At 39.8% G+C, this 144,179-nt stretch overlaps 1 protein-coding gene and 1 long non-coding RNA gene across 3 annotated transcripts; one reads left to right on the top strand and one right to left on the bottom strand.

The window, feature by feature from the left end:
• The first annotated feature begins 71,335 nt into the window (after window positions 1-71,335).
• Window positions 71,336-128,166, top strand: LOC107808053 (putative polyribonucleotide nucleotidyltransferase 1, chloroplastic). Of its 2 annotated transcripts, XM_075243906.1 has the most exons (25): window positions 71,336-71,761; window positions 72,558-72,626; window positions 79,608-79,714; window positions 79,829-79,871; window positions 90,471-90,554; window positions 90,676-90,740; window positions 90,838-90,994; window positions 91,367-91,423; window positions 93,140-93,253; window positions 94,822-95,082; window positions 98,631-98,705; window positions 103,755-103,868; window positions 104,334-104,426; window positions 106,467-106,645; window positions 106,834-107,017; window positions 110,105-110,152; window positions 110,278-110,350; window positions 113,878-113,951; window positions 114,036-114,143; window positions 114,236-114,330; window positions 114,577-114,640; window positions 124,007-124,060; window positions 124,148-124,189; window positions 126,754-127,209; window positions 127,588-128,166. In XM_075243906.1, exons 1-24 carry the CDS (start codon window positions 71,462-71,464, stop codon window positions 127,123-127,125), a joined length of 2,832 nt encoding a protein of 943 aa, XP_075100007.1. In that variant the 5' UTR covers window positions 71,336-71,461; the 3' UTR covers window positions 127,126-127,209; window positions 127,588-128,166. The 2 variants fall into 2 exon arrangements, with proteins under 2 accessions (XP_075100007.1, XP_075100008.1); XM_075243907.1 differs by lacking the exons at window positions 124,007-124,060; window positions 124,148-124,189.
• Window positions 84,375-86,223, bottom strand: LOC142176448 (uncharacterized). The gene is made up of 2 exons (XR_012705071.1): window positions 84,657-86,223; window positions 84,375-84,583 (listed from the first exon to the last, which is right to left on the bottom strand). It is a non-coding gene; the product is annotated as an uncharacterized LOC142176448 (long non-coding RNA).
• Window positions 128,167-144,179: the final 16,013 nt, after the last annotated feature.

Raw genomic sequence — 144,179 nt, 5'->3', positions numbered from 1 at the left:
TTTTCCATTTAGCCAGCATTAGGGCTCCAACCCTGAACTGAGCAATTTCCGTTTAGCCAGCATTAGGGCTCCAACCCTAAACTGAGCATTTTCCATTTAGCCAGCATTAGGGCTCCAACCCTGAACTGAGCATTTTCCATTTAGCCAGCATTAGGGCTCCAACCCTGAACTGAGCATTGTTCTGTTAGCCAGCATTAGGGCTCCGACCCTAAACTGAGCATTTTCTGTTAGCCAGCATTAGGGCTCCAACCCTGAACTGAGCATTTTCCATTTGGCCAGCATTAGGGCTCCGACCCTGAACTAAGCATTTTTCATTTGGCCAGTATTAGGGCTCCGACCCTGAACTGAGCATTGTTCTGTTAGCCAGCATTAGGGCTCCAACCCTGAACTGAGCATTTTTCTGTTTAGCCAGCATTAGGGCTCCAACTCTGAACTGAGCATTTTTTCTGATAGCCATCATTAGGGCTCCAACTCTAAACTGAGCATTTTTCCATTTAGCCAGCATTAGGGCTCCAACCCTGAACTGAGCATTAGTCTGTTAGCCAGCATTAGGGCTCCAACCCTGAACTGAGCATTTTCCATTTAGCCAACATTAGGGCTCCAACCCTGAACTGAGCATTTTCCATTTAGCCAGCATTAGGGCTCCAACCCTGAACTGAGTATTGTTCTGTTATCCAGCATTAGGGCTCCGACCCTGAACTGAGCATTTTCTGTTAGCCAGCATTAGGGCTCCAACCCTGAACTGAGCATTTTCCATTTGGCCAGCATTAGGGCTCCGACCCTGAACTGAGCATTTTCCATTTGGCCAGCATTAGGACTCCGACCCTGAACTGAGCATTTTTTTGTTAGCCAGCATTAGGGCTCCAACCCTGAACTGAGCATTTTCCGTTTAGCCAGCATTAGGGCTCCAACCCTGAACTGAGCATTTTTCATTTAGCCAGCATTAGGGCTCCAACCCTGAACTGAGCATTTTCCATTTAGCCAGCATTAGGGCTCCAACCCTGAACTGAGCATTGTTCTGTTAGCCAGCATTAGGGCTCCGACCCTGAACTGAGCATTTTCTGTTAGCCAGCATTAGGGCTCCAACCCTGAACTGAGCATTTTCCATTTGGCCAGCATTAGGGCTCCGACCCTGAACTGAGCATTTTTCATTTGGCCAGTATTAGGGCTCCGACCCTGAACTGAGCATTTTTCTGTTAGCCAGCATTAGGGCTCCAACCCTGAACTGAGCATTTTCCTGTTAGCCAGCATTAGGGCTCCAACCCTGAACTGAGCATTTTCCATTTAGCCAGCATTAGGGCTCTAACCCTGAACTGAGAATTTTCCATTTAGCCAGCATTAGGGCTCCAACCCTGAACTGAGCATTGTTCTGTTAGCCAGCATTAGGGCTCCGACCCTGAACTGAGCATTTTCTGTTAGCCAGCATTAGGGCTCCAACCCTGAACTGAGCATTTTCCATTTAGCCAGCATTAGGGCTCCAACCCTGAACTGAGCATTTTCCGTTTAGCCAGCATTAGGGCTCCAACCCTGAACTGAGCATTTTCCATTTAGCCAGCATTAGGGCTCCAACCCTGAACTGATCATTGTTCTGTTAGCCAGCATTAGGGCTCCGACTCTGAACTGAGCATTTTCTGTTAGCCAGCATTAGGGCTCCAACCCTGAACTGAGCATTTTCCATTTAGCCAGCATTAGGGCTCCAACCCTGAACTGAGCAATTTCCGTTTAGCCAGCATTAGGGCTCCAACCCTAAACTGAGCATTTTCCATTTAGCCAGCATTAGGGCTCCAACCCTGAACTGAGCATTTTCCATTTAGCCAGCATTAGGGCTTCAACCCTGAACTGAGCATTGTTCTGTTAGCCAGCATTAGGGCTTCGACCCTAAACTGAGCATTTTCTGTTAGCCAGCATTAGGGCTCCAACCCTGAACTGAGCATTTTCCATTTGGCCAGCATTAGGGCTCCGACCCTGAACTAAGCATTTTTCATTTGGCCAGTATTAGGGCTCCGACCCTGAACTGAAGCATTGTTCTGTTAGCCAGCATTAGGGCTCCAACCCTGAACTGAGCATTTTTCTGTTTAGCCAGCATTAGGGCTCCAACTCTGAACTGAGCATTTTTTCTGTTAGCCATCATTAGGGCTCCAACCCTGAACTGAGCATTTTTCCATTTAGCCAGCATTAGGGCTCCAACCCTGAACTGAGCATTTTTCTGTTAGCCAGCATTAGGGCTCCAACCCTGAACTGAGCATTTTCCATTTAGCCAACATTAGGGCTCCAACCCTGAACTGAGCATTTTCCATTTAGCCAGCATTAGGGCTCCAACCCTGAACTGAGTATTGTTCTGTTATCCAGCATTAGGGCTCCGACCCTGAACTGAGCATTTTCTGTTAGCCAGCATTAGGGCTCCAACCCTGAACTGAGCATTTTCCATTTGGCCAGCATTAGGGCTCCGACCCTGAACTGAGCATTTTCCATTTGGCCAGCATTAGGACTCCAACCCTGAACTGAGCATTTTTTTGTTAGCCACCATTAGGGCTCCAACCCTGAACTGAGCATTTTCCTGTTAGCCAGCATTAGGGCTCCAACCTTGAACTGAGCATTTTTCATTTAGCCAGCATTAGGGCTCCAACCCTGAACTGAGCATTGTTCTGTTAGCCAGCATTAGGGCTCCAACCCTGAACTGAGTATTGTTCTGTTATCCAGCATTAGGGCTCCGACCCTGAACTGAGCATTTTCTGTTAGCCAGCATTAGGGCTCCAACCCTGAACTGAGCATTTTCCATTTGGCCAGCATTAGGGCTCCGACCCTGAACTGAGCATTTTCCATTTGGCCAGCATTAGGACTCCGACCCTGAACTGAGCATTTTTTTGTTAGCAGCATTAGGGCTCCAACCCTGAACTGAGCATTTTCCTGTTAGCCAGCATTAGGGCTCCAACCTTGAACTGAGCATTTTTCATTTAGCCAGCATTAGGGCTCCAACCCTGAACTGAGCATTGTTCTGTTAGCCAGCATTAGGGCTCCGACCCTGAACTGAGCATTTTCTGTTAGCCAGCATTAGGGCTCCAACCCTGAACTGAGCATTTTCCATTTGGCCAGCATTAGGGCTCCGACCCTGAACTGAGCATTTTTCTGTTAGCCAGCATTAGGGCTCCAACCCTGAACTGAGCATTTTCCATTTAGCCAGCATTAGGGCTCCAACCCTGAACTGAGCATTGTTCTGTTAGCCAGCATTAGGGCTCCAACCCTGAACTGAGCATTTTCCATTTAGCCAGCATTAGGGCTCCGACCCTGAATTGAGCATTTTCCATTTGGCCAGCATTAGGGCTCCGACCCTGAACTGAGCATTTTTCTGTTAGCCAGCATTAGGGCTCCAACCCTGAACTGAGCATTTTCCTGTTAGCCAGTATTAGGGCTTCAACCCTGAACTGAGCATTTTTCATTTAGCCAGCATTAGGGCTCCAACCCTGAACTGAGCATTGTTCTGTTAGCCAGCATTAGGGCTCCGACCCTGAACTGAGCATTTTCTGTTAGCCAGCATTAGGGCTCCAACCCTGAACTGAGCATTGTTCTGTTAGCCAGCATTAGGGCTCCGATCCTGAACTGAGCATTTTCTGTTAGCCAGCATTAAGGCTCCAACCCTGAACTGAGCATTTTCCATTTGGCCAGCATTAGGGCTCCAACCCTGATTTGAGCATTTTTCATTTAGCAAGCATTAGGGCTCCAACCCTGAACTAAGCATTGTTCTATTAGCCAGCATTAGAGCTCCAACCCTGAACTGAGCATTTTTCCATTCAGCCAGCATTAGGGCTCCAACCCTGAACTGAGCATTTTTCATTTAGCCAGCATTAGGGCTCCAACCCTGAACTGAGCATTGTTCTGTTAGCCAGCATTAGGGCTCCAACCCTGAACTGAGCATTTTTCTGTTTAGCCAGCATTAGGGCTCCAACTCTGAACTGAGCATTTTTTCTGTTAGCCATCATTAGGGCTCCAACCCTGAACTGAGCATTGTTCTGTTAGCCAGCATTAGGGCTCCGACCCTGAACTGAGCATTTTATGTTAGCCAGCATTAGGGCTCCTACCCTAAACTGAGCATTTTCCATTTATCCAGCATTAGGGCTCCAACCCTGAACTGAGCATTTTTCTGTTAGCCAGCATTAGGGTTCCAACCCTGAACTGAGCATTTTCCATTTAGCCAGCATTAGGGCTCCAACCCTGAACTGAGCATTGTTCTGTTAGCCAGCATTAGGGCTCCGACCCTGAACTAAGCATTTTCTATTATCCATCATTAGGGCTCCAACCCTGAACTGAGCATTTTTCATTTGGCAAGCATTAGGGCTCCGACCCTGAACTGAGCATTTTCCATTTGGCCAGCATTAGGGCTCCGACCCTGAACTGAGCATTTTTCTGTTAGCCAGCATTAGGGCTCCAACCCTGAACTGAGCATTTTCCTGTTAGCCAGTATTAGGGCTTCAACCCTGAACTGAGCATTTTTCATTTAGCCAGCATTAGGGCTCCAACCCTGAACTGAGCATTGTTCTGTTAGCCAGCATTAGGGCTCCGACCCTGAACTGAGCATTTTCTGTTAGCCAGCATTAGGGCTCCAACCCTGAACTGAGCATTTTCCATTTAGCCAGCATTAGGGCTCCAACCCTGAACTGAGCATTTTCCGTTTAGCCAGCATTAGGGCTCCAACCCTGAACTGAGCATTTTTCTGTTAGCCAGCATTAGGGCTCTAACCCTAAACTGAGCATTTTCCATTTAGCCAGCATTAGGGCTCCAACCCTGAACTGAGCATTGTTCTGTTAGCCAGCATTAGGGCTCCGACCCTGAACTGAGCATTTTCTGTTAGCCAGCATTAGGGCTCCAACCCTGAACTGAGCATTTTCCATTTGGCCAGCATTAGGGCTCCGACCCTGAACTGAGCATTTTCCATTTGGCCAGCATTAGGGCTCCGACCCTGAACTGAGCATTTTTCTGTTAGCCAGCATTAGGGCTCCAACCCTGAACTGAGCATTTTCCTGTTAGCCAGCATTAGGGCTCCAACCCTGAACTGAGCATTTTCCATTTAGCCAGCATTAGGGCTCCAACCCTGAACTGAGCATTTTCCATTTTGCCAGCATTAGGGCTCCAACCCTGAACTGAGCATTGTTTTGTTAGCCAGCATTAGGGCTCCGACCCGGAACTGAGCATTTTCTGTTAGCCAGCATTAGGGCTCCAACCCTGAACTGAGCATTTTCCATTTAGCCAGCGTTAGGGCTCCGACCCTGAACTGAGTTTTTTTCTGTTAGCCAGCATTAGGGCTCCAACCCTGAACTGAGCATTTTCCATTTAGCCAGCATTAGGGCTCCAACCCTGAACTGAGCATTTTCCTGTTAGCCAGCATTAGGGCTCCAACCCTGAACTGAGCATTTTCCATTTAGCCAGCATTAGGGACCCAACCCTGAACTAAGCATTTTTATCTTTGGCGACATTAGGGCTCCAGCCTCTGAGTTGCGTTTTGCAGACTAGTTTTTTTTTATCCCCGCATCAGTGCTGTAGATTACTATGGCAATTAACTCCCGAAATTTTCCTAGTGAAACTGGGGCAGAAAAATTTCGTTCGTTTGTTTTGGTTTTTGTCTCGGCAGGTCTGACCTCGAGGCGCATGGATCGAGACGACCTACGGAATGAGTCTCAGTCCAGAATAAAGAAAGAAGAAAAGGACAAAAAGAAGATGTTCCGAGATATTGGAACGAACAAAGGGCAGATTGCTCCAAATTTGATCAAGGTCCCGAGTTCCGCCAACCCTGTATCACTCAACATCGCAGAAATAAACAGGCGCCTACAACTTGCAAGCATCAAGATTCGGATCGAAGTCTACAAGCAGAATCAGCTAAGACCCAAGATCAAGTTGCAAAAGAATTATAGATAGGAATCTTGTAACTAGCGGTTGACAGGCATAAATAGTTAGTTTAGTTTCAATTTCCTTTGGTTGTAACAAGGCGGTCGGTAAGCAGTAGCGGCAACAGCAGCAGCAGTAACAGCAAGCATCGTCATCCCGTTTTAGTCCCAGCTACCAAAAGTTCCCGAACTACATTGACTGATTCCTGTTTAGCCCAGGATATGTAGGAAATCTTCGAAGCAAGGATTCGGTCAAAACTTTCAAAATGTGCTTCACACGGAGTACTCCAATAGGCAAAAATCACTCATGTCCGCTCACTTTATCTTTGCACGAAAACTCTTCATGTTTTCGAACAAAGAGGGGCAGCTGTGAGCACATGATTTTTGTTTACGCGACAATCACTCCAAAAGAAATCAAAATAATAACAAATGGTCTCGCCGTACAATTTTTGGAATTTACGTGACATTTTTTGGTTGTTATTTGTTGTTCTGGTCGTGTCTATTTAGTCTAACCAAACAAAAAATATAAAAAAATGTGTCATGTGTAAGTTTAGGATATTATTCTACTATTAGGAATTAATCGAACCACAATTCGGTTATTAAAAGGAAAATCACAAAAAATGCATCTTTTATTCTATTTCGTCATTAAGTGATGTTATTTTAATTAAATGTTAATTGTGTAATAGTTGTTGTTTAATGTTTGTATAGTGTTAGTTGACAATTTAATTGAGAAATTAAAGAAGAAAAGGATTTTTGGATTGGGCCAGTTTCAATTAAATAAGAACAGGCCCAAGACTAAAATAACCCAGTCCAATTCCCTTTTATCCAGTCCAATTAGGCGGGCCACATGACTGTCCAAACGACGTCGTTGTGTCACCCTTGATTTGGACCGTTGATCTTACTAGATTGACGGTCCAGATGACTCACCCGTAACCCTCTACCCGACCCGTTACCCGAACCAACCCCGACCCCAATACTAAACCAAACGACACCGTTTGGATTAACCCTTGGATCCAGGCCGTTGATCTCGAGTGATCTAACGGCCAAGACCTAACCATCCACCCCGTATAAAAGCCATCATCTCGTACCCTGCCCCCTATCCAAGCACCCCTCCCTCATCATCATCTCCTTCACCCGACCCCAAATCCCTTAGAACCCTAGCGCCGCCCCCTTTCCCCCTCACCGTAAATCCGGCGGCAACAACGCCGGTGACCCCCAGATTAACACCCTAAGACCACTCAATCACCCTGAACCCAAATCCACCAACCGTTTAGTTCGAATCAACCCCTAGGTTCTCGAATCTTCATTTGAAGATTCGAGCAAAACCTCGATCTACACCAACCCACCCCAGATTCACACTAGACACTCCCCTGACCTCCCTCGTGACCAAACCAAGCTTGGTTTGGTCCGAATCTACCCACAAATCCCAAAACCCCAAATCTGGAGATTCAAACCCTAGAGCAAGAATTTGTGGAGTCTGTTTAGATTTAACAGAAGATCGGGATCTAATAGACCCTAATCGAAGTGTTCTCAGTCGAGAACACCTCGATTAAGATCTATTCGACCTCAAATGGGAAATCAAGATCGGGCCTGGGTCGTTTGTGTTTAAGCTTTGCTGGTTTGTTCACTTTTCCCTTTTGCTGTCTATTTTAGTCTAGATTAGCTTATCCGCATGTTTATTTACTTTGTTTATTTATCTTGGGATTTCTGTTGTTAGTTGTTCTTCATCTCCATAAGACCTTCTATTTGGTCGATTTGTTTATTCTGTTATGTTGAATCCGTATAGTAGTATACATATTTCAATGTGATTAACATCGTCAAATCAATAATGCCTGGTTTTTCCCCTGTATCGTGCAAAATTGTCAAGAACAGTGTCATGCCTTATTTTGTGTTGTTTGTTTGGTCGACTGCTTATCCTGTGTTACAATTAGTATAGTTGAGTCGATATACGTCGTCAATTAGTTTCAGTTGGAATGATAGCAATTCGACTCATGCTATTTTTGATTTACTAAAGCATTGTGAATCAGCTTAGTTTGCTTATTGACATTGTGTATTAGTCTGTTAGATAAATCAGAAAATATTTTAAGGATTGATTTATAGCTGCAGTCTAGGATAGGTCTCAGGTTTTTAGTTTAATTGATGGCATTGTTTACTCACTTTCAACCTTGGGCAGCATGTGCATTGCAGGGTAATGGACAGCATGTGCTTTTAAGACATACTCCTGCTGCCCATACCTGTTTAAAATAATAAGAGATAAGTCCTTATAATAATGAGAAAGAGGCTGTCAGGGGAATATGATGGGATGGGCTTTTATTTTTATCTGGGAGTGGAAAAATAGCAGGAAAAAGGAGGGAGTTTGAATGGTTTTACAGGCTGTAGATGGTCTGAGGAAGGTTATAAATAGAGGGAGATACAGACACACGGGGATACACACATATAGACAGATAGAGAAAACAGAAAACACACAGACCAAATTAGAAACTGTTTTTTCCATTGTTGTCTTGATTTCACCTTTTGACCTATTGATTAACAGTGGTATTTCCAAGCCCCAACTGAGCGTACTGGGTGCTGGTGTCATTAGTTTGCTTCTGGGTTTTGTCCATCTGGGGTCTGATTCTACTCTACTGTTTGCTACTGTCATTTTTGCTACTGTTTTCCATTGGTTATAGTTGCATCTTGCACTGGAATTTGTTCTGCTGTTATTTGTTGTTACTGCTGTTGTTCGTTGCTGTTATCTGTTGGTCACTGCTGCCATTTGAGTTGTTGCTGACTTTCTGCTTCCATCTTCTTCTTCATTTGAAAGCATTTCCAGGTACATATTTCTGACACCATGTGTTGATGTTAAGCCTGAGGTTGGAGTTTGAAATGAAATAAATGAATGCTCGTTTGCTCCACAGTACCTATGCTCAAGATGTAGCAACAAGATGAATGATAAAATAGTTTGTGATTGTTTAAGCTCATCCCAATTGTATTTATTTTGTGTAAATTGGAATGTATTCGAACTCGATTTTGGGGACTGTTAAATAGCATAGTGCTAGATCGACTAGGCATATTTCCATATGTCTTAACAATCTAGTTTGGTCGGTGACGATAATATAACACAGGACATTAGCGGGCATTTGTATGTATCCCATTGGACCTTCGAGTCGTTTTGTCATGGCCCGATCCAGTTTGATTTTAATACATTATTTCAAGCAAACTTTCATATTACGTTGGTTAATGCCAACGGATTAACCATTAATGTCAACTCTCTTGTTTGAATTCCATGTTTCAATATAGGTTTAATAGTATAATTTAATAATTAATGTTAGCATCGGCTTATCATGTAAATAAAATGGCTATCAACTCTATAGAATAGGCAGGCTTTTACATATTAGGGAATACGAATCAATGGTGCGAGGTTTAAGAGCTTTAATCTAATAGACGCGAATCTAGCAAGATGGTTAAAATTTAGATCTAATAAACTCTCGAATAAGTACTAAGACCAAGGTTGATGTTTATTTCGGCTAGTAAAAAATGATTGTTGGTCTACTTTGACTACATTATTTTGTCGAGTTTTGTATTTATTTATAATTTCAAATTTTAAGTAATTTTCTTGTCTGTCTTAATCTAGTACGTAATATGTTATACTTGTAACATGTAGCTAAGTAAGATTTTCTTTCCTTTTTTCTTCTTATTTTTAGAAACGAAATTAATAGAAATGTAGTCACTTTAGAATATCCTTAAAATAAATGAGACGAGCCTCGCCAAATAAAACGCAAATCGCGGGGCCCTCAATGATCGATCATAATAAATACTTAGAATTTGGGAATGACTATTTAGTGGATTTCACTGTCTTCCTCAAAGATAATAACACGTCAGACTCTTTAGGCGCGATTTAATCAAATTATATTCTTAAATTCGGGTGCGCATTTATGTGACCCAAATTCAAATCTCAACGGAGTCGAAATGTGTTAACAACTACGGGTGCATTGATTGTGACGTGGTTCGAGATGCATTTTCATGACGTTGCAATTCTATAAAAAATAAATGATAATAATAAAAGCGGTTTAAACTTAATAAAAGCACATAAGTCATAACATGTATTTAAATCAGATATTTAGCCATTATAACAATTTAAGCGACCGTGCTAGAACCACGGGATTCGAGGGTGCCTAACACCTTCCCTCGGGTCAACAAAATTCCTTACTTAGAATTTCTGGTTCGCAGACTTCATTTGGAAAGTCGAAAATCTCCTCGATTTGGGATTCAAGATAAACCGGTGACTTGGGACACCAAAAGCCAAACCTTTCCCAAGTGGCGACTCTGAATTAAATAAATAATCCCATTTTGAATATTGTCACTTAAAATGGAAAAACTCCCTCGCACATTTACCCTTCGGGGTGGACGCGCAAAAAGGAGGTGTGACAGTTATATCTCTTCCACACTTTATATCTGCTTAGCTTAAGTTATTAATTATATCTGTTTGGGTTAGTTGTTGTTGTGTTAGAATTATGGTAGTTGGCTTGCCTAACTTTCACGAGTAGGCTCCATCGCGACTCCCGAGGGTGAAAAATCCGGGTTGTGACAATTTCTTTGCCCGCAAACTCTTTCATCGTCTCCGATCAAAGAGGGGCAGCTGTTGATGATCAATTTTTACCCTCCTTTTTAAAATTAAATTATTTATGCTTAACAATTTGCAGTAAATGTGGTAAAATAGTTTTTAACCAATAATACATCTTTTTATTAAAATAAAATAGGAAATACTACCTTCGTTTCAGTTTATGTGAACCTATTTCCTTTTTGGTTCGTTCCAAAAAGAATGACCCATTTCTAAATTTGAAAATAATTTAGCTTAAATTCTCAATTCTACCCTTAGTGGGAAGTTTTTATAACCACACAAATATTGTGGACCCCTTTTGAGTTGTTTAGGACCACAAATTCCAAAAGTCTTTATTTTTTCTTAAACTCCGTACCCAATCAAATATGTTCAAATAAATTGGAACAGAGGGAGTAATAATTAATAATTTGTATTAAATATTTAAGAATTATATTACTCATACTATTTCGGAATTATTAAAATGACCGTTCTATTTTAATAAGCAAGTTTTACAATTAATTTAATAAATTAACCTTTGATTTTTAATTATATCATTATTTTAATTAATCTGATATTAGATTTATAATTTAATAAATGAAGTGATTAAATATTTAGTCACGGTAATTTATAATATATTTGATGATTATATTTTATTACATTTAATTAGACTTAATTAAGTGTAATTAAGTTAATTTTTAAAGGGGTTAAAAGCTCAAGAGGCTATAAGTGAAATTAATTAACTAAACTCAATGTGGCTATGAATTAAATTTTGTTTCAGTTGATTTAGCCTAAAATACAAGCCCAACACAGCTTGACCTGGTCCGGAACCAACCCTCTCTATCCAAGCTAGCAATCCTTGCCTTCCTCTTTTGACCAATCAACAGGCACCACGTCACCCGTCTGACTCACTCACGGAGAAGACACAAATAGATCCGGACCGTTGATTCAACTCACCAATGCTCCGTGTTTAATCTCCATTTTCCTCCTTTATTTAATTTTGCTGAGACCTCATCTCCGTCGTTGGATTATAAGGATCCAACGACCGTATCTTTCTATAATAAAAACGTTTCATTAAATCCTTATGACTTGAATTATCAGGACCGTTGATCAAATTCTCCAACAGCCCAGATCCCGTCTCGCATTTGTAACCCACGGACGACCCCCCCTAAACCTTAATCACTTTCCCCCAATGGCTGCCCCCATTTCCCAGTTCTCTCTTTTCTTTCATCATCATCACCCCCATCAGTCGTAAAACAATGCACAAATGTGTGCAAGGTCACAAATCTGACCTCAAATCATCTTTTCTGTCCCTGCTTAACGGCTAATCCCACCTGAACTTTCCCCCTTCGTTACCCTAATTTGAATCTCCAACCCAGAAGCCTTAAACCTAAAGGTGGAACCTAAGATTTCATATGTCCTTCCTCTGTTCCGTCGAATCGAAGCATGCATGGTCATAATTTATAGCTTCAACATCATTATTCGATGTCCAGAGGTCAAACGCAGTGATCTCTGGATATTAGGGTTTGACTGTTAGTCCAAAGGTTTCAACGGTTGAACTCCTCGTGCTCAGGTAAATTCTCCATTGTTTTCCCCCTTTGTAGTTCTCTAATTTAACTTGCTTACTATCGTCATCCACCCAGTCGTCACTCTCCACTATCTGTTCGAACTTAATCAAAACCCTAAGTGGCTTGAATTCCACTATAAATAGGAAATTCAATGTGTCTACCTAACAAACACAAATACAATTAACATCACCGGCAAATATATTGAAAGAATTAAAAAGTTCAAGTTTTTCTACTAAGTATTATGTTCCAGTTGTTTCTCCCTAATTTCTCTTTTCCTCTTTTCATTTCTACTCGAGTTCAATCTCTGTGAGTGGATCGTTTTTGGTTTGGACTCCTAAACGGCTAACAATTGACTCTTATTTGGTTTCCAGCTCTGCAGAAGGTCAGTGTATACTGTGACCCTGTCTCTATCTTTTAGTTAAGCAATTTTGTGATGTTTTTCTTGTCAATCACCTTTCATGTATGATATATATCAGTTGTACATGACTATATTTGTTATATTCTGTTTGTTGTATGCCATTTTCACTGTAGAATTGATAGTTCCTAATAAATTGTGTTGTTATCTGATCTATGTTTCATTTCCCATAACTTAGCTAGATAAAATATATTCATGATGTTGATACTCTTCTGAACAAATCATGTTGAACCTTTTATGATTAGTTGAACTAAGCCTTAAGTTAATTCTATGTATGCTCTATCTATGTCGGTTAACTGATAGCTATACTACTATATTTAGTTAACTTAATCGAGCTATACTCTTAAACTTCTCCTAATGTCCTATTAAGATTTCACATCTGATGCACTGTGCTATACTGATCCTCACACTTGTGATGTTATACCACATTGTTTTGGGTCAATAAAAATGATTCTCATTACATATCGTGTCTTACATTTGACCTATTTGCTTTGATGATCTTAACTGAATAGTTTGTTGTTGAAACCATGCTTGTTATACATATAAAGATTCGTGCAAGTCTATCATTGTAGTTTCAACTCATAGGAAGGACCAATCAGCATAGCCATCACACACCCTGCTCACTTGTTGTGTCCATATCTATCATGTCTCTTTTGTTTTATGATGATGAACTCTGTAGTAGTGGCCATCTAGAACCTTATTGTATGTTGGTTTATTGACTCTTAATGACCTCTATGCCTGTTCTTATATTCATCATACTTCTGTTAGTCCGGTAATGCCATGAACCTTTACATGCTCTTTAGTTGAGAAAGTTTCATGTTTAAATTACTATGTTCTTTGCTGAAAATTTCTCTTGATAAATTGAATCTTGTCTGCCTTAATAACTTAGAAACTTGAGTGAATAATGTTGAACATAAGATCTAGAAATGGGATGTTTACTAGTGTAATCTGGTTAGTAAGAACACCCACATTTAAGTAAACTCACTAAGACCTGTTTGCCATGTTCTCACCCACTAAGAATGAACATCCCTACCTACTGTCTCATATTTGGTTGATATTCTTGTCTATAAAATAATTAATAATAAATATGGAGTTGTGTGGAAACCTGACAGACTACAACTAGATATCATGCTATTAGGTTTGAACTAGACTAAAACTGACATTTCTACATATATTGATATCTCTACTGGTTGTTTTTCTCTTTGGGAAGCCTAAACAAGGCTGTTAGTATAGGTATTTAGTGAAGTAAGGTCTCAGCCATGTATATGCTTGCTGATTGTTCTAAAGATTACTAAAATGACCTTGGAAGTACTATGAATCTAGTCAAGAATCCTAAATGTTAAACCCTCAGTAGAATTAGTGAAACTACTGCATGTTTCTCTTTGGCACCTACTAATACTTAGATCATTTAATCAGGCACCTCTGAAAATGAATTGGTTAAAGACAACACTTGTATACTGATAATATGCCACTAGCCCTCTTAGTTTATAACTGTATCTTAGTAGTGATGCTTCAGGTTTTCTAATGCATGCTAGGATCAACCTTAAGGTCTTTGATGTTATTGGAACTCTATTAATCTACCTACAGTGATTCATCTTTGTGCTTAGTGTTCTTATAAGGGGGTCCTAGGTCAATATTGTGATTGGTTCTGAAATGATCATGTCATGTACTCTAACAATAGTGAAATGTCCTCTGTATCTGTTTGATTCAAGTTGCTAAATTGCTATATGCTTGAGCCTCTTAAAAGTTTATCAAGAGCCTCATGTATTTATTTGTCTGCATATTGATTACTAAGTTAACACTTTATTTGTGTATGAACCTTTGTGGAAGAGTGAGAGAATGAGTTAGGGTATTTGGGTTTAAAACTTGGTTTGTGGTTGAGGTACCCCTGTCTGACACAAGCACTACTCAGGGTCCATGAGACCCTTGTGAACTTTGAAGTGCCCGGGGTCCAAAGAGAGATTTTATCCATGAATAAAGTTTTACTCTAAGCCTTTGGTCATTGACTCTTATTAATCCTTATAGGATTACCACAAATGAGATTAGATTCACCGTATTCTCTAGAATTATTATTACTTTGTTGATATTTTATTTTGCTGTACCATATATTGATTTTAACTAATTATCTTCTTTATTTTTTCGTGTGCATGTTTGAATTAGGCTTGCGGAGTTTATCGTAAACTCAGGCTCAAGCTTCAGCTTGGTTGCTTTTACGCTCGCTGGAGTTCGTTGCTTGTGTGAAATCTTTTGGGCCGAACTACACACTGGCCCGATATCAAGAGTTCATACACTTTCCGCCCTCTCATTTTTTCTTCAGACGTTAAATCTTGTTAGTTATTCTGTGTATGTGTAATGTTACTATTGGATATTGTTTAATGTTTTGTTTGCTTAGGAGACATAGGCAAACCAATACTTGTAGGTAAAAAGGTCAAGTTAGATTATATGATTGCTTGCTTTTCGTTACTCTAATACATTTGAGCCTTAATAGTTTAAAATAGTCTTTCAATAAATAAATAGCTTACCTATGTTTTCCACTTATAACTTCAGTGATTGTAAGCTTCTTGGTAGATTCAAAAACGAAAACTAATTCTCTTTGGAAAATCATCAAACGGGTCACATAAAACACAAATATTGCTTTCAAAAATAGTAAAGGCAACTACGCATAGCCAACCTTACAAATGAGCTTGAAACATAAGGCCTTTCAACAAATAAGGTATAATCATTTTCAACTAAGGTATATTTTAGTAATTTATTATTCATTAAGTTATAGAATCTCACAAACAAATATCATTCTTTTCAAGAAGAAATACACAACCTTTTCCAAAATAATGAGCTTTCAAACAAGACTTAGACATTTTTTTTATAGATCTTACTCAGTAACTCTAGCCACTAAATAACTAAACTATAGATATTTCTTTCCCTGAACCTAGCCTAAGTTTAAGGAGCTATCACACGTGGATTTTAGAGAATGCTTAACATCTTCTCCTTAGAATAACTAGAACCCTTACTCGTAACTCACCGTTTAGCGGGCCATTAGGATAACAATCTTACAAACACATAGGTACCTTGATATACCTTAAATATTAGGCGACGATTCTCCTTTATCAACATCAGAAGAACCGCTATTTGTATTTTATTTTGACCTGTGCAAAATAGGGTGCAACAATGACGAGGTTCGAGCCATAGGATACTCACTAGCAAATATACATATGCCATTCATGCATATACATAACAAAGCAATGGAAAAAGGTACAGTACCGCATGAGAATGTACCATGAAATAGAGATTTCAACATGAATCATCCTATCTCACCTATCAAATCAAATGCATGTAACAAACGCATTAAGTAGCATTTTTAGAGGATATTGTCACGCCCCGAACCTGGGCCTCGACGTAACACGGCACTAGGTGCCTGACTACATGTGACCGAGCGAACCAACTGGTTGGCTGAATCAACATGTGATATCATAATATACTGAATGCGGAAGATAAACTAACACATGCTGATATACTAAAAATCTGGATGATATAAATAAAAGTGCGGAAATATTAATATAATTTTTGAAACATATTTGTAGCCAATATAGCTTAATATAAAAAGCCTACAACTCTGTCTAGTTGTTACTCTAGTCTATGAAGCCTCTAATGAAGTACTGAAAATACTGACTGTCTGTGAATACTGAAAAACTGTAAAATAAGATAATGCCCCGAAAGAACAGGGGATCACCAAATAGCCGGTACAAGAATCCTAGCGCTCTGAATCATCAACTTGTAAATCATTACCTGTATCATGAGATGCAGGCCTCGAGCAAAAGGGACGTCAGTTCATTTGAATTGCATTGGTATGTAAAGCAATTGAAAGAATGAATTATAAATGCTGAAACTGAAACTAAGCTGATAACCGAGAATTGATAATTGATAACTGAAATAATAACTATTGAAACTGAAATGATAACTGATAGCTGAATTGATAACTGAATTGGTAACTGGTAACTGAAATGATAACTGATAACTGAAATGATAGCTAATAACTGAACTGAACAAAGGAAGTAAAGATATGAATACTCCCTCTTCTGAATGAACACCCTGTTTATTTGAATATTAAACTGCAGCCTCAGGACCAATATATATGTGTATGTGTGTGTGTGTGTGTGTGTGCACAACTGTGGCCTCGGGCACAAGTATACGTATACATAATTGCGACCTCAGGCCCAAAGATGTATAAAGCATAAACTACGGCCTCATGCCCAAATATAGGTGTTTAACATTCAGGGATTTAAAATTAGGAACTGAGAATCATACTGCAATATATGATAGTGAATACTGAATCACACTGAGTTACATGATACTGGAATACTGTATCACACTGAGTTACATAATACTGCAATACTGAATATGACTAGACTGAGACATGTATTCTTGAACTAATTATGAATACTGAAACTTCAACTGTTTATGGCATACTGAGTAATCTATACTAAGACTCGGGGGAATAAAACCCAAGTCCACATTGAATACGCACTGAGCTCATAACGTTCAGAACGAAAGTCATGAAGCTAAAGAATAAAAGTTCTACAACTATTAAAGGAACTAGGCCAAACTATATTTCTGAGGTAATTAGTAACGTCATAAAAGAAACGTAGTGTAGGGAGAATCATTAACGTTCCCAGACATAGAGAGTTAGCCTCACATACCTTAACTTCCTGTCCTTGAGCGTAATACAACGTTTGTCAACCCTTTCAACTTTAATCTATAGCAATACAAGTCAAAGGGATTCCATATTAGCAATGATACTCATATTTTGGTCACCTAAGCATTTTATCAAACACTTGGTGAGAACAAAGCTTCATAGTCCTTATTAATGGTGTCTCTACACCCAATAACCTATTCTCTTGCTCCTAGATAAATTCTAAAGTCTCAAATGGTTATAATCAACATCATTCTTTATCACCCATAAGGTAAACAACACTCTTAACCAATAATCAACACCCCAAACCTATATCGTTCATGTTTTTCTATCAAACCCATCAACTCATATCTCATGAACTAGAGTCTATAATCATTAATCCAATGATATAATCAATTAAAGGGCGAAGACATTACCTTTTTGAAATTCAATCCTCTCGAATTCGAGTTCTAGGGTTTCTTCTCTCGACAATGATGTCCCAATTGAATATCTAATGATATAGAGGGTTTAATCATGTTAATAAGATGTTGAAAAATTGAAATTAACTTAGAATCACCATTAGAACTTACCTTGGGTGGTGGAGGGACCTTTAAGGAGTTAGGTTTTTTAGGGTTTCCCTTTCTAAAGTAAGTTTTTATGTTTTGGGGTTGTGGGGGACGAAGTAGGGCTTTAAAATGACCCCTCATGAGCGCCCTCGCGCACCTCTAGGCCTGGCCACGCAAAATGGCAGTAACACTACCACAGGAGCGCGGCCGCGCTCGGGGCGCGCTCAGGGCACACACATTGCATACTGTTCTAGAAAATGCATAACATTTTGCACAGAGATCCGTTCGGGTTCCATAGTATATCGTTGGAAATCTATTTTAAAGGCCTACAACTTTCATCTTTTGAGTTTTCCCAAGTTCCTTACACATTTTCACTAACTGCTGTTGGAAGATGGATATTTTGTAAACTTAGTCGATTTTATCAAATCTTATGCACCTCATTCTCCATCTTGATTCTAAAACAACTATTTTCACCCATACTCATCCCACTAGGACTTCATATGTCTATAATATCATATTAATACCCATTTAACACATCCACACCTAGTCCAAATGTATGAGGTGTTACATTATCTTCCCCTTGGGATCATTCGTCCTCGAATGATTGTCTTGACTGTAACTTCTGCTAACTCCTGACCTTAAACGGGTCTGGTGGAAACATGAAATTTCATTAACACTTCCATACTAAATTAAATGGATACATGATTACTGAACTGTTGAGATACTGAACTGAATGACTATTGCATTGACTGAATATTGGTCTGATATGGATACGTGAATACTGAACTAACATGGATATATGAATATTAAACTGGCACGAATATTTGAGTATTGAACTAACATCAATATCAGAGTACTAAGCTAGCATGAATATCTAAGTATTGGACTAACATGAGTAGCTGGGTATTGAGCTGACATCAGTATCTAAGTACTGAAAACTTGATGTTATAACATGATATGTGAAATATTGGTTGTACCACCGCTAATTCTGGTGGCAACTCCAATGTCACGACCCCGGTTCGCCCTCCGTGAACCATCGTGACAGCACCTAGTCTCTACGACTTAAATTGCAGAAGATAAACCAAATTGCAGAAATAAAACAATTTAAGACAAAATTAGAGTAATAAAACAGTATGTAAAAGTGTCGCCCGACATACACAATATTTAACTCTCAAACCAATACATACTTCCAAGACCCAAAAACCCATGAATCATAAGCTAAGGATCACAACATAGTGTTCTAACTCCAGCATAGTCTAAAACAAAAGAAATACAGAAGGGCTGTAACTACAAAGAGAATAGAGAGAAACTCCTCGGTCTGCGGACGTGGCAGATATACCTCGAAGTCTCCGAAGGGTCGCCTCGCCTCAAGGATGGTAAGTCTGAGTCGAAGTACCTGGATCTGCACATGAAAAACATGCACAAAAAAGGTATGAGTACACCACAACGGTACTTAGTAAGTGTTAAGCCTAACCTCGGTCGGGTAGTGACGAGGAAGGTTAGGTCCCTACTGAGACTAAATAAGTATAGAATGACAGAATGAGATAAACAGTTCAATTGAGAATCTACAGTAAGAATCTAATACTGGATAATAAGGAATTCAATAACTGAAACAGAGATAAAGACAAAAACACAAGGAAATACTACTCATAACAAGGATGATTGTCACACCTCCTTTTTCACTACACCCCGTAAGGGCATAAAGGAGTTTTTCCAATTAAAGGACAATTAGAACGGGATTTATTATTATTATTCAGAGTCGCCACTTGGGAGATTAATGGTGTCCCAAGTCACTGGTTGTATCCCGAACCGAGGAAATGTATGATTCTGTTAACAGTCCGCGAACCAGAAATCTGAGTAAGGAATTTTGTTAACCCGGGAGAAGGTGTTAGGCATTCCCGGGTTCCGTGGTTCTAGCACGGTCGCTCAACTATTGTATTTGATTTTATCTGATTTTAATACATGCTAGCTTATGTGCCTTTACTCGTAAACCGCTTTTATCGTTATTTTAAAAGAATTGCAATGTCGTGAAAACTCGTTTCGAACCACGTCGCAATCAATGCACCCGTGATTTTCAACACATTTCGACTCCGTTGAGATTTGGATTTGGGTCACATCAATGCGCACCCGAGTTTAGGAACGTAATTTTATTAAAGTCATGCTTAAAGAGTCTAGCGTATTATTATTTTGGGGAAGGCCGTGAAATTCGCTAAACGCCCCATCCTGAATTCTAAGTATTTTTACACAATATTCATTGAGGGCCCCGCAATTTATGTGTTTTGTTTTGCGAGGCTCGTCTCATTTTATTAATTACAGGACAAACCTAAAGCAACTACGATTTTCTATATTTTTGTTTCTAAGAATAAAAAAAAAGAGGCCCTAAATAATTGGAGTTACTTAAACAAAACATATTAACACGAAGCCTTTGGAAGAACTTTCTCAGATCCCTGACATGGTCAGATTGCTGTCTAGACTTTACAATCATGTCGTCCACATACACCTCGATTTCCCTGTGTATCATATCATGGAATATTGTTGTCATTGCCCTCATATAAGTTGCCCCAGCATTTTTCAAACCGAACGGCATGACCCGATAACAGTATGTTCCCCATGGCGTGATGAATGTCATCTTTTCTGCATCTTCCTCATCCATTAAAATCTGATGATAACCAGCGTAACAATCCACAAAAGAACCAATTTCATGTTTGTCACAATTATCATTCAATATGTGGATGTTCGGCAGCGGAAAATTGTCTTTTGGACTTGCCTTGTTAAGATCCCGATAATCGACACACACCCTGGTCTTCCCATCTTTCTTCAGCACAGGCACAACATTAGCTAACCAGGTGGGGTACCGTGTAACCTGAATGACCTTCGCATCGAACTGCTTGGTGATCTCTTCTTTGATCTTTACACTTATGTCCGTTTTGAACTTTCTCAGCTTCTGCTTGACAGGAGGGAATGCCGGGTCAGTGGGCAATTTGTGAACCAATAAATCAGTACTTAGCCCTAGCATATCATCATACGACCATGCAAAAACATCCTTGTACTCGAACAATGCTTTGATTATTCCCTCCTTGAGCTGTGGCTCCAGATGAACACTTATTTTAGTTTCACGAACATTGTCTGGGTCCCCTAGATTAACTGCTTCTGTGTCATTTAGGTTAGGTTTGGGTTTTTCTTCAAAGTGACTTAATTCTTTACTAAGTTATCATAGGCCTTGTCATCATCATATTCCACCTCATCATGGCACTCAATTTCTTACACTATTATTTCTGAATTAGATTGGCTTTTCAAACTGGGCCGAAGATTTCTCATGCATGTCATGTCATCGATATCAGCATAAAAAGAACTGTATAGAAAGAAGAAAAAAAAAGAAATGGAAACAAAATTAGGAATTTAAGAAAGAAAAGGAATTGCATTTCATTGAATGTAAAGATAATAGGGTTTTAACTCATCCAAACGGACGGAACATAGCAACTGAATTACAAACCCTGGAATAATCCAGGTGAACAAAAGGAAAACAAAACCCACTACCGTGACTCCCTCCGAGATGGAAGAGGAGTGGCTTCCCAGTTGTTGGCATTAGCATGTGGCCCGATGTACTGTATATCTGCTTTGCTCGACCCTTCCCCGGCCTCAACCATGTTCACCTCAGCAAATACCTTCTCAAGCCCTTTCTCCAAGTTCCCATCCACACCAATCAGTGGACCAGACACCTTTGCCAATAATTACTTCCCGATACTTGGCCTGACGAAGGACCTGGACAGACGTGGAATTGGTTTGGGAAGAACCCAGCCTCTTTTCTTCATCTTGCAGGCTCGTCTTACATCCGCCGTCGTAGGCTTGAAACCCAGCCCAAAGGTATCCAGATTCTTGGGCAAATAAACTGGCTGAACAATACCTTGCAAATCAGCACCCAACCCTTTGCTTGGTACAAACTTGTTTTTCAACATTTCAGAGGCTACCATGACAGTTGCAGCTGTTATTCTAGGGACCAGGATGCTTTTCCCCTTAGGAACCTTTTCTACTGAGACTGTATCGAAAACCTAGTAAACCCACGACCCCTTATCATCATCAGTTTCTATGAAGGGTACGATGGCATCACTTACAATGCTCATGTTGTCTTCCCCATGTACTACGATCTCTTGTCTATCCCACTCGAATTTGACCATCTGATGTAGTGTAGAAGGAACCACTTTGGCAGCATGGATCCATGGTCGCCCCAATAGAAGATTATAAGACAACGCCACGTCTAACACCTGAAACTCCATGGTGAACTCGACCGTACCAATTGTCAATTCAAGTATGATGTCACCCACTGTGTCTGTACCACCACCATCAAACCCCCGAACGCAGATGCTATTCTTATGAATTCTTTCATCATCAACCTTCAACTTGTTCAATGTAGACAAAGGACAGATATTGGCACTGGACCCATTATCAATCAGTACTCGAGTGACTACCGAATCTTCACATTTCACGTTTAAATAAAGAGCTCTATTATGTTCTGTACCCTCCACGGGCAATTCATCATCAGAAAATGTCACTATGTTTACCGCAAAGATTTTGTTCGCGATTTTCTCCAAATGTTTCACTGAAATTTTATCGGGGACATGAGCTTCGTTCAATATCTTCATCAGAGCTTGGCGATGTTCATCTGAGTGGATAAGCAACGAAAGCAACGCGATTTGGGCTGGCGTTTTCCTTAGCTGCTCAACAATAGAATAATTTTGCACTTTCATCTTTTTCAAGAACTCTTCTGCCTCTTCCTCCGTAATAGCTTTCTTAACTGGCGCCAGATTTTCCTTGGGAGCCCTAGCCTTTCTCAACTCTTTGGGGTCAAAATAACGTCCCGAGCGAGTTAAACCTTGTGTTTCACAGACTTCCTCTTTGATTTCCTTCCCCTTGTAGGTCACAACTACCTGTTCATACTTCCACGGGACGGCTTTACTATGAATTACTGGTAACTGGGTTACTGGCTTTATAACAACTGGTTCTATGTGAGCCCCCTTCACGACTGTCACAGTTGTGCTTGATACTCCTTCACGACTGCCGCATGTGTGCTTGATACTCCCCGAACCACTACCTTGATTGGATCTGGTTTCTCGCAACAACAGACGATCATTTCCCCATCACCACAACTGGCTTGTTGTCTATTCCTTTCAGCCGAACCGCTGGTTTCACACTAGCTGACTTTTCATTCACTTTGGCTTCACTAGAACGGATCATCATGACTGTCTGTGAGGGCTTCTTAAGCTCTGCTCCTTTATGTATCAGTTTAATCATGTTGGCCTCATGATGCGCTGGCAACGGGTTCTGGTTAATATTGGGTGCCTCCGGGGCTTGAACCTCGATCCTGTTTGTGTCAATAAGCTCTTGCACAACAGTTTTCAATTTCCAACATTTCTCGGAATCATGTCCAGGAGCCCCTGAACAATACTCACAGCTCACTGAATGGTCCAGATTTTTAGGAAGGGAATTTGGCATTTTGGCCTCAACCGGGTTCAACAGGCCTAACTGCCTCAGTTTATGGAAAAGAGTGGTATAGCATTCTCCCAGTGGAGTGAATGTTTTCTGTTTCTGCATTCTCTCGTTTCTGAAAGCTTGGTTTGGGCGAAAGCCGGATCCTGGACTATAAGCCCTCGGGTGTGGATATGTGTTTTGTGGAGCTGGGTATGTGTTTTGGGTAGCCAGCGCACGCCATTGCGCGTGAGCTAGAGGTTGGGTATAAGTTTGGGCATGGTGGACGGAAAAGAGTGGTTCTGATGGTGGATAATAGTGTTGAGGAGAGCCATATGGGGTATACGGATAATTTGGGTGGTGGGGTCTGGGTTGGTTGTAATAGGGTGAAGGGCTTCTAGACCTGGACCATACTTCAGATTCGACAGTTGCAACCTCTTCTTTCTTCTTCTTCCCAAGCACACCCCCAGTGCCGTTTTGAATGGCTTGGGTGGTTGCTTTGATTGCTGAATAACTCATGATCTTATTGGATTTGAGTCCCTCCTCAACCATGCCTCCCATTTTCACGACTTTATTAAAGGACTTGCCCACTGCTGACACCAAATGACCAAAATAGGTGGGCTCCAAAGCCTGCAAGAAATAATCAACCATTTCACTCTCTTTCATCGGGGGGTCAACCCTCGCCGCTTGCTCTCTCCAACGGAACCCATATTCTCTAAAGCTCTCACCGGGCTTCTTCTCGATCTTTGTCAATGACAGTCGATCTGGGATGATTTCAAGATTGTATTGAAACTGACAGGCGAAGGCTTGGGCCAAGTCATCCCAGGTGTACCACCTGCTATGGTCTTATTTAGTGTACCATTCCAACGCCGATCCGCTCAAACTTTGGCTGAAATATGCCATCAGCAATTCATCTCTCCCTCTTGCTCCTCTCATCTTGCTACAAAATCCCTTTAAATGTGCTACTGGGTCGCCATGCCCGTCGTACAAATCAAACTTAGGCATCTTGAACCCGGTTGATAACTGAACATCTGGGAACAGACATAAATCTTTATAGGCCACACTTACTTGGCCCCCTAACCCCCTCATGTCTCGGAATGATTGCTCCAAGCTTTTGACCTTTCTGATCATCTCCTCCTGCTTAGGGTTTTTGGGAGGCTTCTCGGTGCCTGCTGTGAGATTAAGATGAGGGGTATAAGAGTAGGGTTCTGGAACTTTGAAGGTAGGCTCAGGGGATAATACTGGTCGTCATGCGTCTGGAACAGAGGTTCACTGGGGGATCGGTGTAGGGTAGCAGGCGGAGGTGCCACAAAAACGGGAGTGATTGGTGGAGGAGGGTATGAGACTTGTTTGGACGGAGGAGCATGTGATGTATGAGAAGTGGTGCCTTGGAATTGTTGGTAGAGGGGAAATGCTGGAGATGAATTCATAGTGGGTGGCTCCTAGGCCTGAGCCAATGGTGGGATATAAGCGGGGTTAGCGGGATAAACTGGCGGTGGATGCCCCTTCGCCCAGGCTTGGTACATTTCAGCCATCTGTTGTTTCAACTTATACATTTCCTCCCTCATTGCATGAACGTCCATTTCTTCTACTTCTTTCGATGGGTTAATAATACTCGTATCAGATTCCGGGCCAGTCATGTTCACTTTATCTTTAGACCGAGTGTTGTATGGATGAGTTGCCAAAATGCCAAACAACTAACCACCTACCTGGACTCACACATTTAGACAACAATTCCGTTAGTGATTAGGCTTTAACAGATTGGCTAACTGCACATTGGGCATGAATGCACCTATACAGTTAACCATTTCTATTATGCATTTGTTCAACCGCATGCGTCATCCCGGCATTTCCTTAGTTCTAACTGTAAGCTTTCTCTTTTCTTTTTGTTTTCTTTTCTCTTTTCCTTTCTCTCTTTATTTTCTCCTCTTTTTTCTTTTTCCTTCCTCCTTTATTCTATTCCTTTCCTGTTTTTCCGCTCTTCTCTTTTCTTTTCTCTCTTCTCTTATTTTCATTCATTTTTTCCTTGTCTCTCCGCTTTTCCCTTTCTTCTTTCCCTTTCTTTGTTTTCTTTTCTTTACTTGGTTACGGTTGAATCCTACGGATATTGCCTACGTATCGTGACCCCACACGAATCAGACCAGGCGTAGTTTGTGAAAATAAGTGCCAAAATAAAGGAACAAATTTTTGGGAATTTTCAGATTTTCATTACCACAACATTCTATTACAAACTAAACATTTTGAAATGGAAAATAACGGACTCCAACTAAACTCAAATACAAACTTCGAACATACTAGCATACTTGGACGCAAAAAACAAACAAACTGACAAACAACAAACTCTAGAATGGAAAATATAGACTCGATCTATGAATACATTAGTGCTTCAAAAGTGGGTGCCCGCGGGGCATCGTTCGGCCTCGCCGCGGGCTTAGTTTCCAAATCCCTTTCAAGTTGCTCCAGCTCATACATGGTTTGCTTGACATAAATCATTACTGCCGAAAAGAAGGTAGTGCGGGTCATGTCTTCACATGCCCGACATCTCTTGAGGATGGTGTGGGCAATGGTCTCAATCCTGTCTCTTGTTCGACCCTTTTCTATAAGCAATCGCCTTACTTGATTATTGCGAGCCTCCAACACATGAGAATCCTGAAGATGTTGATCCTGCAGCTGCTGTATTTCTACTTCCATTCGGGCCAGTAAGTCATAGCAGTGTCCATTTTCGGTCTCAAAAGCTTTAACTTGCTTAGTTGCCTTATCCTCAAGGGTGACCATTTTTCTTTTCAGACTAGCAATGGTCTTTTCATAATCCTTCTTTAATTGTTGCATGTAATAGGTACGCTCTTCTGTTCTTTTTACCCACTGTGCCCGGAGTTCCGCTATGGTGCCTTCGGATTTTTTTAGCTCATCCCGACACTTACTAATTTCCTTTTTCAGCCCCTTTATCAACCGCTCGTCCGACCAGCTCCTTTGTTGGTTATTGGCAGTTATCCTCATTTGCTGGATTTGGGCCCTAAGCGCCTTGTTTTCTTGGGCCAACCTGTTCTTTTCTCCCTGATCAGCAGCAACTTGCACACTATTCTCAAATTTCAGAGCTCCAATTTGTTGTTTCAGCTTGCCGATTTCAGCTTGATAACCTTCTTCTTTTGCTAGCCAACCTCATTGTTCTTGTGATGATTCAGTGAAATCCTGGATGTGGGGTCTTTTAGCTGGCCTCTGATGCTCAAGCTCTCTTCTGTACCATGCGAGGTATTCTGGCGACATTTCTCCTTTGGCCCGATCCTGCACACAAGTATCTGCTTGTAGATATTGACATTCATTCCAAATCTCGCGGACTTTTGCTTCGGGAAACTGTCCGTCAGGGATAATCTCAATTACTTGAGCACTAAGATCTTCCTCCCGAGGCACTATTTGGCATCTCCCGAGTTGTCTCAGAACCCAACATGGAGCATAAGGCTGGATGCTCTTAAGTCCCATCAAAAGAAAATGCGACCTAGCTGCTGGCATGTATATGATTTCTTCAACAGGCAACCATCCCAACGTCCACTGTATCTGACTGTCCGTGAGAGTACGAAAGTATGATATCCATGCTGTTACTCCTTCAGGCAGACTAACCCCGTCAATCCTTGTGTAAAACTCTCATATACATGTTTTGTCAGACGAACCATAACTCAAGAGCTGGGAACGGCGGCAGAGATGCTCGGTCATCCACATTTGTAGCAACAAGTTACACCCCTCAAAAAAGTTGCCTCCGGCTTTGCAGGCAGTGAGAGCTCGGAAAATGTTAGACACGATCATAGGCGCAAGAGTGCTTTCATCTTGAGTAAGCAAGGTACTGACGACCCTGACTACTTTTATATCAATATTCTCGTCTTTCCTTGGGAACACCAGGAGGCCCAAAAAGGTTATCATGAAAGCCACCCGTCTGTGCTCATCCCATTTTTTACGGTTATTTTTACTGCATAACTTGATGTCCATCTTGTTAAATCCTCCCACGTGGCCGTACCTGTCGTATATGAAGCGCAGAGTGCAGAAGCCTTTTGCCAAATCTGGATTATGGACTGTCCTGGGTATCTTTAATGAGTCTAAAAATCGATGCACCGTGATGGCTCTTGGAGCAACCAGATATTTTCCTCTTAACGAAACCTCAGCATTTCCGATGTACCCGGCGATTTCCTCCAGAGTTGGGGTGAGCTCAAAATTTGAGAAGTGGAATACATTGTGCATCGGGTCCCAACAAGTGACCAACGCTCTAATAATATCACCCCGAGGCTTGATTTCCAATAAACCCGTAAGACCTTTCAGATATTTCTTGACTTCGTCTTGTCCTTCTTTGCCTAAATCGTTCCACCATAGCCGCAACTCGAAAGGGATTTTAGTCATTATTGAGAAAGGTTCGTTTTGCATTGTACTCATCCTGCACATTTATTAAAGTGATTTAAGCAAAAATAAAACTTTTATTTGACTCAGAACAAAATTAACTATTTCTTTTTTTTTTCAAATGTAAAATGAAAGACTCGGTTTTCGAACATGGCCTCTCAGCACTCCCAAGAACGAAGATTTTCAGGCTGTGAGAGTCAACCGGTCAAAAATCAAAATGACCAAAAATGGTCGTCTTTGCAAAGTCAGCCTTCTGGTGTCCCTTTCGGGAACATTCAGCTATTTTTTGACAAAAACGGCATCACCTGACTTATATACGACGAAAATTAAAAATTTGATATATTTTTTTTGGCTATTTTTTGCAAAGGGGAGGTTGGACCCGATGAGGGTTGCCTACGTATCTCACGCCCTGTGAGAATCAAACCTGCGTAGTTCGGGCTGAGAAACTAACTATATTTTGAAAACAAGACCTTTTTTCATTTTCCATGGCAAGACAAACTATTTTTTCCTTTCTATTTTTTGAAAACAAGACAAAATAACGACTCTTTTTCTTTTTCATTTTCGACAAACAATAAACAACCTATTTTCCCAAACTAAAATAAAACCCCTTTTTTTTCTTTTCCTTTTCAATAAAAGAATCTTTTTCTAATTTTCTTTTGCTTTTAGTAAAACAGACTATTAAAAATAAAGCATTTTTCTTTTTCATTTTCTCAAAATTTCGGCAGAGTTTCGACAGTATTTGGTCATTGGTTTTTCTAAAATAATCAATTAACCCCCTAACTATTATTTCTCTCTTTTCTCTTTTCCTCTTTTTCTCAATTTTCCAACATTCCCGAGATTCAAAAGCCGGTCAACATGCTGGTTCGAAACAAATATATGTACAGAACAAATAGGATGCATCAGGATGGTTTTTTCATTTCAGGTTGCTAGCCCTAGACAGACCCAACCCCTGTGTTGAGTCCCCTAAGTCAAATGCAGCATGATGCAATTAAGCGCTCCTACTAGGGATCCGGCATGAAGTCAAGTTATTCTAGGTTCAAAACCTGGGTATATGTTCTAAACAGTGAACTCGAACGGACAACTCGAGTCGAGGAGGGGGCAGCGTACCGGGGACCTGCGAGATCGTCCGGCTTTGCAACTTATCCGAGCCTCTTTTTTATTTCAGGGTATGACACTAACAGAATAGGGAGTCTCAACCAGTAAGCACATCCCCGGAGGTGAAGAGAGAAGGGTGTCGGCACAGTTTATATACAGTTTAAATGATATCAAAGCGGTAGCATTTAGCATATTCAGCACAAAACATGTAGGAAAATCAAATATAACCAAATACAACAATTTATCTAAGCTCGAATTCTGAACCCTGAACTAGAGATTCTGGGTTAAGTCCCCAGCAGAGTCGCCAGAGCTATCACACCTCTTTTTTCACTACACCTTGTAAGGGCATAAAGGAGTTTTTCCAATTAAAGGACAATCAGAACGGAATTTATTATTATTATTCAGAGTTGCCACTTGGGAGATTAATGGTGTCCCAAGTCACCGGTTGTATCCCGAACCGAGGAAACATATGATTCTGTTAACAGCTCGCGAACCAAAAATCTGAGTAAAGAATTCTCTTAACCCGGGAGAAGGTGTTAGGCATTCCCGGGTTCCGTGGTTCTAGCACGGTCGCTCAACTATTGTATTTGATTTTATCTGATTTTAATACATGCTAGCTTATCTTCCTTTACTCGTAAACCGCCTTTATCGTTATTTTAAAAGAATTGCAATGTCGTGAAAACGCGTTTCGAACCACGTCGCAATCAATGCACCCGTGATTTTCAACATATTTCGACTCCGTTGAAATTTGGATTTGGGTCGCATCAATACGCACCCGAGTTTAGGAACGTAATTTTATTAAAGTCGTGCTTAAAGAGTCTAGCGTATTATTATTTTGAGGAAGGCCGTGAAATTCGCTAAATGCCCTATCCTGAATTCTAAGTATTTTAACACAATATTCATTGAGGGCCCCGCAATTTATGTGTTTTATTTTGCGAGGCTCGTCTCATTTTATTAATTACAGGACAAACCTAAAGCAACTACTGTCACACCTCCTTTTTACCCGCGCCCGCAAAGGGACGCAGAGGGAGTTTTTCCAATTAAAGGACAATCGAAACGGAATTTATTATTTAAAAATTCAGAGTCGCCATTTGAAAATATTTTATGGCGTCCCAAGTCACCGGTTCAAATCCCGAATCGAGGAAAAGATTGACTATGTTTTACAGTCCGCGAACATAGAAATCCGGGTAAGGAATTCTGTTAACCCGGGAGAAGGTGTTAGGCATTCCCGAGTTCCGTGGTTCTAGCACGGTCGCTCAACTGTCATATTCGGCTTATTTATCTGATTTTTATATATGTTTAAACCCATGTGCAAATTTTAACTTTTAACCGTTTTTATTAAAAAAAATTTAAAGAAGATTGCAACGTTATTAAAACACGTCTCCAACCACGTCACATAAATGCACCCGTGGTTTTTGACATAATTTAACATTGTTGAGATTTGGATTTGGGTCACATAAATGCGCACCCGAATTTAGGAAAGTAATGTTATTAAACACGCGCCTAAAGCAACTACGCATTTGCACTTTGCGAGGGCCCTGGAATTCACTAAATGGCACGCCTCGGAATCTAAGGATTAAATCAAACGAGGGCCATGCATTTTGAGATTTTATTTTGCATGGCACGCCCCAAGTGATTTCATACTCAACTGAAGCAAACTACATATATTCATGAATTATTTTTCTAGACTACTTTTAGATTATCGTTGGTGAGGCTATTGAATTATGGATATAACATTATGAAAATATATGTAAAATTTCAACGATGTTTGATCCCCATACTAGTTAAAGAAGTCATATGTATTTACAAGACTTGAACAAATCGGTTTAGGAAACAGGCCAACATGGATCGACTTATTTGAGCCCATCATTGTTCTAAAAAAAATCTGATTTTAAGCCCATATATTCTAAATTACATGCATCCCACTATCTATTAAATTACCAAAGGCCTAATGTTTATCAACTAAATATCTCAATAGCACATGGCCCATAAGTTTAAACACTAACAAAACAAAAAGGTACATTAATAAAACACTCAAAGCCAAAATCACCAACACCAAACTTATCAAATTCACGTCATATTTCCAACTAATCATGAAGCCAATAGAAACCTTATAACAAATAAATTCATCTTAAGAACACCAACAGGGAAACATGCTAACAAAGGGCTAAACATTTTCTAATGATATCAAGCACAAACCAACTTTAAAGCAAACTCACTTTGATACATGAAATGAATATTCACAGAGACATGTAGGAACTTAGTGAAATATTTGTTCAACCCAACATCCATGAATTAATTTATGAAGAAACGATAAATATGTAAAGAAATAGACCTTTATTTCGGAATTTGAATTTTGAAGGTTTGCAGATCAACAAATGAACCAAATATCAGTGACCATGGCCGGAAAACTTCAGCGGCGCCGGAAACTCGAACGGAACCGAACAGACTCCATTTGAGCTAATTAACAAGACCGAGATTTAGTAGGCAAAGAAACCAAATGAAGGTTGGGAAAGAGGATTGGAGATCAGCAAGCAACCGGGGGTAACAGCAGCAGCCAATCGCGGATCCATTCGGTGGCTGTCCGTGTATATCCAGTGTATATCGAGAGTATCTCTAGTGTATATATAGTGTATATTAACTGTATATCGAGTGTATATAGTCTCTATCTTTGAACTTCCTCCCGTTCTCTTTTTCTTTCTTTCTATCCCCCCTCTTTCTACATATATCTCCGTGTCTTATAAGCTTTCAAATCTCTTTTCTCCTGATTTTAAGCTTTGGTAGACAATTAACTATACTATCTTTAACCTTTAAAATCAGCAAGTGTTGTCTCCACTACTAGTTGTCTTTCCCTTTTTTACAATCCCACTAACTTAGTATTTATTAACTAATATTATTGTGTCCCAAGCATTTTTAACGAAGGTGTAATCCAAACAATCGATCAACAAAGTTTCAATTCAAGTTCCTATAAGAGTTCAATTTTTACTTTTGTTAAACCAACCCAATAAGACTTAATTGAAAATCATATGCTTATGAGACACAAATTCTAATAGTAGAGGCAAAGACAAGCAGTAATATGATAGACATACTTACTAAGTGAAAAAGTAAATTCAAGTAAGAATCGAATACAAACACGATCAGAAGAAACCAGGAATGAACCACTGACCGGATCAGAAATCACACAATTTAACTTAAACATTAAAAAATGCAAAATACCTATTTTTTTATTTTTTTATTTTCATATATTTATTAATTAATTCCAAAATGTCAAAGTAAATCCTAAAATGAACTACAATATATTTTTGTATTTTTCATTAATTTTACAAATAAACATGCACAAAGAAATGCAAACAATAACAGAAAATATCATGAAAATTCACAAAATTGCATACAAAAATAAAAATTATTTTATTTTGAATTCTTTGGGAGTAATTCGTACAGGGCAAAAATCACGTGCTCACAGATACGAGTCAAAGATTCGTGTAGAAGATGTTCAGATAATTAAATTGGCATCTTCTACGGCCCAAAATCAAGGTCAATTGAAGTTTGATCGGACCTCTGCTTCAAAGGTTTCCTACATATCTCTGGCTAAAAGGGAATCAGGTCAATGTAGTTCGGGAAGTTTTGGTAGTTGGGACTACCATGGGACTGCAATTTTGTTGTTACTGCTGCTGCATGTTGTTACTACTGCTTACCGATCTCCTTGTTACATTGTGCTCAAAAGAAAACAAGAGGCTAGACTAAACTAGGAATTACAAAATCTTATTTATCTTCCACTCGCTCTGGTTGCCTTGCTTTCTTGTCGGCTAGTGTTTCCTCTGGTGCTTTTTCTTCCGAAAACTGCTGGGGATGACACTGGCCTTTTTCTTTTCTGAACATAAGTTTTATCATTTGGTTCTGTCTGTTGGGGACACTGCTTCCTACATTAAAGCTTGTTATGCTGGGGATTTTTGTTGTAACCCTCCGCATTACTGACTTCTGATTTGATCTTGAAATGTATTCCTCTGTTCTGCAGGCGGGCTCCTGACTCCAACTTGACTTTTGAAAGATGACACAACCTCCATTCTCTAGGCGGGCTCCTGACTTCAACATTAATTTAAAAATATAACAACCTCCATTCTACAGGCGGACTCCTGACTTTTTCAACAACTTAAAAATATAACAACCTCCGTTCTACAGGCGGGCTCCTGACTTCTCAACTTCAACTTTAAAATAAATGCCCCCATTCTCCAGGTGGGCTCCTGACTTCTTCGACTTAAAATTATAATAACCTCCGTTCTACAGGCGGGCTCCTGACTTTTTCAACTTAAAATTTTAACAACCTCCATTCTCCAGACGGACTCATGACTTCTTCAACAATATAACAACCTCCGTTCTATAGGCGGGCTCCTGACTCCAACTTAAAATTTAACAACCTCCGTTCTATAGGCGGGCTCCTGACTCCAACTTAAAATTTAACAACCTCCATTCTCCAGGCGGGCTCCTGACTTCAACAACTTCTTCAAAATAATTCAGCCTCTATTCTCCAGGCGGGATCCTGACTTAAACTATTTCTTAAAATGTAACACCTCCATTATCCAGGCGAGCTCCTGACTTCAACAATTTCTTAAAATGTAACACCTCCATTCTCCAGGCGGGCTCCTGACTTCTTCAACAACTTAAAATATAACAACTTCCGTTCTACATGCGGGCTCCTGACTCCAACTTAAAATTTAACAACCTCCATTCTACAGGCGGGCTCCTGACTCCAACTTAAAATTTAACAACCTCCATTCTCCAGGCGGGATCCTGACTTCAACAACTTCTTCAAAATAATTTAGCCTTCATTCTCCAGGCGGGCTCCTGACTTCAACTATTTCTTAAAATGTAACACCTCCATTATCCAGGCGGGCTCCTGACTTCAATAACTTGAATCATCTTCTTTCAACTGCTTCCCTCAAAACTTGTGTTTTATTCCTCTGAAAACTGCTGGGGATAACACCGATATTCTATTCACAAATATGTTATTTTCCTTCTTCAAGGACTACTTCCTTTAAAGCTGGTGCTTTCACTTCCCTAAAACCTGCCGGGAATAACACTGTTGAGGAATTATCCTCCTCCTTTTAACAATGGTGGGGATGACACTGATTCAAAGGCCACTACTTTTAAAACTTTGGGTTATATTGCTTCTTCCAAGATTGCTTTTCTTTAAAACTTGTATCTCCCTTCTCGTATACTGCTGGGGATTTTACTTCCTTCAAAACTTGTGTTATCTTCCTCTTCCCCAAGCGGCTATCTTATTTCAAGAAAATTTTCGTAATGAGAGAAAATTTTCTGCCCCAGTTTGATAATCTTCTTTGTGGCCATGTCTTCCTGCTGTCAATAATATTTCTTTTCCCTGTTTTAAATCAAAGAAAAATTTGTTAGTTTAAAACGTGGCGAGTGGTCGTGCCACTTCTGCTGGGGATGGTTTTTCCCTTTTCTTTTCCCTGCTTTGCTATAAAACTTGCTGGGGATGATATTCTTGCTGGGGATGGTTTTTCTTTTCTCTTCCTTCCCCGCTCTATGTTGTCCGACCATTGTAGAACTTGGTCGAGAATCTGTCGGAGTTATTCCTGTATCTCGCAAATCTACTGGGGATCCTCTTGGAATTTGACCCATAACTTTTCAACTGTTGTTCTTTTTTCTCCGACTTCCCCTGGAAATTTGGTCCTCTTGGGATCTAGACCCATTAGTCATTTGGTCTTGCGACAAACTTCTTTTCGCTTTGTCGCCTTATCTTTGGCCTGTCCTATTCGCATTTTGCTTTGCACCATTTTGGCCACTGGTAGTAAGCTCTGAAAATCTTTTCCAAAAACAAATTGCTGGGGAGGTGGTAAAGTCTTTTAAACCAAGAATCTTGCTAAAGTGATAATTTCAAAAGATAGAAAAAGAAGAAGTCTTTCTGAACAAATGCTGGGAAAAAGGAAAGAAAAGAACTTATCTGAATGATATAACCAATCCCAACGATCATGTCGTGCACTCTAGATTGATCAACCCAGTCTATTCGTATCAATCAATCTTTTGGATGGCCTCATCTTGCTGGGGATAAATAAACACTCAACTCTTTGCCAAATGTGGACCCTTTCCGCCAATCTTGCCTTGTCGCCTCATAGTGCCCTTCGAGGGGTTTTCACTAATAAGACTCTCTCATTTCTCTCAACTCTCGTCGCCTCATGGTGCCTGTGAAGGTTTTCACCGATAAGACTCTCTTATTTTATTTTATTTTTCAGCTGGGGATTGGAGTGCTGTCGATATGACTCTCTTTGCTGGGGATTCTTTCGGCTATCAATTCATTTCCAGCTTATGATCTTCTTCTTTGCTGCGGATCAGAGTGTTATTCCCTACTTCCATTTGCATTGACTTGGCACTTCTCAAATACTGATCGGGAGGTCTTTTTTGGACATCAATATGGATTTTTGTGTATGGTTAAAAAGGAAAAGGGGTATCAAAAGTTCAAAATAATTTTGATGGGTAAAACAGTACAACTCTTGGAATCAAACTTTCTTACCAAAATTACAAACGCAAACTTCTGCCCTAGTTTTTCTTGCTTGGAGATTTTTATTTTGTTACACTATGTTACATTATGCACACTATGTTACACTATGACCGAGCCGTGAGGCGCCTACGTATTCTTCTTTGAGGAATCAGGTCAAACGTAGTTCCCAATTCCTTTATTTTCTTGTGACTTTCTTTTGCCTTTATTATCATTATTTTTCTCTTCTTTTTTTTTCTTTCATTTTAATTACTGATTCCAAAAGAGGGATATGAAAGAATAAATAAGGCTCAAAAGGGGAAGCAAAGGTTAAAGTGTTTGGATAGAAGAAAGAATTGTCTCCGTCATTTCATTCTCCGATAAATGCCAACTACAAACAAACAACAATTACAATCAAAAGAAATCATACATAATATCTCTTAACTGCATCAGAATTGATAGCCATGTCGACGCATTTCCCTTCGATATCTGTTAAATATAAAGCGCCATTGGATAACACTCTGGTTATAATGAATGGTACTTGCCAATTCAGGGCGAACATGCCTTTTGCTTCGGCCTGATGTGGCAGGATTCGTTTCAACACCTGTTGCCCCACCTCAAATTTTCTGGGGCGCACCTTCTTATTGTAGGCTCTCGCCATTCTCTTTTGATATAACTGGCCGTGACACACAGCTACCAATCTCTTTTCATCAATCAAGTTCAACTGCTCCAAACGGGTTTTGACCCACTCGTCATCATCAATCTCAGCCTCAGCGACAATCCGAAGGGATGGAATTTCAACTTTCGCCGGTATTACTACTTTAGTTCCGTATACCAACAAATAAGGAGTTGCCCCTACCGAAGTACGGACAGTGGTGCGATAACCCAACAATGCAAACGGTAATTTTTCATGCCATTGCCTAGAACATTCTACCATTTTCCGAAGTATCTTCTTTATGTTTTTGTTGGCCGCTTCAACTGCTCCATTCGCCTTGGGACGATATGGGGTGGAATTGTGGTGTGTAATCTTAAACTGTTGACATACCTCTTTCATCAAATTGCTGTTAAGATTAGAACCATTATCCGTGATGATCACTTTTGGGACCCCAAATCTACAGATGATATGGGAGTGAACAAAATCCACCACTGCCTTCTTGGTTACCGACTTGAAAGTTTTAGCTTTAATCCACTTAGTGAAATAGTCGATGGTCACCAGAATGAACCTATGACCGTTGGTAGCTGCCGGCTCAATAGGTCCAATGACATCCATGCCCCAGGCAACAAATGGCCATGGCACTGACATTGTATGCAATTCTGTCGTCGGAGAATGAATCAAATCTCCGTGTATCTGACATTGATGGCATTTCCACACGAAATTGATACAATCACGCTCCATAGTGAGCCAATAGTACCCTGCTCGAAGAATCTTCTTCGCCAATACATATCCACTCATATGTGGCCTACAAACTCCAACATGTACCTCTGTCATAACTGTCGTGGCTTGACTGGCATCTATACATCTCAGCAATCCCAAATCTGGGGTTCTTTTGTACAACACTCCTCCACTGAGGAAGAATCCACTTGCCAATCGCTGAATGGCTCTTTTTTGATCTCCGATGGCCTGTTCCGGGTATATCCCCATCCTGAGGTACTCCTTGACATCATAAAACCATGGCTCGCCATCCATTTCTTCCTCTATCATGTTGCAATAAGCATGCTGATCATGAACCTGGATATGCAATGGGTCAACATGAATTTTGTCTGGGTGGTGCAACATCGATGCTAAAGTGGCCAAAGCATCAGCAACCTCATTGTGAACTCTTGGGATGTGTCTGAACTCCACTGATCGGAATCGCTTGCTCAGATCGTGCAAACATTGTCGATATGGTATGAGCTTCAAATCCCGTGTTTTCCATTCACCCTGAATCTGATACACCAGGAGATCCGAGTCTCCCAAGACCAAGACGTCCTGGACATCCATGTCTGCAGCTAGTCGCAGACCCAAAATGCATGCCTCATACTCAGCCATGTTGTTGGTACAATAGAAATGTAGTTGAGCCGTAACAGGATAATGACGTCCTGTTTCAGAAATAAGTACCGCTCATATTCCAACTCCTTTCGCATTTGCGGCTCCATCAAAGAAGAGCTTCCAACCTGGTTCCTCAGGTAATTCCGACTCATCTATATGCATCACTTCTTCGTCAGGAAAATACGTCCTCAACGGCTCGTATTCTTCATCAATAGGATTCTCAGCCAAGTGATCGTCCAGTGCTTGGGCTTTCATGGTCGTCCTTGTCACATAGACAATGTCAAACTCCATGAGTAATATTTGCCATTTCGCTAACCTCCCTATGGGCATAGGCTTCTGGAAAATATACTTTAGTGGATCCAAGCGTGAAATGAGATAAGTAGTATATGATGACAGATAATGCTTCAATTTCTGGGCCACCCAAGTTAGGGCGCAACATGTCTTCTCGAGTTGAGTGTATTTAACCTCATATACTGTAAACTTCTTGCTGAGATAATAGATGGCTTGCTCCTTCCTTCCTGTAATGTCGTGTTGCCCCAACACGCAGCCAAACGAATTCTCCAGGACCGTTAGATAAAGAATTAACGGTCTCCCCGGCTCAGGTGGAACCAACACAGGTGGATTTGATAAATATCCTTTGATCTGGTCAAATGCCTCCTGACATTCTGTCGTCCATTCTATCGCAGCATCTTTCTTTAGTAGCCGAAAAATGGGTTCACAAGTTGTTGTGAGTTGAGCAATAAATCTACTGATGTAATTCAACCTTCCCAACAGACTCATTACTTCTGTCTTATTCTTCGGCGGTGGCAAATCTTGGATAGATTTGATCTTCGACGGGTCCAGTTCAATACCTCGCCGACTGACGATGAATCCCAACAGCTTTCCAGATGGAACTCCAAATGCACATTTGGCCAGGTTGAGCTTAATATCGTACCTTCGAAGCCTTTGAAAAAACTTCCTTAAGTCTGTTACGTGGTTTTCCTGATGCTTGGATTTTATGATCACATCGTCCACGTACACCTCAATTTCTTTATGTATCATGTCATGAAACACAGTAGTCATTCTCTCATGTATGTTGCCCCAGCATTCTTCAAACTAAATGGCATTACCCGGTAGCAATAAGTCCCTCACGGCGTAATGAATGTCGTTTTTTCCGCATCTTCTTCATCCATCAGAATCTGATGATATCCAGCATAATAATCTACAAAAGATCCGATCTCACGTCCGGCACAATTGTCGATCAAGATATGGATGTTGGGTAAAAGAAAGTTGTCCTTTGGGCTTACCCTGTTCAGATTGCGGTAATCGACACACACCCTGATCTTCCCATCTTTCTTCGGCACCGACACCACATTAGCCAACCAATCAGGATATCGAGTGACACGAATAACCTTTGCTTGCAGCTGCTTGGTTACTTCCTCTTTAATCTTCACACTCATATCCGTCTTGAACTTCCTCAATTTCTGCTTGACGGGAGGGCATGCCGGGTCAGTGGACAATTTATGAACCACTAAATCCGTGCTTAACCCCAACATGTCATCATATGACCATGCAAAAATATCTTTGAACTCAATAAGTGTTTTGATTAGTTCTTCCATGATATTTGGTGCAATGTGGATGCTTATTTTAGTTTCCCTGATATCGTCTGCATTCCCTAAATTGATGGCTTATGTGTCATTTAAGTTGGGCTTGGATTTCTCTTCAAACTAGCTTAACTCTTTGTTTATCTCTTCGAAGGCTTCATCCTCATCGTATTCCGATTCATTATCATAATCGACCTCTTGTATAGTTGGTTCGGAATCAGATTGATCTTTTAGACTAGGTTAAAGATTCGTTGTGCATGCCATGTCATTAAGACCAGTATAAAGAGAACTGTTCAGAAAAAGAAAAGAAGAAAACAAAATTAAAAATAAAAAATAAAATAAGGAATGAAGAAGAAACTTTTTTATTTTATTGAATTATGGGATAACAAGGTTTCACACTTTGATGAACGCAATAAAAATAAAAAATAATCTGGATTACAACCCTAGAATAATCCAGAAAACAAGAAGGAAAATCAGAGCCAACTACCAGGACTCCTTCTGAGTAGGAAGAGGAGTAGTTGTCAATTGTTGATATTGGCCCTAGGCCCCACAAACTGTATGTCTGCCTTACTGGAACCTTCTCCAACTTTTATCATGTTGACATCGGCGAACAGCCTTTCAAAGCCTTCATTCAAATCTCCATCTGGCCCGATAAGTGGTCCGAGAACCTTTGGTACCGACAACTCTCTGATACCTGCTCCGACAAATGATCTGGATAGGCGCGGGATTGGCTTAGGAAGGACCCAGACTCTTTTCTTCAACTTGCGGGACCGCTTTACATCCGTTGCGGTAGGCTTGAATCCTAACCCAAAAGTATCCAGGTTCTTGGGTAAGGAAACTGGCTGGACAATACCCTGCAGATCAACCTCCAAACCTTTCCCTGGTACAAATCCCCTGTTTAACATTTTTGAGGCTATCATGAAGGTCGCAGCCGCGATTCTGGTAAGTAGAAGGCCCCCACCCTCAGGAATTTTGTCTACTGAGACTGCGTTAAAAACCTGATAAACCCATGGGCCCTTATCATCGTTGGTTTCTATGAAGGGCACAATGGCATCACTAACGGCATGTGTACCGTCATCCCCGTGTACCACAATCTCTTGTCTATCCCATTCAAATTTGACCATCTGATGCAGTGTAGAAGGCACTGCTTTGGCTGCGTGGATCCAGGGTCGTCCCAACAGAAGATTATACGACACCGCCACTTCTATCACTTGAAATTCCATGGTGAACTCGACCGGACCAATGGTCAATTCTAGTATGATATCACCCACTGTGTCAGTACCTCCCCCATCAAAACCTCGAACGCAGACACTGTTCTTATGAATCCCATCATCATCCACCTTCAGTTTGTTCAGAGTGGCCAAAGGACAGATATTGGCACTTGACCCATTATCAATCAGTACTCGAGTGACCACCGAGTCTTCGCATTTCACCGTCAGGTAGAGTGCCCTATTGTGTTCTGTACCCTCTACTGGTAACTCATCGTTAGAGAATGTCACTCGGTTTACCTCGAAGATTTTGTGCGCTATTTTCTCCAAATAGTTCACGGAGAGCTTGTCCGGAACATGGGCTTCGTTCAGAATCTTCATTAATGCCCGACAATGATCGCTTGAATGGATCAACAAGGATAGCAACGAAATCTGGGCCGGGGTCTTCCTCAACTGCTCTACAATGGAGTAGTCTTGTGCCTTCATCTTCTTCAAAAACTCCCCTGCTTCTTCCTCCGTCACTGGCTTCTTTATTGTTACAGGATTGACCATTCTCAATTCTGCGGAAACAAAACACCTTCCCGAACGAGTTAACCTCTGGGCCTCGCATACTTCTTCCACAACCTCCTTCCCCTTATGCATCAATGTCACTTGACTGTAGCTCCATGGCACAGCTTTCTCACTTGTTATCGGCAACTGCATTACTGGCCTGATAACAACTGGTTCTACGCGGGCCCCCTTCACTACCAACACTGGTGTTCTTGATACTCCCTGCAGCACTACCCTGACTGACTCTGGCTTCTTCGCAGCAATAGACGAACCTTTCCCCACTACCACAAATGGCTTGTCATCTACCTTTCCCAATTGTACCACTGCCTTTCCACTGGTCGACTTTTCGTTTGGACTGGCACGAATCATCATTACCATTTGTGAGGGTTTCTTGGGCTCTCCCCCTTCGTGCATTAATTCGATCATGTGAGCCTCGTGGTGCACCGGCAATGGGTTCTCATTGATGTTAGGTGCCTCTGGTGCCTGAACCTCGATCCTATTTGTGTCAATAAGATCTTGTACGGCAGTCTTCAACTTCCAACACTTCTCAGTATCATGCCCGGGAGCCACCGAACAATATTCACAACTTACTGAGTGGTCTAGATTTTTAGGAAGGGGATTTGGCAATTTGGGTTCAACAGGACTTAATAGGCCTAACTGCCTCAACTTTTGGAACAGAGTAGTATAGGTTTCTCCCAACGGAGTGAATGTTCTCGACCTCTACACCCTTTCGTTCCTGAAAGTCTGATTCCCACGGAATCTTGGCCCTGAAGGATTCCTGTAGGCCCTTGGTGGTGGATATGTGTTTTGTGGAGGTGGATATGTGTTTTGTGGAGGTGGATATGTATGTTGGGGAGCCGGCGCACGCCATTGCGGGCGAGCCGGAGGCTGGGTGTAAGTTTGGGAGTGATGGACGGAGAAATGTGGCTCTTGTGGTGGATAATAGGGTTGTGGAGGGTTGTATGGAGTGTGTGGATAGTTTGGGTAATGGGGTATGGGTTGGTAGCGAGGGGAAGGACCTCTTGATCTGGACCAAGTACCTGTTTCGACTGTTGCGACCTCCTCTCTCTTCTTTTTCCCGAGAGCACCTCCCATGTCGCTTTGGATAGCCTGAGTTGTAGCCTTGATTGCTGAATAACTCATTATCTTATTAGACCTGAGTCCTTCTTCAACCATACCGCCCATTTTTACTACTTCATTGAAAGATTTACCAACTAATGTCACCAGGTGACCAAAGTAAGTTGGCCCCAACGTTTGTAAGAAGTAGCCCACCATTTCACCTTCCCTCATTGGTGGATCGACTCTTGCTGCTTGTTCTCTCCAACGGAATCCGAATTCCCTGAAGCTCTCTCCAGGCTTTTTCTCAAGTTTTAACAGTGTGAGACAGTCGGGGACGATCTCAAGGTTATACTGGAAATGACCTGCAAATGTTTGTGCTAGATCGTCCCAGGTATACCACCTGCTAGGATCCTGCCTCGTATACTATTCTAATGCGGACCCGCTTAAACTTTGACCGAAATAAGCTATCAACAGCTCATCCTTTCCACCTGCCCCTCTCATCTTACTACAGAAACCTCGTAGATGCGCCATTAGATCCCCATGTCCCTCATATAGATCAAACTTTGGCATCTTAAAACCTGCCGGTAATTGAACATTGGGGAAGGGTCACAGATCTTTATAGGACACACTGACTTGGCTGCCCAATCCATGCATATTCCTGAAGGATTGCTCCAGGTTTTTCACTTTATGGAGCACTTCGTCCTGCTCCAGATTCTTAGCTGGCCTCTCAGTTTCTATCGGGAGCTGAAGGTGAGGGGTGTAAGTGTATGGTTTGGGTGCTTTGAAGGTGAGTTCAGGAGGATAGTATTGGTTGTCATGAACCTGAAACACTGGTTCATCAGATGATTTTTGCAATGTGGCGGGTGGAGGTGCCACGAAAACAGGAACAGCTGGTGGAGGAGGGTTTTGTTTGGGTGGTGAAGCTTGGGGATTATAGGAAGTTTCCCCTTGATAGTATTGGGCAATGGGGAAGCTCGTTGATGGACCAGTGGAAGGGTGTTCCGGAGTCCGAGCTGGTGAAAGGGTAGGAGTAGGGGGAAGTATTGGTGATGTTTGTCCCTTAGCCCAGGCTAGGTGCATCCCAGCTATCTCTTGTCTCAACTTGTCTACTTCCTCCTTCATCATTTGTATCTCTGTCTTTTCCTCCTCAACACTTTTGTCCGAACCAGACATACTTTCCGGAATGGGCCCTTTAGATCTTGTGTGGTAATGGTAATCTGCCAGAACGTTCTAACGAGCTAACTGTTTTGAAATCTCTTTCTCTGATATAAACAACAAACTTGTTAGCGTTAGAGTTTAACACATATTGCAATTTCACATTGGGGAATGCAATGTTCCTAGGCAGTTTAACCATTTCTAACATGTCTTTGCTTTGACTGCATGCGTCATTCCGGCTTATGTCCTTTCTTTTATTCACTTTGCCTTTTCATTTTTTTTTGATGATGGTCGAATCTTATGTGGATTGCCTACGTATCATGTCCCCGCATGAATCAGACCGGGCGTAGTTCTGCCACAAGTAAAAATAAAGACACAATTTTTTTATTTTATTTTATTTTTTTGGAATTTTTTTTTCATTTTATTACCAAAATATGCTATTACAAGCTACCCATTTGAAAAAACACAAACAAAATACAGACTCCACACTATTAACATTGTTTGATATGAAAAGAGAACAGAAGGGTAGACAACAGACTCCTAAAAACAACAAGTGCAGACTTGAACTAGGGATACATTAAGGCCTTGAATTTTGGTGCCCGCGAGGCATCGTTCGGCCTTTCCGCGGGCTTTGGTGCAAGGCCTCTTTGCAAACTTTTTAATTCCTCCATGATCCGGTGGACATAACCCATGACTGAGGCAAAAAGGGTATCACGGGGCATTTCCTCACAGGTTAGGCACCTCGTGGTGATGTAGTGCCCAATCTCATCGATCTTACCCCTAATTCTATCCCTTTCCATACACAGCTATTCTATTCGTTGATTCTTTAATCCCAATACTTGAGTGTTGTCAACGAGCCGATCTTGGAACCTCTTTATTTGTTCTTCCATTCGGGCTATTAAATCATACCAGCGCTCCCTGTCCGTTCTAGCATCTCGGGCTTGTTTAAAGACCCGATCTCTGAGAGTGGAATTTGTTTCTCTTAATATTTCAATGCTCCCTTCATAATCCCTTCTCACTTGCCATAGGTGCTTTTTCCGCACTGCTACACCTTTTTCCCATCTGGCCCGCATTCTTGCTATGCTAGCCTCGGATCTTTCCAAGTCCTATCAGCCTTTTATCGGACCGGCTTCTCCGTTGGTTGTCGGCATCCATTATGACTTGTCGGTTTTGGCTCTAAGGGAGTCATTTACTTGGGCTGATTTCTTTCTGCCCCCTTCATCGGCCGCGGTCTGAATTTCTCTTTCAAACTGAAGATCTGTGACCTGCTGGTTCAACTTGCCTATTGTGGCCCTGTATTCTTCTTCTTTCGCCAACCAGTCCCAATGCTCTTGTGAGGACTTGGCAAACTCTTGAAGGTAAGGTCTTTTAGCCGGCCTTCCAAACGACACTTCCCCTTTGTACCAAGCCTGATATCCGGGTGAAACTTCCCCTCTTGCCCGATTCAGTACACAAGTATTTGCCTCCAAGTATTGACATTGGTTCCAAATCTGGCGGACTCTTGCTTCAGGAAACTGGCCATCGGAACTGATCTCAGTCACTTGGGTGCTCAGGTCCTCATCTTTCGGTACTATCTGACACCTCCCAAGTTGCCTCAAAACCCGATACGGCGCATAAGGTTGAATGCTCTTAAGCCCCATCAAGAGAAAATGGGGCCTAGCTGCTGGCATATATATGACTCCGTCGATCGGTAACCATCCCAGTGTCCACTATATTTGACTGGCGTTAAGGGTCCGAAAGTATGAGGTCTATGCCGAGACTCCTTCAGGTAAGCGGACCTCATTAATTCTGGTGTAGAACTCCTCTATGCAGGTTTTCTCAGAAGATCCATAGCTCAGGAACTGGGCTCGGTGACATAGGTGTTCGGTCATCCACATTTGCAATAACAAGTTACACCCTTCGAAAAAGTTCCCTCTGGCTTTGCAGGCCGTGAGAGCTCGGAAGATATCAGATACAATCATGGGCACAAGCGTGTTGTCATTATTTTTCATAAAAGAAAGACCCGATTTTCCAAACACGACCTTTCAGCACTTCAGGGACGAAGATTTTAAGGTTGTGTGAGTCAACCGATCAAAATCCAAAAAATGACAGAAGTGACTGTTTATGCAATGTCAGCCTTCCGACGTCCCTTTCGGGAACATTCGACTATTTCTGACAAAAACGGCATCGCCCGACTCTATGACGAAAATTAAAATTTGACATTTTTTGTCTATTTTTGCAAAATGGGAGGTTGGACCCGACGAGAGTTGCCTACGTATCTCACGCCCTGTGAGAATCAAACTGGCGTAGTTCGCCCAACATAAACTAAACTTGTAAACAAGACTCCTTTCTTTTGTTTTTCAAATAAATCAAACTAAAAAAAAAATCATTTTTCAAAATTTCGGCAGGGTTTTGACACTACTTGGACATTGGTTTTATTTTTCTAAAAATAAGCAGTTATCTCCCTACACTGCTATTTTTCCTTTTCTCTTTTTCACAATTTTTAAAAAAATCCCGATTTCAGAAGCCGGTCAGCATGCAGATCTGAAGCAAATAAATGTGCAAAACAAACAGGATGCAGCAGGATGGTCTTTTTTCATTTCAGGTTGCTTGTCCTAGACGGACTCAACCCCTGTGTTAAGTCCCCTAAGTCAAATGCAACATGATGCAAATAAACATTCCTACTAGGGATCCGGCATGAAGTCAAGTTATTCTAGGTTCAACCTGGGTATATGTTCTAGACAGTGTACCCGAGCGGACAACTCGAGTTGAGGAAGGAGCTCCTTTCCGGGAACTAAAAGGCCAGCCGGCTTAGAAACTTTCCGAGCCTCTTTTATTTCAGGGTATGACACTAACAGAATAGGGAGTCTCAACCAGTAAGCACATACCCGGAGGTGAGAAGAGAAGGTTTCGGCACAGTTTATATGTACAGTTCAAATAATATCAAAGCGGTAAAAAAACATCATTTTGCACATTTAAGCTCAATCATATGATAAAGCCAAATACAACAATTATTCTAAGCTCGAATTTCTAACCTTGAACCAGTGGTTCTGGGTTAGAAGTTATATCCCCAGCAGAGTCGCCAAAGCTGTCACACCTCCTTTTTACCCGCGCCCGCAAAGGGACGCAGAGGGAGTTTTTCCAATTAAAGGACAATCGAAACGGAATTTATTATTTAAAAATTCAGAGTCGCCACTTGAAAATATTTTATGGCGTCCCAAGTCACCGGTTCAAATCCTGAATCGAGGAAAAGATTGACTATGTTTTACAGTCCACGAACATAGAAATCCGGGTAAGGAATTCTGTTAACCCGGGAGAAGGTGTTAGGCATTCCCGAGTTCCGTGGTTCTAGCACGGTCGCTCAACTGTCATATTCGGCTTATTTATCTGATTTTTATATATGTTTAAACCCATGTGCAAATTTTAACTTTTAACCGTTTTTATTAAAAAAAATTTAAAGAAGATTACAACGTTATTAAAACACGTCTCGAACCACGTCACATAAATGCACCCGTGGTTTTTGACATAATTTATAATTGTTGAGATTTGGATTTGGGTCACATAAATGCGCACCCGAATTTAGGAAAGTAATGTTATTAAACACGCGCCTAAAGCAACTACGCATTTGCACTTTGCGAGGGCCCTGGAATTCGCTAAATGGCACGCCTCGGAATCTAAGGATTAAATCAAACGAGGGCCATGCATTTTGAGATTTTATTTTGCATGGCACGCCCCAAGTTATTTCATACTCAACTGAAGCAAACTACATATATTCATGAATTATTTTTCTAGACTACTTTGAGATTATCGATGGTGAGGCTCTTGAATTATGGATATAACATTATGAAAATATATGTAGAATTTCAACGATGTTTGATCCCCATACTAGTTAAAGAAGTCATATGTTTTTACAAGACTTGAACAAATCGGTTTAGGAAACAGGCCAACATGGATCGACTTATTTGAGTCCATCATTGTTCTAAAAAAATCTGATTTTAAGCCCATATATTCTAAATTACAGGCATCCCACTATCTATTAAATTACCAAAGGCCCAATGTTTATCAACTAAATATCTCAATAGCATATGGCCCATAAGTTTAAACACTAACAAAACAAAAAGGTCCATTAATAAAACACTCAAAGCCAAAATCACCAACACCAAACTTATCAAATTCACGTCATATTCCCAACTAATCATGAAGCCAATAGAAACCTTATAACAAATAAATTCATCTTAAGAACACCAACAAGGAAACATACTAACAAAGGGCTAAACATTTTCTAATGCTATCAAGCACAAACCAACTTTAAAGCAAACTCATTTTGATACATGGAATGAATATTCACAGAGACATGTAGGAACTTAGTGAAATATTTGTTCAACCCAACATCCATGAATTAATTTATGAAGAAACGATACATATGTAAAGAAATAGACCTTTATTTCAGAATCTGAATTTTGAAGGTTTGCAAATCAACAAATGAACCAAATATCAGTGACCATGGCCGGAAAACTTCAGCGGTGCTGGAAACTCGAACGGAACCGAACAGACTCCATTTGAGCTAATTAACAAGACCGAGATTTAGAAGGCAAAGAAACCAAATGAAGGTTGGGAAAGAGGATTGGAGATCAGCAAGCAACCGGGGGTAACAACAGCAGCCAATCGCGGATCCATTCGGTGGTTGTCCGTGTATATCCAGTGTATATCGAGAATATTTCTAGTGTATATATAGTGTATATTATTTGTATATCGAGTGTATATAATCTCTATCTTTGAACTTCCTCCCGTTCGTTTTTTCTTTCTTTCGACCCCCCCTCTTTCTACATATATCTTTGTGTCTTATAAGCTTTCAAATCTCTTTTCTCCTGGTTTTAAGCCTTAGTGGACAATTAACTATACTATCTTTAACCCTTAAAATCAGCAAGTGTTGTCTCCACTACTAGTTGTCTTTCCCTTTTTTACAATCCCACTAACTTAGTATTTATTAACTAATATTAATGTGTCCCAAGCATTTTTTAACGAAGGTGTAATCCAAACAATCGATCAACAAAGTTTCAATTCAAGTTCTTATAAGAGTTCAATTTTTACTTTTGTTAAACCAACCCAATAAGACTTAATTGAAAATCATATGCTTATGAGACACAAATTCTAATAGTAGAAGCAAACACAAACAGTAATATGATAGACATACTTACTAAGTGAAAAAGTAAATTCAAGTAAGAATCGAATACAAACACGATCAGAAGAAACCAGGAATGAACCACTGACCGGATCAGAAATCACACAATTTAACTTAAACATTAAAAATGCAAAATAACTATTTATTTTTTTTAAAATTTTCATATATTTATTAATTAATTCCAAAATGTCAAAGTAAATCCTAAAATTAACTAGAATATATTTTTGTATTTTTCATTAATTTTACAAATAAACATGCACAAAGAAATGCAAACAATAACAGAAAATATCATGAAAATTCACAAAATTGCATACAAAAATAAAAATTATTTTATTTTGAATTCTTTGGGAGTAATTCGTACAGGGCAAAAATCACGTGCTCACAACTACGATTTTCTATATTTTTGTTTCTAAGAATAAAGAAAAAGAGGCCCTAAATAATTGGAGTTACTTAAACAAAACATATTAATAAGGACCCTTTAGCAGTTCTGGGCTCAAGTAATTGACCCAATCCCTGCTGAATTGAAACCAACCAGCGAGTTGGGCCTTGAGAACATGCTGCCCAGTCTGAGTTCCCATTGCAGAGCATGAGCCACACCTTATGCTCAGCTTGGCCCATTAGCAAAGATCAGGCGAGATCAACAGCAGCATTAACGTATCAGTGTTATAATTCAGGGTCTAATTTTGTGTTAACACACATGTGATGCACTTAACATGCTGAGTTTGAAATTCTACACTAATTCTATTCTAATAACGTTCAACCCAGTTTTGCTTTAGTTCCTAGTTAATAATACTTCCTAACTCATGCGGCAATTAACCTTAACTAATTATCCACAATCATTCAAATATCCAATTATCAACTAAAAATGCAAGTCCAGAATCAATTTTCAAACTTATGTCTTTTAACAGAGTTAATCAACAAACTATTCTAGGCTAATTAGTGATAAGCAAATCTAACAGTCAAATTACACGTCCAACTCTAAGCTAACTACCAATTACCATTACTGAATACAAACAATGTGACTTCAGGATTACACTGCCAGTTATTAAGACAAGTGAGGACTGTGAATCACAAGATCGCTTTATGCTTTGAATAACTTCTGATTTTCAAAACTTAACTACACTAAATGAAATTAAACTGCAACATGTCTAACAAACGATCAAATGTCCTGAACAGTCCATGAGTCTAACAGTCCAAACCAATCTAAATCATTGTAAAACAATTTTAATTACAGTCCAAACTACTACAATCAACTATGATAAAATACGGCAATAACTGAAGCTTCCAATGAAGTTATACTTCAATTTCATTTCATTCCAACTGGACAGCTACATGATTTGAGATTCAGGACATGTACCTGATATTTAGACCACAAAACAAAGAAGAGTTGGAAGTCAGCTGAAGCAACGCACGAGCAGCAGTAGCAGTAGCAATTTTCAACAGTATGGAACAACAAACAACCCAGAAAATGAATCCAGAAATTCCAGGAAGATTCAGAACTCATATGAAACAAGCAGATTAAACCAAAACCCTTGAAATGCACTCAGTTCTACTAGAAAGGCATCAGCATATTTTCACAGAACCAAATCTCAATCAAACACAATCTAATTAGACCCAAAAACTGCTCGAAATCACCCAGCAACCATTCTGAACATCGGCAATCAAAGAGTGAACTAGAGGATGTGAATTAGTAACTAGAACATCAACATCAGTCTACAATTTCCAATGAAATATTGATATTTTTCAATTTTTTGTTTGTTTTTTTTTTAAAAATTTAAATTTCTGCTTCAGATCTGAAAATTTCAGAGAGAGAGAGAGTTTTTTGAGGGAATTCGATGGCTGAAAAAAAAAACCCATTAAGGCATTTAGGCATGCCTTTTATAGGCAGAGCTGAGGGCAGCCCTCAGATTTTCAGTTTTCAATGTCAGTCCCTTACCTATTTATTCAATTAGTACCTTATTTTCTAACTTGTTATCCAAGTAATCCCACTAAAATTATTGAAATCTACACTAAAGTACCACTCTAAAAGGCCCTAGAAGATTCTAGTTTCAACTACCATGTGCTGCCCAATCCTAAATGTCTAAACTACCCCTGAACTTAAGCTAAAACTACAGCTATAACCAAGACAGTTTCTTAAGCTCTGAATATACCCCAATTTAAACTCTTGTTGAATCTATCGATTGAACTCAGAATTAATGACCAAACTAACTACCAAACGACGACTAATTAAACTGAAACTGAACTAACTAGTAATTAACCTAAACTAAAGGAACACCAGAAATTAATTCAAACAAAACTTAGTAAAACTAATTAACAAATTATCAATGGCTTAACTAAAAATCAAACTAAGATCAGGAATTGGAACATATTAAAAATCAAACAAACAACTAGACTTAAATCAAAACAAATCAGGACACAAGATTAGAACAATATTGACAAAAATTAAAACGCAAATTAAACTAGACATTAACCATGGAATTCACACATGCAGAAAATCAGAAAAGGAAAAAGTATTGAAATAAAATAAAATGCCAACAAGAACTCACTAACAACAAAGAGCTCCGGCCAGTGGTTGTTTCTCCAAATCCCCCGAAATTTCTGACCTGTAATATCCCTAACCATGTGTTTTCATAAGAAAACACCTGGTTAGGGTTGTTAGGGTCCGAAATCATGGAGACTTTGCATTAGGGTTTTTGGTCGAAAACCTTCAATTTGATATTCGAGCTGTTCCAGGTAGATTCGAGAGATAGGGCTATGGGGGTTGGGTAGAGGAGGCCCAGGCGGTCACATGGTGTTAATTTGGTAGTGATTGGGTTATTTTGGGTTTTGGCCGGAGAATCTTTGATCGAGGATTCGACGATCTAGGGTGTGATTTGAAGGAAACGGGTGGTGGATTCGTGATGAGGGAGAAGAGGAGGTCTCGTGGTGTTATTTTGGGGTAATTTGGAGTAGGTGTCGTTCACCGCCGGCGAGCTCCGATGAAAGGATATGGGGGCGGCTGGTTTTTAGGGTTTAGTTTAGAGATGGACAGGGGGGGTCTGAGAGGGGTGGGCTAACTTTCGGACACTAATATACTCAACGACCCACACTTCTCATCCGTTCGATCAAGAGACCTCGACGGTCCTGATCTGACGCCCCTCGAAACGACGTCGTTTCGTTTAGCTGAGGGAATGGACCGGGTCAAGGGGTTTGGGCCTGGGTGAACCACTTGGGCATGGCCCAAATTGTGGGCAGCCCTTTCTCTATTCTTTTTTTTTCTTTTTTTTTCTTTTCATTTGTTTCTTTTATCTAATTTTTGTATTTCATCTTGTATATTTTTTTGTATATATATTTTTTAATTTTATAAAATTGCAACAATTAAAATAAAGTCCTAATATATTTCAAAATTAAACTAATTGATTTCTAAAATTATTTTAAAAACTATTTCGGGACGAATTCACAATTAAACAATTAAAAATGCAAAAGTGAACTATTTTTGTTATTTTCTTCATATTTTGTTCTAAAACAAATTAACCCGTAATTAATACTAAAATATGAAATTAGATCCTAAATGCAAATGCATATTTTGTATTTTCATATGAATTAAAATGCACAGATAAAATGCAACAACTAACAGAAAATGACATCAAAATTCACAAAAATTGTAAAATAATAAAGAAATTGTTTTGTTTGAATTTCTGGGAATAATTTGCTTTGGGAAAAAATCACGTGCTCACAATGATAATCGGGGGATCTCTCAGTATCCTCAATATATATGCCGGGGATCTCTTGGTATCCCGAGGATCTCTTGGTATCCTCAATGTATACGAGGGATCTCATGGTATCCCGAGGATCTCTTGGTATCCTCAATATATGATAGGGATATCTTGGTATCCCGAGGATCTCTTGGTATCCTCAATATACGTGCCAGGGATCTCTTGGTATCCCGCACCTCAGTTCAATTCATAAATACGTACATGGGATCTCCTGGGATGTCATCCCGTAGTCACAAAGCAAAACATACAACAGCAACATAAGAATACTCAATTAAACTCAATTTCGTACCAAATAAACAGGAAATTCTACCCTAACATGCTTCACATAATTCAACTAAGGTAGTTTAAGAAAATAAGCAGTTAAGTCAATTAGACATGTTTTTCCTAAGCTAATCGCAGATTTAAATTGCAAGTAAAATGAAACTGGAACAAGGAACACAGTTGAAATTTACTTAAAGAAAATCGGATTTTCAACAATTAGCTTAAGTACACACTCGTCACCTCACGTACAAGGCATTTCAATTATCAAATATACCAAATCCTAAGGGGAAGATCCCCCACACAAGGTTATGCAAGCCACTTACCTCGAACCGGCTCAAAATCACTCTGGAACTGCGCTCTTTCAATCCAATTTCAAAATGTAAATAACACTTCAACTAACTGATTCTACAAAGAATTTCTAAGCTAATACGCGAAATTAGGTAAAATGACCAAAATGCCCCTCGGGCCCACATCTTAGAATCGTGTAAAATTTATATTTTCACAATCCTCATACTCTCACGAGTTCATGCATACCAAAATTATCCAAATCTAAGGTCAAGTTCCCAATCAAAAGTCAAATTTTAAGTCTAAGAACTTTCTTCCAACTTTTCCCCAAATTTTCATCTCCAATCCGAAATTAAATGATGAAACTACTATAGATTGATGGAATATAACTAGAAAGGGTCAAAAAATTGTTACCCAATGATCTCCTCCTCAATTTTCTCTCAAAATCGCCCTCTCCCGAGCTCCAAATCGAATTTCCAACTTTTGAAACAAACCCTCGAAATTTCATATTTTTGCCCAGCTGTTACCGCTTCTGCGGTCCTGGGACTGCTTTTGCGGTCCCTCTTTTGCGGAACAATGGTCGCATCTGTGACTTCTCACTTAAGGCCCATTTTCCGCATCTGCGACTCCCCTTCCGCAGATGCGGTACCGCTCTTGCGGAAATCCTACCGCTTCTGCGGTCCCTGCAGAATTTTCTCATTTCCGCTTTTGTGGTCACTGAGCTGCTTATGCGGCGCCGCACCTGCGGGACCCAAACCGCATGTGCGGTTATGACAGAAAACCAGCTGAATCTGCAACTTTAAAACTCCAAAATCCCTCCGTCAACCATCCGAAATCATCTCGAGGCCCCCGAGACCTTAACTAAACCTACCAACATATCTCATAACTTCATTCAAACTTGTTCCTACCTTCAGAACGCTCAAAACAACATCAAAACACCTATTTTTCATCGGATTCAAGCCTAAGAATTCCAAAAACTCTAAAAAATACGCTTTTGATCAAAAAGTCTATCAAACCTCGTCCGAATGACCTGAAATTTTGCACACACGTCACATTCAACACTACGGAGCTACTCCAACTTCCGGAATTCCATTCCGACCATCGTATCAAATTCTCACTATCAAACCGGAAACTTCAAAATTTGACCTTTTGGTATTTCAAGCCTAAATTAGCCATGGACTTCCAAAACACAATCCGAACACGGCCCTAAGCCCGAAATCACCCAACGGAGCTAACAGAACCATTGGATTTCCATTTCGAGTCCGTCTTCACACTATTCCGACTACGTTCAACTTTCCAACACTTAAGCTCTCATTTAGGGATTAAGTGTCTCAAAACTCTCCGAAACTCAAAACCGAACATCCCGGGAAATCAAAATAGTAGAAATAAACTCGGGCAAAGCAGTTAATAGGGGATCAGGGTGTAAATGCTTAAGACGACCGGCCGAGTCGTCACATCCTCCTACACTTAAAATTTTGTTCGTCCTTGAACGAGTATAGAGACATACCTGAAGTAGTGAAAAGATGAGGGTAACTGCTGCGCATATCTTGCTCGGTCTCCCAGGTTGCCTCATCGACTGGCTGACCTCGCCACTGAACCTTCACGGATGCAATGTTCTTTGACCTCAGCTTTCTAATATGTATGTCCAATATTGGCACTGGCTCCTCAACATAAGATAGATCCTCGTCCAAATGGACTGAACTGAAATCCAACACGTGTGATAGATCACTGTGATACCTCCGGAGCATCAAAACATGAAATACAGGATGAACTCCTGCCAAGCTGGGAGGTAAGGCAAGCTCATAAGCAACCTCCCCAATACGCCTCAATATCTCAAAAGGCCCAATAAACCTCGGACTCAACTTTCCCTTCTTTCCAAATCTCATAACGCCCTTAATAGGCGAAACCCGAAGCAGAACCCGCTCTCTAACCATATAGGAAACATCACGAACCTTCCGGTCCGCGTAACTCTTCTATCTGGACTGGGCTGTACAGAGTCTATCCTGAATCACCTTGACCTTCTCCAAAGCATCCTGAACCAACTTTGTGCCCAATAAACTAGCCTCACCCCGCTCAAACCAACCCACCCTAGACCCACACCGACTACCATATAAAGCCTCGTACAGTGCCATCTGAATGCTGGACTGATAGTTGTTGTTGTAAGAAAACTCCGCCAATGGCAAGAACTGGTCCCAAGACCCCCCAAACTCAATCACACATGCACAGAGCATATCCTCAAGAATTTGAATAGTGCACTCGGATTGTCCATCTGTCTAAAGGTGAAATGTTGTACTCAACTCCACCCGAGTACCCAACTCATGTTGAACGGCCCTCCAGAATCGTGATGTGAACTGAGTATCTCTATCTGAAATGATAGAAACTGAAATACCATGCAGACGAACAATCTCCCGGATATAGATCTCCACCAACCGCTCCGAAGAATAAGTAGTACACACATAAATGAAGTGAGCGGACTTGGTCAGCCGATCCACAATCACCCAAATAGCATCGAACTTTCTCAAAGTCCGTGGGAGCCCAACTACAAAGTCCATAGTAACCCGCTCCCACTTCCACTCCGGAATCTCTATCTACTGAAGCAATCCACCTGGCCTCTGGTGCTCATATTTCACTTGCTGACAGTTGAGGCACCGAGCTACAAACCCAACTATATCTTTCTTTATCCGCCTCCACCAATAGTGTTGTCTCAAATCTTGATACATCTTCGCAGCAACTGGATGGATGGAATACCGCGAACTATGGACCTCCTTTAGAATCAACTCTCGAAGCCCATCAATATTAGGTACACAAATCCGACCCTACATCCTCAATACCCCATCATTACCAATAGTCACATCTTTGGCATCACCGTGCTGAACCTTGTCCTTGAGGACAAGCAAATGAGGGTCATCATACTGCCTCTCCCTGATACGATAGAATAAGAAAGACCGAGAAACCACGCAATCTAGAACCCGACTGGGCTTCGAAAGATCCAATCTCACAAACTGGCTGGCTAAGGCCTGAACATCCATCGCCATAGGCCTCTCTGATGCTAGTAAATTAGCCAAACTCCCCAGACTCTCTACCCGGTGACTCACTGCATCGGCCACCACATTGGCCTTGCCCGGGTGATACAAAATAGTGATATCATAATCCTTCAGCAACTCTAACCACCTCCTCTGGCACAAATTTAGATCCTTTTGCTTGAACAAGTGCGGCAAGCTCCGATGGTTAGTATAAATCTCACAAGGCACACCGTATAAATAATGGCGCTAGATCTTCAGGGCGTGAACAATGGTAGCTAACTCAAGGTCGTAGACTGGATAGTTCTTCTAATGTACCTTCAACTGTCTGGACGCGTAGGCAATCACCCTGCCGTCGTGCATCAACACCGCTCTGAGGCCAATCCTCGAGGAATCACAATAAACCGTATAAGACTCCGAACCTGTAGGCAGTATCAAAATTGGGGTTGTAGTCAAAGCTATCTTGAGCTTCTGAAAGCTCGCCTCACACTCCTCCGTCCACTGGAACAGAGCACCCTTCTGGCTCAACCTGGTCATAGGGGCTGCAATCGATGAAAACCCCTCCACAAAACAACGGTAGTAACCCGCCAAGCCAAGGAAATTGCATATCTATATAGCTGAGGATGGTCTGGGCCAACTCTACACGACCTCTATTTTCTTCGGATCCATCTGAACACCCTCACTTGATACCACGTGGCCTAGGAATGCCACGGAATCCAACCAAAACTCACATTTTGAGAATTTAGCATATAACTTCTTCTCTCTCATAGTCTGAAGCACAGTCCTCAGGTGCTGCTCATGATCTTCCCGACTCCGGGAATACACCAGAATATCATCAATAAAGATAATGACGAACGAGTCAAGATACGGCTGGAACACACTGTGCATCAAATGCATAAAGGCTGCTAGGGCATTGGTCAGCCCAAATGACATAACAAGGAACTTGTAATGACCATACCGAGTCCTGAAAGTAGTCTTCGGGATATCTGGCTCCCGAATCTTTTACTGATGGTAACCTGAGCGCAAGTCAATCTTAGAAAACACTCGTGTGCTCTGAAGCTGGTCAAACAGATCATCAATACGAGGCAAAGGATAATGATTCTTCACTGTAACCCTGTTCAACTGGCGATAATTAATACACATACGCATAGAACCATCATTTTTCTTCACAAACAAGACAGGAGCACCCAAAGGCGATACATTGGGCCGAATAAAACCTTTATCAAGCAATTCCTGTAACTGGTCCTTCAACTCCTTCAACTTAGGAGGAGCCATACAATATGGAGGAATAGAAATGGGTTGAGTGCCCGACAATAGATCAATGCCAAAATCAATATCTCTATCAGGCGGCATGCCCGGAAGGTCAGCTGGAAACACATCAGGAAAATCCTGCGCTACTAGAATTGAATCAACTGAAGGGGTATCAATACTGACATCTCTCACATAGGCTAAATACGCGTCACACCCCTTCTCAACCATACGTTGAGCTTTAAGAAAAGAAATAACTCTATTGGGAGTGTGATCTAAAGTACCCCTCCACTCAACATGCGGTACACCTGGCATAGCCAGTGTCACAGTTTTGGCGTGACAATCAAGAATAACATAATGGGGCGACAACCAGTCCATGCCCAAGATAATATCAAATCTACCATGCTGAGCAATAATAAATCGGTTTTGGTATCAAAACCACTAAAAGCAACCAAACATAGCAGATAAACGCAGTCCACAATAAGAGAATCTCCCATAGGAGTAGAAACATAAACAGGGAAAGTCAAGAATCCCAAGGTACACCCAAATGCGGAGCAAAATAAGAAGGCACATAAGAGTAAGTGGATCCTGGATCGAATAGAACCGATGCATCTATGTGACAAATCAATATAATACCTATGATGACAGAATTAGAGGCAATAGCCTCGGTACGGGCAAGAAAGGCATAGTATATGGCTTGGCCTCCCCCTCTAGGGCGACCTCTACCTTCCCGACCTCCACCTCTGGCTGGAAGAGTAGGTGGGGTAGCAATTGGAGCTGTAACCATAGCCTGAGAACTCTACGAGGCATGCTATAACTGAGAAGTCTATGGAGGCGCACTCCTCCCAAGTCTAGGGCAATCCCTTACCACATGACATGTGTCACCACACTCAAAACAAGCTCTAGGAGGATGTGGTGGTTGTGACTGGCTCGGGCCAGGTCTGCTGGACCGACCTTTGAAAGCACCCTGCGTAGGAGGCACGCTAGATACCGGAGGTGCATAATAAGGCTCCTAAGGTCTAGGAGGAGCTGGAATACCGCTGGCAGCTGGAAGAGTTAAATAAATAGGGCAACTCATATAACCCCTACCATGATGACCAGTAGCTGGGGCACGGGCACCAGAGAAATGGCCCGACTCTCGAGCCCTCTTGGTCTCCCTTTCCTCTATCTCCCTAGCATGCATACCCTCAATCCTCCTAGCAATACTCACCACCTGCTGATAAGAAATATCCATCTCCAACTCACGAGCCATGCTAGACCTGGTGCTGGGAATAAGGCCCTCAATAAACCAACGAACCCTCTCACGAACAGTAGAAACCAAGGCTGGTGCATGTCTAGCCAAACTACTGCAACGGACAACATACTTTAAGACAGTCATAGCACCCTGGCGCAAATACTCAAACTCTACGCGTCATGCGTCCCCGAGGCTCTAAGGAACAGACTCCCTCAGGAACAGATCTGAAAACTTAGTCCAAGTCAGTGAAGCAGCCTTATATGGACTGTCTAACTCATAGGTGCACCACCACTCATAGGCGGCTCCTCGAAGCTGGAAGGTAGTGAAAGAAACACCGCTCAACCCTAATATACCCATGGTATGGAGAATGCGGTAACACTCATCTAGAAATCCCAGAGCATCCTCCGATGCTAGACCACTGAATACAGGAGGCTTGTACCTCTTGAACCTCTCAAGCCTCAACTGATCCTCCTCGGAAGCCGCTGCCCTGCCCTCGGGCTGATCTCAGACTGCAGGCTGTACAGAATAATCTTAGGGACCTGCTCGACATGCACTCGCTGCTCAGGAGTACGGGCTGCGAGAGTCTGTGCTCCTCCCCCGACCTGAGATGTAGCTGCAACAAGGGGAAACAACCTTGCTTGAGCCAAAGTGGTGTACATGCTCATGAACTATGCCAGAGTCTCCTAAAGAGCTGGAGTAGTAGTAGCAGTAGGCGTATTGGGTGCTTGGACTCTGGCTGGAACTGCTAGTGGTCCTCAGCGGTAGCTCGCGCAGGTGCTCTAGCTACACCACGTGCGCGTCCTCGGCCTCTACCCTGGCCCCGGCATCTGACGGTTGTAGTAGGGGCGCGAGTGCCTGATAATCTTGGGTAGCACGTGTCCTCACCATCTGTAAAAGAATAAAAGACATAAGTTTAGAATTATGATATCAAAATATAGCACAACAAGGAAATCAAATGAAGTGGAAAGTTTCCTAACAGTTACATAGCCTCTCGTAGATAAGTACAGACATCTCTGTATTGATCAGCAAGACTCTAATAAACCGCCTTGTGATTCATGACTCCTATGAACCTAGAGATCTAATACCAACTTGTCACGACCCCGGTTCGCCCTCCGTTAACTATTGTGACAACACCTAGTCTCTACGACTAGGTAAGCCTAAATTGCGGAAATAAAACAATTTAAGACAAAATTAGAGTAATAAAACAGTATTTAAAAGTGTCGCCCAGCATACACAATATTTAACTCTCAAACCAATACATACTTCCAAGACCCGGAAACCCATGAATCACAAGCTAAGGATCACTACATAGTGCTCTAACTCCAGAATAGTCTAAAACAAAAGAAATACAGAAGGGCTGTAACTACAAAGAAAATAGAGAGAGACTCCTCGGTCTGCGGACGCGGCAAATATAACTCGAAGTCTCCGAAGGGTCGCCTCGCCTCAAAGATGGTAAGTCTGAGTCGAAGTACCTGGATATGCACATGAAAAACATACGCAGAAAAGGCATGAGTACACTACAACGGTACTTAGTAAGTGCCAAGCCTAACCTCGGTCGGGTAGTGACGAGGAAGGTCAAGGTCCTACTGAGATTAAATAAGTATAAAATGACAGAATAAGATAAACAGTTTAATTGAGAATCTACAGTAAGAATCTAATACAGGATAATAAGGAATTCAATAACTGAAATAGAGATAAAGGCAAAACAAAAGGAAATACTACTCATAACAAGGATGATAACTGGGGGATCTCTCAGTATCCTCAATATAGATGTCGGGGATCTCTTGGTATACCAAGGATCTCTTGGTATCCTCAATGTATACGAGAGATCTCTTGGCATCCTCAATATATGCTAGGGATCTCTTGGTATCCTCAATATATGTGCCAGGGATCTCTTGGTATCCGACACCTCAGTTCAATTCATAAATACCTACAAGGGATCTCCCGGGATGCCGTCCCATAGTCCCAAAGTAAAATATACAGCAACAACACAAGAATACTCAATTAAGCTCAATTTAGTACCAAATAAACAGGAAATTCTACCCTAACATGCTTCACATAATTCAACTAAGGCAGCTTAAGCAAACAAGCAGTTAAGTCAATTAGACATGCTTTTCCTAAGCTAACATAAGTTTTAAATTGCAAGTAAAATGAAACAGGAACAAGGAACACAATTGAAATTTACTTAAAGAAAATCGAATTTTCAATAATTAGCTCAAGTACGCACTCGTCACCTCATGTACAAGGAATTTCAATTATCAAATATACCAAATCCTAAGGGGAAGATCCCCCACACAAGGTTAGGCAAGCCACTTACCTCGAACCGGCTCAAAATCACTCTGAAACCACGCTCTTGCCACGACTACTCGACTCCAAGTGGACCGAATCTATTCAATTCAATTTCATAATGTAAATAACACTTCAATTAACTGATTCTACAAAGAATTTATAAGCTAATACGCGAAATTAGGTAAAATGAGCAAAACGCCCCTTATGCCCACGTCTCGGAATCGGGTAAAATTTATATTTTTAGAATCCTCATACTCTCACGAGTTCATGCATACCAAAATTATCCAAATTTAAGAACAAATTCCCAATCAAAAGTCAAATTTTAGGTCTAAGAATTTTCTTCCAACTTTTCCCCAAATTTTCATCTCCAATCCGAAATTAAATGATGAAACTACTATAGATTGATGGAATATAACTAGAAAGGGTCAAAGAATTGTTACCCAATGATCTCCTCCTCAATTTCCTCTCAAAATCGCCCTCTCTCGAGCTCCAAATCGAATTTCCAACTTTTGAAACTAAACCCTCGGAATTTCATATTTCTGCCCAGCTGTTACCGCTTCTACGGTCCTGGAACCTCTTCTGCGGTCCCGCTTTTGCAGAACAATGGTTGCATCTGTAACTTCTCACTTAAGGCACATTTTCCACATCTGCAACTCCCCTTCCGCAGATGCGGTACCGCTCTTGCGTAAATCCTACCGCTTCTGCAGTCTGTACAAAATTTCCCCATTTCTGTTCCTGCGGTTACTGAGACACTTTTGAAGCGCTGCACCTGCGGGACCCAAACCGCAGGTGTGGTTATGACAAAAAACCAGCTGAATCTACGACTTCAAAACTCCAAAATCCTTCCGTCAACCATCCGAAATCATCTCGAGGCCCCCGGGTCCTCAACCAAACCTACCAACATATCCCATAACTTCATTCAAACTTGTTCCAACCTTCGGAGCTCAAAAAACATCAAAACACCTATTTTCATCGGATTCAAGCCTAAGAATTCCAAAAACTCTAAAAATACGTTTTTGATCAAAAAGTCTATCAAACCTCGTCCGAATGACCTGAAATTTTTGACACACATCACATTCAACACTACGGATCTACTCCAACTTCCAATATTCCATTCTGACCCTCCGATCAAAATCTCACTATCGAACCGAAAACTTCAAAATTTGACTTTTCGGTATTTCAAGCCTAAATTAGCCATGGACTTCCAAAACACAATCCAAACATGCCCCTAAGCCCGAAATCACCCAACGGAGCTAACAGAACCATCAGATTTCCATTCCGTGGCCGTCTTCACACTGTTCCAACTACGATCAACTTCCAACACTTAAGCTCTCATTTAGGGACTAAGTGTCCCAAAACTCTCCGAAACTCAAAACCGAACATCCCGGGAAATCAGAATAGCAGAAATAAACTTGGAAAAAGTAGTTAATAGGGTATCAGGGTGTAAATTCTTAAGACGACCGTTCGGGTCGTCACATCCAATTCATAAGCTATTTGACCGATCTTTTGTAGGATTCTATATGGCCCAATATAGTAGGGACTATGCTTCCCTTCTTCCCAAATCTCATAACGCATTTCATAGGCGAAACTTTCAGAAACACCCAATCATCAATTTGAAATTCTAGGTCTCTATGTCGTACGTTTGAATAGGACTTTTGGCGGCTCTGAGTCATATTCAAACGCTCTTGAATCAACTTAACTTTCTCTATAGTCTGATAGAACAAATTTGGTCCCAACAACTCCTCTTCACCAACTTTGGAACAGCCAATTGGCGATCTACACCTTTGCCTATACAGAGTCTCGTACATGCCATCTTGATACTAGGATGGTAGGTGTTATTATTTGCAAGGTCAATGAGAGGTACGTGATCATCCCAATTACTTTAACATCAAGGACATATCCTCAACTGTTTGAATAATGCGCTCTGTCTGGCCATCTTTCTGAGGATGAAAAACTTGTTCCTAATCCTTTTTGAAAGAACTTCTAAACGTTCATTTTAAACTGAGTACCACAGTCCGAAATGACGGATAATGGAGTCCCATGCAATCAGACGATTTTCTGAATGTATAACTTGGTATAATCTTCTGCTGAATTTGTAGTTTTTTTGGCAAGAAGTGTGATGACTTGGTAAGTCGATTTACAATCATCCAATCAAAGGATGTTTTCAAGATGAGCAATATAATCCTGTTATAAATTCCATATTTACCATCTCCACTCAAAATATATGTAAACTATGGTAAAACACTAGGCTTTCTATTGCTCGACTTTCATTTGCTGATACTTCGGACACTTGGCCACAAAGTCTGTGATGTTCTCTTTCCTATATTTTTGTTAGTCCACCAATAAATCTCCTTGAGATCATGATACATCTTTGGGGAACCTGGGTGGATAGAATACCTAGAATTATGGGCTTCTAACATGATCATCCTCTCTAAGTCCATCTATGTCATAGTTCGTCTTGGTACCTCAAAGTACCATCATCTCCCCCTTGTTCAACAGCCCATCGTCTTATACTTGTGAATCTCCTCTTTCAACTGCAGCAAGTAGGGATCATCAAATTGTTTCTCCTTCTCTTCGGCTACTAAGAGGGAACAAGTCCTTTTCTAGACAACAACTTCGTCATCCTCGGAGTCCGAAGTCGAACTCCTATCTTGACTAAGCGGTGAATGTCTTTCACCAGAGTTCTCTTATCTACCTCAATCACGAGTTATACTTCCCACACTTGATTATATTCTTAAGCACTTCCTGAAAACACTTATAGCATTGTTGCGAGCTAAGTCTTTGACTTGTATTCCAAAATTAGAGTCTCCTGCAACGCCACTACCCTCATGATACATAATTGGGCATGATTTGATAGTTTTTATATCTCATGCTAACTATGTGGGTTTCAAATATCCAACTGGACTTACCAACGATTTTCATATTTCCACCTTAGACCAAAGGTTAAGGTCTTGTACTTGAAGATCCCTCTCTTTTGTGGGATCCAAATAACTTTCTTTATCTTCTGCAACTCTTTGCACTTTACGTCAATGACGACTCATCTTCCGACTTACTTCTGAGCAATCTTTCTTACTTGAAAAAAAAAACTAAATTACTTACATAAATGGAAAGTTGTATTCTCAACTATCATATACAATCTTAGCGATTTAACTCTGCCCACACTATCAATCTTGGGGAAACCCCTTTTTCCATAACTCTTAAAGGTTGTTCTTCTGTAGTTTGCTCTCTTACTACTAGCTGATTGTTTTTTCCATTATCACTGTACTTCAGATTTAACTTAAACTCTTTGGGTTCTAACACACGTTCGGTATTTCAAACTATCATCCACTCACTAGAGTTAACCTGGCTAAGTACATCAAATTGTACCTCTACTAGCTCTGTTGAAATTGCTAATTCACTGTATCAACTCAAAACTTACCTATTATTCTTTTACTAAACACCTGCTAGAATTACGTTTTCTTGTTCTACTTTGGATAACTAAAGTGAGGCATAAGGTTATTTCTAACTTCTCTCACCATCCGACCCTATTCTATGGTCGCATACTATCTCTTATTTTTTCTTTTTTCTTTTTTAAATTTTAAACTATGTACATGGATCACACTTAGGGAATTCAGCTGTCTTAAACAAAATTAGAATATCTAACCCCAAACTTTCTATATAATACAAAATCATATCATACTATAAACATTCGCAGTAATCACTTAGTCACATAATCTAAGGGGGGACTGCCATATCTTTTATCTTACATCAATAGCTGCTTCTTATAGTAGCTTACTAATGTGGTACTTCTAGTTCTGATTTGAATAAATATGAACAACTTAAAATTGTTCCATGAAATTCACTATTGGTTGCTCTTGGTTCTCATTTCATACATTATATCTTCTAGTCATTTTCATGAGTTGTATGAAATCACATCTTTGGTAATAACAAAGGTTTCTGACTCCTAGGTATTTTACCCTTAGGCTCTTTTCTGTTCAAAACTATAGTGACCAATGTTAGGTCTGACATCTAAACTATCATCATCCAACTTGTGGCTCCATTTTCAAAAATTAAAATGAAGTTGTTCTAGGAGGTAAAACACATACGAATACACTACCATGCACAAACTTATCTTTCAAAGTATACCATCATCTGATAAATCACTTCATGCGTCCTCAAGTGAGTCTTAGTCTTAATCTACACCTAAAATATGCAAAGGTTTCGCTATAATCACTGTTACTTACATTTTTTTTAGAACCCATATGCATCACTTTATTGTCACAAGTCACCAGAAATTTTGATACACTGAAAATTGGATATTTGGTAAACATATAAATGAATACTGGAGTACTGAATAATCACAAACTTGCTAACTGAAAGACTGTATAACTGACAACTGAGGTAAACTGATAACCATAAGACATGATAATTGCTTTTGTATTTTCTGATAAGGTTATGCTCTAATCTATACTACTATCCATTGCATCCCACTTTTAACATCCTCTCAAGTCTCATATTTACCAGCCTGTACTCCATAATTATACCTCAATGGGAAATTATCCTCTCTAGGACCTTAGGTTTCTCCTACGCGTCGCTTGGGCATCCAATATGTTTGGAATTTGATAGGAAGAGAAGGTTAACTATTGCTCTAAGCTTCATGGCACGATCTAGAGTATAAAGAAATGAGACAATCCTGGATGTCTTGGTAGTTAATCGTTTATCTGAGTGGCCGGCACACACATATAAAGAAAACTCCACTGGACACGACTTCATAGACTCCCTATGACACTTGAACCTAGTGCTTTGATACCAAGCTTTATCACGCCCCGAACCTGGGCCTGGACGTAACACGATACTCGTTGCCTGACTACATATGACCGAGCGAACCAAATGGTTGGCTGAATCAACATGTGATATCATAACATACTCAATGCGGAAGATAAACTAACACATGCTAAAATACTAAAAATCTAGATGATATAAATCCAAGTACGGAAATACTAATATAATTTTTGAAACATATTTGTAGCCAACATAGCTTAATACAAAAAGCCTGCGACTCTATCTAGCTGTTACTCTAGTCTATGAAGCCTCTAATGAAGTACTGAAAATACTGACTGTCTGTAAATACTGAAAGACTGTAAACCAAATAGCTGGTACGAGAATCCTAGCGCTCTGAATCATCAACCTGTAAATCATTACCTGCATCGTGAGATGTAGGCCCCGGGCAAAAGGGACGTCACTATATTTGAATTGTATTGGTATGTAAAGCAACTGAAAGAAAGAATTATAAATGCTGAAACTGAAACTAAGATGATAACTGAGAATTGATAATTGATAACTAAAATAATAACTATTGAAACTGAAACTGAAATGATAACTGATAACTGAACTGATAACTCATAACTGAATTGATAACTCGTAATTGAAATGATAGCTGATAACTGAACTGAACAAAGAAAGTAAGGACATGAATACTCCCTCTTCTGAATGATGAACAACCTGTTTATCTGAATATTAAACTGCGGCCTCAGGCCTAATATATATATGTGTACAACTGCGGCCTCGGGCCTAAGTATATGTATACATAACTCTGACCTCAGGCCCAAAGATGCATAAAGCATAAACTGCGGCCTCAGGCCCAAACATGCATAAAGCATTAACTGCGGCCTTAGGCCCAAATATATGTGTTCAACATTCAAGGATTTAAAATTAGGAACTGAGAATCATACTGCAATACATGATAGTGAAATACTGAATCACATTGAGTTACATGATACTGGAATACTGGATCACACTAAGTTACATAATTCTGGAATACTGAATAGGGCTAGACTGAGACATGTATTCTTGAACTAATTATGAACACTGAAACTTCAACTGTTTATGGCATACTGAGTAATCTATACTAAGACTTGGGGGAATAAAACCCAGGTCCACATTGAATATGCACTGAGCTCACAACGTTCAGAACGAAAGTCATGAAGTTAAAGAATAAAAGTTCTACAACTATTCAAGGAACTAGGCCAAACTATATTTCTGAGGCAATTAGTAATGTCGTAAAATAAACGTAGTGCAGGGAGAATCATTAACGTTCCCAAACATAGAGAGTTAGCCTCGCATACCTTAGCTTCCTATCCTTGAGCGTAATACAGTGTTTGTCAACCCTTTCAACTTTAATCTATAGCAATACAAGTCAAAGGGATTCCATATTAGCAATGATACTCATATTTTGGTCACCTAAGCATTTTATCAAACACTTGGTAAGAATAAAGCTTCATAGTTCTTATTAATGGTGTCTCTACACCCAATAACCTATTCTCTTTCTCCTAGATAAATTCTAAAGTCTCAAATGGTTATAATCAACATCATTCTTTATCACTCATAAGGTAAACAACACCCTTAACCAATAATCAACAATCAACACCCCAAACCTATACCGTTCATGCTTTTCTATCAAACTCATTAACTCATATCTCATGAACTAGAGTCAATAATCATTAATCCAATGATATAATCAATTAGAGGGTAAAGACATTACCTTTTTGAAGTTTAATCCTCTTGAATTCGAGTTCTATGATTTCTTCTCTCTACAATGATGTCCCAATCGAATATCTAATGATATGGAGGATTTAATTATGTTAATAAGATGTTGGAAAATTGAAAATAACTTAGAATCACCATTATAACTTACCTTGGGTGGTGAAGGGACCTTCAAGGAGTTAGGTTTTTTAGAGCTCCCCTTTCTAAAGCAAGTTTTTATGTTTTGGGGATGTGGGGGCGAAGTAGGGCTTTAAAATGACCCCTCATGAGCGCCTCTGCATACCTGTAGGCCTGACCATGCTCTTGACCGCACAAAATGGCAGTAACACTGCCACAGGAGCGCGGCCGCGCTCAGGGCACGGCCGCGCTCAGGCCGCGTATATTGCATAATGTTATGTAAAATGCACATAACTTTTTGCATAAAGATCCGTTCGCTGTCCATAATATATCGTTGGAAATCTATTTCAAAGGCCTACAACTTTCATCTTTTGAGTTTTCCCAAATTACTTACACATTTTCACTAACTGCCGGACCTTTTGTAAACTTAGTCGATTTTATCGAATCTTATGCACCCCATTCTCCATCTTGGTCCTAAAATAACTATTTTCACCCATAATCATCCCGTTAGGACTTCATATGTCTACAATATCAAATTAATACCCATTTAATATATCCACACCTAGTTCGAATGTACGGGGTGTTACAGATATGCATTGAAAACATCTAAAATGCATGATATGACATAAAAGATTCACTCAAGTAATCAAAACTTCCACCTTTATGCCCAACTCATCAACCAAAAACCATCACAATCTGATACTCATCATAGTCTCACAAACTCCATGAGTACACCACCAAGGGAGAAACATGGGAGGGTGATCTAAGAGGGATGAATCAGTGTTCACACGCCGCATGACATAAATGTCTAGCTATAACATCAGTCCATATCAAAATAAACGCACGACACCTCGTGCAATAATAATATCAAATCGCTCAAAATATTCAGATGTGCCATAATCATATCAATCTACATCAACATTTTCATCTCTAAATATATACACATATGTTCAAGAATGCGAATGTGTGTGTTCATGATATAAAGTATGACTACAACTAAATCAAGTATATCAATAATCTCAAGAATATCCCATCATGTTGAAATAAGATGTAATGATCTAAACATAATTTCTAGCATGAATAAATAAACTCACATAGTCATACATTCAAATAAAACATAAGTCAAGAAGAACAGACAATCAAACAGGGCATAGTGAAGTCTAGAATTTATCTCGAGCATGAATAAACCATGACACTCATATATACATTCGTCATCTCACATACATGCTGCTCCTAACATATTACAATTATCAAACAAGGTTATTTGCTAAGGTTATTCCCTCAATAGATTAGGCAAGATACGTACCTTTTTTCAACAAACTTTAGCCTCCAATCACGCCTTTCACTCTATGTTTACCACCAAACGTTCCAAATCTAACCAAACTACATTGTTAAAAAATTAATTTCAAATAATAAAGATTCAATAATCAAATCAAAAAAGTCAACAAAAAGTTAACCCCACTCCAAATGGTCAAAAGCCGAGTCAAAGGTTAGATCCCCGTTGACCCATAACCTACGAGTCCAAATATTTAATTAATTTTCAAATTTGAGTCTAAATCGGTGTTCAAACCTTAATAATACTCAATTAAGTTTTAAACAAAAATCTCAAATTTACTCTTTGATTCCATATTTTAGGTGTATAAATCCGTTGGGAATCAAGATATAAGATCAAATCCAAGCAATAATTACCTATCCTTAATATTGGGGCGAAATCCCTCTTCAAAATCTCTACTTCCCGTTCTTCAAAACTCAAAATGGTAAAAATAAGATAAATCCTAAAATATGACAAAATATACCCTTGGAGCAATTCCTTAACCGCGATCGCGACTAAGTTCACGTGACCGTAAAGGCCTACTGGCCTGGCTCCTACGCGATCTGCCCTCACGCGACCGCGATGCACAAACTACCAGCTTCGACGCGATCATGAAACTCCTCACACAATCATGAAGCACAACATCCCCTACTCCAGATCCTTTTACAAGATCGCAATGCAGTGTTGTGCATCGGAAGACCAACAATTCCAACTTAGCTCAAAATGATGCAAAATCACCCCCGAAACTCACCCAAGCACCCCAGGACCTCGTCCGACTATTCTAACATGTTCATACACCCTATATAAACGTGTCTAAAGTCTCGAAATACTAAAAATAATATCAAGACAAAGAATCAAGCATCAAGCTAAAAATCTCAAACCTTCTTAAATTCAAAAATTTCAACTTTCGATTAGAAGTGTCGAATCAATCCCGAACCACCTGAGACCTAAATCAAATATACATACAAGTATAAAATCACCATATGAACCTATTGGAATCTTCAAATTATTAATTTAGGATCATTTACCTATAATATCGATTTTGGTCAACTCTTCTAACTTTAAGCCTCTAGTTAGGAACTAAGTATTTCACATATGAGTTTGAAATAGCTATTCAACAAAAAATAGAAAAGCTCATGATATAGATAATTAGTAGGGACTAGGAAGTAATGTCTTGAGTCTTGGGAGTTTCAAATTTAGGTTTGATTGAGATGATTTCGATAACACCCATTCAATCCCAAATAATCAAGATCACGAGTCACATGATCCAACATCATAACCGAACTATTCAATATTTTGTATATTACTCGATAGGCCCATGATGTATAGTGAAATAAAATTTTACATGGTCTACCTTTCATTACTGCTTTACTATTTATCCCTCTATTTGTCTTTCGCTTTCAGTTCCATGCCACACTTTAATTTTACTTGCCATTATTGCTGGATAATGTATGGTCGCGTCTACACCATCTTGAACTTCACTTTAAACAATCAAAAGAATCATAAAACTACTTTAAAACACCTTGAGCATTTCAAAAAGTTACGGTTATTTTGAAACTCGTTATTGATGAATTTTGGAGAAGCTTGAATCTGGAAAGATAAAAAGTTTGGGTGTTTATGGCTTCTATTGGTTGATAGTTCATAAATTCGATTTATTATTATATTTGAAGCTCAAATCGTGATTAAATTACTGGTTTTGTAGGATTTATATGGTGAAAATTAGATTAGGAAGGTAACCTACCATTGTTGAACAAACATAAAGAAAAGAGTTTAAATTTCAAATCTGATTTTATGAGAACTTTGGAGAAGGTGTTGTTTAGATTTGTTGAAATAGTTAAAGGAGGTTGTCTACTAAATTTAAAATTATTTGGTGGAGATTTGGACTGGTTTTGAACAAGCATTGTAACTGAAAATCATAGAAAGCGTTCGTAAGTATGGCTAGCGACGTTTATATACTTTTATACATTGTTATACACTTTTATATTAGGTTTACATAACAATACTATATTACTATATATATATATATATATATATATATATATATATATATATATATATATACAAGGCAAAAATTAGGTATGTATATAAGTATTGTATAATACTGTATACATACAACTTCAAAAAATAAAATAAAATAATATTGGCTATGTGGTTTGTAAACGAAAAATGTGACTATGTAGGTGTAAATTGTAATAGACAAAATGGCCTCCTCGCAACTTAAACTTGCATCGGATTACCAACCCGGTAAACAAACTTAGGAATTCCCAAGTTTAGCACCTTTACTTTATAGAATGAGGACTAATAAACATATCCGCCTGAGCGTGTTCCTCAATCGCTATGACATAAATAATATGTCATATGCTTAACCTTTTATAATTTGACATGTGTAATTTATAGGTCCCATTTTTTTAATTCCAATTTATCAAAATTTTAACTTAATTTTTGTTCTTTCTCTTCTCCTCCACTACAACTTAGACCAGCGAGAAACTCATAAACTAGCAAAAAACTCAATTTGGATGGAGAATTCGCCGGTAATGTCTCTAGCTAGCAATGAATAGTTTGCTCTCCGTATTTGTCTACTTTGTTAATTTTTAATCACTGTCTCTGCGCAAACACCTTTTCCCATTTAATTTCAACAACCTCAATCACCATCTCCATCGAAACCCTCCTTCCTCCAAGTCCATTGGCATAAAGCAAACAAATCAAAAATGGCATTTCAACCCCGCTGTTAATTTTTTTCTTAAAAAGGGAAAAGAGATGAGCATTGACCAAATAGGGAAGCTTCTAATAGTGACCAGATCAGAAAGCCTGATGTGAAGAACATACTCCAAAAAAAATATTCCAAACACTTAATGTGAAGAACATAGCCTTCTTTTTCGCCAAAACTTCATCACAAAATCAACATCCTTGTTGGAATAATGACCAGATATGAGAAATTGATGTGATTTCCTTCTGCCAAAATTTATTTGTGGGTTACCTTCTCCTCTGTAGATGCTCATACTAAAAAAAACTCTATTTCCTTTTCAATTAAAGATTAATACCGAAAAGAATGAGAGGGGATAAGAGGAAAGATTTGGGCGATGGATGAGGATATAAAACAAAAAAATAAGGGAGAAGGGGTGGGAAGGAAGGAGGTGGGAGGAAGAAAAAAAAAGGGTGCCTATTTATTCTTTTTATCTTTTATCATATATTAATAGAGTTTTATTTATTTAATATTTTTTTATTCAAATTATTATATTCATGCGCTATTTAAGTGTGATTTGCACGCAGTTTTGTTATGTCAGTAATGTTTCCTTCACATAAGCATGGTTAACGATCAAAAGTATTTAGTAATATCCATTCCGTCAGGTACAAGTGTTCAAATGAAAACTTATAAGTTTATTTACGGAACTTACAAATAAGTACAAGTTTAAGTGGCCGGAGGGCATTTGGCCAATTGTAATATGTTGTGTGCTGTAATTTGTGCAACATTCCCAAAAATCAAACCCTTACCCGCCGCTTTTCTAACAAAAACAGAAAACGGATAAAGTTTCTCTCATCCGTCTCTCTAGCACTCAAAGTTTGTGCTAAGTAGAAATGCTTGCCAACCCTAGCTTCCATGGACGACCTCTACAATTTGTACCAACAGTTCGTAACGAACTGTGCAGGCCCTCCGCTTGCCCTCTACAGCTTCACAGCAGAAGCTATCAGTTCCTTGCTTCCTCATTGGGAGACAAGAGGAAGAGAATAAGAAGAAGAAGCATTAGCCGAAGTTTTAAAACTCAATTCTCCGTAAGAGCTTCAGCGGAGCCTCAGGACCTGTCGGTTTGGGCTGTGGGTAGTGCTGGAGTTCAAGCCTCCCCATTCTCTGTTCGAATACCCGTTGGGGATAGACATGTAATGCTCTTGTCTTTTCTAAATGCGTCACTACTGTTTTCCATGTGCATTATTTTACTTGTTTTTTTAAATTTGTTTGGCTCTTGAGGAAGATAGTTAAATTTTACTTCCTAGTTTGGTTCTCCTGTAGCTAAATATGACAATAATAAGTAATGTTTCTTCTGTTCCATTTGTAGGTTGACTTGGTGGGCAATTGACCAAGTGTTAAAATAAATGGATAGTCTCTACTGAACCTAGCATTGCTAAATATTGTAAGGAGGGGTTTAACCTTACTAGAGTAGTATAAATATACTTTTGCATGAAGAAGTGTTTGGCATGCAGGAAAATTATTTTTCCTGAAAAGTGCTTCACCTAGAGAAATTAACTTTTGATGATTTTCTAGTGTTTGGTTGAGTATAATGTAAGTGACATGTGATAATTGTATAAGATGGAGGATATGGTTTCATGATACTATTTTGGTGATATCTTTTGAATATTAAATACTCAAAACAATGTCCAAGTGTTGGTTGAAGCAAGTGGCCGGAGTAAGATTTCGGATAGTTGTGAAGGAAAATGACAAGTTAGTTTCCACAATCTAAGTTAACGAAATGCTGGAATGGGGAAACATATACAATATTTTCTATAGTTAACTTGAGCTATTATGCTGTCTATGTTCTTAAATCTTAATTCATCTATTTTCCAAATTAATCTATTGAGTTATCTATTTTCTTAATCGATCCAACTTGAAACTAATACAATAAGCTTCCTGAGCTATTGAGCTATCTATCTTCTGAATCAGTTTATTGCATTTTTACAGATAACGGTTGAGACAGGTCTTATAGGGAGGCAGGCTAGTGGGGCAGTTACAGTTACAGATGGAGAAACTGTAAGTTGTTTTCCTCTATTCACAACCTTGTGTCTCGATGGAGGACTGTTGCATCCAGCTTCCTATCCAATTAATGGTGTAATTTTTTTGTGAACACATTTGTGGTTTTGGTAAGTAGACAACTTTTTCTGGATCAGTGTAAGCAGACAACTTGCCCGCAGATCCACCTGTCAAAATGTAATTGGAGAAGATTCTTGTATTTCTCTCTCTTTCATTTACCCAAATGATCAGAACACCTCAAAATTCTCTCAGCCACTGCAATACTATGAAACTTAACGAAAGGCACTTTGTAGACACATCTTACTTCATTATCAACAACAAAAACAACTATGCCTCAATGACAGGCTAGTTGGCTCGGTTATATGAATCTTCACCATCCATTTTCTTCACATGCTATGTTAGATTAATTTTGGATGAAGACACAACTGATACTGAAAATAAGTAAAAAAGAAGCAGAGATGGAAAGGAGCCAGACTTTTATTAATACATTATACATACAATTGTTTGTACGTAACCTAGAACTGTTTAAGCTACATTTTTTCCAAGTATTAGAAACATATTAGGAAAAGAATATTCAATTGAAATTCTATGGATTTTGAACATTACAAAATAAGGCGATTTTCATTTTATGGCACTATTTTGTGCTAATGGAACAAATATCCCTTGGCCATTGAAAATTTACACAAAACTTCTAAAGGTTTTAGACTAAAGCGCAGTGGTGACCCTATATGCAAATATCTCAAGGGTATAGGCTAAAGTCAGTGGTTAGTTTTTCCTTCCAACTAACAGAGCTTGCTGTCATGTATTTATTTTGATTCTCTTCTCTTTCACTTTCCATTTTTTCCTTCCTTCCAATTCCTTTCTCCTTGTTCTTCCCTGCCAATAATAACTTATTTTCTTTCAATATTTATCTTTTTCAACCTTATTTTGTCTTGGTCATATTCTAAATGAAAAAGGATTATTTTGGTTCAAGTGTGGTGGCGTTTTTGGAGGGTAACCTGGCTTAGAACCAGACCAATGCTCAACTTAACTGAGAGTCATACTTGAAGGAAAAACAAAAGTTTTTGCTTTAGTCTATGACCTTGAGGACGTATGTATTGTGGAATCGGGCTTATTAAAATGCTACCAAGTGAGTTTCATGTCTTACCATTTTCAATAAGCCCTAACAGAGAAAATGCTCTCAGGCACGCTCCTCGAGGCACCTGAGAATCATGAATCCTAGGATTTCACCACCACCATCCAAGAGCCAACCCTGCCGCGACACAACCCCAGAAAACATCTCTGGCGTACGACCCCCCACACGCTGTCACGCGCGGCTCAGCTCCGGCGATCTCTCAGCCACGCGCCGGTGCGTGACGCTTTTTCTGGCCTGATCTCAACTTTTCTTCTTCAGACAGCCTCTTCGTGAGGCTGTTCCGACCCCACCCATCCACCAACCTCCAAAATCCGACTACTTTTGCTATTTTCCGGCGACGGGTGAGGCTTTTCCCAACCAGATTTCACTTCCTCTCACTTCCTCTTCTTCAGTCAGCCTCCTAGCGAGGCTTTTGGTTTAGTTATGATGGACTCTACAGAGAGAAGCTCCTACTTCTCCCTAGAATCTAGAAAACTGGAAAACATGTCTTTCATCAAAGCTGCTTCTTGGCCAGCCCTAGAACTTGGGAGAAGATGCCATCGAAAGCTTGACGTAGGGCAGGAGCCGCACTTCTCGCTGTCTGAGGAGCACACTCTCTGGCGCAAGAGTTTCTTGGAATCTTGTCTGATTGGGTCTTTCTCCAAATGTGTCGGTTCTTCAGAGGCTGTTAGGAGCTGGGCAACAGAGGTATGGAACGTCAAGGACGGGCTAAAAATATCGCAACTGGGGGACATGCAATATCTCTTTCGATTTGTCGACGGGTCTCAAGCTTCAGAAATTCTTCTTAGAGGAAATAGGTGGTTCGATGAGAACTTAAATCTAGACAGATGGGTGGAGCACTATGGGCTTCTCGATTCTCGTTTCACTGGCGAAACATTGGTGGTCAACATGGTGGGTCTCCTGGTGCATCTTTGATGTCTTGATCTATTCAAGAAGATTGGGGAAATCTTTGGGGTTTTTATTGATGTCACCTGCAGCCTACACGATCTCTCGCGAGTGAGAATTGTGGTGAGGAAAGGGGGCAGAATCCCTGTCTCTTTGTGATGGAAGATGGCTACTTGAGTTATAGAGTTTGGTTGAGCCCTGAATTTCACCCTATCTTTATGCCTGTGATAGTGGCAGAAGAAAAGGGAAGGTCAAATAGAAAAGAGGGGAAGGGAAATCAGTCTCTGAAGGGAGGGGAGGGCTCACTGCATCAGTGGGCTAAGCAGGAATTAAAAGTTAGATCGAGAAGAGATGGAGGGTTTGAATTTGGGAGGAGAAGACAAAATCTTATCGGGAGGAAAAGACGTGAATGCTCCTGGGTTAGTGATGTGGGCTGGAAAGGCAGAATGGCCAGTCCTCTTTTAATTATCATAGGGCCGGGCAAGTTTTCATCAAGTATAGGCCTGGGCCTCCACACATGGGCCCAACAACTTTTCCCAATTCTATTAAAATTGATCCTAAGGGGCCCAAATTATTTCAAGCTGCACCTGATAAGGCTCCTAAGCATATGAGAACAGTCGCTCCTTCTACGGCCAATGGTGCCTCTCACAGTGGTATTTCTTCACCGAGCTCTAGTGTCAAGCGCCCCTCTTCGATGAGCGCTGCTTCAGGGGCAACATCGGCTAAAGCTGGTGGTGTTATTCCACGGCCTCCCGCCTCTGATGGACCCAGCTTCATCGCCCCCTCACCTTCTCCTGTGTTTAGCTGTGCTGAGGTTACACTTCAAGCTCCTTCTTCGGGGGAGATTGTTGCGCATGCTCCAATTGATGTTAGTGCCGGACCATCAATTCCAGTTAATATGCCGCCAAGGGCTCCATGCTCTCTTCCTTCACGCTACACTACTGGCGTTTCTGGACATTTCTATAACAGCGGGGTGTTAATCTCAGAGGCTGGTGCCTTTCAAGGAAATGGTGAGATCCTTCCGGCACCTAAAGTTCCTATTGCTAGCAATGCTATGGTCTTGTATTCCTCCGGTAGGAGCAAGGAAAGGGTACGTATAGAAGACGCCTATCCAATTTCGTCACGGATTAGGGGAGGGGATATGTCCTTCTGGATAGAGGATAAACTACTAAACTTTTGGGAAGTTTTTAGGTGTTTCTTTTGAAGGGAAGATAGGGTGTTAGAACTGTTGAGGGAGATTGAGCAACCATCTTTTTATGATGGTGCAGGGAGGGTGCTGGGTCAAGGTGTTAAGCAAAATAATTTAGGGGATGTAGCGATGTACCAGAGAAGGGACCGGGTGTGTGACAGGGAGGAAGGGAGCTCGGCTAAGGGGGGTGAGGTGGAGAAAAGGGGGATATTGTTACTTATGGAAGTTAAGATTCTTTCATGGAATGTGACTAGGATGAATGACCCAAACAAAAGGGCTATCATCAAAGCGGGAGTTAGAGAGTGGGGTGCCAACCTAGTTTGTTTCCAGGAGACCAAAATGGAAGTTTTGTCGGATGCGATTGTGAGGAGTGTCTGCGGAGGTAGTTGGGTAAAATATGACTGGGTCCCAGCAACGGGAAGTGCCGGGGGCATTCTTCTTATGTGGGATGATAGAAGCTTGGAGGTAAAGGAGATTAAGAAGAGAATTTTTTCTTTAGCAGCTCTTGTCAAAGATAGAGTGAGTGGGGTGGAGTGGGGATTTGGGGGAGTGTACGGACCGGTAGGAGAAGGGTCCCAAGTGTCTTTCTGGGAGGAACTGGCCAATGTTATGGGAGAATGGAACATTCCATGGGTTCTAGGGGGAGACTTTAATACTATTAGATTCCCGGAGGAGAGATTAGAGTGTAGTTTGATTTCGAGGGCCATGGAGGAGTTTTCTGACATCATCAATGATCACTTTCTCATTGACCTTCCTCTGTCAGGGGAAAGGTTTACTTGGGCCAGGGCGGAGGATTCCAATTCATGGTCTAGACTTGATAGATTTCTGATATCGTCCTCCTGGGATGAGCTGGGGCTGAATGTGCTGCAGATTCCTTTACTTAGGTTGACTTCGGATCATTTGCCTATCTTGCTAGATGGATGCAGAGGGAGGGGGTGCGTGCTCCTTTCCGATTCGAGAACATGTGGTTGAAAGTACCAGGATTTGGTGACAAAGTGAAAGAATGGTGGACAAGCTACGGGGCATCAGGGACACCTTCATTCCGTCTTTCGAAGAAACTTAAATTGCTCAAGGGAGATATTATTAGGTGGAATAAGGAGGTTTTTGGGAGGGTAGAGGTTAAAATGAGGGAGCTTATGCATGAATGGGGGGAATTAGAGAGAGGAGAAGGGGCGAGAGAGTTATATGAATCCGAGGAAGCAAGACTGGGGAGGTTAAGAAGGAAATAGTCGAGTTAGCAATAGCTCAGGAGACTAGTTGGCGGCAAAAATTGAGGGCGGTCTGGTTAAAGGAGGGGGATTCGAATACCAAGTTTTTCCACAGGGTTGCGGTTGCAAATCGAAGGAGAAACTTCATAGAGTCTTTAGTTGTGGATGCGGTGAGGATTGAGGGCGAGGAGGAGGTAAATGGGGCGATATTGGGATTTTATGAGAACTTATACAAAGAGGAAGTTACTTGGAGGCCTACGTTGGGGGGAATAGAGTTCAACCACATAGGGGAGGGAGACAGTGAGTGGCTAGCACGGGCTTTCGAGGAGGAGGAGGTGCACGAGGCTGTGTCGAGTTGTGCTGGTGATAAGGCCCCCTGGCCTGATGGTTTCTCCTTGGCCTTATTCCAGCTCTGTTGGGACACCATTAAGGGGGAGTTAATGGAAGCCATTGAATACTTCCACGTGAATGGTGTTTTCGAGAGAAGTATCAATGCTTCTTTCATTACCATTGTGCCTAAAAAAGAAGGTGCATCTTGTATCAGAGACTACATGCCTATTAGTCTCGTGGGGAGCATTTACAAGATTATTTCTGAAGTGCTATCCATTAGACTCAAGAAAGTTCTTGATGTGTCTGTTTCGTCCTCCTAGAATGCATTTGTGGAAGGTAGGCAGATCCTGGACGCTGCTTTGGTACTTGTAGACTCTAGAAGGAAAAATAGAGAACCCGACTTACTGTGCAAGTTGTACATTGAGAAGGCTTTCGACCATGTCAATTGGGAGTTCTGGATTTCATTATTATGCGGATGGGGTTTGGGGTAAGATGGAAGGGATGAATCAAGTTCTGCATTTCCTCAGTCAGATTCTCTGTCCTGGTTAATGGTAGCCTGTGTGGTTTCTTTGGCAGCTCCAGGGGTCTCAGGCAAGGTGACCCCCTATCCCCATGCTATTCATTCTAGTGATGGATGCTCTGAGTAAAATGTTGAATCGTGCGGCGGGCAGAGGCTTCTTGCGAGGATTCTCAGCTCCGATCGGGGTGCCTATGCCCGAAGAGTCTCTCATTTGCTTTTTGCGGATGACACCCTGGTTTTCTGTGATGCCGATATGGATCAGTTGACCTACCTGAAGCAGGTCCTGCAGTGGTTTCAGATAGTATCAGGACTCAAAATCAACCTCGGCAAGTGTGAGATTTTCCTGGTAGGTGAGGTTGCTAACATCGATGCTTTGTCTTATGTTCTCAGATGTAAGGTGGGCTCTCTTCCCACTAATTACCTAGGTCTTCCATTGGGTGTTTCGCATAAGGATACTACGGTTTGGAATCTAGTGATCGAAAGAGTTGTAAAAAGATTAGCAGGCTGGCAGAAATGGTACTTGTCAAAAGGCGGTAGGGAAGTGCTTATTAAAAGCACTTTATCGAGTATGCCTACCTATTAGTTGTCCCTGTTGCAAGCTCCTGTGAGCATCACAGAAAAACTGGAGCGACTTCAAAGAAATTTTCTTCGGGATGCGACGGATGGAACTAGAAAGTTTCATCTAGTGAATTGGCAGACAATCACTTCCCCTAAGAAGTGGGATAGACTTGGAGTAAAAGATATTAGGGTATTCAACAGAGCTTTGTTGAAGAAGTGGTCGTGGAGATTCATGGTAGAAGAGCATGCTCTATGGAGGGAGGTCATAGTAGAAAAGTACAATTCCACGAAAGGGGGTTGGAGGACCAAGGCGATCACAACACCTTTCGGGTGTGGCATGTGGAGGAGCATCAAGAAGAATTGGGAAGCCTTCAATGGCAACATCACTTACAGGGTGGGGGATGGAAGGAGAATCAACTTTTGGAATCATAGGTGGTGTGGAGAGGATACTCTGAGGGACTCTTTCCCCTACGTCTTCAAAGTTTCAAACCAGAAGGAATTGATGGTTCAACAGATTCGCAAGGAGCATGAAGTGGGGGGAGGGGGATATTTGTGTGACTGTAAATCAATTCATTGAGGGTAAAGTAGAAATCCTAAAGATAAATTATTTCTAACTAAGAAAAGGTGACATTCTTTTTGGGACTGACTGAAAAGGAAAGATCGCCACATAAATTGGGATGGAGGGAGTAGCAAAGAAGTAGTGGAATGAGACAACCGTATAGAGCATAATAGCTACAGAGGACCCAACTTGCATCCAAATGAGGTGTAGTTGATTGATTAAACTCTTGGTTTTCTCTACAAATTGTTCACCCCTTCTTTCTATGCTTTTATGCAATTGCATCATGAAATATGTTGATGGACCATAGAGTTTCTTAACTTCTTATATGCTTCACTTGAAGAATGGAAGTTTTTATAGTTCTCCACCTGTTGATCCATTCAAACATTGACGCGATCATGATGCACCCCTTAACAGCTTATTTAATGGGTGGTAATTTTGTCTCAATCAGCATCAAGTTGTCCTTTCAGTATTGCCTATCAAAAAAGTCCTTTTAGTATTTAACTTAGATGGTGGAAATGTTGCTTGTAAGATCTATCCTTGGCAATATCCTGGATCAGTATGCTTATATTGAGATGTTTTTTTGTTTTTGTTTTGTAGATTATCTATACAACTGTTTGTTTAGCTGATGTCCCAAGCGAGCCTTCTGATTTTTTCCCTCTTTCTGTTCATTATCAAGAACGTTTTTCAGCAGCTGGTCGGACGAGGTAGGTCTAGTAAAACTTGCTTCTATTCATTCATTTCCGCTTAGCACCACTCCTTTGCCTTTTCTTTTTTAGTCTATACCATGTACTTGTTCTTACTAAATTTGCATTTTCCAGTGGGGGATTTTTTAAACGAGAGGGGAGGACAAAAGATCATGAGGTACTATGTGATTCTGGTCTTGAAATTTTGTATTTGATCGTAAGCTTCTGCCTAGATTCCAGATAGAAGTACAATTTTTAATTGATAAAAGATGTGCTTTTGCACATATAGCAGCTTGGGATTAACTTCTAGATTAATTGCACTTGAATTCACAGTTGCCTATACGTTTTTGAAACAGGTGGATATGAATCTCTAGGAAGTTGTGTTATTAATGATCTATACAAAATTATCCAACCATGCCATGTATGTAAAAGGAAATGAAGAATCTCGAATAGATGCTCTCTGGTAGTTGGCTGCTTTTGTTATGGCAAAAATGCTACTTCCACCAAGAGAGAGTTACTTTTCTCGTCAAAGTACATGAGATGTTGTTTGTGAATAATATGATTATGGGCTAAAATAAGTCTGGAATATGCAAAGACTAGCACGTGATTCTGATATTCAATTTAATAGATATTGCATAACTTTTGGATACCAAAATAGATATTGTGTAAGTTTAACTGAGTAATGATTACCTTAATTACATATAATTAAATTGGCTTTGATGCTGAATTCACTTTCAGGGATCAAAGAAATATAAACAGTTTCTTCCTCCAGGTCCAAACTCTCATGTGTTTCAGATTTTTGGATATTTATGAGAACATCTTTTCGAATGCAGAAATTTTATCATTGTTTTGCATGAATACCAATGATTGAATGTCGTTTAGAACAAGTTGATCTTATGTTTGAGGGCTCCTTTAGAAAATGTGATAATATCACTTGTTAAAATTGCAACAAAAGGGAAATGCAAAGGAACATCAATTCTCATATTTTTGGATAGTGGGAGACTGCCAAATTTACATTATTTGCAGCTGTCAGCTCCTTTATAAAAACTTATAATGAGGTCCCAACCTCGATAGACTGTGGGACCTCATTAAACTTAGATTAGCCTTTATAAATGGTCACTTCCATTGAAACAACCACAGCTTCGTCATGCAGCTTAGAATGAAGAAATTTGATTCTTTAATTTTAGTTCGTCTGATAAACAGGCCATCCTGCAAACGTCCCCTGTCCTTCCAATCACGTGCATACGTAGTCAACAAATAAGGATAGTAAATATTTTGAGGTTGCTAAATAGCAAGTCTTGCGAGATTCTTAGGTTTCCTTCACAAATCTTTTAATAGAGTAAATCACATGCTTTTTCTCTCAGGGATTTGGGTTTAGCAAATAAACTGGTTACAGTTTAGAAGTGCCTCCTGTGAATCTGGTACTTTAGGTCATCTAAATTTCCATTCTTAGCCTGTTCTGAAATGGACAGATGTGAGTATCCTGTGTAGATGTTCATTCTTTGTCTTCACACAGTTCTCTTGTTACTGCTGCATTTGGTCCTTCCAAATGATTATACATGTGGATTGATTAGTTATTTGTAACCAAGTAAGCTACAATTCATTTTCTGTTATCTCGTCCTTGTGCTATGATATCATGATGGTCTGTCAAACATTTTGTATGTTAAGAATCTTGGTTCTTAATACTCTATAGCATTTTGAGATTAAGCAATAGGCTTAACTACACTATGACGGTCCAGATTGTTCTGAAATGGTCAGTAGTGCAGATAGAGTGAGTGTTATTCTAGGCATTTCAAGACCATGGTATATGTTCTGTGGGGTGGGTTAGTTCTCTTAGTTTTCTCTTGCGCAAAGCTATATTGCTTGTTGCACAACTTTCTGTTGTAGTTACCTTGTGTCTTATGAATTTCGGATGATTCTAAGCTTTGATTGGCATATCGGTCTGAGATGAGCTGAAATGGAGCAACATGATCAGTGAGGACTCATATAGCCAATCCTAACTTGCTTGGAATTTAGGCATAGTAGGAGTTCCCTGTCGATCACATCTCAGTTACATTACTGTTCAAAACCTTTTCTTTCAACTTAGTTGGGTCTTGAAATAATAACTGAGTAATTTAAGCTTAATATGCGGCAATGAGAAAGGTAATTGAATAAAAAACTTAGCTGCATTTCACTGATTCCCTTTTGACTATGGGAGGGAAATTTTTATTCATAGTCAGAAAGAAAACTTTCGATGTAAACAAAGAGGGGCCATCAAATTGATAGAGATGGATTGGAGGCAGAAAAACTTCATGACAATCATCCATATTAGTCAAAATATTCTGATGTGCATATGCCAGGTGATGAGATATGCTTTAGAAGGTGTAGGAGAGATTTGCAGGAAATGGTAGTACACCAGGCAGCAAAGGATGGTATATAAAGACAGCCGCTGTCAAGGAAAAAGAAATAGTGACACATCATATGGCAATAAGTACAACTTTGGTCGGGATTTTCCAAAACAACCACCCAATCAATAGCCTGAGATGCTACGACAAACGAGTCACTTGTTGAAGATGAGATCACCATGTGATAAGGTGGTGTAGCAGGAGGTGCAACAAGTCATCCACGGTTGGTATAATAAAACTAGCCAAGACTTAGTCATGCATGGAGTCAAAATCCAATTGAAGCTCAACAAGTGTAAGGACTAAAAACATCTTCTATCATTACTCCACTTGTCTGTGGAGATGGGCATCAACTCATTAAATTGCTCCATCATTGTTCAAGACCATATAAAGAGACCACAATCATTCGTCTACTACTGTGGGGTGCTTCACATAACCTAGGGTCTAACTCAACCTGAAAGCTAGCTCAGAGGCGAGGATTGCTCAGGAACAAATAAGGAGACAAACAACCCATCCTCTGCCAATGTGGGATCCTAAACACCCCTCACGCCCAGGCCTGCCAACTGGAGCATGGACAATATAATATGGGGGCCCAACATAGAGAAAAAACAATAACAAGGATGAGCCTCACTCTGGTACCATGTTAAAAAATGGACCTTAGCTGCCCAAGTCAACTCAAAAGCTAGCTCATGGGGTAAGAATTTCTCATGAAGATACCGAGTGCGTAGAGTGATTTTAGTTGGGGGAAAGGCGGGAAGAAAAAAGTCCGAGGTTAAGAACGCATCCATCCACCAATATGGGTTTCTCAAAAACAAACACCTTGTCATTTATACCATAACCGAACAGAAGAAAACTACGATAATTAGTTTGTGCTACCTATCAAGGTTCTGTGATAATCATAAGACTCGAATTACTAGGCCCCCATTTTTGGAACTGAAAACATCAACTATGATTGATATTAGATGAGTGTGAGAGATGTCTTTAGTAAAGAGGCATAATAAGCTGGTTAGAGTATGTTAACCATTAGGAGCTATTAAAAGAAGTCGCTAGAAAGTTCAGACGTACTGAACGAGCACTCAAAATCTTGTTGGAAATCAGAAGAATAGAGAAGCAACCTTGTAAGCCTGCACTCTCTACAGTCAAGAAACACTATCTAAAACTCGCGAGATATTGGAAAACACTTGTGGGAAAATTCTAATTATTCAGACTCAAGGGTTCTTGTCGCCAAAATACTTTGGAACCAAGATAAGTTGACTCGAAATACTTAGTCGACCCATATACACAAAGATGTTGGAAGATAAATACAGAAGTCGCAGACGAGTGAGTAGGAGATACAGAGAAGTTGGTGGTGCATGACAAGGCTGGTTGGAATATGTTTGAAGGAGGGATCCGGTCCTTATGATAGTGTTGGTTTGTGCTCACACCCACAAAAGGCAAGTATCTATTGAACAGTCTTTGGGTTGGTTAGCAAATTTGCACGACATCCAAATCTTTTCCTTGTATGTCAGTAGTAACTGGACAATGACTAGTTTGTCACCAATGCTCTGGTGTCATGCGAGAAAATAAAGAACAAGGGAGAGAAATTTTTTAGATTGATTATTCCCTCAAGTTTTTGGTGTTTATGATTGTTGCTCCCAATAACACATAAGTATACGCGATTGACAAGTAATAAAATAGTGAGATCAAGTATTGTCCCATAGAGACTTATGATTAAATATTATCAAAATTAAATGAATGCTAATTATTTATTCAAATTGATTTTCCCAAGATTGATTGTGATTAATTATACCGCTGCAAAGATTATAAAGCAAGCAATTAAAACTAGCAATCGCGAGAAGCAAATAGGCAAGCGTAGGTTGAAATAAATGAGAAAGAATATTTCGGGGCTAAGGGTCAGCTAACGTACCTATTGAGTTATCTATGCTTAAATTGACTAATTGATCTATCTGGTTTATTAATTGACAGGGTTAATATTACTCATAAGAATCTTTCTAGTCCTTTCTCGCATGCTCAAGTTAACCTAACACCTATATTTTTATGGAATTAGAATTAACCAGAATACATTAATAATTCCTATGAAATAATTAAGCAAGACAATTAGATATATTTTTATTCTATTACGAGTCCATTCTCTAATGTCTAGGTTCAAGAACTAGTCATATTCAATCCTATTGCGATCAAGAATTTCCTCTTTCGAGTTCAATTCAAGATTGGTAGATAGTATTGAATCGTTGGACAAACAATGAAATACTTAAGAATGGGATTGAATAAATAAATCAATATGATAAAACCAACAATCATCAATTCTAGCTTCAAACATCAACATTCATGTAAAGCCCATAACCCTAGAACTAAGAATTTAGATACACATCATCATGATAGAAAACCCAATTAAATCCCAAGAATACATAAAAATCAATAAAAGAAGGGAAGAACAAGAACTCAAGACGAATTCTAAGCTTTCCGAACTTTCAATGGGTTCCTCTGCGTTCCAAGTGTGTAAGATAACCTATAAGATATGCATATTTAAGTTTTATATATGTGTTGTAGAAGTTGTGGGACAAAAATTGCCTTGTCCTAACCTCGTTGGGCTAAAGTTCTTGTGCACCACAATGCTTGCTATGCAAGCTGAAAACTATTCCCCATCCACGTTTTCTCGCTAGGCTCCTCACGAGCCGTAAGTGCCTGCTCATCTGTGCTTCAGGATTCGGGTGCTTCTCTCGCTTGCCAGCTCGGCTATATGTTGGTGATGTGAGCTACTAGTCTAGCTTCAGGTGCTTCCCGACAACAATGGGGTTTTCTCCAAATTCATCTCCATTGTACCTATGCAACTCATTAACACCCAAAATCAATGTGGAACCAATAATTAAGCTTAGTTTGGCATATTCGACAGGAAATATAACCAAAGAGCTGTAAACTTGCAAGTAAATTACTACCCAACCATATATAAATATGCCCAATATCAGTTATGTAACCTATTCTTAAGTAGGAAAGAATATTAAGGTCACATAATTATACAAACAATAATCTCCCAAATTAATTTCTACTGATGCTTTTTATTTTTATTTTTTATATTAAGTATTAATTCCTACTGATTCCAATTGATATATAACATATTTTTAATAATATCACAATATTCTTAACAATAACAATATAATATTTAAAAGTAAAATGGGCAAGAATAAAGGTGAGAGGAGATGGGTCTTCATTTCCTAAAACAATGAAACTAGAATTTGAAGGAATAGGCTTGAGATGCAGATCTGGTGCAAATCGCCGGGGAAATTCATTGTCGGTGTGAATGAGGAAGACAATGCTTCAATCCAGCGGGTAAAAGAGGACACTCAAATTGCAGGGGGAGGGGCTCGGTACTATAAAGTAGCGATAGGACACGTGGGAAGTTCAAATCAGTCTAACCCTATAAAGGCATGTGACCAGGCACATGGCATCTCAGTCTTTACTAATAAGACCAACCAGTTTTATAACACAAAGAAATTGGGCCCAGATTCTTTGGTCCAAATAATTTCTGAAGAAAGGGTCTTTAAAAATCCCATGTCAAATCACAGAACATACCCTTTTAATGAGGAGATAAAGGCCCTGCAGTTCGACTATTTAGTGGGAAAACAAATAACAACTGTGACGGAGGAACTCAAGGAAAACATATACAATGTCAGTTCAGAAGAGGAAGAAAAAGAAAAGAAGGAAGAACACGAAGAAGAAGGAAAACAACAAGAAGATTTGATCGAGGAAAATGCCATAATAATTATTGCTGAGAATGAAAGGAAAGAAGATGATCAATAGGAATTCAATAACATGCTCATACAGACAGCAGAAACAGAGGGGTATGTGGATTGGGCAATTGAAGAAGTCGAGCCTTTAAACCATCACAACTTAGAGACAAAAGAAGACATGGAATTTGAAGCATCAATTGGGGTGCATCAGAACATCATCAAGTTGAGCAAAGAATTTGGGGTGGAATTTTGTGGGTGTGAGAGAGAAGCCTTAGAATTGTTTATGAAAATTGATAGTAGAAGAAAAGCAAACAAAGGGGGAGAAGTGTCTATGGTATGCCAAACACCTAAGAAAAAAGGATTCAAAGAGCTGAAGGGATTGGATATTGGAAGTAATTTCAAGAGTAATGGAACTAGAAGCAGGGGGTAGTTTTATTAGTCATAATCAAGTCAGAGTTAATGATAGTAAACATATTATCATGGAATGTGAGGGGACTGAATAGAGTTAGGAAAATAAGGGCAATTAAAAGTCAGTTGATAAGTTGGAAGGCAGGGATTGTTTGTTTACAAGAATCCAAAATAGAAGGGGATAATAGGGAACTAGTCAAAGAGATATGGGACAGTAGATGAGTGAATTTTGCACAACTGGAGGCTAGTGGGAACATGGGGTATTATAGTAATGTGGGATGGAAGAATATGGAAGGGGGAAGTTTGTTGTACCGGAGTTCACACAATTACTTGTAAATTTTCAAGTAAGATTCAGGAATATACATGGCATCGTTCAGCTGTGTATGCTCCTAATGACAGGAGAAAGAGGGAGGAAGTTTGGTGGGAGTTGGCAGGGGCAAGAGGGCTATTCTATGGACCATGGGTGGTATGTGGGGACTTCAATACTGTGAGGTACCCATCAGAGAAGAAGAACTGTTCCAGAGTCACAAGAGCAATGATGGAATTCTCAAGCTTTATTGAAGATATGGAATTGGTAGACTTACAATTAGCAGGAGGTGATTACACATGGAGGAAAGGGGACAAACATGTAATAGCAGCTAGATTGGATAGATTTCTGATCTCAGTTGAATGGAATGAAAACTTTAGGAACATAAAACAACAATTGATGTAGAGAGTTACATAAGATCACTCACCATTAATGCTCCAATGTGGTAGCTGGGAACCAGTAAAGTCATATTTCAAGTTTGAGAATTGGTGGTTGCAGATTGAAGGCTTCAAAGACAGAGTTGAAGATTGGTGGAAATCTTTCACCTGTGAAGGAAGGCCAGACTATATACTAGCCTTTAAACTCAAAGCTTTAAAGACAAAGCTCAAGGAATGGAGCAAAACTATGCAAGGCAATTTAGCACTAAGGAAAGCAAGTGTTCTCAATCAACTTGCAGAACTGGAAGAAGTACATGAACAAAGGAGCTTGACAGATGAGGAAATCTACACAAAAACATCATTGTCCATGGAGTTTGAGGAGATTGCAAATCAAGAAGAAATAGCATGGAGACAGAGATCCAGGGCTCTTTGGTTGAAAGAGGGAGATAGGAACACCAAGTATTTCCATAGAACAGCCAATGCACACAAGAGATATAATAACATAGATCAATTGATAGTGGAAGGGGAAACCTTACAGAGTCCTGAAGACATCAAGAGGGAGATAATCAGATTCTACAAGAAGGGGTACACAGGAGAAGAAGACTGGAGGCCAACAGGTTCCATCAGAAACAACCAAATGATCACTATAGAAGAAAACTTAATGCTGTAGAGTCCATTTGGAGAACAGGAAATATGGGATAGTGTTAAGGCATATGCAGGTGACAAAGCACCAGGACCTGATGGATTTTCAATGGCATTCTTCAATAAATGCTGGGATGTGGTAAAAAATGATGTGGTAGCAGCAGTCCAGAACTTTTATGATCAAGGAATCTTTGAAAAAAACATGAATGCTACATTTGTGGCTTTGATTCCTAAGAAGGTAGGGGCCAACAAACTAAGAGATTTCAGGCCTATCAGTCTGATAGGCAGCATATACAAGATTATCTCCAAGCTATTGACTGAGAGACTAAAAAAGGTGGTCAACAAATTGGTGGATCCTCAACAAATGGCCTTCATAAGAGGCAGACATATCATGGATGCTGTGCTAATAGCCAATGAATGTATAGACACAAGGAAGATAAGCAAAGAGCCTGGGATTCTATGTAAGCTGGATATTGAGAAAACATATGACCATCTGAATTGGAAATACCTTTTGGATACTCTGAGGAGGATGGGCTTTGGGGGAAAACGGATCAGCTGGATTAGATATTGCATTTCCATTGTAAGTTTCTCAGTACTTATCAATGGAGAACCAGTTGGATTCTTCCCTTCACAGAGGGGGTTGAGACAAGGTGATCCCCTCTCCCCCTTTTTATTCATAATTGCTATGGAAGGGTTAAATGACATGGTGAAAGTAGCTCAGACAAATAACTGGATAAGGGGCTTTAAAGTGAGTAATAGGGCTGATAGCAACATCAGGATTTCACATTTGCAGTATGCTGATGACACCTTGGTTTTTTGTGAAGCTGAAAGAGAACAAGTGAAAGTGCTAAGGGTGATTCTGATTCTTTTTGAAGCTGTTTCTGGGCTGCACATCAACTGGCATAAATGTTTCATTTACCTAGTCAATGAGGTTATGCAGCTACAAAGTCTGGTTATTATCCTTGGTGGGAAGGTGGGGGAATTGCCTACTGTATATCTGGGGATGCCATTGGGAGCTAAGAGCAAATCAAAAGATATTTGGAACAGTGTGCTGGAGAAATGTGAAAAGAAGCTAGCAAATTGGAAGAATCAATATCTATCTATGGGGGGTAGATTGATTCTGATTAATTCTGTGCTTGATGCCATACCTACATATATGATGTCTTTATTTTCAATTCCAGTCAATGTAGTGAAAAAAATTGATGCTCTAAGAAGGAATTTTCTATGGGAAGGTAACAGTGAGAAAAAGAAAATCTACTTGGTTAAATGGGGAGGCATGACTACAAGCAAGAAGGCAGGGGGACTGGGAATCAAAAATTTGAGAGTACAGAACCAGAGCCTGATGATGAAGTGACTGTGGAAATTTGCGGCAGATAAACAAACATTGTGGACAGGGGTTATTAGGGAGATATGAAAAGGAAGGAAATTGGACAACCAAGTCAGTGATAAGTCCATATGGAGTCAGTTTGTGGAGAGCAATCAGGAATCTATGGCCAAAAGTGATCAACAAAGCAAAGTTCAAAATAGGAAATGGTAGGAAGATCTCACTGTGGGAAGACAACTGGCTAGGACAAGGAACCTTGAAGGGACTCTTTCCTAACATACATACCTTGAATCAGCAACAACAAGCAACAATAGAAGAGGTATGGACAGGTCAGGGCTGGAATCTCACTTTCAGAAGAATGCTAAATGACTGGGAAATTGACAAAATTATCCAGTTTCATAATACTTTGGAGCAGTTCAGTGGTAGCAACTCTAATCAAGATCTTATTATATGGCAATGGAACAGGCAGGGAAGTTTTCAGTTAGGGAAGCTTACAGGGAATTCAACTTGTCCAACAATCAGGTAGGATGCTGGCCATACAAGGTTGCTTGCTTTACATGGCTATTGGCAAAAGAAGCAGTGTTAACACAAGACAACCTATCCAAAAGAGGATTCCAATTGTGTTCTAAATGTTATTTATGTGGAGAGAAGGCAGAGACAATTAACCATCTTCTTTTGCATTGCAAATTCACTATACAGATATGGAGAATTTTCATCAGCTTAAGGGGAATTTCATGGGCAATGCCGGGAAGAATCCTTGATATTCTAGCATGCTGGAGTAAAGAGGGCACACTTTCTAGAGATAAAAAGAGATGGAGAATTGTCCCAGCATGCATATGGTGGACAATTTGGGAAGAAAGGAATCAAAGATGTTTTGAAGACAAGTCCAGTAACATCCAGAAGATAAAGATGAAATGTTTAGCTCTTTTCTATTTTTGGTGTAAAGGAAAGTTTTTGGAGGATCATGAATTCATTTTAGATGTTTTAGAATCCTTGTGAGAAGACCAAGGATTACAAGTTGTTTGTACTTTTGTTTGAACACTTTTTTGTAATTATGGGTGACTTCACAATTTTAGTGAAGTCTTTATATTAATATACAAATATGTTACCTTCTCAAAAATTTTTTTTAGATGTCTTTTGACTGGTTTCTCCTCTGGCCTCTTCCAATTTATTAGTAAAAGATACCCTTATACCTATAAAGTATTGGATCTTACTGAGAAGGTCAGAGTATCTGAAAGGTCCGTGACAAAATCATATATCATATCTTACAAACTAGACCATGATTTACAACACATCTGATTTCAGTTGCAATGCTGACTGCTATAGGATGGATTTTGAGAAAACTTTGTCATTTTGTGAAAAAGGAGGAGAGATGGTGGAGGGTATGTACTATATCCTCGCTGAAGAGAATATTATTGTGGGTGTAAGAGCCTTTGGAGTTGGTAATCCTGTCAATCTTTCTAAGATTGTGATAACCTGAAAGACGACATTTCTCTCCATAGGAACTGAATGCTTTTTTCTTGGATGCCATTGCTAAAACACAGCTAATATTTTATGTTATACAAGGTCTCAATACTGTTGTCTGTATTGAAATGTCTTGCTTCTTGCAGGTTCTCATTTGTAGATTGATTGATAGGCCTTTACGTCCAACCATGCTTAAGGGATTCTACCATGAAACTCAAGTACTTTCTTGGGTAAGCTCATATGCTTTCTTGCAACCATCCTCTTAATATTTGTTGATGTTCCTTTGATAGTGTATCTGCTCGAATGTCTTGATGTGGCCTTTTAAGTTGCACTATCATTGTAACTTTGAAGGTATTAAGTTATGACGGTTTGCATCCACCAGATGCCTTGGCAGTTACGGCTGCTGGAATTGCTATGTAAGCAAATTCGCCTTGATGCTCTTCCATTCCTACGCTAGTAAAGGCCGGTTTACTGATGGTAATTTGAGGCAATTTCTTTCAAGTTGTGCAACAGGGCTTTGTCAGAAGTACCAAGTTCAGAAGTTATAGCAGGAGTTCGAATTGGTCTTATTGGTGATAAGTTCATCGTGAATCCAACCATTCAGGAAATGGAAAACTCGAAGTTGGATTTGTTACTAGCAGGCACAAACAATGCAATATTGATGATTGAGGTAGATTTTCTATCTAGTAAAAGCTTCATGATAAATGAGAGAGCATAAAAATTGAATATTCTTCTACCCAAGGAGCGTAGAGTGGTACCTGTTACGATCCGTTCTATCTAAGTGTTCAGTATGATGCGAGCCTAGACAGTGGTACAGGAGATGAGCACCTGCTTTCTGTAGGTCATAAATGCACTTTGCATAAAATCCAAAAAATTTGAATGGTTAACAAATAGCATATAATGAAATTGTCAGGCAGTTGCTGTGTGCATGAATATTCTACTAACACTATGTTCAGTTGTTTTTCTTCCTACGATATAGATGCCACTTGCCTATAGTAGTTAGTGTCATCAGATTCAGTACTAATTAATCTTGTTGTTACAGGGGTATTGTGATTTTCTTCCGGAGGACAAGTTGCTTGAAGCTGTAGAAGTTGGGCAGGTTTTTATCTTAAATTTATGTTACTGTTCTAAGTCCAGTTTATCAAATTGTTATCCTAGTTTGGTCCAATCAAAGTTATTTTTAATCTACTCAGTTTCTAGTAAGAGGCGCTCAAGTAGTAGTTGCTTGGAATAAAATGTTTATTCGTGTCTATGCTCTTAATTATTTGTCACGCCTTACAGCATGCTGTAATTTCACATTACTGTGAGGGACCTCTTTTCCTTTTTTGCTCCTGAAATCATTTTCAATCATCCCTGTTTGGACTAATGGAAGCATGGCTATGATTCGGGCGTATGATCTTTTAGTATGTTATTGTAGTTATATTCATCCTTGTAATCTGAAAAATCTTTAGCGATGGTCAATCGGAAATAACCTCTTTGCCCTCCCAGGATGGGGGTAAGGTCTGCGTACACACTATTCTCCTCAGATTCCAGAACTGCTGCTGCTAAATCTGCTTGAAAACACTTATTATTTTGGCAGTGTTTGAGAAGTATTAGTCATCCTGCCGGTTCTACATGTTACAAGACCCATTGTTTCTGATGCCATATGTACAAGATCTATTGATTCAGGATGTTTTAACACTTAGTGCAACTACTAAGTAAACAGAGAATAAATTGTAGTTGTTCTTGCTTGTATGGGTGAAAATTAAACAGTTTGAACAGAGAATAAAATAGACTTATATATCTATTTTTACTCATTTACTGAAATGATGGGTGTTTTATGGCTGTTCACTGGCTTGACAGAATGTGGGAAAATGTAGAAACCGCGAGAACGATCAGAGATTAATAGAACTAACTAGGGAACAAGAATGGGAGGAGAGGAAATAAGGGGGCCGAGGGATCACTTGAACATACATTTTATAAATTCAACTTAGTCCCAATTATAAAGATTAGGCCTATATAAGGAAAAGTTGAAACAAAACCAGATCTAAATTGGTAATCTTAGGAGCTCTTTGTCGATTTGTGAATAATTTCAAGATTGCATTTATTTTGACATTATCTTGATGCAGTAGTGAACAAACTTGAACGCAAGATTTTCAGGTGACCATCCCTGCTGCTTGAAATAAAGAAACAATCCAAATAATGGACAACTGTTAGGACAACTCTAAAAACTCACAAACTACCCATATTACTTGAGCAACATGGTTTTTAACTCCATTTTAGGCTTTCCAAGGCCACATTTCTTTTCTGGCCAGCATATTCCTAGTGATACAGATATGTTATCATTGCCAAACTTTTGTAATTCAGGAGGTGTAGCGGGTGAGACTAAACCTTGGCTGAAATATTCACTTGGAAACAGCTTTCTGAAACTCAATCATCCCAAGCCTTTTTATGCCTATGGTGACTACTCATTGCCTAGCCCACACTAAATCTTTCAGTAACATCTTTTGCTTTTAGTCTCCGAATTGCCTGTTATCAGCCCTTTAAGATGCTGTGCAGTAATATCACTGGTCTACTACGAGAGAGGAAGGCTAATCTGTTTTTCAAGTGATGTTCTGAAAATCAGGCCATGGACCCCTATTCATCCGTTCATTTGTACTCTTAATTATCCTTTTACTTCTCTCTCTTACAGTTGAGATTTTGCTTTGCTTCTAGTATAGATGATTTAGCAGTGAACAGTGATTTTTTACATTTATATGATAAATACCAGTTAACAAAATGTAACTGAAGAAGTTGCAGCAAGTAAGCCATTTTCTTTTCAACTTTGTCTTATCAGGATGCTGTGCGGGGTATATGCAAGGAGGTGGAAGCTTTAGTGCAAAAATGTGGAAAGCCAAAAATGCTTGATGCAATCAAATTACCTCCTAAAGAGCTGTATAAGCTAGTCGAAGTATGTATGATCTCTTTAATAGTGAAACATACCACCTACTAAGTGTTGTTTATTTCTACCCTACAACATCTAAAGTATATAAATACGACAGTTATGCATCTCATCAACATTCTTGTCCAAACTGATGGGTTGGGGTCCTCTGCATTAAGCACACTCGAGAGAGTGCCTAACGTGTCTTCTCCATTATCTTTGTTAATTCTTCTGTCAGAAAATAGGAGAAGGAATAAATATATTAGTCATATGATGATAATGAATACAAGGCACTCCTATTTGAAGGCATGAGATACAGGGACTTACTTCATACTGGCATGAGGACTTACTTCATACTAACACTAAACACTATTCTAACCGATGAGGACTTATTTTCACATCTTAAGAATAATCTTTTATCTTTGATCGCTTTTTGGTGCACTCATATAGCCCCTATTTGTATAGAAGATTGAGCGTCTTTTGTAGAGAATCACGTTCTGATGTAAATTCTCTACTTTTTGGTATACTTCTTGTATACGGAAGTTCTCTCCCTTTTGATTAATACAATTTACCTTATCAAAAAAAAAAAAAACCGATGAGGACTTATTTCAAACCAAAACTTACCACTATTCTAACATTAATTCTTTACATTCTAACGTGCCCTCTCAAACCCAAAGTGAGGAAACCTGCTTAAGGTTGAAAATTTGGCTGAATAAACTCTGGTTATCCTACAAACATCAATGTGATGCCTCGATAAAAAAGCGGTGGTCGGAGGTCTATAACCTTGATGTCTCTTGTTTATAAAAGTACCATAATTATTCACACAGAAAATTTGAAAACACACACCAAGTAAACTCTTGTCCGAATGCTCTCTCCGCCTTGACGTGAAAATCCAGGTTCCACTCTCCATGGACGGATCATTTGCTTTTTGAAAGGTCTCCAAAGAAAAGGAAATTATCCACACAACTGTTAGAGAAAGGGGCTTACTGTGAGCTTTCCTAAGGACATTCCTTATTTCAAGAGAAGTGCCTCCGGTGATAGTGGAGATGATGTACGGGCATATTGCAGAGCCGGGCCAAGTTCCCAGTGTTCGCACTCGGCTTGGTTATTGTACTTTAAGATTGAATATTATTGGAGCCATACTGGAAGCTCTAGTTCGCCTTCACATTAATTTTTCTAAAGCTCGACTCGATTCTTTTAATAAACTAGTCAACCTTAAGCTTGACAAATGCCCGGTTGTGAGCTTTTTTTAAGTTCATCTTTTTTGTTCTCCTAATTTAATTTGTAAAAAGTGAGTCACTTTATGCATTTTTTGCATAGGAGATTTTATCCATTACGCTCACAATTCCATTTCATCTAATGTCATGTCTTAGTTTTGACAACCGTGAATATCTGCATTGGCAAAATATTTGTTCACTAATCTATTTGGATGTAGTTCTCGCAGTATGTCTGACTTGCTCTTTCCATTCTTCAGATTAGCTACACTTGCTATTATATTTCCACTCGTTTATTTATTTATAAACGATTTGTTTTTCGGTTATTTGAACACTCAAGTCATTGTGATTACAGTTATATATGTGTGCTAAATTCATTTCCAGGAAATTGCTGGCAATGAGTTGGTGGAAGTGCTACAAATTAAAAACAAGATTCCAAGAAGAAAGGCATTATCATCATTGGAAGAAAATGTTATAAGCATATTGTCTGAGAAGGGTTATATCAGTACAATGGAAGCTTTTGGGTCTACTGAAACATTACCAGATTTGCTAGAGGAGGACGAGGATGAAGAAGTGGTTGTTGATGGTGAAGTTGATGAGGGTGATGTTCACATAAAGCCAGTTGCAAGGAAGACTGTCCCATTGGTATTGTCTCGACTTAATCTTTATTAATTTCTGACCTTCATCCTTTTCAAAAACACTTTTTTTGTTGATGAGTCATTCCATCCAGTCATATCAGCTACCACAACTTATGATTAGATGGATGTGTATCACTGCTGTAAAGTAGTTTTATGCATATGCAAAGATGTACTGTCACATATACATTGGGTGACTTGATAGCTCATAGACCTCCATAACAGTTTTAACACTGATACTGAAGTTTAAATTGAAGCGCTCTATGTTTCTTTCAATAAAGTAACATAATCACACATGACTGAGTTGGAGGTTTGGAGCTGCTCTTTAGGTTTTGATGCTACATGGTTTTCAGGGTAAGGAGGACAACAACAATGTATCAATGTAGGCAAAGGTTTAATAGTGGCTTGTAGGACAAAAAAGAAGAGGCGGAAAGGAGCTGCAGCCTAGATGGAATTTTGTGGTTGTGTGAAAAATATTATTTTGGCTTTTGGGAAGGAAGAAACAAAAACGGAAATACTGTTTTACTTCTTTATGCCTTGAGCATATCACCTAGAGTTTGAATTACATCTAACAGTTCGGGAAAGCTCTGATTTTTTTTGTGTGCATTCAGCTCTACTGATTATAAGGAATATCTATTAAGTGGTTAATAGACCCCCGAAATCAATTCCTACTCCTGAAAGTATTTATCTAAAACCTACTAGGAAAAATCTCTCTTGCCTAAACTAGTATTGCTGAAAATTTTGAGTGTCTTCAGTCTGGAAAGAAGTCTCTGCTTAGGGCTTCTGTGAACAACAGTCCCTCCGCCTTTGATCTTTGATGGACTTAAACCCAATTTCTCAACCCATCTTTTATGACAAAAAGGACAATATATCTTCCGTGTAATGAAATAGTTCCATGGAATTGTGGTAAAACACGATCATGCATTTGGATAAAACTGCTATCCAAGATAAAAAGAACTGTTTGAGCTGAACCCAAGGGTGGATTGATGGTTTATGAAATGGGATGTAACTGGGGTTCAAGTTGCAGCAGAGGAAAAATAATCTGAGTTTTTCCATCTGGCTAAATTTTGGTGGGCATAATTACTGGCTACCCTATGCAGGTGGAAGGTAGCAGGTACGTACTACGTAATAGAATAATCGAGGTGCGTGCAACTGCCCCAAACTACCACCATAAATTAAACAAAAGATCTGTTTGAGGTAGAAAATAACTAGCAATTGGTCTCATTCTGCCAGTAGATCAGGTCTAGTCACCCTTCCAGTATCAGGTCTACTAGATCCATGACTTCGTTCAACACACAAGATGTACAAGTGTCTTTGGAATGAAAGGAACCATAGATGTTTTGATGGGATTTCAACTCCCAACCACACTCTTAAAGCCACTTGTTTAATTAACTTATTTAGTTGGTTCAATCAGGCCCCTGTAACTAGTGTTGAACTATTTCTGGATTTTGTCTCCTCCTTAGTTGTCTGGTATATGAGCAGACAATACCTTTATGTTGTAATTTTTGCTATGCATCTTCTTGATGCCATTTAATGAAATTCCCTTACTTCATCAAACAAAAAATCCTTATAGGATGTTTGCCCTATTAATGAACTTTGGTAATTCTGCTCAACTGTCAGTTAGATGGTGGAATCTATTTCTTTCGACCCTCTTTTTAGTAAGTTAGTAATAAATATTGGGACAGACCATTTTAACAGTATATAAGATATCATATAAGTTAAAATGTTGAGAAGTGACAAACTCTTACAGATTCACTCTTTTGATAAGATACTCTTAGTTTAGCTATCTCTTTAATTGCTATCTGTTACTCTCTTAAATGTCTGGCACACAAAAAGGTGTCATGAATATTTTGTTCCCTTTGGGCCCCCCTAATTTTACAGCGAGGTTTTGGAAATCCCAAAAAAAAAGGGAATGCATGGGTGCATGAGAGATCTCTTAACGATTATTGTGAATGTATTTGCATAATAATTGGTACGAGACAAATTTATCATTGTATGAAGGCCTCCGTGTTTCCTCAGTAGCTCATTCTATATCACTTTAAAGAGGAAGGCTAGGAGTTAAAAGCATCCATGAAAAAAGATTTCGTGGAAGCCTAATGAGTTTGGGGTATTAATCATATTTTAAAATTTAGCATCATGCTTTTTCTTAAAAAATATAATTATATTGTTCTCTTTATATTGGTGTTATTGTCTTATTGTGGAATATTATACCTTCGTTATCCCCACCCAGAAAAGTATATAAAAATTACCTTTGTTATGATTCATAATTTCATATAATGGGGATTTGTTTTTCTAAATCTTAGACAAAATATAACACGACTTGGTGCTGAAAAATGAAGTTCTTGACCAAGGATCTTGGTACTGGATAAATATTACTCCCTCTCTCCCATTTGATGTGACTCCTCTTTCTTTTTTAGTCTATCTCAAAAAGGATGACATCTATCTATATTTAGAAATAATTTAACTTTAAACTTCCCATTTTACCGATGAGATGATTTATAGCCACAAAAATGTTTACGGGTTGTTTTGGACTGCACTTTTTTTCTTTCTTAAACTTCATGCCAAGTCAAACACTATCACATAAAATGAGATAGAGGATGTACTAATCAGTCTATGTACTATTTAAAGTGAAGATAGTAATATTAATTCACGGAGGCACAGTAAAGAGACAACCAAAGAAAAGAAAAAGTAGTTAATAACATTATTTATATGGTTAAGCTTCTTATATGTTTTCGGGTTCATTGTATTTTTTTCTTTTTATTTTCTTTTCTTTTTAAGCAAGCTAAAAAGTCCTCTTCGTTTCAGCTTTTACTTGTGCCAAGTTAATTCTAAGAAATTTGGGAATTCCAGACTTTAATAGCAATCATATGCATATAGTAAGAAATAGAATCGCTACAGTAAAAGCCCATTTCTAATTTCAATTCTATTGGGATGTTCAGTTTTTATTATTAAGATCTCAACTAATATCACTCCGCAAATTTTCCCAAAAAAGGGGGAAAAAAAGAGAAAAATTCTAAAAGTAATTTTGTTTGTAAGTATCAGTAATAAGAGCCCCACACATCACGCAGGTTTAGGTCTTGCATTTTATACAAGATATATCATGATGAGTAACAGTGTCCAAAATGTTCCTATCCCAGAAATTCATCCCAATGTTCATCCTTGATAGGTGAAGCTACAACTTTCCAATCTGCTAGTGATTTTCTCTCCTCTTCCTACTTTTCCAAATGATTTTTTTGTTTTGATGGATTGGTTTTTGTTGCAATGGATACTGTGGTGATAAATAAGAACAAAAAGTAAGGAGTTTAGATGATATGTATTTAGCTGGCACAAACTTTCCTCCTTTTGATGAATACAAGTCTTTTCAGAGTCACATTCTGATCATTACTCCTCAGTTGATGGCCTAATCCTAGAAAGTTATAAATTTTGGATGTGTCTCCATTGGCACTGAGACCTGAGGGGTAGTGGAACTGCATACTTTCTTCGTTAATGTGGGACAGTGTAATTTGTTATTAACTTGTGCTGATAGTCTTAAGATCATGCTTTCTGCTTCTGTTTCAGCTGTTCTCTGAGGTAGATGTGAAGCTGGTATTCAAGGAAGTTACTTCCAAACTTTTGCGGAAACGAATTGTGGAGGTAAGAATTCTTTGAGACAATGTTATACAAGATCTTCTACAGATAGACTTTATACTGCACTGTATGGCATTATTTGATTCAATTTTCATGTTACTAATCTTTTGGGGGGTGGGGGGGAATAATTTCTTTCTTGCTCTATTTTCTATCTAGAATGGATGTCAAAGGCACGCTTAAAGCGTGCTTAAGCCCTGAAGCGAGGCTCAAAACACGTTGAGCGCTTCGCCTCGCTTTGTGGGCGCTTTAGTGTCGCATCAAAGCTCTAAGGCATATTTTTCCTTGCCAATGAGTGTAATCTTGAAAAGGTGACCTTAAACAATTGATATTTCACTTTATCGTGAACTTTTTTTTTCAATTTCTTTGTCCATATATTTGTTATTCATGCTTATAATGATTAGTCTTGGAGACTTCATGCATATTTTTACTTTTTCTCCCGTGCGCTTTTTTTCATTAAAGCCCACGCTTTATTTGTGCTTTGCGCTTAAAGCCCCAATGGACCTTAGAGCTTTTTGGCGCTTTTCGCCTTTGATAACTCTGAAATGGACCTGGATCTCGACCGGTGATATAAGCTGTAAGATACATTATGATGAGGACTAAGAATACACTTGTGCTCCTTACAAAATGGTAGTTGTATTTTTGCCTTTTTAGTCGAACAACATCATAGTTGAGGAATTTTGAAATATTATCCTTTATATCATTCAATGCAATATTTGTAACTTGTAGTATTGTAGATTTGCGAAGAAGAAATGCTTTTTTCATATATTAGTATGTTTCTACATCCCTAAGCAAAGGTACTTATACACAAGGTCCTATAACTATTTTTGGAAGGAAATAAATAACAATCAATTTACAGTCAATTACACTCAATCAGAATAAAATCAAATCTTTCATAATAATCAAGCAATAAATACTTCCCCTCAAGTTGGTGCAAAGATATCGCATATGCCCAACTTGCAAACCAGTGTATGAAAAATGTTTGTTGAGATTTTTGGTAAACACATCAACTAGCTGCTTTATGATGACACATGAAACAAGCTCAAGATACCACTCGTAACTTTTTCTTTGACGAAGTGATCAAGTTCAACATGCTTTGTTCGGCCATGTTGGATTGGATTATGAGCTATGCTAATGACAGCCTTGTCGCCACAGAATAAGAAAAGTTTTCCCTTTTTAGACAGTTTCAATTTCTTTAGTAACTTTAGTAACCAAAGAAGTTCATAGATACCCTGGTGCCACTACGCTATATTCTGCTTCTATACTTGATCTAGCAACTACTCTTTGCTTCTTGCTTCTGCAATTAACCAAGTTCCCTCCTACTTGTGTACAGTAACCAGATGTAGATCTTCTATCATTTAAAGATCCAACCCAATCCCTATCTCTATAGGCTTCTACCCGAAGGTGACCATGTTTGGAGAAAAGCAGACCTTTCTCCGCAGCAAATTTCAGATACCGCAAAATGTGAAAGTCAACTTGCATATGAGGATCTCGAGGATCATGCATAAACTAACTCACCAAGCTGACTGGATAGGCTATGTCTGGTCTGGTATGAGAGAGATAAATGAGTCTTCCAACTTCTATTATCTCTCCTTATCAACTGGCTTTCCAATTCTGCATGTAACTTGTGATCTCTTTCAGTGGATGATTTTGTTGGTTTGCAACCTATCATACCGGTTTCTTTCAAGAGATTCAGAATATACTTTTTTGAGAAATAAAAATTCCTCTTTTTGATCTAGCAACCTCAATTCCCAGGAAGTGTTAATTTTTCTAGGTTTTTGATTTAAAAGTCCTGTGCCAATAGCTTCTTCAATCGGGTCATCTTCTTTTTGTCTTCTCCTGTCATTACTATGTCATCAACATAAACTATGAGAAGAGTAGTTTACCCTTTTGATGTCTTATGAAGAGGGTATGATCAACATTGCTTTGTTGGTAGCCAAAGGAGATCATTGCTTTGCAATCTGTCAAACCAAGCTCTAGGGGATTGCTTCCGTCCGTACTGTCTTTCTTCAATCTGCACACTTTTCCTTGGCTTAGTTCAGTATAAAATCCAAGAGGAATTTCCATATACACCTCTTCTTCTAAGTCTCCATGAAGAAATGTATTCTTCACGTCAAATTGTTGTAAGTCCCAATCAAGATTAGTTGTACAAGCAAAAAGAATTCTAATAGTGTTCATTTTAGCGACAGGGCAAATGCTTCATGATAATCCACTCCATAAATTTGAGCAAACCCCGTAGCCACCAATCTTGTTTTGAATCTTTCAGTCGAGCCATCAACTTTATGCTTCATAGTGAAGACCCATTTGTAGCCTACTAACTTTTTGTCCGGTTATGAAGTGACAAGTTCTTGAGTTTCATTTTTTGACAAGGCTTTCATTTCTTCAATCGTAGCTTGCTTCCATTTAGGATCTGCAAAAGCTTCCCTCCAATTCAGGGATGAATAGACACAAAAGAAATAGACAAAGGCAAAAGCTCTATAGGGGGGAGACAAAGAGTTAGAGGAGACAAAATTAGATAAAAGGTGTTTGGTGGTGCAAGATCTGACTCCTTCCTTGTAAGCAATAGGCAAATCTAACTCATAAGGGAATGTACATAACTCACTAGTAGAAGAAGGTTCAACTTTTGTAGATTGCATGATGGCTTCTTCTGCACTATTTCTTCTTGAATAAGTTTTCAAATTAGGCTTACGCTTATCCAAACGCCAATAGTTTTCCCCTGAATTCTTTCTCCAATTTCACTTCCCCTAGTGGTTGTGGTAGTGGTTTCAACAGTGGAACTTGGGAGCTAATCTGACAATCTGGTGCTAATGAACTTCAGTTGATCACCTGTTCTCTTGTATTGTGGTGTACAAGCGAATGACAATTCACAGCTCATACGCACACTTAGTCTTACTTATTCTCCCCCCCACCCCCACCCCCCTCTCTCTCTCTATATGTGTGTGTGTTACTTGCACGTTTATTTTATTTTGGTAATGATGGTGATATAAGTTGAGCTAAACGAAAGGAATGGGGATTCATATCGCCGACCTCAACTTGTTTGGGACTTAGAGGTAGTTGTTGCTGTTTTTTTTTTTTTTTTTGTGTGTGTGTGTGTGTATATATATATATATATATATATCTCTACTCTGTCTCTCCATGTGTGATTCTTGATGTCATCAAAAGGTATCCAAATTATTTTGCATATCATCCGCATCAAAGTATGAGGATTAACTTAATGTCTTTTATTTCTTTTAGTTACATCCCTCTTTTGCTAGCGTACTGTTAAAAGATAACCCAATTTAGATGATGCTAGTTGAAGAGGTTCATAGTTGTTTGACCATTCGTGGTAAAAGCAGATGATTTGTAAATTCCCCTCGTTCGTTGCATGTAAATCACCGTTAAATTTGACATTTTCATCCTTTTCTCCACGTATATGTAGACCTCCTTTTTACCTGCATAATGAGATAGTACATGCAGGTTAATGGTAACATGTCGAGTTAGTGGACACTCTGAAAATCTATTGCTTTGGCTTCCAATACATTTTTGATAAGTATGATTTTACTGATGCAAAAACAGCACTGAGATGGTTCTGAGAATCTTAACTTACTAGAGAAGTTCAATCATGAGTTATACTTGTAAGGAATTGATAAAATCTAGGAGTTTGTACTGTTTACGTCATATAATTTCCAACCTACAGCAACAGGTGAGCAAGAGTATACAGTTTTATTTATATCCAGGTGTAGATTCAGCCATGCACTCGAACATTTTTGGTTACATTCCCTTTGCAAATCCACTAGATAGAAGCTGGAGCAGCGTTCCATATTTTCTTGACTTCTTTGCTCAGCCCCATCCTTGTCCAGCAACCGAGAGGGACAGGACTTTCTGCCACTGTCGAACTGCCTTGACGCCGTGGCAAGCTTTGATGTGCTTTCCTTCCTTACCAGAGAGCGAATTCTTTATCATTGACTTTTCGCGCCTGATAGAGGCTTTAGTCATCGTTATAATCCCAGGGCGGGCCAAATAACAGAAAGAAAGAAAGCTTATTTCAAAGTGGTTCAGGAACTGACGGGAATAAGCTTAAGCCTGACCTTACGGTAGGAAAGCATTTCATCTCGTAGTCCATCTTACTCCAAAAAAGTTCAGAAACAGTTTCCAAAGTTGAGATGCTATAGAGCAATGTAAGATTACATGATAGAAGTATCTTTTTTGGGAAAGATAACAGTAGTATTATTAATCTCCACTGCAAAGACTGTGCTGGGAATATTTACATATTGTAAAGTAAAGCAAAAATGATCAATAGTGTCAATAAGGATTCTGCTTCTTCCAGATCTCTTCTTTACACCAAAAATAAAATAAAAGAAGACAAATCATCTTGATTTTCTGATTTGAACTGCTATTTTCATCAAATCATCTAGAGTTCATTTCTTTCCAAATTTTCCACCAGATACATGATAGAAGTATTACATATTGTATTGCTAAACAATAAAACTTTTAAGCTACGTTGCGCGGACTCTCCAAATTGATGCCCACCCATGTCGGATCCTCCAAAAATACACTATTTTGGAGGATCCGACACGCACCCGGCAACATTTCCAGAGAGTCCGAGCAACATAGCTTTTAAGTATTGAATATGAGCATTGTGTTGGTTCCATGATGTTCAGTTAATTATGAGGTTGCTCGGAGTGGCGGTTAGTGTTGTCATCTGCCCCATTGACAGGCCTAGGATGGGATTACTATCCCATTCACCCCCCCCCCCTCCCCTCCTGTAAGAAGGAAAAACAGGAAAGAAAAATCTGGAGCAAACACCTGTCTATGAACTCCGATACCATGCTCAGAGTTGAGTGTTTTTCATCAAACGCATTTTTCATATTCCTTTGAATTAGTTGATGTTATGCTTTGTCATTGTTTCTAACCAGAGGGACGGAGCAAAGCTGTCAAAAAAATTTCAGGAGTTAGAAATGTGTCTAGGATTTATAGGACCTGGTCTTTGCACCTGAGTATTAGTTTTTTCCATCTGAATTTCAACTTGGTGTTAAGTTAGTTTATAGTTATGCTTTTCATTTTTTTCCCTGTATTCAGAGAGGTAAGAGAAGTGATGGCAGGACCCCTCAGGAGATACGGGTGATTGACGCACGCTGTGGACTGCTTCCCAGGGCACATGGGAGTGCTCTCTTCACTCGAGGTGAAACACAGGTTTGTTCCCTCTATATTCTGTAAAATGCACAACTGAATTAGCCTATTTGCAAGCATCAGGTTTGTCTTTCCTCTGAAAGTTTCTTCAGAATTTGCTCATATGATGAAAGAAAGTTCATTGACCTGATTTTTTATGACTGATGTTCTTTTAAGCTTTAAAGTTTGTAATTTGTTTTTTGTCGTATTTACTTTTCCTTTACTTCTACTTAATTTAAGCTAAATAGTATGGTTGAGGAAATCAAACTAAAATCAGAAATATAAAGAGTTGAGATCCCAGATTTTGCAGAGGGGGAACCATTTTTTCCTTTCCCTTGTGGATCTTGTTTCTGAAAGTGTGAAGATGTAGTATCAAGCTGGTTTGAATTCTGATTTGTTAATTTGTAGCTTACACTTGATAGAAATATATTCTATTCAATAGCAGTTCTGTTGTGTACTTGATTGCTTCTTGAATTTTTGGTTTTGCAGTCATTGGCGGTGGTAACACTTGGTGATAAGCAAATGGCACAGAAGATAGACAACCTTGTGGATGATGATGAATACAAGAGATTTTATCTTCAGGTATGAGTACCTGTGATAAGTATGTCCAAGTCATTAGACAGTTTCCTATGCTGCCATAACTTACCCGCTTTGAAAACCTCATTTTCTACGGATTCTATCACAAGAGCATTTCCCATGGTTAGAGAATACACCTTTCCCACATCCATTCTGCAAGGGTGTTCAAAGGAGTTTATAGTGGAGCTAGACTACTTAAGTTTTTGGATTTAGATGCCCAAATTTTCAGAGCAAAACTTTGGCAACTGGTTCTCAGAACAGTTTTTTCTCTACCTATCTTATAGATATAGGTTTGTCTCTCTCAATTGGTCCATCGAGCCGATTTGGGCCTCTCTCTATTATTTCAAACCATTGAGCTACTGATTCTGCTTCAAACTAGCTCTTTAGCCTGTTGGACCAACTTCTCTCTACTCCATGCCCACTCTTTAGCCTGTTGAGCCTACTTTCTCAGTGTGTCAACTCTTTGGCATGTTATGGCACTTCAGTTTATCAAACAAAAACTTAAGCAGTAAAAAGAAGGCCCAAAAACAAGCAAAGAAGAAAAAAAAGAATCTTCATTCCAGATATACCCCTAAAATTGGGTTATGCATGTCCAAAAGGTGTTAGAGAATATATGTGTCTTGTGTCAGATCTATGAGGGTTTCCTTAGAAACTTGTAATGGTCCATAACAACTCCACTCATTACCTTAAAAATTTTGAATCAATGCTCAGATTCTTTTAGACAAGCTTTTTCAACAAAATGCTTTATTTTTAGTCTTATGAAGTAGTAGTTCCATTACTGGCATCAAGTAGCAAAAGTAACAAGGATATGAATACAGAGTTAAGATTATAGAAAACTGATTGTGTCGGTTGTAGAGACAAAAAACTAGGCTATTACAAAGGAACTGACAAATTCCAAAAAATAAATGGTCAATGGTAGATACAGCGGTTGGCTTGAGCCAGCAAAAAAGATTACATTAAACATCTTTCCTGCCGGGTATGACTCGAAGTTGAGATTCCATCAAAACATCTCTGTTTTCTTTTTATCCAGATGCACCAAAAGATACTTCTAGGCACCATTAGCCAGATATTCTTGATGGCTTTATTATGTTGTATGAGCTCCAGCTCATATATGCTTCCTTGATATTGTGTGGCATGGCCCAACTAACACCAAAAATAGATAGGAACATATTCCATAACACTGAAGCTACTGTACAATGTAAGAGTTGGATTGCACATTTAGCTAATTGAATGCTCCTTTTTTCTGAGATTATCCTGGGTCAAATATGCATCATATAGAGCTGTCCAACTAAAGCATATGACTTTAGCAGGCAGCCTGTCTCTCCAAATTAACTTCCATGACCAAGAATCAATCGTCATATTTTGTCATTTTTTTTTGGTTTCTCCTGCTTTATGAAAAATGTTGCCTACACCCAACCATGGTGGGCGGTGCCAGCTATGGTTGTTGATGGTAATGGGGTTTGTGGTAGTTGAGGTGGGTGACTGTGTGGTTGTGGTTTAGGATGATGGTGGTGGGGTGGTGGTATTGGCGGCTATGGTTGAGGGTGGTGGTGGTGGCGGTGGTTGAGTATGGTGGTAGTGGTAGTGGTAGTTGATAATGGTAGGCGGTGGCGGCAATTAGTAATGAATGTGGATGATAGCATCTTAAAGAAATTAAGTCTTTGTTATAGATCTTAATCATTGATCAAGATACAGACTTTAAAAACAAACACACCTAATGTTTGAGATCTGAATAATTAAGATTCAGACCTCCATTAAGTGCAAACAAATGAGACCTAAATAACCATTGATGTGTTTATTCTAGATGTCTTTTTTTTTCTTTTTCTTTTCCTTCTTTTGGTTTCTTCTAATCTCTAGAAATCACTGGAGATCATTAAGCTGATAATGTTTGTTCGTTTTCTGATTTCCCATGAATGAAGTTGTAATTTTTATCTCCAAACCTCTGTTGGCTTTGTGTTACAGATTTATTTGTGAATTCTTGATTTTCCACTTGGTATCTCAAGGAAATACTTGATATTTTCTTTACCTGCTGGCTTGCTTATGCAGTATTCGTTTCCACCCTCATGCGTTGGTGAAGCTGGGCGTGTAGGGGCACCATCAAGAAGAGAAATTGGTCATGGAATGCTTGCAGAGAGAGCTCTTGGACCAATACTGCCTCCTGAAGATGACTTCCCTTACACTGTTCGTGTTGAGAGTACCATCACTGAAAGCAATGGCTCATCGAGGTAGAGCGCTTAAAACATGTTAGAATGTGTCATGTATGTATGTGTAGCTGCTCTTTTTTTCTACCTTAACTATGTTGAAAGGGTTTTATTTCAGTAACCTGAAAAAAGTAGGGGATAGTCCCTTTTTAGTCTTTCCAGAGTTCGTTGCCATTTTTCTTTCTGTGACATCTATCTTCTTTATGTGGCAGTATGGCATCTGTATGTGGTGGGTGCTTAGCATTGCAAGATGCTGGTGTTCCTGTTAAGTGTGCTATCGCTGGCATTGCAATGGGTATGGTTCTGGACACAAAGGAATTTGGTGGAGATGGAACTCCACTCATCCTTTCTGACATATTGGGTTCTGAAGATGCATCAGGAGATATGGATTTCAAGGTACTACTTTTTAAATTGTTTCTATCATCTTCCTATCACATGTTTTTTGAAAAAAGTTCTTACATATTTATGCCAATTCATCCATGTTTGAAGGTCCTTGTAATTTATGATAGTGTGATTAAATAAAATTATTTTAGAATTTTTGCAGTTCAATGATTATAGCTAAACTAGTACAGTGAGCAAATCAGATGAAGTATTGGAGCGGGTTTCATGTGCCTGCAATGCTGCCTTTACTGTAAAGGCTGTTTGGTTAGTTAGAGGATGTTTGGAAATCTGTGAAAAGATAAACATTGAAAAAGTAACCACGTAAAGCAAACTGAGGAAAACTTTTTATCTTATGCAGTCAATAGACTTGACTAATGTGGGATTCTAACACCTCTCTGCACGCCTAGGGCTATACATATGGAGCACCAGTAGTATAGCATGGGTGCCAAACATCGGGTAGCACACTAATTGCTATGTGTCTGGCTCATGTTATAAAAATATCTTGGACTTAACTCAACCCCAAACCTAACTCATGAGGTAACGATTGTCGGAGACCGTATAAAGTGACTACAACTCATTGCTTCAACCAATCTAGGAACAGTCTAGCAACCGGGGTTTACTAATAGTCTTGGTAGCGCCCCTCTTAACTCTTTTACGTTCTTCAAAGACATCTTAGTTTTCGACTTTTGTTAACTTCATAAAACACTCCTTTTTGCTTTTGTAGCTATTTGCACCTTCTCATTCCACCACCTAAGTCTCGTGGTTGAGGTCCTAGGTCTTTGGACACACCTAAAACTTCCTGCTTTCGTAATGCAAGTTGCCATTTCATTGCCTACATCTGCTTCCAAGTCACAGTAGTCCTTCTTCAAAAGCTTGTCCTTAAATGCTATTTGGTTTGTGTTGTCTGGTGCTCACCACCAAATTCTTGGTTGCATGCAACTGTTCTCCTTTCTTGTTCCGCTCTTTCGTTTCACATTCAGTTTCACCCGTCCATGTTGCGTGATCAGAGCTTCTCCTAGCATAACCGGCTGGTCTTTCCATATGGTCCTATACTTCTTCCGGTAAGAATGAAGTCTATTTGGCTGCAATTAGGTATGTGTTAGCTAAAGATAAATAAAAAATTAAGGGAATCTCTAAGATAACCTTTCACTCTGTATTTCTTTTACCATCACTATATCCTCATATGTTAAATCGGAACAGCACTATATCTACCCATATGTCGATTCAAATCTATCTCAATAAAGTTTTGTTGGTCATTTGGAATCTCCTGGATCAAGGTATTCATATCTTACCAGAATTTGGATTTAGCTTTCACAATTAATCCTATTTGCGGAGGAAAGTACTACTGATATTGATTGTATCCTTCCCCATGTTAGTTTTGTTAGAGTCCGGCATTGGTTGAGGAAATTGTTGTCTTAACAAGCTATAACAAGATAATCCTGTCGTGAATTTCTGTTTTCTCCACTACTTTATATGTAAGTCCTAATTCCAGAATGATCTCGACCCTGTCCCTATTTTTATATACCCCAAAATACCACAATTTGAAAACATTTGTTGCCCATCTATTCTAGCTTCTTTTCATGTCCATTAGTCTCTTCTTGGCGCACAATACAAAACTCTCCTCCTCAATGTATCCAAATTCCATTGACTTTCCTATCAGCAAAACCTATATTCCAATTGAGCAAGTGGTATAAACCAAAAAAGAGAAAAGTGTTGGGTTTTATTTAATTAAATAAAAAGGTGAGATGGAAAATGGAGGGAAATGGAATTTTGAATTGGTTCCTTTTACGAAGGAACTTTGTCCCTCATTGGTAAGGACGAGGAATATTCATGTGCTTATATGTAGAAGCACTTCTTCTAGCTCTTAAAGAGTTGAGAAGAGAGCATGCCTCACGCCACCGACATTGCTCGGCATCGGATTCAGATTTGGATTTGGATTTGGAATTGGATTTGGTCAATTGATATGATTGAGTGATAAAGTTTGTGGACCAAATTTATTTTCCTTTTCTGATATTTTTGTGCAAAAATTTTACTTGAAAATTCGTGGCATTATTTTTTCCAACGGTCAAATTCGCGACCAAACAGTCTATTTAAGAGAAATTTAAATAATTTCAGCCGAATAGACACCTTCTCAAATGAACAGGCACCTTTGCACTTGTTGGATCTTAACTTCGTTGGCTATAAATACAGAGGATTAGCATATTACAGACACCGAAATCTGCAAACTCTAACTCACTTCTGCATTTCTGCATTATTTTTCAAAGAAAAAGTAAGCATCAAGTGTGATTTACTCCGCCATTTGAGTTCGCCAAAATTCTGTGATTTATAGTGCCACTATCACAGAATAGTTATTCTGTTCTATCCTGAGAGGAATTAATCTGAAACCGCGGGCAACTGTGAGGAGATTAATGTCCTTAGCGATACACAAGCAACTTGTGGGCTCAGAGTTATTTTCTGTTTCTGCTTGTTGCACTAACATTTTATTGCTTCTTTGATTTTCTTGTTTTGAATACAGTTGATAACAAAAAGATCCTATGTAGGACACTTAAATTGAGCAAGGAGTTATTTCTTTCTTTAACCTGCATTTCCTTGAGTTGTTTATTGGTTGCATCATTTGGTTTCCAATCTCTTAAGATAGTCCAAAGCTCAGTTGCTGGTAAGAACTGAACGTTCCTTTACCTGATGAAGGAGCTGCGTAGGGAGATCTTATGTATCGACAGGAGTATCTCTAAAATTATATTTTCCTCATGCCCGGGTGAATACTGGTGAAATTCAATATCTCAAATACTATCTGCACAGATAGTGAGTGCTAGGGGCTAGTACTGATTGTAATTTAGACACTTTGGATGATCGAGTTGCCAGAAAAACACGCCAATGAAAAGTGCAAAACATTTAAGATGTTTGTAGTTTGATACCAAACACAGTTGTGATCAACTATATGAATCCTTTGTAACCACTCTGTATTCCAATACTACTTTGCTTATAAAGAGTGTATGTACATACAAAGATTTCTAGTTCATTATTCAATATGTAGTGTATGGTGGCTTTTGATGGATATTTGGAAGGCAAGCCTCTTAAAAGTGTGTGATTTTGATTGCACAGGTTGCTGGAAGTGATGTTGGTATTACCGCGTTTCAGATGGACATAAAGGTATACACAACATATTGGATGTTTATCAGCAGCAAGTAGTTAAATTAGTTCAAACGGCAGAAATGGTTTTGGTTTCTTTTGTTTGTTCGAAACTTGCTCGACTCTTTTTGCTTATTTCGTGCCAGGTAGGAGGAATTACGTTGCCAATCATGAAACAAGCTCTCTTACAAGCAAAAGATGGACGAAAGCACATTCTTGGTAATGATAAACTGCATGTAGTATCACACTCCTAAAAAATAGTTTCGACAAGCAACCAGTTTGTTTCACGTCATGTGATTGTGGTGCAGCACACTATTTGAGGTACATATGAAGGGCTACTAAACGGGGAAATGAAGTCAGTGTGTTAGCCAAATCATCAAGCATCAATTGTTAGGAATAAGCCAGTCTACTCTGCAACAGATAGCTCATAGCTAGCTATTATTGAACCCACTAAGGAAAATCCTAAAAATATCCTAAATTTGTCATGTCTAGTGCCATTAAGTAAGTTATGGCTACGTTCCCGAAATTCCTTCTCAGAAGCGCGGTAGTCCCCTAATACTGCTCCTGATGGGCTTGTTAAGAAGCTAAGGTAATAATCACGGTCACCCTAAAACTGCCTATTTATCATAAATAATAAGATCCTTGTGCTGTTGAAATTTTTGGATGTAAAAGCATGGCTACATTCCTTAAATTCCTTCCCAGAAGCACTGAAGTTTCCCAATACTGCTCCTTAATGTGTTCACTAAGAAGCTAAGGCAATAATCAAGGTCCCTATAACTTCCTATTTTTCATAAATAATAAAACCCTTAGGCTGTTGAAATTCTTGGATGTAAAAAACAGTTTAAACTCAATGAACTAAAAAATGAAAAATATCCTTCAAAGGCAACTTTGCTCTTTTATTAGATTTATATGTTACCTTCTAATTACTCCAAAAAAAAAAATAGTAACTTATTTAAAAAGAATATACATGTTGTCTTTTACATTCAATTGAAGAGAAAAGACTTCATTACATTGCAGGAGGGGCACCCGCATTTCCACTTTAACCAGTTCCCTAGAACACCATAATCAGCCCCCTTCACATATTAGTGATATATTACATATACAAAGTCCTAAAGCTTCCTCTAGCTACTATACTCCTGTTCAGGCTACTTCTATCCCTAATCTGAAAGATGATGTTGTGCAGCAGAATCAGGCAACTCTCTGTTGTTTGACACTAGTAATCTGATTAGTTTAAGTCACTGTTATTAAAAGCCAAAGGATGAAGCGATGCAAAGCAGGCGTTATCGCTTCACAGTTGAAGCCATGCGCTTCAGTGCAGCGATGCGAAGCGAGGGGTTATTGCATCACAGTTGAAGCTATGCGCTTCGGTGAAGTGTGCACTTCAGATAGTGACTCGCATAAGTGATCCAAACGAAAAGCGGTTGGTTCTTTGATCTCAACTTTAAGGTTGGATTAATATCGACATTATAGTAAAAAGATGTTGAAATTATTTATTTTTGTTACAATTTGATTATTAGTACAACAACAACAACAACAAAAACAACAATAAACCCAATGTGATCCCACAAGTGGGGTTTGGGGAGGGTAGTCTGTTTGCAGCCTTATCCCTACCTTGTGAAGGTAGAAAGATTGTTTCCGATAAACACTCCACTCGGAAAAAGCATAGTCACAACATTATTGAAAAGAAATACAGAAGTGGAGAAACCATGAAAAGGAAGCAGTAACATGAAGCACTACAAAAAGCAGCAAGATCCTAAGAACACTGAAGCAAAAGAAACAACCTTGTAATAATAAGGATCTAAGTATAAGTAAGTAGGAGAATACTATTGATGCTACAGGTAGGATAAGGATAAACGCCTGACTACCTACTAGTGTTTTACCCTAGTTCTCAACTTCCATACATTCCTATCAAGGGCCATGTCCTCAGTAAGCGCAGATGTGCCATGTCTTGCCTTATCATCTCTTCCCAATACTTTTTTGGTCTTCCTCTACCTCTCGCCAGACCCACCATGGCCAACCTTTCACACCAGCTCACTGGGACAACTGAGCCTCTCCTGTTAACATGCCCGAACCATCTCAGCCTCGGTTCGCGCGTCTTGTCTACCACGAAGGCTACCTCCTACCTTGTCCTGAATGTCTTCATTCCTAATCTTGTCTCTTCTAGTAGGCCTACACATCCATCTCAGCATCCTCATTTCTGCTACCTTCAACTTCTAGACATGTGAGGTCTTGACTGGCCAACACTTCGTCCCATACAACATAATCGGCCTAATAGCCACTCTATAGAACTTATCTTTAAGTCGTGGTGGCACATTCTTATCACACAAGATACCGGATGCAAGCCTCCATTTCATTCACCCCGCCCCAATACGATAGATGACATCATCGTCAATCTCTTCATTACCTTGGATTATTGACCCAAGATACTTGAAACTTCCTCTCTTGGGGATGACTGGTGTCCCAAGCCTTACTTCCATGTCCGCTTCATGAGTTATGTCCACTGAACTTGCACTCCTGGTATTATGTCTTAGTCCTGCTCAACTTGAAACCCTTAGGCTCCAGGTTTGGTTTCCAGAGCCTAGCGTTTTGTATATGTTTTGCATTTTAAATTGATTATTAGTACTAACTTTATATATATTTTGTATTTTTAATTTTCTGTAATTATGCGTTTCACTTCTGATAAGATATGGACATTGGGTCTAACTCAACCCCAAAAGCTAGCTCATGAGGTGAGGATTGCCCAAGCCATATAAGGAGACCAAGTCCCCCATCCCTTAGCCGATGTGTGAGACTCAACACCCCCCGGCACGTCCAGGCGTGCCAACTGGAACGTGGACAATATAATATGGGGGCCCAACATCGGTGAAACAAAGAATTGGGATGGGTCCGACTCTGATACCATGATAAGATATGGACATTGGGCCTAACTCAACCCCAAAAGCTAGCTCATGAGGTGAGGATTGCCCAAGCCATATAAGGAGACCAAGTCCCCCATCACTTAGCCGATGTGGGAGACTCAACATATTTAATTATAGCGTGGGCTTCACTTCTCGCTTTTCGCTTCAAGCTCCAAGAACCTTGTCGCTTGCGCTTTTCGTTTTGAAAAATCCTAGTCTCAGTAGATACTTATTTCAGCTTCTAGGCTTTTCCTGACGTGTTAGGATAGTGCTTGTAGATTACACTTCCGTTATGAAACAACATTCTCCCCGTGAAAGGGAATTGCAACAGCTAAAATTCTTTTCAATATATAGTTTCTCCTTTCGTTTCTTTCTCTCTTGAAGTTTCTGCATATTCTGCATTACTCCCTTCATCCCCTTCTATGTGGGCGCTTTAGTTCAGTACATTTGTTAACGACATTCTACGTATATAATATATAATAATGGTAATAGCACAGAAAATATTGGAGTAGTTGAATAGTTGCTTCATCTGGAAAATATGAGCCTTGGTATAAAAATTTGAATTGTTAGGTGAGATTTCATGAAAGTTTGAAAGCTGTTACACTGTAAATTTCAAGAGATGCCTCAAAAGTGGATTTTATCAACTGTGGCAGAGGAAGTATAACATTTAGCATGCATATTGTTGTCTGTTGTATTAGCATGTTGTGCATTTTGACATTTATAAGAATAATGAATCTCAAAGTTTTTTCTTTCAGAATTTTCTTCTGTTGATAACTTTCTTTACAACTTCTCGAATTGCATTCTTCTCCTGATGAACTTGTTTTGGCTCTTTTAATTTGTGCTCTTCAGCTGAGATGTCAAAATGCCTGCCACCCCCTTCAAGAAAGCTCTCAAAGCATGCTCCGCTAATCCATGTTATGAAGGTCTGTTGTCCATCTGATGCTCGCTTCATCTGTAGTGGTGATTAAATGAACAGATTTCAATCATGTTTGTCAATGATTTCATAGGTTAAACCAGAAAAAATAAACCTCATCATTGGCTCTGGGGGGAAGAAGGTGAAGAGCATTATTGAAGAAACTGGTGTTGAAGCTATTGAAACACAAGATGATGGCGTGGTCAGTTAGGGAGAAAAACTAAGTTTCTAGTTTTTGATTAGCATGTCAATTTGAATATTATGACTTTTAAAATCTTAATGAGGTTATTACAGGTAAAAATAACTGCAAAGGACTTGTCAAGCTTGGAAAAGTCAAAAGCCATCATAAGTAGTCTAACGATGGTTCCGGTTGTTGGTGACATATATAGGTCTCCTTTCAATCCTACTTATTAAAGTGAACTTTTTCATTAAAACATCCAGAGATCTTTTTTGTAGCTTTGAGATCTGCATTACAGTTGCTCAACATATGCAACTCCTGGGCATCATTCTCGTACTTCGCATATTTCTTGTGCCATTGATGCCTAATTTTCTGATTTATCAAATCTATTAAACTGTTGAATTGTTTCTGGTTTTGATTAATTGCGCTTTTGTATTTCCCATTTTTGCCTAATCAGGAATTGTGAGATTAAATCTATTGCACCTTATGGAGTTTTTGTGGAGATTGCGCCTGGACGAGAGGTATAATATTTTGTCTGCTCAAACATGTAAACAATAAGATGCTATTCTTTCTTATGTTTCATCTACTAGAAGTAATTGTCATGCTGATTCAGTTGTTTGACACTGTTATTTATCATGCTTTTTTGTAAAGATGATTGTTTCTCCTGTCCAAAAATTTCAGCATCAGGGTGCTCTTCTAACTAATGCTATGAGAATGCACGGGAGAAAATATGATTGATATTATTCTCATATGTTAAACATGATACAATGAGCCTTATATGTATACATAACGTGTCCTACTCCTAATACATATGGGATTAGGGTTACATAGCTATCTAACACTCCCCCTCAAGCTGGTGCATATAAATCATATGTACCGAGCTTGTTACACATGTAGTTAATACGAGGACCAGTGAGAGACTTGGTGAAAATATCTGCAAGTTGATCATTCGACTTCACAAACTTTGTAGCAATATCTCCCGAGAGTATATTTTCTCTGACAAAGTGACAGTCAATCTCAATGTGTTTAGTTCTCTCATGGAACACTGGATTTGACGCAAATGAAGAGCAGCTTGATTATCACACACAAGTCCCATCTGACTAATCTCACCAAATTTCAACTGTTTGATCCAAATTAGCTCACATGTCGCCATAGCCATTGCTCGATATTCTGCTTCTGCACTAGACCGAGCAACCACATTCTGTTTCTTGCTCTTCCAAGATACCAAATTTCCTCCTACTAAGACACAATATCCAGAAGTAGAACGTCTATCAGAAGGTGATCCTGCCCAATCAGCATCTGAGTATCCAACGATCTGCTCATGGCCTCGATCCTCAAACAATAAACCTTTGCTTGGATATGATTTTATATACCGAAGAATGCGAACAACTGCATCCCAATGACTATCACACGGAAAATCCATAAACTGACTCACAACACTCACATGAAAGGAAATGTCAGGTCTTGTCACTGTAAGGTAATTTAATTTACCAACCAACTGCCTATATCTTGCAGGATCGCTAAGAGGCTCCCCCTGTCCTGGCAGAAGTTTAGAATTCGGATCCATCGGAGTGTCAACAGGTCTACAACCTGTCATTCCTGTCTCCTCAAGAATATCTAAGGCATACTTCCGTTGTAAGATCACAATACCTGAGCTAGACTGAGCGACCTCAATACCCAGAAAATACTTTAGTTTGCCCAGATCCTTAGTCTGAAAGTGTTGAAAGAGATGTTGCTTCAATTTAGTAATACCATCCTGGTCATTGCCGGTAATAACAATGTCGTCAACATAGACCACCAGATAAATACAGAGACTCAAAGCAGAATGCCGATAGAATACATAGTGATCAGCTTCACTCTGAGTCATGCCAAATTCCTGGATAACTGTGCTGAACTTACCAAACCAGGCTCGAGGAGATTGCTTTAGACCATAAAGTGACCGGCGCAAGCGACATACAAGGCCACGAAACTCCCCCTGAGCAACAAACCCAGGTGGTTGCTCCATATAAACTTCATCCTTAAGGTCACCGTGTAAAAAAGCCTTCTTAATGTCTAGCTGATAGAGGGGCCAATGGCGAATAACAGCCATGGATAGAAAAAGGCGGACTGATGCTATCTTAGCCACGGGAGAGAAGATATCACTGTAATCGAGCCCAAATATCTGAGTATATCCCTTGGCAACAAGACGAGCCTTAAGACGATCAACCTTACCATCCGGACCAACCTTGTCTGCATACACCCAACGACAACAACAACAACAACACATACCCAGTAAAATCCCACCAGACCCAGTAAAATCCCACCAGTGGGGTCTGGGGAAAGTAGAGTGTACGCAGATCTTACCCCTACCCCGAAAAGGGTAGAAAGGCTGTTTCGAGGAGACTTTCGGCTAAACAAGAGAGACAATAATATCAGAAAAGAAACAAAAGAAAAGGCATGTAACAATAAAAGATGCCAGAAAGAAAATAACAACGACGAATAAGGGAAAAGACAATAACACAAAACTATGCAACCAACCATGTGAACACAGCATAGACCGCTAACAAACCTAAACAAAACTCTTTCTGTCTACCCGGTACGAAGAGAGAAGAACTCTCGACTACCCCCTAGCCCACCACCCTAATGCTCGACCTCCACATGTTCCTATCAAGAGCCATGTCCTCGGAAATCTGAAGCCGCGCCATGTCTTGCCTGATCACCTCACCCCAATATTTTTTTGGCCGCCCTCTGCCTCTTCTCATACCCGCCAAAGTCAACCGCTCACACTTCCTAACCGGTGCATCTAGGCTTCTCCTCCGAACGTGTCCGAACCATCTAAGCCGCGCTTACCGCATCTTGTCGTCCACGGGAGCCACGCCCACCCTCTCCCGAATATCTTCATTCCTAATCTTATCCAGCCTAGTGTGTCCACACATCCATCTCAACATCCTCATTTCTGCTGCTTTCATCTTCTGGATATGTGAATTCTTGACTGACCAACACTCAGCTCCATACAACATGCCTGGTCTAACCATCACTCTATAGAATTTACCTTTGAGTTTCGGTGGCACATTCTTGTCACATAAGACTTCATACACTAGCCTCCATTTCATCCACCCCACCCCAATACGGTGCGTAACATCCCCGTTGATCTCCCCATCTCCCTGGATAATTGACCCTAAGTTCTTAAAACTCTCTCTCTTGAGAATGACCTGTGAGTCAAGCCTGACTTCCACATCCGCTTTCCCCGTCACGTCGCTGAACTTACATTCCACATATTCCGTCTTAGTCCTGCTTAACTTGAAACCTTTAGACTCCAAGGCTTGCCTCCATACCTCCAGTCTCCCATTAACGCTGTCTCGCGTCTCATCAACCAGAACTATATCATCAGCGAACAACATATACCATGGCACCTCTCCTTGGATATGGTGTGTCAATGCGTCCATCGCTAGAGCAAATAAGAATGGGCTGAGCGTCGATCCTTGGTGTAACCCCATAACAACCGGGAAAGGCTCTGAGTCACCTCCTACAGTCCTAACCCGAGTCATAACTCCATCATACATATCCTTTATCATCCTAATGTAAGCCACATGCACACCTTTCACCTCCAGGCACCTCCAAAGGACGTCTCTAGGGACCTTGTCATACGCCTTCTCCAGGTCAATAAACACCATATGCAAATCCCTCTTCCTATCCCTGTATAGTTCCACCAACCACTTGATAAGGTGGATAGCTTCCGTGGTAGAACGACCCGGCATGAACCCGAACTAGTTTTCCGATATAGACACTGCCCTTCTTATCCTCCCTTCCACCGGCCTCTCCCAAACTTTCATGGTATGACTTAGTAACTTAATACCCCTATTGTTGTTACAATTTTGGATATCCCCTTTGTTCTTGTACACCGGAACCATTGTACTCCACCGCCACTCATCAGGCATCCATTTTGTCCTGAAGATAACATTAAACAACCCAGTCAGCCACTCCAAGCCTGCTCTACCTGCATATCTCCAAAACTCTACTGGAATCTCATCTGGTCCGGTCGCTTTGCCCCGACTCGTATGTAAAGCAGACATCTTATCAATCATAGCCTGTCGCCATCCTGGATGAGACAATGCTTCACCTGTAGACTTAGGGATGGAAACAGAGGACAAAGAAGATAGAAAAGCATAACAGGGTGATGACAAACGATGATAACTTAAACCGACATAATGGGGATTAGGATTAAGGGTGGTCTGTATACCTTTCCGAAGTGCAATCGGTGTACTAGGAAGAGACAAGTCCGCAGTAGGAGCAGGGTCAGGTGCAGGACGTGAATCAGCTGGGCCTGATGCTGGGTGCGGACGACGATGATATGTCAAGAGTGGTGTTCCTGTGGCAGGGAGTGTAGGAGGAGCCACACTAGACTCCCCAACTCTTGGAATGGGTAAGACTTTTGTGGCAGAAGGTGAAGGAGGAGCTATAATAGACTCCTTAAAGGTCGGTATAAGTAAGACCTCAGATATATCAAGGTGGTCAAAATGGTCAGAAGAGGCAAAGAAAGGTTTAGACTCAAAAAATCTGATGTTGGAGGACATAAAGTACCTACGAAGATCAGGTGAGTAACAACAATATCCCTTCTGAACACGAGAATAACCAAGGAAGACACACTTGAGAGCACGGGGAGCTAACTTATCTTTCCCAAGGGCTAAGTTATGAACGAAACAAGTGCTCCCAAAAACACGAGGGGGAACAGAGTATAAGGGTGACTGGGGAAACAATACTGCATACGGAATCTAATTCTGGATGGGAGATGAAGGCATCCGATTAACTAAATAACAAGCTGTGAGAACTGCATCGCCCCAAAAACGCAACGGAACATGAGATTCAATGAGAAGTGTGCGAGCAGTCTAAATGATGTGCCTATTCTCTCTCTGCAACCCCATTTTGCTGAGGGGTATAAGGACAAGAGGTCTGATGAATAATTCCTTAAGAAGTCATAAACTGCTGAAATTGAGAGGATAAATATTCTAAAGCATTATCACTACGAAAAGTGCGAATGGAAACACCAAATTGATTTTTAATTTCAGCACAAAAATTCTGGAATATAGAAAACAACTCAGAACGATCTTTCATTAAGAAAATCCAAGTACATCTTGAATGATCATCAATGAAACTAACAAAATAACGAAATCCCAAGGTTGAATTGACTCTACTAGGACCCCATATATCAGAATGAACTAAAGAAAAAATAGACTCTGCATGACTCTCAATACTACGAGGAAAGGAGGCTCGGGTATGTTTTCCGAGCTGACATGACTCACATTCTAATGTAGATAAACTAGACAAACTAGGCACCATCTTCTGAAGCTTGGATAAACTTGGATGTCCTAAACGTTTGTGAATTAGGTTCGGAGGATCTGTAACTAGACATGCCTTGGAGGAATTGAGTGAGTTAAGGTAGTAAAGGCCTTTTGATTCAAGTTGTCACGCCCCGAACCTGGGCCTGGACGTAACACGACACTCGGTGCCTGACTACATGTGACCGAGCGAACCAACTGGCTGGCTGAATCAACATGTGGTATCATAACATACTGAATGCGGAAGATAAACTAACACATGCTGATATACTGCAAGTCTGGATGATATAAATCAAAGTGCGGAAATACTAATACAATTCTGAAACATATTTGTAGCCAACATATTTAATATGAAAAGTGTGAGACTCTGTCTAACTGTTACTCTAGTCTATGATGCCACTAATAAAGTACTGTAAACACTGACTGTCTGAAAATACTGAAGGCTATAGTAATGATAATGCCCCGAAAGAACTAGGGATCACCAAATAGCTGGTACGAGAATCCTAGCGCTCGGAATCATCAACCTGTAAATCATTACCTATATTGTGAGATGCAGGCCCCAGGCAAAAGGGGCGTCGGTATATTTGAATTGTACTGGTATGTAAAGCAACTGAAAGAAAGAATTATAAATGCTGAAACTGAAACTAAGCTCATAACTGAGAATTTATAATTGATAGCTGAAATGATAACTATTCAAACTGAAACTGAAATGATAACTGATAACTGAGTTGATAACTTGTAATTGAACTGATAACTGGTAACTGATATGATAGCTGATAACTGAACGATAACTAATAATTGAACTGAAAGGAAGTAAGGATATGAATACTGCATCTTCTGAATGATGAACAACCTGTTTATCTGAATATTAAACTGCGGCCTTAGGCCCAATATATATATATGTGCACAAGCTGCGGCCTCGGCCCAAGTATACGTATACATAACTGCGACCTCAGGTCCAAAATGCATGAAGCATAAACTGCGGCCTCAGGCCCAAATACAAGTGTTCAACATTCAGGGATTTAAAATCAGGAACTGAGAATCATACTGCAATATATGATAGTGAAATACTGAATCACATTGAGTTACATAATACTGGAATACTAGATCACACTGAGTTACAGAATACTGGAATACTGAATAGGACTAGACTGAGACATGTATTCTTGAACTGATTATGAACACTGAAACTTCAACTATTTATGGCATACTGAGTAATCTATACTAAGACTCGGGGATATTAAACCCAAGTCTATATTGAATACGCACTGAGCTCACAACGTTCAGAATGAAAGTCATGAACGAGTTATGAAGCTAGAGAATAGAAGTTCTACAACTATTCAAGGAACTAGGCTTAACTATATTTCTGAGGCAATTGATACGTCGTAAAAGAAACGTAGTGTAGGGAGAATTATTAATATTCCCAAGCGTAGAGAGTTAGCCTCACATACCTTAACTTCCTGCTCTTGAGCGTAATACAACATTCGCCAACTCTTTCAACTTTAATCTATATCAATACAAGTCAAAAGGGATTCCATATTAGCAATAATTCTCATGTTTTGGTTACTTAGGCATTTTCTCAAACACTTGGTGAGAATAAAGCTTCATAGCCCTTATTAATGGTGTCTCTATACCCAATAACCCCTTCTCTTGCTTCTAGATAAATTCTAAAGTCTCAAATGGTTATAATCAACATCATTCTTTATCACCCATAACATAATCAACACCCATAACCAATAATAACCAATCAACAACCCAAACCTATCACCGTTCATGCTTTTCTATCAAACCCATCAACTCATATCTCATGAACTAGAGTCTATAATCATTAATTCAATGATAGAATCAATTAGAGGGTGAAGATATTACCTTTTTGACGTTCAATCTCCTTGAATTCGAGTTCTAGGGTTTCTTCTCTCAACAATGATGTCCCAATCGAATATCTAATGATATGGAGGGTTTACCCATGTTAATAAGATGTTAGGGAATTGAAATAAAGATAGAATCACCATTAGAACTTACCTTGGGTGGTGGAGGGACCTTTAAGGAGTTAGGTTTTTGAGAGTTTTCCTTTCTAGGGCAAGTTTTTATGTTTTGGGGCTGTAGGGGACGAAATAAGGCTAAAACAATGACCTCCCAAGTTGTCCACCGCGTCCCGGTTGGCGTGACCGCGGTCCCAACCGCGGTAAATCGCTGAGACACTGCCTCGCCACCGCGGCCGCGGTGAAAAGCGGCAGGACCGCGGTGGTTGCACACCTCTCTGTAAAACGGGCATAACTTTTTGCACAGAGCTCCGTTTGGGCTCCACAATATATCGTTGGAAAGCTATTTCAAAGGCCTACAACTTTCATGCTTTGAGTTTTCCCAAATTCCTTACACGTATTCACTAAAACCTGCTGGAATACGAACCTTCTGCAAACTTAGTCGATTTTGTCAAATCTTATGCACCTCACTTTCCATCTTGATTTTGAAATAACTATTTTCACCCATAATCATCCCGATGGGACTTCACATGATCAAAATATATCCTTACTACTCCTTTAACTCATTCATACCTAAGCCGAATTTTTTTCGGGGTGTTACACAAGTCATGTTCCAATCGTTAGTCCCGTGCTGCGGTCCTGCATAATAAAAGAATCATCAATAAAATATATACCACAATGGAGGGCACGAGTCAAATGACTAACAGATGCAAGATTAAAAGGACAGCCAGGGACATATAGAACGGAATCTAGAGTGACAGAGGGTAGGGAATTTGCTTGTCCAACACCTTTTGCTTTAGTTTGAGACCCATTGGATAAAGTAACAGTGGGAAGAGATTGTGAATACGCAATATTTGACAAAAGTGATTTATTACCAGAGATATGATCAAAAGCGGCTGAGTCCACAAGTCATTGTCCAAAAGTACTAGACTGGGAAACACAAGCAAAAGAATTACCAGCAACAGAAGTATCAGTCTGAGCAACAGAGGCTACTTGTGGAGATGTTTTCTTACTTGCTTGATATTGAAGGAACTCATTATACTCCCCTTCAGATAAAGAAAATCTCTGGTTACATGTAGTCTCGGTCTGAGCAACATAAGCATTTTTGGGTGGGCGACCATGTAAAGAATAGTACACGTCACGAGTGTGTCCAAGTTTATGACAATAAGAGCACTTGGGTCTAGATCTTCCAAAACGACCTCCTCCTCGTCTATTCTCCATAGTTTGAGATGCCCGATTGTCCACTGGCTGGGATACGAGGACAGATGAGTCAAGTGTCTGTGATGAGCTCACTGGGTGACTTGGTGCTGCAGCAAGGTGAAGTAATCGAGAGAATAATTCATCAACTGTGGGGACAGTCGGACTAGCCAAATCTGGTCACGTACTGAATCAAGGTCATTAGGGAGTCCAGCGAGTGTAAGAACTAGAAACATCTTCTGTCATTGCTCTTGTTGCTTTTCAATACTAGCAGAAACTGACATTAACGTCTTAAATTCTTCCATGACTGCCTGTACTTGTCCCAAGTTAGTAGACATATCCAATTCCTGTTTCTTTAAGCTTGTCATTCGCGATATTACATCATAGAAACGAGATATGTCATTAGTGTATAAATTACGAGCCTTTTCCCAAACTAAATAACATGTCTGGAATGGACGGAACAAGGGCATCAACTTGGAATCAATAGATCGCCACAGGATACTACATAACTGAGCATCGACCTTCTCCCAAAGTGTTTTGGCCTTTTCATCACCTTCGCTAGCCTTTTTTGTTAAATGATCTTGAACTCCTTAACCTTTACACCACAACTCGACAGACGAAGCCCAAGCTAAGTAGTTTGAACCTCCCATTAAGGGTTCTGAGGTAATCATAACACCGGAACTGCCAGAACCCGGGTTTTTAGACCCGAAAGCATCGACTCCCAAAGACATCGTTGGATTATCACCAAATAACTGAAAGAATCAACTGACAACGCGCTGAAACAGATAAAGGCAACACTGTTTTTGCCGGAAAATTACTGTAGCTACCGGAAAAAGTCAGTGTAGTCGCCGGAAAAACACAAAGTGGTCGGAATCAAATGAAAAAGGTATGGACAAACTCGGAATTACTAGACGATCCGACTGTCCAACTAGAAGTTTTTCAAAAAATGGCCGGAACAGTGCTCACGCGCCGACACGTGGGTCAGATCTCGCCCCAAAGTTTCTTCCTTTTCCGGCACGTGTACGTGAGTTTTCCGGTGGGGTTTACTGGGGCTTGGTCGCCGGAGCCTGAGGAGTCTTGTGGTGGTGTTGGTTTTTTGCACACACCAATAAAAATTGATGCGATTACAGGCAGCCTTCTAAGTCGCCGGAAAATTGCACGGCGACGAGGTCTTTCTTCCCGGAAGTCGCTGGAATGATGCACAACGATAGGTTTCTCACTAAAGCTCTGATACCATGTGAGAATGCACGGGAGAAAGTATGATTGATATTATTCTCATATGTTAAACATGATACAATGAGCCCTATATATATACATAACATGTCCTACTCCTAATACATATGGGATTAGGGTTACACAACTATTCTAACAAATGCAATTATGTTTAATTCAGGGATTATGCCATATCAGTGAGCTGAGTGCAAATTGGCTAGCCAAGGCTGAAGATGTAAGCTCACAAGTCACTTATATGTTATTGCATTTAACAATTCGAATGGTCATGACAAAAATAGTTTATCCTTTTTCCTAATTACAGGCTTTCAAAGTAGGAGACCACCTGGATGTCAAGCTCATTGAGGTTGAGCTCTCTTTCCTTTACATCTAGAACACTGCTAATTATGGTTTTCCTTTGACAACTGTCTATGTGATGCTGCTTTTTGGTCACTTTTGCTTTGCACTAACTAATGCGTCTCATACCTGTCTTGGGTGGAGAATGATTTTTGATGTGGATTCTTAAAATCATATGTAATCTTGCAAAGCAAGTGTTATCTTAATATCTTTACTGTACCTTATATTTGGTAATACAGCACTGTTTCAGCATTGAGATACCTGGCAAGGTATATATATTCCCGCCGTTTCAGCTTATGTGACACATTTTCCTTATTAATCTGTTCCAAAAAGAATGACATTTCTATATTTGGAAACAATTTAACTTTAAACTTTACATTTTACCCTTAACAAGAAGCTTTATAGCCACACAAAAGTTATGGAATGTCTAAGACCACAAGTTTCAAATGGCTTATAGCCACACAAATATTATGGCATGTTTAAGACCACAGACTTCAAAAGTCTTCATATTTTGTTACTCCATGCCGAGTCAAATATTAATTTTAACCTCTTCAGTTGTAAAACTTTGGATTTAGAAGGCTTCGATGGTTTCTTCACTGCTTCTTTCTTCAACTATTTTATTTAAGCCCAGTCCTTTTCCATCTTTCAGTTGGTAGCCCCTGCAATGGAGATTTGAATTGTCCGTTTACGATAGGTTAAATTAAACATCTAGGAGTCATGCTCAAACTTATTCTCATATGGTTGCACTGTGCTCATAAGAATGTAGTGTTACAAATCGTTTATGGTCTTTGAAGAATGTTGTGTCATACTTATGAGTGTTGATTAACATAGCAAACTTGAGGGCCACAGAAATGCTCAGGTGTCTTCGAAGACTGTTAAGTTTTCCATTATTATGTAATGGTATCAAATCTTTAAGAATGACATTTGTTGTTTCCTTGGCTTCCTTCACATAAATCTAAGGTTTTGAGTCATTTGGCAATTCAAGATACAAAATAAATTTGATGGCTTGCTCTTCCAACTTCTTGCTTAAATATACCTGATGCAAGACATCTTGTCCTCATATGTTACGTGACTTGCTTCACGATTTTCCAAATGTATCTTTCTACCCCATAGGGTTTCAGAGATGTCCTCATTTAATACTTATATTTTTTTTCCTGGCAATTGGTTGCCTAGAAATTGATGAAGTTTTCTCTTCGCCCTGCCTACAGTTCTCATTTAAATTGTAGACCTTTAGAATCGGGAAAGCTCAAGGAGATGAAATCCTTTTGTTTTCTCATCTCCTGTGCTCACAAGCTTCACCATATTTTCTTTCTCCTTGATTGAGAAGGACAAGATCCCATCTGAATCTATGTATACATTCTGGCACCTGCTAAAGCTTTGATATAAAAACCTTTTTATAGATGCGGATGTCTGAGCTAATTTTTTTTTAACTGGTGCATTATGTCTTGAAATTGTAGTGCAACTTTTCTCATTTTCTTACATTTTCCCTTGGAGAAAGCGAGATCTATGGATTCTTCTTCCAGAGTCAAGGCTAATTCATTGAGTTATTTTGGATACTGATATACTCCTGCATTGACTGAATTATCTATTGTTTACCAAGTTTTGGTACTTCGCATAAGGAAAGGTAAGCTTCTGTGCAAGGATGTTAGCAAAAGCATAGGTATCTAGTTTGGTAGACCATAAGAATGGAAACTTTGGGTGGTTGTCTGCTCCCCATATTCTGTAGGACCTAGTGGCTTGTCCCCCATTCTCTCCTCTCTCTCTCTCTCTTGGGGGGGGGGGGGGGGTCTACTGCATTGTGATTCTCAGCTTTGCTCAATACTTACTAGCTCCAGTGTCATTTGTCATTTCTGTTATAGTATTCAGAAGAGTACATGTCCTTGCATTATGATTATTAATCCACACAGATGGATATGGAACTTGTTTCTTATGGACCCTATGACTACGATCTGCTGGGGTGTTGGTCGGTTACTAACTCTGAGACTGACAGTTCCCTAAATAAGTTCAATCAAATGTTATGGCTTCTTATGTTGCAAAGTCATGCTTTTATTTTCTTGCAGATAGTGATGAAAATTTAAACTGTTGTGAAGTCTGAATTTTTCGAATTAGTTGTTTAGCCTGTTAACTTGATATTAATGGATTTAATCTGTTAAAGGTGCAAGCAGTCTCAGTAGTTTCAGGTTTTATGTGTTTTTCATAGATGTTTCTAAATGCTCGTCAGAAAAAGATAAATTGAAAGTGTCGGGGGAGGAGAATTTGTATCTCTTCCTCTGATCCTGGCTTTAGGTTTGTATTCTCCCAAGTTATGATTGAGTTTTAGAAATTTGAATTTGGCCTGCTAAACGATCTCTCTTCTGGTTGAAGTTGTGGTTTTACTAAATCAGCCAGCCTTAATATTCAAATTACTTTGTTGCGAGGTTGTTTCTTGCTAGTATGTCTTTCCAGAATGCAAGTAAGAGCACATGTATTTAGCATCTTTTAGCGAGTGCCTATGAAACCTTTAACAATTGATTACTTATAATAAAAAATGGAAATCAGAAGCAGTTGACACTTTGAGATCTTGTCTCATTACAGATCAATGACAAGGGGCAACTTCGTTTGAGCCGGCGTGCATTACTCCCTGATCCCGAGCCAGAGAAGCAAAGTGCAAAGCCACGCAGTGCTAGCCTTTCAAATGACAATGTAGTTTCACCAAAAACTTTAGATAAGGGTAAACCTAAGAAAGCTTTGACTGTATCAAATGATGGTTCAGCATCAAGAAGTGCGGAATCTCTCAAGGACAAAACATTTCCTATGAAGTTATCAAGTCCAGGGAAAGAAGCAGCCAAGAGATTAGTAAGTCCAGAAAAGGATGGACCAGACAAGCCCCAAACGAAGAAAAGTGACGGCAACATCTCCAGCAAAAGTGGAAATGCAGTAGTCAATGGAGAGGCAAAAGTTGTATAATAAACCTATACGATGGGAGTGTGATTCAGAACCATTTTTAAAAATGTTGCAGGTGTCTGCTGTCCTCTGAGATGGAAATAAAAGGTGCCTGTATTCTTCATGATCAATGTCCTTTCATTTGCTAATCCCTAGAAATATGAATTATTCTTTTTTGTCCATTTGAATGTAAATAAGCTAAGTATACCTGTTTAGATCTAAGCTATAAACGTTATATCGTTTCAAGTATATCAGTTGCATAAAGGGTAGCACTTGCTGGATGCTGTCAGGTTAGACTAGTATAGTAAATAGAAATTTAAACTCTCTTTGGTGATTTTGGCCTTTCATAAGTTGTCTTCATGCTGTGAAGGACCTGATATGGATATTGTTTTCATGCCTGGATCTCTTTCCATACATTTAGCCATTGTAAGAAAGCATGGCATCGTTGGTACTAGCTTTGCTTATGTGACATCTTTTTATGTGCAGAGAATAGGGACTTCAGAAGAGTTGAGTGATTGGTTTGGCTGAAGTTCAAACATAGTTCTTTTTGCTCCGTGAAACTGAGAGGGGTTATGATTCAAGCTTTGGCGTGAGATTTAGCAGGTTTTGTTCTGACGGGTTTAACAGTGGAAGAAAATCTAAATGGAGTAATTTTCTTGGCATGCATCCCGTGATCGAGATACATGGTTCTGAGGGATCAATACGATCAGTCTCTATACATCAATGAAGTTTTTTTTCTTTTTTCTTCTCTGCTGTAACTGCTATGTATGATTGAAGTTAGGAACTGCAAGCTGCCAGAGCGCCAGCAAATTAAACTTGAAGCCAAGTACTAAGATTTAGGTGCCATTGTCCTGGAAATCTTCGGTTTCTACCAGAAATTCCAGGTTCACAGCCGTAGTATTGGATGTAATACCTTGAAGCTACCAACAGATGGTCGATGCTACTAAAGTCCACTTCATTTGATATACATAAATATATACATATATGTATGTTGGGCAGTGTTCTTTATGCTTGTACAAATATCAGATATGATAATTACAGGAATACCGACTTGTGCGGGACCTACAGAGACTGCCTATTAGTGTGCTAATGTCTCTCTGCTCCCAGATATCTTTATCTTCCTCTGCGTATAGCAAATTTCCAAAGTCGGTACGTCTAGTTTTTTGTGTCAAAATGTTGCAGACCTCATTTCACATCGGAAACCAAAAAAGGAAAAACAACACGAAATTAAGCTAAGAGAAACCTACGCTATTCTAGTGATTAGGCTAACTGATTCATTGATAATCTGAAAATGGTGAAAAAGATACATTTATACCCTAGCTAGCTGATGACTTACGCAGGAATTATTGGATTTATAATTCTCCCAACAGAATCTGACAAGCTTTGATTGCAAGATTAGTAGAATTTAAATGTCCTTGGCCTCTTTATAAGATAACACAGTTTATACATATTCCTTTTCCTGCGATTACATCATGTAAATGCCGTCCAAATTAAATTGACCCACTATGTTTATGGGAGCCTCTTAATAAGATGAACAAAGCAGGACAAATATAATGGACTTTTATCGAGCTAGAGGTAACGCTCACCAGATGACTGAGAGGAAGTTGACGTCCTACCTTGCACGTTCGCCACCCCGATAACTGTATTTGCTAAAATAGTAACATAAAAGAAGCTTGAGTACAGGGTGCTTGGTACGTGACATTATTTACCCTTAAAATGTGTAACAATTAATTTGTACGTGGTTTAAAGGATATATGATTTAATTTAACACGAATGATCAAAGAAACAACAAATAATCAAATTAAAAGAAAGCAAAACGGTCAAACCAAATGTGATGAAATAACTAAGCCTGACGTTAGTTTCGAATGCTAAAAACTAGTTCCAATCGAGCCCTCTGGAGGGCGCTCGGTTTTAGTTGAATGAGATAATAGTTGAAGAATACTTGAACAATTGCTAAAAGACAAAAGTAAACTTTATTGCTTTGATATGCCAGGTGAAAAAATAAAAAAGGTTCTCCCCTTTATATAATAAGAAAGTTTAAACCCTAGTGCAAGTCTAAATAAGGTAAAAATTATTTCTTCCTTTCTTTCCCAATAAAACACGATCCACAATTAATATCGGGTGTGATCCGCGCCGTAATATCCGGTTGATGGCAGATATCCTGACGCCTCGTTCGTCCTCTTTAACCGTCTTCCCTTTAACCTCAATTCTTTGTTTCGCTCGAGCTTGATTCTTCCCATGTTTGGCCATGCCCGATTTCCGACTTACATTCGCCCCCCGGGCTTCGATCTGTGGGCACCTTGGCCTTACCTGAGCCAACGTCGAATCACGTTGTCCCTCGTTTCTTTATCGAAAAACTGGGAGTAACTTTATCCCCGATTTTATCCGTACACAGATAGTCCCCTCACTTCAGAGAGTAGATTTATAGGATCAATGAGAAGTGACTAATTGACCCCGATTCTTTCATTCGTACACCATAAGCAAGTTGACGAGTTGAAACGTCCCATCAGTCACGTCGCTCTAAATTTTTGACACGAGTCAGCCGCCGGTTGATCACCCTCGACAATTATCGAATTTGAAATGTCATGCATTCATTATCCATTCCCTATAAAAGCTCCGGATCCCTTTTTTTACTCTTTTACTTTCTCATTTCGGACCTTCTTGAGTTACCCTCGAATTTCCTATCTGCTTATCAAATCTTCATTAGTTGTTCTTCATATCTTCATTTCCTGTCTTCAAACCTTCATACTTTACCTTCAAACCTTCATACCAAATCTTCAAACCTCCATAGCAACCTTCAAACCTTCATATTTTCAGATTGAGATGGCTAAGACTTCAAAATTGGTACCCTAAAATACTGCACCTTGAACTTCTACCTCGGCCACAAGCACCAAGGCAACACTTCCAGTAGTATCCCAGGGACTCCCTCTTACAGAATTCATTCCTGAAGGCTGCTCCATAACTAACGACTTCAAGCTCAAAAAAGCCACCGCACAAGGAGACCGAGGTGAGGAGGCGTGGAGGTATGTTTGCTCCATCACTGAGGAGACGCTTCAAGTGGTCCGAGAGGACTACAAATATGAAGGCAAAGACATAGTCGTTCCAAGTCCAGATGAAAATATCACGACGCACGTGGAAGGATACTTAAGCATTTACACGTATCCCTTCATGTTCGGTCCGGTGGATATGGTGATCCTTGATTTTTGTAAGAGGTATGAAATGTTCCTCGAGCAGATCCACCAATCTTTTGGAGGATCGTGACCCTTCTCCTTCACTTTGCTAACAACACGAAGGAGCCTCGGTTCACGATTGACCATTTTCTATGAGTTTACAGCCCCTAAATCTTCCGATGGGGGTTAATCAAGCTCGCTCGTCGGACAAAGAAATCTCCCTTCTCCTGCATAGACGAGGATAGGGACCGAGGCTAGCAGGGGAAGTTGTTCGGATAAAGATCGAAGATCTCATTCCTTCCAAGTTCCCGACGTTCTCAGAGAAGTGGAACTCAAAATGTAAGTTTACTTTCTCTTAAGTTGTCAAAGTTCTCTTTTGAATCTACTCCGCTTTCTCATTATCTGTCTCATTTGACATACAACTATCGCCCGAGTCCCCAATGTGGTCCCTCATTTTTGGGAGTGGGTCGAGGGCATATGCAAACAACTCACCTATCCCGAGCGTGAGTGGCGCAAGCTTTCCAAGTTCCCGACGTTCTTAGAGAAGTGGAACTCAAAATGTAAGTTTACTTTCTCTTAAGTTGTCAAAGTGCTCTTTTGAATCTACTCCGCTTTCTCATTATCTGTCTCATTTGACATACAACTATCGCCCGAGTCCCAAATGTGGTCCCTCATTTTTGGGAGTGGGTCGAGGGCATATGCAAACAACTCACCTATCCCGAGCGTGAGTGGCGCAAGCTTTCCAAAGGCAAGTGGGAGGCTCGTTCTCATGGTGAATCTTCCTCTTCTTCTATTTGAATTTGCCTTTCAAGTCATTTTATTTTTTCATTATTTTGATTAAGTATGTTCCTTCCTCAGGTTTGACCAAGACTACTAAACTTCGAGAAACCACCGAGGCCGAGGCCTCGATGCATCTATAAATACCTCCGCTTCACTTCGACCTACTGCCAAAGCTACTTCAAAAAAGGAGGAGAAAATAAAGAAGAGGAAGAAGAAAGATCTCCTGACTTCTCGGACACATATGCCGAGGCTAGAAGAAGAAAAGAATCGTGTTTAGAGTCAGGAAGAGCACCAGAAAAGCCTCCGCTTCCCGAGTCCCGGATTTCGAGTCTCTTTATCGGCTTAAGGAATTTCTTGAGGATGGCGATGACATGGAGTTCCTCACTCACAAGCCAATTGATGTCGACTTTGAGTTGGCGCCCCCGGAGGGGGATGCTCAAAAGCCCCAGTCCCCTATAGCTCTAGGGCTCGAAAAAGATCAAATAGCTACTGCTTCAGAGGAATCTCCTCCGATTTTGAGGGAGGACGCCAACGTTATCCATGTTCCGGAGTCACCGCCTCATATGGAGGCCTTTTTAGATGAAGCTCGAGCCGCCATAGAAAAACTCACCGAGACATCTCGGGCCATGGGCGAGGCCCTTAATTCATTTTTCAAGGGCATATATGTTGGTACGCTGGAGGATTACTCTAGCTTTGGCCACCTGAAGATCCCGAAAAGGGTTATGCAAGCAGGGTCAGATGGGCCGAGTTCGAGCCTAAAGCTCGAGAAGCAGTTCCCTCCCCGAAGCGTAGACCCTGACCGGAAGAAGATGATCATGTTCACAGTATCGGCGGATACTAGCATGATATCCGGGCCAATCGAAGCGAACATCTATCTCCGTTCCTTTGTAAACAAAAAGGAACAAGTGAAGATGAACGAGGTAGATAGGCCAAACCTCTTCAACAAGGCTTGGTAGGTGCTGAATAGGGTATACCTTCTTCTCTTCGTATCTTTAAAGAGTTCTTTTTGACTTAACGACATTTTAATGATTTCTCTCTCTTTATGTCTCAAGCCTTGGTGCTTCTTGCCGGACCTACTCCTTGAGCTCAAAATCAAGGTGGCTTACCTCCATCTAGGATCAGTGAAGGATACAATCCTCAGGGATGTGGCCGACCGCCCTTCCCTCCAAGCAAAGTTGGAGAAAGCCCGAAATGGATGCTTCAAAAGCAAACTAGGACCATACCCTTCTTGTTGAAAAGGTAAAAGTGCTCAATATCGATATCGAGAGTTTAAATGCAAATGCTAACGCCACAACCTCGCAGGTCCAGGAGAAAATAACCTTGATCGACCAGTTTAGGTCCGAGATGGACGAGGTCAAGGCTTTAGCCGATGAGCTTAGGGGCAAAATAGACCTCCTAGCATCGGAGCGAAATGCCACCAAAGAGGATCTAGAATCGACCAAAGTGCAGCTTCGAGTGATGAGAGAGAAGGCCGATAAAAGGTCTCGGCTGAATGAGGAGCTCTGGGCACAACTCACCTTGGCCGTTTTAGAATGCAATGCCCTCGGCCAAGAGTGCACATCGATGAAATCCAGATTGGAAATAGCTTGGAAGGAGGCTTCTGAAGCCCAGGACATGCTGGTCCAGTACATGAATGATGTAGAGGTAGTCGAAGCCCATGTTATAAACAAAGGCCAAGTATGTTAAGTGGCTATCTCATAGAGAGACTTTTAAGGAGATCCAAGCCCGAGGAGTTGACTTAGCGGCCGACATCGAGGAGGCAAATAGGATCGAAGCTGAAGCTAAGGCAAAGTACCAGCCCGAGGGTTCAGATAATGAGCTGGGTTCCGAGGAAGACTAGGTAGGAGATGCCTTAGCTCATTTTTGCTCCCCACCCGCTTGCCTTTTTGTACTTGTACATTTTGTACTCTGGGGTTGTTTAATAATGCCTCTGTAAATACCTTTAGGTAAATATCTATGAAATTTTCCTTCGGCTACATATTGCATCCTTTAACTTTTCTGTATTTGTTTATGTTTATGACTTACGATATATATATACTAGTGTCCTAGACTTAATGTGCCATCGATGCCTTAGCATATAATTTGACATTGCTTAAATTGTTCACTTTTCCAAAGCTTGGATGAGGCCTGGGTTAAATAATAACTCCGAGTTACTTTGACTTTGGAGGACCCGATAAAAAATGAAGTCTTTGTTAAAATATTTGAATGATTTATCTGGACACAACTAATTTTTTCCGAAGGTGGCTCTTTTCATGGCCGCAATTCGAGATTGTTTGACTTGGTCGGGTCGGAAGCAATGTTTTATGGATTTCAACATGTAAGGACCTTACATTTTATGCACGAACTCAGACGTCTTCGAGTCATTTATATGTCGTGATCAAAGTTCTAAAGGCTTCGTATCTTAAGTTAGTCGTGGCCTTTCGTGTTTGGGCCTTGCCTTGTAGGCTCGGTGCCTTCGGGATTTAGTAGCCCGATTTTCTCGATCTTACTATCGGGTAGTAGTCCCCTATTCAGGGTGGCCCATAGGCTTAGGGGTCTTTAGATGGTTGTGCACGGTATTGTGGGTTCAAATTGCCTTCAAGGTTTTATTCCCCCTGTAAGCACGTGATTTTTGCCCTATATGAGAATCACTCCCAAAAATTCAAAATAAAACAATTTTCCTTTGTGTGCAATTTTTGTATTTTTGTGGTATTTTTGTATAATTATTTATATTTTTGTCTGTGCATGTTTATTTGTTTAAATTAATAAAAATATAAAATATGTCATGTTTGCATTTTATATTTAATCAAATTTGTTTTACAAAATGAAAAAATCATAAAAAATAATGTACATTGCAGTTTTAGCATTTAACGTCTAAATTGTGCGATTTTATCGTTAATTGCTATTTAAATGTGCGATAATTATTTTTAGAGTTAATTAGTATTTTTTTATAAGATAATTTAGTTTATAATTTAATTTAGAATTTTAGTTTTTAATTAGGAAGTAAAAGAAAAAAATAAAGAAAATCGGAATTAGGCCTCTTCTTCAATTTTGAACCACAGGCCCAAATATACCCAACCTTTCCCTACGACCCAGTCCATTTCAAACCGGGTCGACCCAGTCCATAACCCCAAAGACCCAACACCCCTATTTCCCTATCTTTCATTTCAAAAACAAAACCCTAAAAAATTTTCACTGTTGAAAAATCCCACCCGCCCCCTCTCTTACCTTCTTCTTCTTCAAACTTCCAAGTCCCCTCCCATGGCTGCCCTTCCCCCTCGCCCAACGACCACCCCCTCCAGCCCTTCCCCCTCACCCCATCACACTCACACACACACACACGTCAACACATACACACACATGCACAGTGGACGACCTCACGCAGCAGCCGTTCATGGCTGCTGCTTCTTCTTCGTCTTCGTCCCAAATGACCTCTGCGTTTTCTTCTTCTTCATCTCAGCTGCATCGAGCTCGAGCTCAAGCTGCCATGGCTCCCCCCTCTCGCTGCTGCGTCTTCTTCCTCACCTTCACGTCAGTCCGTCGACGTAGCAACTTCACAGCTGCCAACCTCGACCACGGCTGCCCAGCCCTCCATCGTCGCCCACCCTTGCGTCCAAACGACCACCTGAAGCAGCGTTGCTGCTGCTACTTCGCCCTTCATCGTCGTCAGCTTTCTTCGAACTCGAGCTCGAGCTCTCATGGATGTTGCCTCGTCGTTCTTCTGTTTCAATCCGTCGAGGTCGTCGTTTGTCGTTTTGAGTTCGTCGAGTTTAAAAGGAAGGTGGGTTTCGTTGAAGTCGAGATCCGTTAGGTCATTGGCAGACTTGACTCGAGTTCATCGTCATTCCGATCTGGTTAGTTGGTTTAATCAATTCGTGTTTATCGTTTTTTTTTATTTTTCTTCAGTTTGTTTCATTTTTCTTATTTATTTTTAGATAGAAATTGTTAGTTTAATTATAATGTTTTTAGATTTAAGTTGAAGTTCAATTAATTATTTCTTCAGTTTGTTTTATTAATTTAAAAGAATTTAATTTTAATATAGAAAAGGTTAGTTTAAATCGTTTGAATCTGACATATTTGTTGTTTAATTAAGAGATGATAATTCATTTTTTTTGTTTGAAGTTCATGTTAATTCAGTGATTTAATGTGAGTTTATGTTCTAGTTTTTTAATTTTTGATTTTAGTTTGAATCATGCATCTTTGTTGTAATGTTGTTGGATTTAATTTTAAGTTCAAATAATTATTGAATTTAGAAATCTGAATATACTTGTTTGTTGTTGTTGTTGAATCTGAAAGTAGGTTTGTTTGTTGTTAAAAATATTGTTCAATCAAAATAATTTTATTTGGTTCTTTGTTGTTCATCATTTAGTTTGAATTTGTTGTTGAAAATTATTTAGAAATTGGTCATATTTGCTGTATTTTGGTTGAAATTAATTAGGTGAATTGGTTATAGCTGATGGGGGTAGTTTGGTAATTTGCAGTATGTTCAGAGGTAAATTGGTAATTTCAGTAAAGTCAAAGGGGTATTTTTGGAATTAAAATTCTGAACAATTGTTTATTTTGAGTGCTCTGTCCATTAAAATTAAATAATTTTTTAATAATATTAAAATAATGTAGGCATGGGGGACAAGACATAATGGTGGGGAATAATGTACTTGTTTAATCAAAAGTGGGGAACAAGACATAGTGGGATTGCGGAGCTCAAGAAAAGTTTGTTTAAATAAATAATAATTGTATTTTTTAACTAGTAGTGGGTTTGGTAGGAGAAAATGGTTGTTTTATTAATTGATTAAAGGGTTTGGGATGTGATATAAATGAAGAGACTTGATCAGATTTTAAGAGGAGGGGAGACGAAAAAAAAGACAGAAAAAGGGAGAATACAGAAGACAAAAAAGGGGGAGAATACAGAAGATAAAAAGAGAGAGACAGAGAAAAAAAAAGAGAGCTTTAAGACTTGAGAGAAAGGACTTGAACTTGAAAGACTTACTTAGAGAGAGAGGAATACATTCTGAAAATCTGAAGAGAGTGTGATAGAGTTTAAAAAGAGAAAACAAAAACAAAGTGAGAAATGAGTTTAGTTTCGGGTTTTAATAAACGCGTGGGTTGTTGCTGTTTAGTTTGTTTACAAACTTTTGGGTTTTGTTCTATTGAGTTGTTCGGTTTTTCTTCAAAGTTTTCTGGACCTTGAATCTGGTTCGAATTTGTTGCTGTTGGGTTGTTGCTGTTGCTGTGTATTTACACTACTACTGCTTCTACTGATCTTCATCTTCTTTCCTTGCTTTCCAAATACCAGGTACACAAATTGATACACTGGTTCATCTTGTAAGCCACTCGAAGCATGAATGCAAAAAATGAGAAAGATTTGAAGTTGTAATTTAATGTAGTCTTTTTCTTTATTTTACTGTCTGTATGTAGAATGTTCTATGCGTTGCCATGTAAACTCTTTAAACAACTCACTTTCGGAACTTAACTATAATAACCCGAAAGTATGTAAATAAAGTAGGACCTTATCTTCATTTATTTTAGGAAACGAAAAATAGAAAATATAGTCATGTTAAGATTATCCTTTTAAATAAAATGAGACGAGCCTCGCCAAATAAAACGCACAGATTGCGGGGCCCTCACAAAATGTATGCTTTAATTATTTAGAACTCGGGATCGGCCGCTTAGCGAACTCCACGGCCTTACCCAAAAATAATAAATATGCTAATCGATTTAGGCGCGCATTTTAATAATCTTACCTTCTTAAACTCGGGTGTGCATTTCATGCGACCCAAATCCAAATCCCAAAACATTGAATAAAAATGTGTTTCGGATTGCGGGTGCATTTCATGTGACGCAATCCAAAGACATGTTTTTAAACGATGTTCACATTCTTTTAAAATATAATAATAAAAGCGGTAAAGAAATAAAACTTGCACAAGAGCGCATAATTGTATAAAATCAGATAAACAAGCCGAATATGACAGTTGAGCGACCGTGCTAGAACCACGGAATTCGGGAATGCCTAACACCTTCTCCCGGGTTAACAAAATTCCTTATCCGGATTTCTGGTTCGCAGACTGTAATATGGAGTCATTCTTTTCCTCGATTAGGGATTAAATTGGTGACTTGGGACACCCTAAATCTCCCAAGTGACGACTCTGAAATAAATAAACAAATCCCGTTTCAATTGTCCTTTAATTGGAAAAACTCCTACGCCCCTCGCGGGGACGGAAAATGGAGGTGTGACACCCCCGTTTAATGGTGGCCCGTGGGCCTATAAAGTTTTGAACCTAATATTCATTCTAAGTGACTTATAGATAACATTGCTTGTGCGAATGTGACCCGATGAAGCATAGAAGGCAAATTTCTTTTTATTACTTTGAATGTAGTGTAAGCAATTGAAGATACAAAAGCTATCCACCATGGAGAGAATGAGCTATGTGGGCACGGTTTGTTTGATCGTTTGACCCTTATAATAAATCCTAGTATTCAAGACTTGGATTTCAAAGTCGAATAGGAGTGCTTTCTAAATTTCTGAGGTTAGGTCTTTGGTTCTTGACTCAGGGTGTGATAGCCCCCTAGTATTCGAGACTAAATTTTAAGGGCTCGAATACTATCGATCCGATACAGATGATCAGCAGTCTCGGGTCTTTGATTGGTCTTCAAAACTATAGTAGAAATCTTATTGTTTCCTTGTTAAAGACTTTGCCATAAAACCCACTTCGGAAAAAACCGGTCAAAGGGGAAAAAAGTGCAACATGCGCTTTTAGATCTAATCGTTGGATTTGACTTCGATTGAGTACCTGCATGGGTTAGTTCAAAGCATGATAAACCATAAAGAAATTTATGTGTTCATACCTAGCATTAGTACCGCTTTAAGTGCATCACATTCCAGTTGTTGGGTAGTTGTACACCATTTCCGGACTCGAGATGCCCGATTATACTGGTGACTTTGTATGGTCCCTCTTAGTTCGAACCTAGTTTTCTGTCATTCGAGATCTTGGGATGTATTGTGACTTTCCTCAATACCAAGTCCCCCACTTGGAAGTGTCGAAGGTTTGCCCTTCGGTTGTAGTATCTTCCCATTCGCTGCTAACCGAACTAAGGAGGCTTCTTGCCTTTTGTCTGCTATATTTAGACTTGTGGCCATAGCCTCATCGTTCGATGTCTCTATAGCATATCTGAATCTTAAGCTCGGCTCTCCACTTCTATCGGAATCAAATCCTCTGCGTTGTAGACTAAAGAGAATGGTATTTCACTGGTAGTTGACCTTGAAGTTGTTCGATATGCCCATAGGACCTCGGGCAGAATTTCTTTGCACTTCCATTTTGAGTCGGTCAATCTTTTCTTCAGGTTTTGCAGAATAGTTTTATTTGTTGACACCGTTGACCATTCACATTCCAATGGTAAAGGGTCGATAGAATTTTTTTGATATTTAGATCTTCAAAGAATTTTTGACCTTGCTGCTACCTCCCGTTGTCACACGTGATTTCGGTCAGTATCCTGAACCGGCATATTATATGATCCAGATGAAGTTGATGACCTTCATTTATCTAACTTTCTTGAGCGCCTGTGCCTCAACCCACTTGGAGAAGTAATCGGTCATAAGTAAGATGTACTGGACCTTACCGGGTGCCCATGGAAAAGGACCTATGATGTCCATTCCCCATTTCATGAAAGGCCAAGGGGAAAGGACCGGGTGAAGTATCTTCCCTAGTTGGTAGATCATTGGGGTGTGCCTTTGACATTTGTTACATTTTTTAACAAAGTCCTTCGCATCCTTTTCCATCTTGTTCCAGTAATAACTGGCTCTGATCAATTTTGTAACCAACAATTCCTCTCCTGAATGATTGCCGCAAGTACCCTCGTGGACTTTTCTCATCACGTAATCGGTCTCCCCGGGACCCAAGCACATTGCTAACTGTCCGACAAATGATCTTTGGTACAATTTTCCTCAACTAAGGTAAACATGGCAGCCTTCGTTCGAAAGGCCCCTTGATTTTTTTCCGATGGCAATTTCCCTTTATGAAGGTAGTCTATGTATTTGTTTCTCCAATCCCAATTCAAGCTTGTTGAGTTTATCTCGTCATGACCTTCTTCTATCATCGAGCTCATCAATTGCACCATTGTTCCGGAATTGAATTCATCGGAGTTGACTAACGACCTGAGATTAGCCAATGCATCGGCCTCACTATTCTGATCTCTGGACAAATGTTGTAGTGTCCATTCCTTGAACTGATGTAACGTCACTTGTAATTTGTCCAAGTATCTCCACATCCGATCTTTTTTTACTTCAAATGTTCTGTTATCTTGGTTTACAACGAGGAGGGAATCACACTTGGTTTCGATCACCTCAGCACCTAGGCTCTTAGCCAGTTCTAGACCTGCAATCATAGCCTCATATTCGGCTTCATTGTAAGTCAATTTCACAATTCTAATAGATTTCCTTATTACATTACCCATGGGTGGTTTTAGTACGATTCCCAACCCGGAACCTTTCATATTGGACACATCGTCCGTGAATAGGGTCCAGACCCCCGAGCTAGTCCGCAAGGCAAGTAATAATTCTTTCTCAACCTCGGGGATCAAGGTCGATATGAAATTGGCCACTTAAGTCTGACAAAATCTGAGACTTTATAGTTGTTGGGGGGTTTGTACTCAATATCGTACACGCTAACATCTACAACCCATTTTGCTAGCACACCTGAATGCTCGGGTTCATGCATAATGTTCCTTAGCGGATACGATGTCACGACGTATATCGGGTGATATTGAAAGTATGGTTTTAGTTTCCTAAATGCGCTTACCAAGGAAAATGCTAATTTCTCTAGGTTTGGGTACCTGGTTTCGGCATCACCTAGCGTTCTGCTAATATAATAGATAGGAAGTTACGTGCCTTTTTCTTCCCGAACCAGGACAACACTTACCGCTACCTTAGAGACTGCCAAGTAAAGGTACAGTCGCTCGTTCGCCTTCGTGGTGTGCAGCAATGTAGGACTAGATAAGTATCGGTTGAGTTCTTCTAAAGCCTTTTTGCATTACGGGGTCCAAGAGAAGTCGTTCTTGTTCTTTAGTAACGAGAAAAAATCAGTGGCTCTTATCCGATGAACTAGAAATAAATCGGCCTAATGCGGCTATTTGCTCGGCCAACCTCTGTACCGCCTTGACGTTGTCAACCACGATGATATTTTCTATGGCCTTTATTTTATATAGGTTGATATCTATTCCTCTATTAAATACCATGAAATCAAGGAACTTGCCCAAGCCGACTCCGAAGGCACACTTCTCCGGGTTTATCTTTATGTTTTATTCCCTCAGTATATCAAAGGTTTCCTGCAAATTTTTCAAATAGTCCTCTACTCGCAGAGACTTAACTAACATATCGTCAATATAGATCTCCATTTATTTCCCTATTTGTTCCTCGAACAAGCGGTTAACTAGGCATTGATATCTGGCACCAGCATTTTTAACCCAAATGGCATCACATTATAACAATAAGAGTCAAACTTAGTTATGAAAGAAGTCTTCTCTTGGTCGCCCGGGTCCATTCGTATTTGGTTGTACCCGGAATAGGTATCAATAAAGCCCAACATCTCATCCCCAGCCGTTGCATCGATCATTCAGTCAATGTTAGGCAAAGGAAACGAATCCTTCGGGCATGAATTATTCAAGTTGTTATAATGTACACACATTCTAAGCTTGTTTCCCTTTTTAGGTACGACGACTACGTTAGCTAGCCCATCTGAGTAATTAACCTCCCAAATGGAACCTATTTTTAAGAGCTTAGATACCTCGTCTTTGATGAATGTGTTCTTGATTTCAGACTGTGGCCTCCTCTTTTGTTTGACCGGACAAAACAATCGACATTAGCTTTAAGAAAATCAATGAGTTTTTTCTTGAGCTTAGGGCTTAATCCCGTGCCTAGGTATACCTTTCTATCCGTTAGGTACTCAATCAATATGACATGTTCCAATTCTTCGATTGTTGACTTGGAGGCATCGGTATTATCAAGTGCTATGAAGGATCTTGGGACCCTAAAGTCATCTTCCTCATCCGTTAGGCATTCTTTCTGTTTTTCCGGCTCGATCGGGGTCGGGACCAGTGATTGCTATTTGGTGCCTTTCTCTTCGAGTAGTCCCTCACTTTTTTATGTCATGATTATGGGCACCGGTCTCACTTCCTTAACAACGAACATCTCCTTTGCGGCCAGTTGTTCCACGTAGACCGTTTTGATTCTAATTGGGGTTGGAAACTTCAATACTTGATGAAAGGTCGATGGCTCCGCCCTCATGCTGTGGACCCATGGTCTCCCGAACAAGGGGTCGTATCTCATATCCCCCCTCGATTACATAGAAATTTGTTTCCTGGGTGATTCTGTTGTGTTGATCGGTAGAGTAATTTCACCCTTCATTGTCTCGCACACCATATGGAAATTGTTCAATACTCGAACTGCTGGTACGATCTGATCTATCAGCCCTAGTTGTTCCACGACTCTCCATCGGATGATATTGGCCGAGCTACCTAGATCAATTAACACACACTTAACTTGAGATTTATTAATAAGTACAGATATTACCAGTGCATCGTTGTAAGGTTGAATGACGCCCTCAGCTTCCTCATTGCTGAACAAGATGGATCCCTCCGGAACACATCCTCGAGTTCATTTATCTCTTATGATAGAAACTTTGGTGCATTTTATCATTGGCCCGTGTGGAACATCCACTCCTCCAATGATCATGTTAATCATATGTTGAGGTTCTTCCTACTCGATTTGTTTGTTGGTGTCCCTATTTTTGAAATGGTTTTTGGCCCACTCACTTAGGAATTCTCGAAGATGCCCATTGTTGAATAGACGAGCAACTTCTTCCCTTAACTGTCTGCAATCCTTAGTTTTGTGACCATGAGTACTGTGATATTTACATATCAAGTTATGATCCCTCTGTGCGGGATCGTACTGGAGCGGCCTTGGCCATTTGGTCTCCTTGAGGCGATCGATGGATGACACTATACTCACTACATCCAGGTTGAAGTTATATTCTAATAGTCTCGGGGCATCTCTACACTCGGGTGATCTATCGAAACCGTTTCTATTTACTAAACTTTCGTTGCTTGGACCCTGATCACTTCTCCTATCATTCCTGGTGGGGTAGCGGTTTAGTCTATTTCCCCTTCTATCTGAGTTGTATGGCTGGTATCGATCTCCTAGGGGCCTCGGCTCTTGATCCATAATTATTTAGACTTGTCATTTATTTTATTGGGATAAACCGACCCCGAGGGAGCTCCTAGTTGGTCGTCTCGACTCTCATCTTTGACTGGTACCTGTTGTGGACATCGGCCACCTATTGTGGACATTAGCCTAAGTAACCACATGGTACTCTATGAAGTTTTGCTTCAGTTATTGGTAAGCAACTGCACTTTGTAAGTTGAGTCCTTGAGTAAATGCCGTAACGACCCAATCGTCTGCAACCAGAGGTAGGTCCATCAGTTCCATCTAGAACCTCAACACGAATTCCCTAAGTATCTCGTTATCCCTTTACTTGACTTTGAACATGTCCGATTTCCTCATTTCAACTTTTATAGCGCCAGCATGGGCTTTAACGAAGGCATATGCAAGCATAACAAATGAATCAATAAAATTTAGAGGTAAGTTATGGTACCATATCATTGCTCCCTTGGACAAGGTTTCCCCAAATGTTTCAGCAACGCCAACTCGATCTCGTCATCCTTGAGGTCGTTGCCTTTTATTACACACATGTATGAGGTCACATGCTCGTTTAGATTAGTAGTCCCGTTGTATTTGGGAATATCATCCATGCAGAACCTTTTCAGAATTGGTTTTGGTGCCGCACTTGGGGGGGGGGAGGGAGAGGTTTTTGGATGAACTTTTTTGAATCCGGTCCCTTCAATATCGGAGAGGCTCTCAAGATCTAATCAACCCTCGAATTGTATGTTTCTACCCATTTTATTAGTGCTTCGAGAATTTTTCATCACCTCAGAAGTTTCCCTAGGTCCGGATCCATGGGTTCCTATGACAATCTGTTTCTCCCTCCGAGTATGCTCTCCAACCCGCTCGGATTCGGCCGCGTTATGTGCATGATTTCAATTCTACAATTGTGCTATTGCAACCTGCTAAGCTTGTAACATTTCAAAATGTAAGCTAACTCTATCACCTCCCCCTTCAGGTGCTTCGCGAGCCGACGACTGGGGTGCCCCGTGAATGCTGTTTTCAGGATTAATAGGCAAGTTGATGTTGATAACAACCTGAGAATTGGCATCGACCGGGTCAGTGATTGGAATGCCATTAGGGTCAATAAGGGTCACGCAATTGCTTAGTAATCACGCCCAACTATGCCTTATAAAAGGACAATGCGGACGTTGCAAATATAACCTGAGTATTTATGCCCAGAGTCGAATCCACAGAGAATTAACCTATCAATTACTTTCGTTGGACTTACTAAATTCTTTAGAATCAACTTCCCCAAACGTTGTGAATAATAGTTGATGGTATATTTAATAACTAAGATTGAAAGTCAATAAACAGTTGTAAACTAAATATGCTTAAGTTGTGAACAATAATGAGAAGGTTCTAAGGTAGTGATTTCCCCTATTGATGGAATCCCTTCTGTTTATGTTTCATATAGATTTACCAACACATCTCTATCAACCATGAACACTCTTTTTATCGTGAATCTCTCCCGAGTAATCACGATAATTTACTAGACGCACTCTCCCGAGATACGCTAGCTGGCTTTGTTTATTACAATTCACTTTAAATTGCACCCAAGACTTCTTTACCACTAATATCGCCTTTAAACCGCAGTTATAGATCCCTCTTATACTTTGGGAGTGATGTTGTTCAACAATTACCTAAATATGCACTCTCTCCCGAGTTATGCATACTAAATAGGCACAACTAATTGAGGATCCTGTCAATTAACTACAACAAACACGTAGTTGAACAAATAGATATTAAACTAGCAAACTATATTAATATAATCAAGAAGTTCATCCTTCAATAGGTTCCATCAAAACCCTAGACAAAGGATTTAGCTACTCATGACAATGGGTAAATAAACTATGAAAATATTCATGATCAAAATTGCCATAAAAATAAAGAGAAAAAGAAAATATGATATTTTGGGTGATCTCTCACACTTGTTTTTC

The sequence above is a fragment of the Nicotiana tabacum genome, chromosome 22, assembly GCF_000715075.1.
Source record: "Nicotiana tabacum cultivar K326 chromosome 22, ASM71507v2, whole genome shotgun sequence".
Lineage (NCBI taxonomy): Eukaryota > Viridiplantae > Streptophyta > Magnoliopsida > Solanales > Solanaceae > Nicotiana > Nicotiana tabacum.
The sequence above is the reverse complement of the archived record's forward strand: the minus strand, read 5'-3'. Positions and strand labels throughout refer to the sequence as shown.

Excerpts from the sequence above, each read along its gene's own strand:
- LOC107808053 (XM_075243906.1), top strand. The coding sequence starts at position 71,462 with ATGCTTGCCAACCCTAGCTTCCATGGACGACCTCTACAATTTGTACCA. Across the intron at positions 95,083-98,630 it reads CAAGGAAGACTGTCCCATTG|CTGTTCTCTGAGGTAGATGT; the intron begins GTATTGTCTCGA and ends CTTCTGTTTCAG. Across the intron at positions 110,153-110,277 it reads CGTTTCAGATGGACATAAAG|GTAGGAGGAATTACGTTGCC; the intron begins GTATACACAACA and ends ATTTCGTGCCAG.